This window comes from Natator depressus, chromosome 23, assembly GCF_965152275.1.
Source record: "Natator depressus isolate rNatDep1 chromosome 23, rNatDep2.hap1, whole genome shotgun sequence".
Classification (NCBI taxonomy): Eukaryota; Metazoa; Chordata; order Testudines; family Cheloniidae; genus Natator; species Natator depressus.
This window is the reverse complement of record NC_134256.1, coordinates 4,479,120-4,581,620: the sequence shown is the minus strand read 5'-3', so window position 1 is coordinate 4,581,620 and position 102,501 is coordinate 4,479,120. Positions and strand designations below refer to the sequence as shown.

General features: G+C 51.7%; 6 protein-coding genes across 12 annotated transcripts; 1 reads left to right on the top strand and 5 right to left on the bottom strand.

Moving 5' to 3' along the window:
* Nucleotides 1-13,430: 13,430 nt before the first annotated feature.
* LOC141976298 (NTPase KAP family P-loop domain-containing protein 1-like) lies at nt 13,431-26,386 on the bottom strand. 2 transcript variants are annotated; one of them, XM_074937219.1, is made up of 5 exons: nt 26,362-26,386; nt 24,428-24,504; nt 18,050-18,181; nt 16,080-17,869; nt 13,431-14,840 (listed from the first exon to the last, which is right to left on the bottom strand). In XM_074937219.1, the coding sequence occupies exons 2-5, from the start codon at nt 24,468-24,470 to the stop codon at nt 14,511-14,513; spliced, it is 2,295 nt and encodes a 764-aa protein (XP_074793320.1). In that variant the 5' UTR covers nt 24,471-24,504; nt 26,362-26,386; the 3' UTR covers nt 13,431-14,510. The 2 variants fall into 2 exon arrangements, with proteins under 2 accessions (XP_074793320.1, XP_074793321.1); XM_074937220.1 differs by lacking the exons at nt 24,428-24,504; nt 26,362-26,386 and adding an exon at nt 18,283-18,408.
* A 4,749-nt stretch (nt 26,387-31,135) lies between these two features.
* On the bottom strand, nt 31,136-35,657 carry SDHAF1 (succinate dehydrogenase complex assembly factor 1). Of its 3 annotated transcripts, none has more exons than XM_074937081.1 (3): nt 35,530-35,657; nt 33,024-33,143; nt 31,136-32,097 (listed from the first exon to the last, which is right to left on the bottom strand). In XM_074937081.1, exons 2-3 carry the CDS (start codon nt 33,086-33,088, stop codon nt 31,788-31,790), a joined length of 375 nt encoding a protein of 124 aa, XP_074793182.1. In that variant the 5' UTR covers nt 33,089-33,143; nt 35,530-35,657; the 3' UTR covers nt 31,136-31,787. The 3 variants fall into 3 exon arrangements, with proteins under 3 accessions (XP_074793182.1, XP_074793180.1, XP_074793181.1); XM_074937079.1 differs by lacking the exon at nt 35,530-35,657 and adding an exon at nt 34,595-34,716; XM_074937080.1 differs by lacking the exon at nt 35,530-35,657 and adding an exon at nt 34,367-34,499.
* Nucleotides 35,658-40,021: 4,364 nt separating this feature from the next.
* On the bottom strand, nt 40,022-83,353 carry TBCB (tubulin folding cofactor B). 2 transcript variants are annotated; one of them, XM_074937584.1, is made up of 6 exons: nt 83,070-83,353; nt 46,203-46,346; nt 45,242-45,338; nt 43,664-43,855; nt 43,462-43,534; nt 40,022-43,013 (listed from the first exon to the last, which is right to left on the bottom strand). In XM_074937584.1, exons 1-6 carry the CDS (start codon nt 83,202-83,204, stop codon nt 42,896-42,898), a joined length of 759 nt encoding a protein of 252 aa, XP_074793685.1. In that variant the 5' UTR covers nt 83,205-83,353; the 3' UTR covers nt 40,022-42,895. The 2 variants fall into 2 exon arrangements, with proteins under 2 accessions (XP_074793685.1, XP_074793686.1); XM_074937585.1 differs by lacking the exon at nt 83,070-83,353 and adding an exon at nt 51,960-52,136.
* On the bottom strand, nt 59,970-83,211 carry LOC141976561 (sphingolipid delta(4)-desaturase/C4-monooxygenase DES2-like). 2 transcript variants are annotated; one of them, XM_074937583.1, is made up of 3 exons: nt 70,730-70,936; nt 61,268-62,010; nt 59,970-60,994 (listed from the first exon to the last, which is right to left on the bottom strand). In XM_074937583.1, the coding sequence occupies exons 1-3, from the start codon at nt 70,809-70,811 to the stop codon at nt 60,851-60,853; spliced, it is 969 nt and encodes a 322-aa protein (XP_074793684.1). In that variant the 5' UTR covers nt 70,812-70,936; the 3' UTR covers nt 59,970-60,850. The 2 variants fall into 2 exon arrangements, with proteins under 2 accessions (XP_074793684.1, XP_074793683.1); XM_074937582.1 differs by lacking the exon at nt 70,730-70,936 and adding an exon at nt 83,070-83,211 and having other exon boundaries at nt 59,971-60,994.
* Nucleotides 83,354-83,650: 297 nt separating the features above from the next.
* Nucleotides 83,651-90,925, top strand: POLR2I (RNA polymerase II subunit I). Of its 2 annotated transcripts, none has more exons than XM_074937033.1 (6): nt 83,651-83,938; nt 84,506-84,560; nt 86,285-86,394; nt 87,444-87,518; nt 88,339-88,390; nt 90,702-90,925. In XM_074937033.1, the coding sequence occupies exons 1-6, from the start codon at nt 83,880-83,882 to the stop codon at nt 90,762-90,764; spliced, it is 414 nt and encodes a 137-aa protein (XP_074793134.1). In that variant the 5' UTR covers nt 83,651-83,879; the 3' UTR covers nt 90,765-90,925. The 2 variants fall into 2 exon arrangements, with proteins under 2 accessions (XP_074793134.1, XP_074793135.1); XM_074937034.1 differs by having other exon boundaries at nt 83,690-83,938; nt 86,321-86,394.
* A 1,039-nt stretch (nt 90,926-91,964) lies between these two features.
* Nucleotides 91,965-95,365, bottom strand: OVOL3 (ovo like zinc finger 3). Its single transcript, XM_074937657.1, has 4 exons — nt 95,263-95,365; nt 94,454-94,602; nt 93,150-93,333; nt 91,965-92,565 (listed from the first exon to the last, which is right to left on the bottom strand). Exons 1-4 carry the CDS (start codon nt 95,363-95,365, stop codon nt 92,228-92,230), a joined length of 774 nt encoding a protein of 257 aa, XP_074793758.1. The 3' UTR covers nt 91,965-92,227.
* Nucleotides 95,366-102,501: the final 7,136 nt, after the last annotated feature.

The following is a 102,501-nucleotide window of genomic DNA, read 5'->3' as shown; positions in this document are numbered from 1 at the left end:
CTTTTTCACTGACATTCACCACAGAGTTCATGGGGAATTGTTTGGTTGAGTTTATCTGATATTATGCCATTCATGTTCTGTATTAGTTCCAGATGCCTTTTCAGGGAACTATCCAAGTTGATAGTGAGATTGGAAAACTGTTTAACATTTTTAACTGTGAATTTCTCTGTCTTCATGATCTTTTTCAGAAATTTCCTGATCACCATCAAGTTCTAGGAGCTTTTCAATCTTTGTTTTAATCGTATTCAGCTCAAAAGAGTTCTCATCATAAATGTCCAATAAGAGATTAGCATCTTTTTGGCTTCCAACATTGGTTTCACTAAGCAGATTCCTTTGCCGATTATCTTCCACACATTGCAAAATCCAACTCAGATGGCAAGGCCAGTTGTTAGCAAGAATGACCCAATTAACCAACAACACCTCAAAATTTTTCTACCTCCACCTCAGTCTGGAGTCCCATTTTGATCATTAGCATAACGTTTATCACAGTATTGACTATCCTTTTCATCTGGATATTATCTCCTGGCATGTATTCATTGCCTATTTCTTTCAGATACTGAAAAGCTTTGAGGGGATTTCTTGTTCATTGCAAGTGCCAGATCTTTCAGAGTCTTCTGCTGGGTTCTTTTCCTGGTGATTCACACTGTTATTATGCTCAAATAAATGTGTTAGTCTCTAAGGTGCCACAAGTACTCCTTTTCTTTTTACTGTTATTATGCTCTCTGATTCCCCTTTGCTCCTTGTAATTTTTTGGAGCAAATGTCACATGTTTTGTGACTTTTCTATACATTCTGTGATGATGCTTGGATCAACGGCCAAGATGGAGATGAATGGGGCATCCTTGTCTGAGAGGAGGACATTCATTGCATCCAGAACACCAACCACTTTGTCTGGGGTGCATATGTCCAAGTTAGTGACCTTTAGCACCACACAGATCTCTTTTGGCTTATAGACGGCCATAAACTGAAGGAACTTGGTAATGACCTCCACCACCATTTTAACTTTGTGCATGAAGCCCAGCTGAGAACTGAAATCTTCCCTGCTCATTTCTTTCTCCAGCTTGCCTTTTAGGGTGAAGATTAAATTTTTCAGAATAGGGAAGGCAAATCCTGTGACATATATGGTAGTAATTGTACTCCCAGTAGGTATTAAGATATTAACTATTGTGTCCCTGCTGGAGATCTCAAGACATTAGAAGGAGAATAAAATGTGCACTTCATATAGGTTTTCATAACCCATTTACGTGATCCTTTGGTCTCAACTTTGACTTCACTCCCAAACACCCTAAACGCACTCATGAGTATCCTCTCTCTCTTTTCAATTACATCACACAGTGCGGTGACCAGTCCTGCCCAAGTATGGTCACTACCAACATACTCCCAGGCACTGAAGTTTATAAAGATGTAGCCAGTATCGTCGGTGTGTGGCGTTTTTCGAACTGGTATAAAGAAAACCATGCAGAAGAGGATACAAAATAGATGAATTAATAACCTGAGGCAGCACAAGAAATGCTTAAACAGAAACAGTTGAAGGAGTCGCTAGTGCGTTGGGATCAGGATAATTGGGAAGAGATCTGCACAACCCCAATGCAGCTGCAAAGGGGCCCAGAAAAACAGTAGATCACCTCCAGTTCCCCTGTGGGACGCAAGGTAGGGGGACCGATTTTGCAAATGCTTTGAGGGGGTATCCATTCTCTGAACTAGGGAGCCTAGCTGCATTAGGATTTTGTGCACAGTAGGAGAGAAAGGATGACCCAAGGGTTAGGGGACTAGTCTAGGACTTGGGAGACCTGGCTTCAGGTCCCTGCTCTTCCACAGGCTACCTGTGTGATGAGGCAAGTCACTGCCTTAGTTTACCATCTATAAACTGGGGTAAATAGCACATCCCTACCTCACAGGAGTGTTGTGAGGTGCTCAGATATGACAATAAGGGGCATCATTTAAATACCTATAATATCGAGACAGATGGAGACTTAAAGGGTCAAGGTAAGTAGAAGCCACTGAATCCACCCTACTTGGATTGAAGTGTGAATCATTGTTCCATCACCCTTCCTGATACTTACCTTGGATTCTGTCCAAGAGCATTTTTTTGCAATATCCCCAGGGAGTATACAACCCAATTGTCACTGGAGGGGTAACGTAACACAGAGCCATAGCAGCAAATATCTTCATTTGTCTTTTTTGCCTCATTTGTCACTAAGAGGAAAGAAAAAGCAAAGTCAGACTATAGGAAAATATCTTTTATACAGTAAAATACAAAGTTTAATTCAGAGGTGTTTGGACAATAGATGCAAATACTAGTTGTCAGTCATTTAGCTCCCTAATTTGTTAATGCCCAGAGGAAGTTGGAGGCTGTAACATATAGAGTGACTGTCTCTTGTGGCCCTTCTGGGCCCAACTCACCCAGCTGCTAGTCTCCACGGGTATGTCTCTGTCCTAACTGAGGTCCAGTAAAGTGGTATTTTGGCCCAACAGCCAAAGCACCCTCCAGTCCTACTTCTTTTCTTGCATCTGAGGTTCAGAGGTAATCTGGAACAAAACCAAACCCAACTCAAAATCTGCATCAGCCTACAAACCTTCAGTAGGGCCCCAGCCTTGTATTCAGGGCTAGCCTCCCAGTCTGTGCTTCTGGTGGTTGCCTTCTCAGGAGGGCTGATCTAGCAGGCAAACTAGCTGGCTCAGGGCTGCAATCAGGCTACTTTCCCAGCAAGAGAAACAGAGCTCTGTCCTGGTTAGCCCTAAGCTGATCTAGGTCCACCATCCTCTCCTTTTATCTCCTCTCTCCATGCCTGAAATTGGCTGCAGATGTAGTGGGGCGGAGCCAACAGGATCCACCAGCTTTCTCTAATGGTTCATTGCCAGTGTGGAGCCTGTCAATCTTGTTAACTCCTTCACTCCCAATGTAACAGATGTCTAAATAATAGAGCTGGATGAAATGTTTTACTGACATTTTCCAGCTTTTGGTTCCTCCAGACACACACACACTTTTCCCTCTGCTCTTTTGCCATGCTGTCGTTTTAGCCATGGATTCTGCAATTTTTGCAATTAAAAAAATGTCCTGGGTGATCACTAGTCCTCTACTCAGCTCCTGCTTTCATATTTTAAAAAATTACATTTCTAGCCCTATTCATTGCAGAGATAATTTTCCCAATGAGACTAATGCAGCCCTCTCTTCCTAAAGGCCCCAAAGTAGAGCTTCTGTGGACCATTCCAGTCCTCTATATAAAGATTACATATAAAAAGCTGCATTAAAATAAGGTTGTGAAGTCAAGCACTCAAAAGTTAGCAAACATCAGACTGAAAGTTGTCTAGACTTAAACTTTCATTCAGGCTTCTTTTGCATATGGGTTACGATAGTGTTGCTCTCAACACCACTCATGGAAGTCACCACACAGGAATAGGAAACATAGGTCAGGTGGGCCAGATTCCATCCACTGGCTGTGTGGATAACACTCCTCAATTAGTAACATAATTAGGTGGTTTGCCTCTGTAGACCATCAACTACAGGGGCACATAGCATACACTTCAGCAGTGGCTTACATGACTATTTCCTGGAGTGAAGAGACAGGTTAGGAATCAGGAATCCTGGGCTTACAATGTGATCTAGTGGTTACAGCCTGCAGAGCCAAGCGCATAGATTTGGCGCACTCATTCAGATCAGAATTCCCTTCCTGGAAGAGGAGCAGCCTATGTGGGCTGGAGCCAAGTAGCCACAAGAGGGGAGGGGGCCTCGGGCGGAGTGTGGGCAGGGCCACATGGGGCTGTTTGGGCACGCTTAGTCTTCCCCTGCCTATTAGACGTGCTGCCGCCCATGCAAAAGCTACTCAGAATGGACGTAAGCAAACACTCAAATAACAGTGTGTTGTCTGAAGTGTAGAGGGAACATGGGCTGGTGCACTGTCCTCTCCACATTGAGGGAGGGGCAGACTGGGTAATAAACATACAGTGGTCAGGCTTCTGACCAGGGCAAGATGGTACAGTTCTGGGATCCTAGGCTGGCGAGCTCTCTGTTGTTGGTTCATGAGTGACTAGTGAAAGCATTGATGTATCTGCAGCTGGGTGTGTCCCTGTCTGTGAACGTTTGTGTGAGTGCAGGATATGGAGGGGTCTACAGCTTATCACAGCATCACAGCGTGAGAAGGAGCCCAGGTTGTTGAGCCAGAGGGCCCAGCATTACCCCAGTTCCAAACTGCACCCTGGGTAGGGGCATCCTTAGGATTTATGGGGCCCTATGCAGTATTATTAAACTGGTGTCCCTATGCCCGACGGCAGCCTGGGCTCGCAGCCCAGGGAGGAGGGGGAGGAGGGACGAGGCAGCAAAGGATAGTGAGACGCCTGGCCTGTTTCACGGTGCCGGAGAGTTACAGTTCCCCACAGAGGCCCCTGTGCCCTCTCCCTCACACGGAATTGACATGCAGAAGGTACCTAATTAAAAGCACTAAACTTGGGAATAAAAATGTCAGGTTTTTTGATATGCCCTGAAGTTTGTCAGACATTTATTTGCAAAAACTTTGTAGTAAGGGCGAGTCAGCTGTCTTGCTGAAAACAACATTAAATATTATGGACTACATGATGCAGCTCTTCTCTGTTTTACATTTTCTTAATCAGTATTTCTAAGCTGATTTTATATTTTAAATGTACTCTTAAGCCTTCATAAAGTAATCATTCCAGATTACTACATATTTAACTCACTGAAACAAAGACATTATTTTAAATTAATCAGTCACAGAGGTTTAGCGTGTTCATAACAATGTTCATTGTTTTTAGAAAAAGGGAACACTAATTTACTTTGTGTGATCTCCATAACAATAGACATGTTTATGAAATTTCACCAACTTTAATAAATATGTTTCCAAAAAATTTAGGCATAAAAAAGGATTTTATATCTTTCTAACATACTGATTTTTCTTAAAAATAGTTCATCAGATAGTCAGAAGTAAAAGGATCCCACGCACTGCTACAGGCTGGGGACCGACTGTCTAAGCAGCAGTTCTGCAGAAAAGGACCTGGGGATTACAGTGGATGAGAAGCTGGATATAGGTCAGCAGTGTGCCCTTGTTGCCAAGAAAGCCAACGGCATATTGGGCTATATTAGTAGGAGCATTGCCAGCAGCTCGAGGGAAGTGATTATTCCCCTCTATTCGGCACTGGTGAGGCCACACCTGGAGTATTGCGTCCAGTTTTGGGCCCCCCACTACAGAAGGGATGTGGACAAATTGGAGAGAGTCCAGCGGAGGGCAATGAAAATTATTAGGGGGCTGGGGCATATGACTTATGAGGAGAGGCTGAGGGAACTGGGGTTATTTAGTCTGCAGAAGAGAAGAGTGCAAGGGGATTTGATAGCAGCCTTCAACTACCTGAAGGGGGGCTCCAAAGGGGATGGAGCTCAGCCGTGGCAGATGGCAGAGCAAGGAGCAATGGTCTCAAGTTGCAGTGGGGGAGGTCTAGCTTGGCTACTAGGAAACACTGTTTCACTAGGAGGGTGGTGAAGCACTGGAATGGGTTACCTAGGGAGATGGGGGAATCTCCATCCTTAGAGGTTTTTAAGGCCCAGCTTGACAAAGCCCTGGCTGGGATGATTTAGTTGGGGATTGGTCCTGCTTTGATCAGGGGATTGGACTAGATGACCTCCTGAGGTCTCTTCCAATCCTAATAGTCTATGATTCTAAAGAAAGGGGAAACTCTTTGTCCAGCTATCTGGAAGGAAAGGGGCGTTGTCCCTTTAAGGGCTCTCTTCAACTGGGGGTGTGGGTGTGTGAAGGGAGAAAGGGATGGACAGAAAGGACAGGAAGACTTTGGAAGCAAGTTTTTTTTACTATAGTAATTAAAATTAAAATGTGTATTTTAGATAAAGGTGGTCTTTTGAAGGATTTATTTAAAAAACTATGTGTCTGAAGATCCAAGCATTTAAGGCTAAAGATGATTGTGCATCTAAAAATCTATGCAAGGATTTTTTAGCGATGTGATTTTATAATCTTCATCAACTCACTAATGAAATATTTTTAAAGCATATTTTAAACTAAGGTCCTGTAGACTAACATGTTCTGAGTAAATATTACAATCATGCACAACTGTTTTTGTCAGTAAATTCAGAAACTGACAGTAGATACCTGGGGGTTGGCAAATGCCTGTTAAATGGCTTCATTACCCCTTGAAAGGCTCTTTAACAGTTTCAGTGTTGTGCGAATAGGTCTGGCAGGCTGGAGGCCTTTTCACTTTTAACTTACTAGGTGGAGTAACAGTCACCAGGCTCCAGCAGGCAGCTGTGGGAGCCTGCAGGAAGGGTCTGAACAGGGATAGGAAAGCCGGAAGGGTAGACACTAAGACCCAGTGGTGCCCCAAATTTTCAGGTGCCCTAAGCAGCTGTGTATTCTGCATATGCCTAAGGACGGCCCTGACCCCAGGGAAGTATGTCACAGGGGTTACTTGGCAACCTACTTAAGCTTGTAGGAGGGGAGGAGCGAGGAAGGTCTACTGCATGTCAGCCAGCCTCACCATCATAGCTGCCACCCCCTCCACCAACTGCTGGGACCCCAGGATTTCCATCTTAGCATTCCCCTGATCCTAACAGATGTCCTGACCAGACCAGGCAAGGAGAAGGGACCAGTGACATCACCGCCGCCCACCCTCGGGTCAGCTGAACCCTGGACAACAATGTGACCTGTAATGTGAACATGAGGCTCTTGCTAACACCTTTCTATATTGTTTTCTGTTCTTGCCTTTCTCTTTTTTCCTTCTAACTAATCAGCGTCTGACTTAGCCAGCCAGGACAAATCTATCCTTGCACCACAGCTGTAGTTAGAAAAAGTCTCTAAATAATGCTTTCATCTGATTGCTTCTGATGGAGTTTAGGGTGCAAGCCAGACTAATGAGGGGCCATGTCACCACTTGCCCTGCAATCTGGGGTGCCTCACAATGCTCTGCTGCTGTAGCTCCCAGCCTGGGGTTCTCACAACCATCCTGCCTGCATGCAGGTCACCCCCTGAGTGTGTGTGTGTGCGCTAGACATCCGTGGGTCAGCAGCTCTGACCCAGCAGCCTGTTTACAGCCCCATTCTGGCTTCTACTAGCCATGGCTACAACCAGCAAGGTGACCCCACACACACCCCTGTCCTGAATTTTCCCCAAACCACAGGCTTTGCAGCGTCCAGCCCTCTCCTGGACTGTTCAAAGCAAATCCTCAGGTTCATTTGTCCCCCTAAAGACACAAACCCACCAGCTTCCCACACTAAGTGGAGTTTACATTCACTTTAATTCAAACACAGCACTGGTAGGTTAGATTAACAGTAAAACAAATAGCTTAACCAAAGAAGCTAGGATTTTAAGTCAATTCACATATGAGAGACAAAGTTAGAAATGGTTAAGAAATAAGAACGGCCATACTGGGTCAGACCAATGGTCCAGCTAAACCAGTATCCTGTCGTCCTACAGTGGCAATGCCAGGTGCTTCAGAGGGAACGGGTCTGCACATACATATTTTATGTGTATAAAACAAAACATAAAATATGTGTGTACTTGCAAAACCTTGGTTTGCAGGACTCCCCCGGGTGAGACCTACTGGTCAGCACCAAAGTTTAGCTGATGAAAGTCTAATCCCAGAAGTTTTTAACTCTAATTGGGAATATTGCTGGGGATTGTCTACTCCAGGGAGCTTAGTCCAGCACAACTGACTGCAGGGGTCTTAAATATATAGTCAATGTCTAGCCCTTTTCCTAGCAGAATGAGAGCTCCAGGTGTAACCTGGTCACTGGGGCTACTTGTCAATTGGGAAAGGGCCATTTCCGCCTCAGAAGGCTTGTTATGGGAGGAGGGCAATAAGCATGCTAAGGCGTGATGGGAGTTTTCCCCTCCTACGTATCTCAGGAGACCCAAAGATAGGAGGGGAATGCCCCCCATCAATCTCCCTGTGCACCCTGTTCTCATTCAGTCTGCCCTTCTTGTGTCAGTGCTGTAGGAAGGTATCTCTGCTCCTGCAGATTGTAGGAGGCCGTGAGGCTGGGGAGTGCAGGGGTGTGGGGTTGGGGAGAAAATGTTAGTTGCTGTGTGTATGTAATGCATGACTTAATACATAACGGGAAGGTGCTCGGGTATGATGGTGATGAGAGCGGGAGAAGAACCGATATGGAATAAAATAGAATAGAAGTCTCCCTGAAAGTCAAGGGGACTTAGGTTCCTAAGTGGTTAACTCACTTCTGAAAATGGGTCTTGGAGTATGTCTACACTATGGGGGCTAAAGAAGCATAGTTATGGGGCTGCAGCTATGCTGGCATAGCCCCATTGTTTAGACACAGACGACACTGATGGAAAGGTGTAGGAGCTCCACCTTCCCAAGCAACAGTAGTTAGGTTGACAGAAGCATTCCTCTGTCTACCCAGGTCTGTGTACACTGGGGGTCAGGTCAGCAAGACTGTGGTGCTCAGGGGTGTGGATTGATCATGCCCCGGACTGATGTAGCTCTGTCAACCTAAATTTTAACTGTAGATGGGCTTTAGGCTCCTCAGACTGTTAGGCCCTTTTGAAGGTTCTCCCTACTCTTTCTCTGCACTTGCAGACCCTTGCATGGCACAGAGCAATAACAGAGTCACAGGTCGATGCCCTTGGAAGGCATGAAAGTTGATATGGCTTTCTGGCTTCCCATAATGTACTTGCCCTGGGTTTACACAGACGGGGCATCGAGCCTGACCCTGAACAAGGGGCAAGTTCTGAGGAACTGAACTTTGGTTCCATGGTAGAGGTAGCTAAAATGCAGATGAAAGAGTGCTATTTACAGAGAGATTTAATGAGGCTGGCAGGGCCTATTCATTCACCTCCGAATTATGAGTTTTCCCTGGAACTCACTGTCCATGTTAATAATTCCCTATACTTGCCCCGAGCATCTCTAATCTCGGGCCCGATGCCAGAAATTACTGAATTCTCCCAGAAAAAAGGAGAAGGGATGCCTTCTGTTGGGGATCCCTAGATACAAGATTGGAGTTCCCTGAAGGCAGTGGGCCTTGGGGCCATGTGCATGCCCCCTTATTACACTGAATGTTTGGACTCTGCACTGTACAGGGAGCCCCAGCCCCTCTCCCAGTCCAGCTTCATTTGGCCATACTGGCAAGAAGACTCAGAACGAGGGAGCTGTTCCTCCTCTTCCTTCCCTGGTGGCCATTTCTCCATTACTAGTTGACTCTGGGGTGGATAGAGTTACTGCTATTCAGTGTTAGGATCCCCACAAGCCCAGTGGGTGTGACGGTCACATGCTCTGAGCTGTCGCACAGTCTGATCAATGCTCCATTCCAATGGCTGGTTTTGCAGTTAACCGTGGTATTTACCCAGCGCCCATCACTGCAGTATCGGAATGCTTCACAATCTTTAATGCATTTCACCTCGCAGCCCCCTGGCAGGCAGGACAGTGCTAATATCCCCATTGTACAGGGGGGAACGGTTGCAACAAAAGACTCAGTAAAGTGACTTGTTCATGGTCATGCAGGCTGCCTTTTCCAGTACTTAACTATTCTTAGAGTTCAAAAACATTTCCAAATATCCAGCCAAAACTCACCTTCCTGCAAACTAAGCAGATGTCCCAACAGTCCTTGTTTGACTCAAGTCAATGTCTCGCTCCAATCTGGAGTATGGGGTGTATTTCCAGGAAGTGGCCAGACATAGTAACTCTGCATGTTTCAAAGGTTAACAGGACATCTTACTGTGAGTGTGTTCCTGTTGTGGACTATGTATGGGACCACGGGTGCATAAACGTGTCTATAGAGAAGGGCCCGGATCGTGACAGTTGATCCAATAACCTTGAATTTTGATGGTGAAATATTGAAATCTATATCCACTTTGGCAGCTCAGGCCCAGCTCTCTCCTGTTACCTTGGAGCACTTACCTGCGTTAGAGGAAAATCCTGCCCTCTCTGCATGGCTATAAAGGGCCCAGATGCAGAGCAGTTGGTTTGGTTCCTCTATGCAAGGGATACTCAAAGATTTCTGGAGCCTCTGCTGGGGAAAAAATCCACACCCCTAAGTGACTCAGTTAAACTGATCTAACCCCCAGAAGTTAGTGTTTGTCAACAGGAGAATTCTCCCGTCGACCTAGCTACCGCCTCTCAGGGAGGTGAGTTACTTATGCCAATGAGAGAACCTTGCAATAGGCTTGATGGGTTTGCTCTCCATTGCAAACCCAGGAGGCTCTCTGATAGTGTGCATGCAGATCGGTGCTCAGAAGAGAATGGGTTACCGCTGACCTGAGCTGCTGATGTTCTCAAAGAATAGGTGGCTTCTGTTTTCTGTAGAATGGGTTACAGATTTTTGGGATAGAGAGGATTAAGGAAGTTGTCCCATGGAATTGTGGGGTAATTCCAGCTGACTCCCAGGACCTGAGTCAAGTGGGGTACATCTACACTGCAAAGTAATTGGGCTTGGACCCTGGATCCAGGCTTAATTAGAGCTTGGAGCCTTCAGCCCTGCAGGGTCCTGGGACCCTGGGTCCGAGCCCTGGGTTAGCGCAATTGCAGGTTAGATGCAAGGGGGGTTAGGTTTTAGCCCAGGCTCAAACATAGGCTTACATTGCTGTGTAGACATATTCTTAGGAGCCTAAATCACATTGACTGTCAACTGAAAATGAGACTCAAGGAAGATCTACACTTAAAATGCAGCAGCAATGAAGATGCTTCACTGAAGAAGCTACCTACGCCGATGGGAGGGCTTCTCCTGTCATCGTAGTTAACCCACCTCCCTGAGAGGCAGTAGTTATTTCAAAGGGAGAAGCCCTCCCATTGACGTAGTGCTGTCTACAGTGGGGGTTAGGTCAGATTTTTCACACCCATAGTTACAAGCGACATAGTTACACAGACTTAATTTCTTCGTGCAGACCTGGTCTCAGGCTTCTAAATTATTTAGGTGTTGCAAAGCTGAGTGCAGTAATGCTTAGCTACTTTTACAAATCTGAGCCATAGATACTTTTGAAAGTTCCACCCTACACTCAGACTGCACCTGCTGGCCCCTTCACATCACTCAGTCATGAGTCTACGCTCTTTGCGAGACTGAAAATGAATACAACTCTCTGGCTCCCTCCAGAATGAATTCAAGCCAACCTTGGTTTTCACTCAGAAAGGGACATTGAGTTCAACCACCAACAGTGGGCTAGTTCTGAGGAAGTGAACTTCAGTTCCAGCGAAGAGAAAAATATAATGGCATCAGAACCGTGCTATCTACAGAGATCTAAATGGGGCTGCAGGTGGGGCCTGTCACCTTATTCTGAGATTTTACCTCCGAGCTGTGAGCCTTCCATGGAATTGTCAGTGCGTGTTAATGATTCACCCATCCACACCCCGAGCATCTTTCACCCCAGGGCCCTGGTGCCAAATGTTAACTCAACAGCAGAGACACTGCAGCTGGAAGCTTCTGAGATGCAAGGCTGGAGCTCCCTGAAAGCAGTGGCCACTGGGGTTCCCTTCGTGGCACGGAACCATCAGACTCCACACTGCATAGGGAGCCACAGCCCCACTCCCGCTGCAGCTCCTCTTGGACCAACTGGCCAGAAGACTCAGAATCAGGCAACTCCTTCTCCTACTGCCCTGGCAGCCCTGTCTCCTCCAGCTAGTTGGCTCTGAGCTGGGTGGAGTTACTATTCAGTGTTGGAATCCCCACAAACTCTGTGGGTTTGACAGTCGTCTACATGGCAAAGTTCCAAGTGCTGCTCTGGGATGTGACCATGTGGTCACGCGTGAGTGCTGGGAGAGAGCGCTCCTGGTAATCCACCCAGCGCTCACAGCTGTCCACACTAGTACTTTAAAGTGCTCAAACTTGCTGCACTCGTGGGGGTGTTTTTTCAGCAAGTTAGAGTGCATTAACTTGCCTGTGTAGACAAGGCCAAAAGTTCCGCTGGGCTATTGCACAGTCTGATCAATGCCTCATATTAACGCCTGGGTCTGCAGAGCTCTCTATGGGACTTACCTGGCACCCATCACCCTAGCATCTGAGCCCCTTGCAATACTTCATGTCTTTTTCCTTACAACTCCTCTGGAAGGCAGCACAGGCTAACATCCCTATTGTACTGAGGCATAGAGAGGTTAAGGGACTTGACCAAGGACATACAGGAGTCTGTGGCAGAGTTGGGAATTGAACCCAGGTTCCTGGCTAATGCCCTAATTGCTGGCCCACCCTTGCTGTCCAGGGATCTATGATGTCACATGCCCCGCTGGGCTCCAGGCTCTCTGCCCCTGGAATGGTGACATTTCAGAGCAGGAGAGGGGAGGTGTTTGCTCCATGTGGATTAAGGGTGATTGAAGGGGGAAGCCAACAAGTCTCAAGTCTTCAGTTCCTCAGTGGAATGAGCAGCCAAGAGCACATCCCTCCTGCACTCTGTACTGGCTCCAAGTTCTGATCTGATCCCTGTGCAAAGCCTTGGTCCTGAATTCCAGGGCCATTAACAATTCAGGACCCAGCTTTACTAGGGACTGGCTCTCCAGCCACAACTCAGAGACAACAGCACTCCTTGGGGACAGTGCCCAGGACAAAGCCTGCGAGACTCATATTCACCGGGAGATGTCTGGGGAATAGGCTCGTGGAGGAGAACCTACAGAGCCAAAAACACAGTACAAGGCCTATCTCCTTAGCAAAGCTTTTCTGCCAGATCTGAAGTCATGCCTAGGTGGTGGGAATAAGGATAAGAATTGAGATCCTCAGGGATAAGTGAGGCTCCTCCAGCTGTCTGCATGTAGGCAATGGCCAATCCCCTTCGTAACCTGAGAACCAGGAGGGAGATGCAACCAAGTGACACTTTGTCCAGGAAGCAAGACAAAGAACTGAGATGGGGCAACAAGCGAGGCAGCTGGAAGCAGGGCAGTCTTCCGTTTTGGGCTCAAGGGAGAGGTTCAGGACCTCAAGGCTCTGGGGTTCCCTCCCCGCAAGATGGACTTTACTGAACGGTCCTGCTTTCTGTGTTAACAAGCTCTATTCTACTCTTTGTTCCTGTTGACTAATACACCTTCTGTTTTATATGCTGGCTGAGAGTCATGGCTGACTGTGGAGTTGGGGTGCAGGGTCCCTCTGGCTTCCCCCAGGGTACCAAACAAGTGGACCCCACTACGGGAAGTGCATGGGGGTGCTGAATGCCCTGAGGCCAAACCCAGGATGGCCTTAGCCTAAAAGACTTCATGGCACACTACACCAGAGTCCTGTCTGGTTTCATACAGAGCAATTCCAGAGCACCGGGCCTGTGACTCCGTGACAATATTATCCATCAACATTGTAAAACAAAAAAACCTGAATTCTGCCAAGCCTGGTGCTCAGATGCTTTTGGGGTGGGTGCCCTAAATTCCTAAAGCCTCTACAGGAAAGAGATCGGGAAAGGACCATTTGTTAACATAATTTTATTAAACACAAAAATATTCACTGGTTACCTTCCTGCACAGACAGCCAGGCCCACCATGGAACCAATTTCTGGGGGCGTGGGGGGGCGGGGGGAATGTCACAGGTAATGTGGATGATTCTGCTACAGGACCAGCCCAACCATGGTTCGAAGGCTTCTTAGCAAGAATTCTTCTCCCCACCAGTCAGCCCAAGAGGAGTTCTCCAGGACAGGTTTAGCTGCTTGTGCTATGCATTGGGAGCGGGATTGGGGCCTGGAAGTGCTCTTATAGGCAGAAAAGGGACGCTATAAAAGCTTCTCCTGGCCAGAGTCATGAGTCCAAAATACAGGGCCAGGACTCGTGGGTTCTATTCCCAGATCCAGCACTGGCTTGCTATGTAACCCTAGACCCGTCCTTGCTCCATGCCCCTCTTAAGTAAAGAAAGGATTAAAAACAGTGACCCATCTCCGATGTTATGCATGAGGATTAACTGGTTAATATTGGCCTAGTGCTTTGTAGACAGAAGGGTGGATGACCCTCTTCTGTCACTTCTGACTTACAATAGTGTGAGATTGGAATCCTGCCCAGTTGATCTGTGGAAACATGAATCCACAGGCCTCTACCCCCAGCCTCTGCCCATGCCTCACTCCCCATGCCCTGCTGCAAGGGATAGCACATGAGAGAGCTCCCTGGACTGTGCTACCTTCACGGGGCCATCATCCTGGTTCCACTGTGGCTGGGGACACAGCAGATGGGGCAAGTTTTGCTCTTAATGCTCCAGTACAGGTAGGAAGGTCACAGAGCATGTGCTCCATGCACTAACACGTGCCCTAAACCCATTTTGCAGATGAGGCAATGGAGACCCAGAAAGAAGGAGCAAGTTGCTCAAAACCACAACAAGCCAGGGACAGCGCTAGGAATAGATCCCAGACATTCTGATTCCCGGTCTCCTGCTGTACTAACCAGACAAAACTACTGTGACATCCAGTGTCTAAAGATCCACTGTGTTGACATGAATGTGCCCCAAATCCCTGAGACACACCATAGTGCCCCATTCTCATTGCTAATTGTTCCATAGCCAGCATATTGCTTTGTCCGTGACATGTCATTGACAGTGCAGAGAGGTACGAAGATGGGGAAAGTTCAGATCTTGCTTCCAGTCTTGTACAGGACTCAGATTTACCTCTTCTCCCGAAGCTCTTCCCTGGAGATGTTCAAAGACAGCCTGCTCCCTCTAGCCACGTTCTCTCTTAAGCCAGACACGTTCTTCTGAGCCTCCTGACTGACATATAACGGGACCGAGGATGCAACAGAAGGGGATGAACTTGGCTGGGGAAGAACTCCAAGGAAATATATGCTAAAGAGCGTCCATTCGCCAAGGCTCATGCTGAGGGCTTCTTTGATTTCATTGTTGTCACTGTAAACCAGGGCACGGCCATTTAGATTATGGTCCCTCAGCCTCCGTTGGTACTGCGGGACGTTTTCTTCCTTAAAGCCAACTGTTTCCATCTGGAAGAGAAGAGAAAGCTTCCATTAGCGCCATACATATATTTGAAATGTTCACAACACATTCTTAGGAAGATTCCGTGATGACTCCAGAGAGGAACCTGTGTCAGCTCGTTCAGATTCTAGCAAACAAGATGTGCCAGCCAGCAGGCTGCGGGACTATCAATAGTATCTGGAAAATCCCTCTTGTGTATGCTGGAATACTACTGGAGGTATCATCGATCAAGTCGGTGTGACAAGTACAGTCGATCAGGCAACTAAGGGGGAAGGGGTAGTGTGGTGTACTGAGGAGTGTCTTGGAATTGCAAGCTATCACTTTAAGAGTGAGGGGGTTTCCTGGTCCTGCTTGCAGACTAGAGGGCTCTGTAGGGAAGCATGCAGAATCAACCTGCAGTGGGGTGAGTTGGGCCTTGCTACCTTAGGGAGCAGCCTGCTTTGTCTCCTCTGTTTATTGGTTCTTGTGTGTTATTCTGGATTCTAAGAAATAAAGTGGTGTTACGTTACAACCTTCCAGCAAGAGTATTTATGTTTTTATCTCATATCTCTGTGTGCATGCTGTGAACATAAGAGATAGCTAAGAATCTTCCACAGTCCTAAAACAGACAGAAGTCATTTCAGAGAGTAAAGGAGGAACCCCTTGGAGATCGAGCCAAGGGCTTTAGGGTCACAGGAAAGAGCTCCAAGGATCAGAGTAGTTGTTCCAACAAGAAATTTCCTGGCCCATTTCAAGCATGTACCAAGTCAGAAGCGGCTAGAGTTCCCTAAAAGTAGGGGGGGGCCCCTCACCACTCCTTCCCCCGAGGCCCTGCCTCCGTGCCACCCCTTCTCCCCTTGCCCTCGCACCACCCATTCCCCTGAGGCCCCATCCCCACACCACCTCTTCCCGTTGATACCCTGTCCTCCACTCGCTCCTCCCTGCCCCCTCCTCCTGCTGCTCACCCCTTAAAAGTGATGGGGCTCTGGCATCTTGCCCCCCCCAGAGGATAACAGTCAATCCTAAACCTTGAGTCCAGCCCTGCGTCAACAAAAGCCTAGACAAAAATGTTCTGTAGCACACATATGGTTTGCTTTTGCAAATGCACCGGTTAGATGGGATAGTTTTCTCCCAGCTCCGGTGCCCATTGCCCTCATCTCCCTCTCAGCGTGAGGAGCAGCTGTCACGCGGCTTGTTATTAAGTAGCATGGGGACAGTCTACCTCCTGCTGACTCTGCGGGGTGGCAGGAAGCATGAGAGTCACCTACCTCTCTGCAGACATCATCCACCGTCATACCCAACAGGGTGCATGTCGTGAGCCTGTTGAACTTCTTTGTCCGCTTCAGGCTGTGACTGCCACGTTGCAGCTCCATCTGCCTTTTCAAGGACAGGTCTAAGTTGACCGTGTAGGGCAAGTAGAAGATGGCCTCCTCCACCCGAAACCTGCTGCTCAAGAAGTTGTGGAAGAGCTCAGGATCCTGGTCCAGTTCCAGAAGCTTTTCCATCTGGCCTTTAAGCATGTCCAGCTCCTCCATGTACTTCTCGTAGACCTCCCACAGGAACATGTCAGGGGGCAGTGGGCTTCCTTGGCAGCAGGCCAGGCTGCTTCTCTGCTCCTCATCCTCGATGCACTGCAAGACCCAGCTCAGACGGCATGGCCACTGGTTGGCAAGGAGCACCCAGTCCACCACCTTCTTTGGACACACCTTGTCCTTGGGGACGTTATTTGCCATGATCCTGATGGTGATGGTGATGGTGTTCACGATCCGCCGCATTTGCACCACGTTGTCTGTCATGTATTCCTTCAAGGAGTCATCCAGGAGGTAGTCAAATGCTTCTTGAATGAGGTCTTTGGCTCTGATGCCCTTCCCATAGCCGCCGGTTCCTGGTTCCTGGGTTCTGAGGTCTCTGACAATGAGAGGTATCTGTCTGTCATCTGCACCTGGATTCTCTGCTTCATGGTTGGCAGAATCGTAGCAAGGGACTGAGAGAAATTTGGAGTTAGCTTCCATCTTGGGATCCTGCTGGAAGCCTACCTCCTCCTCTAGGTCTCTCTCTTGCCACTTCCGGCGCTCGGTGATGTCCCTGATCAGCCTCATCTTGGTGTCACAGTCCATCCGAGGGACAGAGAAGGGCAGGGTGACAATGCGGTTTAAGAACTCGTAGCCATTGTTGGCCATGCCCTTCATGTACAAGGAGCTTTCCACGCAGTCGACAATGATGCTCGGGTCGACAGCCAGGATGGAGATGAATGGGGCATTGTAATCCGAGAGGAGGATGTTCATGGCATCCAGGACGCCGACCACCTTGTCAGGGCTGCACCTGTCCAAGTGGGTGATCTCTAGCACCACCTGCAGCTTCCGCCGCTGGAAAATTTCCATGAAGTGAAGGAACCTGGTGACTGTCCTCACTTCTCTTTTCACACCGCTCATGAAGCCCAGCTGAGCGCTGAGATCCGTCCGATTCATCTGTCTCTCCAGCTGGGTCTTCTGGGTGATGATGACGTTTCGTACCACCATGATGGCGACCCGAATGGCAGCGGCCGCAGAGACGCCAACGGCCGTCACCCCGATGCCCTCCACGACAGCTATTGCGTCTCCCGAGGCATCCCCAATGGGGATCCCAACCATTAGGAGGAGAACGCCCACCCCAATAGCTACCACGGTCACAAGGATCACAGCAGCCCACAGGGGGAGGCAGAGATACTTCTTGCTAACCCATTCCTGATCCCCTGGTCTCTCGATGATGCCACATTTCCTGCCTACGGCCCTGTAAATGCTCACAGGTAGGAGACCAAAGTGGCTTTCAATGCCATCACACAGTGTGGTGATGAGGCCTGCCCACAGATGGTCGCTGCCCGCATACTCCCAGGCACTGAAATGGATGAAGACATGCTGGACGTTCTTTCTCTGCTTCTGCTGCTCTGTCAGGACCGGCCGGTAGAAGATCATGAGAAACAGGAGCTTGAGCAGATCCCAGCCAGAGCTTCCACGCTGCTTTTTCCCATTCCGCCGAAATTCCTGCTGGTCTTTTTTTGTTGATTCGCTAACCATGTACTCTGCCGTAAGAGAGGAAGGCATACATTAGACACCGGGCAGCACCTTAAATCTTTCCTCCTCGAGGATCTTCCAGATTGACAATCCATCCCTCCCGGGGAGTGTTCAAGAATGGGATAAGGTTGTAATCCCCATCCTCTCCCATCCCTTCCCCTCCTTATGTTCCCCAGGGCAGCACTCACGCTGAATTTTCTGTAAGAGCAGGTTTTTGCAGTGTCCCCATGGTGCATAAAACCCGACAGTCACTGGTGTGGGCACACTGTAAAGGGCCTTTGTTAAGGCGAAGCAGTAGACGTCCTCTTTGGTCTGGAACTCTGCAACAGAGACAAGGGAAAACACGAAGATCAGCCTCACCGAGAGCATCAGTGGTGGATGCTGGATTACTCCCGTTATTTTCCTTGTGAATTTTTAATACCTGGCCAAGATCCAAGACCCACCATATTCCTGGCCTCTGCACTGAGATTCCCATTAATTGGGCCACTTAGGGTATGTCTATGCTGGAACTGGAGGTGGGATTTCCAACTCTGGTAGACATACTCACGCTAGTTCTGAGCGAGCCAGCATGCTAAAAAGAGCAGTGTCTAGCTGCCACACGTGTGATCCCATCTGAAACCCTCTTAGATAGGTTTCAGAGTAGCAGCCGTGTTAGTCTGTATCTGCAAAAAGAAAAGGAGTACTTGTGGCACCTTAGAGACTAACAAATTTATTGTTAGTAAATGCATCCGATGAAGTGAGCTGTAGCTCACGAAAGCTTATGCTCAAATAAATTGGTTAGTCTCTAAGGTGCCACTAGTACTCCTTTCCTCTTAGATATGTTCTCGGGGCAGCTAGCCCTCCTCCCTCCCACACTAATGTAGCTGCAGTGGAGGAAACCACAGAAAACCCTGGAAATGAGGAGTAAATTTTTAACTGGGAGAATAATTAGCCACTGGAACAATTGACTAAGGGTTGTGGTTGATTTTCCATCCCAGACAATTTTTTAAACCAAGACTGGATGTTTGTCTAAAAGATCTGCTCTGGGAATTATGTTGGAGAAGTTTCTCCAGCCTGTTCTATGCAGGAGGTCAGACTAGGTGATCACAACGGTCCCTTCTGGCCTGGGAATCTATGAAATCCCTGGTGTGGGGGGGAAATGGGGGACAATGGTATGGGGGTGGGGGACATGGGAAACGCACAGAGCCCCTGGCATTGGGGGATTGATAGGAGGAGTTTCAGGAAGTCCCAAAATAGTGAGGGATGGGAGGATGGCACGGTGGGGGGAAGGGGGAAATGGAGGGATACGCAAAGAGACCCCGGCGTGGCCAATAGAAGCAACAAAGTGTTATTTAAGTTGTTATTTTATTAATAAACTTGCACCTTGCTATGTCAGGAAGAAAGACAACTTTACTCCAAAGGGATTTATGCAAATAGTGGAAAGAGATCTGATGAGAAAACAACACTCATCGAAGCATCTGTTGCAGAACACTTGGCATCCTGAAGGCACCATTTTCCTATTAAAGTTTTAGGAGGAGATTAGCGCCCATCTCTGCCTTGGAAAATTTCCCCTGCAGCAGTCCTTGGATGCAATTTGGATGTTGCATGCTGTCTTCTTGTGGGACAGCAGGTGGTGCTGTTGCCGGTGCATGCTGCACGGCCACTAGATCTGGCGGCCAGTGCTTTCAGATTGAGTGTAGCTGCTGAGTTGTAGCTGCTAAGGACGCAGCTGGTTAAAAGACGAATCGACCGAACATAGAATCATAGAATATCAGGGATGGAAGGGACCTCAGGAGGTATCTAGTCCAACCCCCTGCTCAAAGCAGGACCCATCCCCAATTTCCCCCCCCAGATCCCTAAATGGCTCCCTCAAGGATTGAACTAACAACCTTGGGTTTAGCAGGCCAGTGCTCAAACCACTGAGCTATCCCTCCCCGTCCCCCCACTGTCACAATCAGGTCCGGCCGGTCTCGTCCAGCTGAAGCTCCAGCAAGGGACTCATCCGAAACGGGTGGTTTCCAGTCAAGGACAAGGTGGCACTGCTGTCCTGGGAGCGAAGGCCGGGGCTGTCACGCCCTAAATCCCACATCCCGGCCATCGCCGCCCTGTGTCCCTCGGTGGCATCCGTGGAGCAGAGGGACTCCTGGGCATGAGGACAGATACGGCCCGCCAGCCCTTGGCATCTCTGAGATGCAGTCACCATGGCCTGCTGGTGTAGTATTGGGCCTGGTACAAGGTTTGAGGCCTGAACCAGAGGCTGTGAACCAAAGTCAGGCCATGTAGTACAGTAGATGCTTACGAGTTCTCTGTCCACGACATGAACTTGGCAAAGTTGTTGCTAGAGCACTAGGCTCTAGATATTTATGGAAATATATGCCAGCAAATACAAATACATCCCAATCGAGTACAAGATAAGATGGTTTGACAAAATAATGAATAGAAATTACGGTGGGTCATCAGCTGAACGTGAGCTTCCAGTGCAGCACCGAGGCTAAAAAAACTAATGTGATCCTAGGACGTATCAGGAGGATCTTGAGCAGGAGTAAAGGCAGAGGTGGAAGTGGGCCAGTGCGGGCTGGTACAGCGTACCGGTAAGAACCAGCCGCCAGTACTGGCCCACACATGGCCAACGCTAAAGCACTGCTTCACGTCGTTGCCCCTTTTGCTCCCCCGGGTCCAGCAGCGCTACTGGACCCGACCATTGGGGCCGCCAGTGGGGGGTGGGGAGCAAAATGGGCAGCTGCCCTGGGCAGGCCTGGCAAGTTAAAAGGGCCCCGGAGCTCCTGGTTGCTGCCACAGCAGCCAGGAGCCCTGGGCCCTTCAAATCCCCACCAGAGCCCTGGGGCTCCCGGCTGCCACTGCCACAAATGGGGGCCCTGAATGGCCGGCTGAGGGAGTCTGGTCCCCAGCCCTGCCCCTTCCGCCCAAGGTCTCAACCCTTCCGGGGGCCAGAGCCGCCCCCACACCTTGCCCAGGGGGGACCCAGCATACCAGTAAGTCCCTCTACTTACTTTCAGCCCTGAGTAAAGAGGTCGTTTTACCTCTATATTTGGCACTATTCCACCGCTGGTGGAAACCTGTGTCCAGGTCTGGTGCCCACAATTCAAGAAGGATGCTGATAAATTGGAGAGGGGTCAGAGAAGCACCATGAGAATGTAGTGTGACAAAGTTCCTTCTCTGCTTTGGTGGGTCCTGCGCTTTCTGGCGGATTTGCTCACCTCAGAGGTCCATGGCAGCCCTCAATTTGGCCACTTTTGCTAGTGGGCTCAAACCTGCCATTCACTCAGCTAACCTCATCACTGGCCAGCATGGGGGAAAGGGAGAACAATCTCTGCTGTCCCACCTAGTGGGTCGGGGACAGGCCAGATCCCTTTCCAAATTAGACCTTCCCTTCTGGTGTTGCTCACAGACCAGGTCAACGCCTTCTGTGTCAGATAGGGAGTTGGGAGGATGGGGCGGGGGGGGGGGGGAACCTGAGCCCGCCCTCTACTCCGGGTTCCAGCCCAGGGCCCTGTGGAATGCAGCTGTCTACACCGTCTCCTGTAACAGCTGTGTGACAGCTACAACTCCCTGGGCCACTTCCCCATGGCCTCCTCCTAGCACCTTCTTTATCCTCACCGCAGGACCTTCCTCCTGAAGCCTGATCACACTTGTACTCCTCAGTCCTCTAGCAGCACGCCTTCTCACTCCCAGCTCCTTGCGCACCCCCTCACTAACTGAAGTGAGGTCCTTTTTAAACCAGGTGCCCTGATTAGCCTGCCTGCCTTAATTGGTTCTAGTAGCTTCCTAATTGACTCCAGGTGTCCTAATTAGCCTGCCTGCCTTAATTGGATCTAGTAAGTTCCTGATTGTTCTGGAACAGCTCCTGTTATCTTACCCAGGGAAAAGGGATCTGCTTATTCTGGGGCTAATGTATCTACCATCTATCACTCTCCTGTAGCCATCTGGCCTGACTCTGTCATAGTAGGGTTAGAAAACCTGCCCGATAGATCGAGCTCCTTGAGTCGCTCACTATTACCTTAACAAAGAGAAGGTGAAGGGGTGACATGATCCCAGTCTATCATTACCTCCCTGGGCAAGAAATATTTAATAATGGGCTCTTCAATCTTACAAAGAAAGGTCTAACATGATCCAAGGGCTGGAAGTTGAGGCTAGACAAATTCAGACTGAAAATAAGGCATACATTTTTAACGGTGAGAGTAATTAACCATTAGCACAATTTACTAAGGGTCATGGTGGATTCTCCGACAACCACTGACCATTTTAAAATCAAGATGGGATGTTTTTCTGGAGAAATCTGCTCTAGGAACGGTTTTGAGGCAGGTTTCTGGCCTGTGCTGCACAGGTGGTCAGACTAGATGATCAGAGTGGTCCCTTCTGGCCTTGGGATCTATGAATCTATGCTGTGGCTTCACTTCGATAGTTACACTAGCTTTGATATAGGGCAGCTACATCTACCTGGGCTGCAATCACACCTCCCGACTGCAGTGTAGACAGATGCTGAGAGGCAGCTGAGCTTCATGAGACGTCTCGGAAGCCCATAGTTTTCAGAATATCTTAAAACGCAATCATCTACCCAGTGAAAACTGGCATAAGGAGGTTTAAAACAAACATAAGGAAGCACATATTCACTCAACCCACCATGAACCTGTGGAACTCATTGCCAGGGGATGTTGTGAAGGCCAAAAATGTAACTGGGTTCAAAAAGAATGAGGTAAATCCATGGAGGATAGGTCCATCAATGGCTCTTAGTCAAGATGGTCAGGAACATAACCCCATGTTCCGGGTGTCCCTAAGCCTCCAACTGCCAGAGGGATCACTCAATAATTGCCCTGGTCTGTCATTCCCTCTGAAGCATCTGGCACCAGTTGCTGTTGGAAGACAGGATACGGGGCTAGATGGATCATCGATCTGACCCAGTATGGCCGTTTTTATGTTCTTAATCTGCCCCTGCCCCCCCACAGGTCTCATGCTGGTCTCTAACAAACACTGAGCTTGGTCTCAGGAGAGCTGGGTTCTATTCCTGCCTCTCCCACAGGGTGACCTTTGATGAGTCTCTTTATCTCAGTTTCCCCATCTGTAAAATGGGAACAGTGATACTGATTCTCCTTTTTAAAGTGCTTTGAGATCTACAAATAATAGCAAGGGATTATTATTAACTATTCAAACACTGGCTAGCCAGATAAACCAGCCCGTTCCTCTTTGAATCGTATACAATTCTTGATCTCAGCGACAAAAGTCAGACACCTGGGGAAGTGACATGGGGAATAAAGGCCACTATTTGTGGTCATCTTCCTGGCAGAAATCCCACTGAATGGGAGCCATCTACCCACATTACCAGGAATAACAAGGCTCCAAAACTCCAGCTGCCAAGCTGTTTAGCCATCTCGTTCAGGCCAGCCGCCCAGTGATTCTCCCAGATTTTCAGGGCATCTTTGGGCATGTATTTAAATAGAGGGAGGCCCACGCTCAGCCCTTCTTTATCCATCCCCTTTCCCTCCATTTGCATGCAACCTTCAAATAGCCAAAGGTTCCCCTTTTCCCTCCCTCCTTGGTTAAACAAGCTGATTAAACAGCAAGAGGCGAGGGAGTGATAAGCGCCAGCAGGCGGAGTCACTCGGCTTTCAGGATTACAGGGCCGCTTTTGAAACTGTGCCAGCCACAATCGCACCTAAGGGAGGGTCTGGAACAAGAAACCGGGCCCCATTCCTGCAGGATATTGGGGCTCCCCCCCAGGCAGATGGTCTCTCCCAGCTGCTGCTCTCCCAGGATAGAATCCTGTCTCTCCCCTCCCCAAGGCAGGCACACAGCCTTCACCCGCATGCTGCCCCGTAGCCTGCTGTCTGATGGCAAAGCAAGGCCCATAATAACCCAACAATGCAGTCCCTGGCATCTGACCCTTTGAAGGCAGATCAGTAGCCCTCTATGGAGGGCTATCTCCAGGCCTTGCCTCCTTGCTGGAAACACCCATTTCTACAGATGCTAAACTTTGCTTTAAATATATAGATACATATTTATCCATATTAAAGCGTCCAGATCTCATGACTAGAAAGGAGACTTCCCAATGGGGCCCTATGCAGTGCTGTCTGCCTGTGACACGTAGCTCCAAGAGGAGCGAGCAGCCCTCGTTCGGGGTAGCAATATTAGCTCTGGAGCCTAATGATGATGTTATTGTTAACAGCATTGCCAGTGATTACTTGTATTATTTGTAGCATCTTAAGGCACCCAATGAAGGATCGGGGGGGGTGGGGGAGGGGTGCCACTGTGCTGGGTGCTTACATACATGAAGAGCTTAACGTCTAGGTAAATACCTATCCCACCACCAACCGTATCAGGAGAAATAGCCAGCTATTCTGGGATCAAGGGCAGGACTGGAAATGTCGCAGGTCTCAAGTCCTTTCACTTCTCCACCCCAGATCACAATGAGTCATGGTGGCTTCCAGCCATTCTCAGATCAATACAGCTGCCTCCCTGATAACCAGGGCTGGTTATCAGGTCACATGGACCTGGCTTCGGCAGACCAACCCTCCATGCCTGATGTGGAGCTGAGACCCAAGGACTCTGTCCATAACTAGCCAGCTGATTACCTTGGGCATGGGAGACCATCGCACTGGTAATTCCTGGGGGCATTCAAGGGCTGAAGATGCTTGACTAGATCAGCCAGCTAGGGAGGAAAAAAAAATACACAGAATGCAGAGGAATTACCAAGAGATCCGAAGATCAGCAAGATGCCTTCATAGGCCGTTCTGCTGTGAAGCTTCTCCAAGACAGAGCAGGTGAAGCTAACCTGAGCTATTCCAGCAGCAGCAGCTAGGATGGGCTGTGAGAGGAGAGACAGCCAGTGTATCTGCAGCCTAGCAGGTATCAGATCTTAAGGAGGACACAGAGGTTTCAAAACCTGGCTCCACCAGCTCATAGAATCATAGCAAAGTAGGACTGGAAGGGACCTCAAGAGGTCATCTAGTCCATGCCCTGCACCGAGGCAGGACTAAGTATTATCTGGACCATCCCTGAGAGGTGTTTGTCAAACCTGCTCTTAAAAACGTCCAGTGATGGGGATTCCGCAACCTCCCTAGGCAATTTATTCCAGTGCTTAACCACCCTGAGAGTTAGGAAGTTTTTCCTAATGTCCAACCTAACTCAGAACAACTCTGCCTCCACAATCTCAGGGCTGTCCTCAAAGCTGAGCTATTCCTGGCCTTTGTCACCCTTCTCTGCTGCCCACCTCGGTCACAGCTGCATCTGCCCTAGAGCTGGTCATACCTCGGAATTTCCACCCCATTTCCTTTCATCCCAAATCGGAAGAAAAAAGATGAAATTGTGAAGATTTCCTGCAGAATGAAATTTGCGAAGAATGGTTTTGGAACCACTTGATCAAAGCGATTCACTTTGAATATCACATTTCATAACGCTCCATATATATATGGTGAAATGCAATGCTTCAACTTCTTATCATGTGTGAGCCCAAAGGGCTTTGATTATTTTTCATTTCAAATAGAATATATTCTGTAATGTTTAATAATGTTTCGTTTAGAGTATACGCTGAGATGAAGCCCTTCGGCTTATAATACATATGCCCAAAGTGCTTCATCCCAATGTGTTATAATAAAGTCAAAATGATCAAAGCGCTTTCATAACTTTGCATCAAAATTGGATGAAACTAACATGAGCCCCCCAAACACCTTGACAGGTGGAATCTGCATCCAGCTGACTGGCCACTGCTAACATCACCTGCATTTTCAGCTCGTCTTGCACGTCCCTCCTCAGTGGCTATCCTGAGTCCCCGCTGCCACTCTCTGACCACATCAGCCCCAATCCAGACACACCTCCCCGGCTCCCGATTGCCTTCAGGATCCAGTCGGCAAACTTGGCCTCGGCTCCAGCATCTCCTACTGTCTGGAACAGCTTCCTTGGGTCATCAACTCTCCATTTCATTTCTTTCAGCCCTCAGATGCAGACACCACAAAATCTCCTTTGCGTCTTAATTTCTCTGTCGCTTGGCTATTCGCTGCCTCACGCCGGCTATGAATCAATATTTATTGAGCACTAGCAGGGTGTTCACGCTTTTACACAGCCCATGTCCCTACACACTTGTGACCTAAACAAACGCTGCAGCACTTTCCAGCTGCAGATCTCAAAGCACTTGCCCCAGATGGTTAAATCTCGCTTGCCTGCCTTTTACAGACAGGGAAAGGGAGACCCAAAAAGACCTCCCCAAGGTCACACGGTGAGCGAATGCAGGACTGGGAAGACTTGACATGCAACCCTGTGCCTTATTCACCAGGTCATAGGAGACCTTATACCCAACCCCATACCTGATCCACTAGACCATACTGCTGGCCTCTAAGTTAGCCACAGAGCTTGGAAACAGATGATTTAGAGGTTGGGGCTAGCTACAGAGAAGAGGATATAAAGCTTATGGCACATTAATCCCCTCCCACCCACCCACACAATCCCTCTCAAATCAGGACACAAAACCCATGAGAAATACTCCCAGAGCAGAGATGAAAACACCACTCACCTGTAGCACAGCCTTCAAGGAAGGGCAAAGCAAAATCTGAGCTCAAAGACTCCAGCCCAGCTTGGCACCCTCTCTGAACTTTGTCCCTTCCTTCCGAGATAACAGAACAAACGCTGCTCGGGGCCTTTTATGCTCCTGATCAGTGTAGTGATCTCAGATCTCCAAAGCTGTCTGTGCTTAGAGCCTGGTAGAGCCCTGGCAGGTTGTGGCAGGCAGGAGTATAGGTCATCCCTCCCACCCAGAATCACACCCCCCCAAAACACTTGGATTTTCTTCCTACACCATCCCCATCTCTCTGTTAGAGCCTTGTTTCTCAGCCAGCAATTCCAAGCCATTGCCAGGACAGGCTGATCCAGACCACGGGGACAAACCTGCCACCGTTACCATGGGCTTAGTCTACATGGCAAAGTTTTACCGACATAGCTTTGTTGGCTAGGGAGTGTGAAAAACCCCACACACCCAGCCGACATAGCGATGCCGGCAAGATCTCCAGGGTAGCCACGACTCTGCAGACAGAGGAAAGCGTCTGTTGGCTTAGCTAGCTCAGGTCGTCCATTAACGCTGGCAGAGCACCTTCCGGCAGCAGTCTCCAGTAGGGGGCGCTGCCGGTAGAATTATATCGGCCAAGACTCTGTAGTGTAGACGAGCCCATAGCTAGGCCCCAGGTCTCAACACAGAATGATTCTGCTCTCTTCTATTCCTCAGGGCTTTGTCCAGCCTAGTGTAAACATCCCAAGCAACCGCATTCCCTCCCCTTTCCCTTGGGAAGACCATTCCTCAGCTACAGCTATGCTATAAACCCTCTATGGCAGGGCATTAACTGGCCCCCAGCTATGGGGGTTGGGAAGATCCTTTCCCTAGAGGCAGGTTATTCCTTAGTAGAGGCTCCTTGCACCTTCTTCTGAAGCTCTGCCAGAGAGAGGCTGCTAGACTGGCCATAGGAATTGCGCTCGCACACTGGACCAATGGTTCCCGTGGGTCTGTTTGCAGAAGTACATTTAAATAACGTCCCTCACGTGTTGTGAGTTAATGCCCAAGGCTCACAACTCCCTAGTAGGAGAAGGAGGTGGTTTCCCTTGTTTTACAGATCGGGAAACTGAGGCAGGGAGCGCTGTGTCTTCCCCAGAGTCAGGCAGCGAGCCTGTGGCAGAGCCAGAAATGGAAACCCAGAGTGGTAGGGTTACCCCACACCACCCCAACCAAACCCCAGCCCTGCTTGAGCTGGATAAATGCAGGCACCTGATCTAAACTGGCCATTGGGTTTATTTACCTGTTCCGTGCACTCAGCTAGCCCACAGGCAGCTAAACCTGCCAAGCAATCAGTTTCAAGCCAGGGAAGCATGGCTGCTCAGCTGCAGTTGAGGAGCCTGGAAAACCAGATGAATGAACCCTCCCTGCCTGTAGCCCCAAGCTCAGAAATTTCCCCCACCTTTATAAGCAGAAGCTGCACATACCGGTCCCCCTCCCCCCCAACCACCACACACACACTTTGGCACTGGTGAAGGGCGTGAGAGCTGTCTGTGATACTTATTAATCTGACCCATCTGTCTGTCTGATTCTTCCTGGGTTGCTTGCCATAGGATTGCAAAGGGTTCATTCAAACAGGGGCCGGATTGCACATCAGCGAGAAAGGGGAGCGTCGTTTCAGCTACCCCCATTTTCCAGTATTTAAAGGACAGTGCAGAAAAGCAACTGCTTTGAAATCTATCTCCGACCCCCCTGGAGAGCCGGACAAACCCGGCTCCAGGGGACAACAAAGGACTTGGCAGGTTTTATAAAAAGAGGCAAAGTTGGTGCAACAGTGGTCCCAGACCCCAGAGATGGGAAGGCTCTGGGATGAGACTGACCCATGTGAAGACCTTTGATGGGGTGAAAAACCCTTTTCTCTGGCTACACCTTATTCCCACTGATAAGCACAAAGGAAACTTTGTTTTGAAAAGGCCATTGGGTGGATGCAGTGCCCCAAAGGGAAGTCTTGGAGGGAGGGCCTGCTGAGCAAACAGAGGTGGGCAAGACACTGTAGCCCTGACCCCCATCTGAGAGTGGCGGAGATTCTACCCAGGGGAGGTGAAAGCAGGAGGCCTGACACCTGGGGGGTTGCGCTCGGAAATCAGGCCAGGGTCCAACGTGCAGGCAGGGCAGTGAACTGTGACATGCACATTCAAGTCGTAAGAAGATCGGCGAGACGGTTCGGGTGGAGAAACACAATCGCAGCACCTTAGAGAGACGCTGCTTCAGACACAAACCCCTTCAATAAGGTGACATCGTCCTGGGGTGTATTAAGAGAAGTGGCAGATGTCAGACATGGGAGGTAATTGTCCTGCTCAGCTGGAGCACAGTGTCCAGTTCTGGGTGTCACACTTTAGGAAAGACGTGGACAAATTGGAGAGAGCCCAGAGGAGAGCAACAAAAAGGATCCAAGTTTCAAAGACCTGACCTAAGAGAGTCGTCAAATATGCTCATGGCTGTTATAAAGAGGCTGGTGACCAACCGTTCTCCATGTCCACCGAAGGCAGGACAAGACGTAATGGGCTTTATCTGCAGCAAGGGAGACTTACGTGAGATGTTAGGGAAAACTTTCTAACTCTCAGAGGAGTGAAGCTCTGGACCAGGCTCCCAAGGAGCTTGTGGGATCCCCGTTACTGGAGGTTTTTAAGACCAGGCTGGACAAACACCTGTCAGGGCTGGCCTGGGTTTACTTGGCCTTGCCTCAGCGCAGGGGGCTTGACGTGATGATTTCTCCAGGTCCCTTCCAGCCTATGATTTTTAGGGGCTGCAGCGGAGTCTAGCCATAGCGTGGACTGTAAATGCCAAAGGACTCAAGAGGATTGGCACATTTGAGAACCAAAGCGATTTGCTCTTTCAGAGAATCAAGCCACCAGCGGCAGCAAAATCATCTTCAAGGCACCAGGCATTCACGGCACCTGCCAAGCTGAGGATACTCACATCACATCACCAGCTCCATGACACCGGGGCCTGGGTTCAGCTCCCTTGGACGTTTCCACACTGTGGGATGGGGCGTCCTTTGGATAAGGAGCAGATCTATAAATGAGGCCAGCCCTATGCTACTAACTGTTGCCACTCTCAGCATGGCAATTGAGGAGTGGGGTTTTTGGTTTTTTGCAAGAAACCCAGTGTAGACGCAGTTATACCGGCAGAAAAGTGACACTGCAAAATTGGAGTGGGTGCAGCGAAGAGCCATCAAAGTAATTCAAGGGCCGGAGAAAACTCCTGATGATGAGAGAGTGGATCGCAGTGTCGCAGTACCTCCGTGAGGAGAAAAGAGCACGTCCTAGAGGAGGGGTGGGCAAACGTTTTGGCCCGAGGGCCACATCAGGGTTGCAAAACTGTATGGAAGGCCGGGTAGGGAAGGCTGTGCCTCCCCAAACAGCCTGGCCCCTGCTCCCTATCCGCCCCCTCCCACTTCCCGCCCCCCTTAGAACTCCCGACCCATCCAACCCCCCCTGCTCCTTGTTCCCTGACTGCCCCCTCGCAGGACCCCCTGCCCCTAACCATGCCTCCCAGGACCCCACTCCCTATCCAACCTCCCCTGCTCCCTATCCCCTGACTGCCCCAACCCCTATCCACACCCCCACCCCCTGACAGGCCCCCCGGGACTCCCATTCCTATCCAACCCCCGTTTCCCATCCCCTGTCTGCCCCCCCCAGAACCTCCACCCCATCCAACCACCCTGCTCCCTGTCCCCTGACTGTCCCCCGGAACCCCCTGCCCCTTATCTACCCCCCCCACCATACCGCTCAAAGCACCAGGACTGGCAGCCGCGCCGTGCCACAGTCTAGAGCACCAGGGCAGGCCGGCGGCTCTCGCAGACGCATTGCCCGGCAGGAGCTCGCAGCCCCACTGCCCAGAGTGCTGGCGGCCTGAGGCTGTGGGGGACGGGGGACAGCAGGGGAGCAGCCGGGGGCTCAAGGGCCAGGCAGGACGGTCCCGTGGGCCGTAGTTTGCCCACCTTTGTCCTAAAGGGTTCTTTCAGCTAGAGAAAGACAGAACAAGACCCTATGGCTGGACACTGAAACCGGACAAATCCAAGTTAGGAATAAGGTGCAATTTCTTAACACTGGAACCATCCTCCAAGGGAAATGCTGGATTCTCCATCCAAGGACCAGGGGCCCTTTTGGAAGATGGTTTAGTCCAACACAAGTTATTGGGCTCAGCACAGGGGTAATTAGGTGACATCTTATGGCTTGTGATCTAGAGGTCAGACAAAGGGATAGAAACTGGCCAGGAATAAGTTCAGGCTGGAAACCAGAAGGTTTATAACCATCAGAGGAGAGAGAACAGCCTCCCAGTAGGAGCTGAGGGCAAACAATTGAACTGATCTGAAGATGGAGCTCAATACATTTTTGACCTGGGTTATATGACGGGGTTCGGGACTATACTTGCTGTCCCAGAAAGTCCCTTCCAGTTCTATGATCCACTGGTTCCTTCCAGCCTTAAACTCTGTGACTCTAGAGCTTGCTTCACTCGCTGCATTGGAATAAGCTCTCACCGACAAAGGCACTTTGGTGGGATAAGCTGCGTCTACGCTAGGAAGATTCGGCCAGGGTAGCTACAGCCGTAAAACTATTAAGTTTAAACCAGGGCTAAGCAAGCCAGCCACCACGCGCTAATAGCCTCTCAGGCCTAGACATAGTCTCTCCATGGCAGAGCCAAGGTACACTGAGGGAGGGGGACACATGGGGGAAACTCTCCTGGCAACACACACACACACACACGCTGGTACACCCTGAAGAACGCCTTGGCCCAAAGCCTTTATTTTCAGAAGTGGGTTGGGGGGAGGGAGCCGCCCATCTTGAGACACCTAAAGGGAACCCCATTTTCAGAAGGCAGGCGCTCAGCTCTTTCTGGTCCTTCTAAGGCACTTTGGTGGGGCCCTCAAAAATTGTAGCACCCAAATCCACTGTTTGTACAGCACTTAGCGCAGTGGGGGCCTGGCCCATGACTGGGGCTTTTAGGTGCTACGGATAATTAAAAAAATGACAGAAATAGGATTTCAACCCACCACTGTCCCTTTCTTTTATTTTTCTGGGTAATCTGCCTGTTTGACTTTAGCTACAGGATGGAAAAGAGGAGACAACAGGGGTAGGAACGGATTATGTCCCAAGAATGCCACCTCCAGATCACCCATCCACCCCTGAATGATTAAAACGCTTGGAATGATAGAGATTGGCTTCTCAAATTCATCTTCTAGTGGCTCCCTCGTGTAAAGACACCTAAACCAGGCTTTATTTATCCCACTGAATTCCAATCCAGGCAGGACAACTGCACTGACTGGACAGTTTTCCTTCGCTGTGATCATACCCATGTGCAAACAGAAAGGGGTGTGAGAATCTGGCAGGCACGTCTCTGAATTCACACGCTAACTCTCCCAGTACAAGAAAGCCGCCTGCGCCAGCCAGCAGGGGTCACTGCTCTTCCGGCTTGGTTTTGACAAAGGTGCCCATTTGTTTGGTGTTAATGTCTCTGAGCTGCTCCAGCTGCCTCTGGCCACGGCGGAGGAGATATTCAATGTGCATAACATCCATCCGGGGGATGCTGGCGTTCTTCCGGAACTCGGCCTGTATGCAAGGTAAGAATCCCGGCTTCTCTTTGCCGGCTCGTAGGAACTGTCTGTACAAGCTCAAGACTTGCTTCTGGAGCTTGCTATGCCGTGCCATGGTGTACCGGGAAGATCCGCTCAGACCATGTGGGAGAGCCGCTACAGCAAAACAGGGGCTGGAAGTGAACAGGTGGGGGTATTAGATCAGCTGTGACGGCTTTGTAGTCTGCTGAGTTTCATCTCACCCTTGTGAGATCATTTCAATGCACTCTTCAGCCCAGCATGCAAGTATTTACCTCAGTTTCACTAATGGCCTGGCAGCGCTGCAGAGAGACGTGCTCTAGCCAGGGCTGGATTAATCTTTGGCAGGCCCCAGGGCCTGGACCATGACACTGCCATCAACTCGGCCCCTTCCCCTGAGGCCTTGGGCCCAGGGCCCCCGCCCCTTCTTGGCCCCGCTCCCGCTCAGGCCCTTCCCCTGAGGCCCCGCCCCTTCTTGGCCCCGCTCCCGCTCAGGCCCTTCCCCTGAGGCCCCGCCCCCACTTCGCTTCTTCCCCTGAGGCCTTGGCACTGAGGCTCTGCCCCCACTCGGTCTCTTCCCCTGAAGCCTTGGCCACAAGGCCCCACCCCTTCTTGGCCTCTTCTCCCTCCCCTTGAGGCTCTGCCCGCACTCGGTCCAGGCACCAGGGACCCTTCTGAGTGTGGGCCCAGAACCACCGCGCCATTGTAAACCGGTACTGGCTCTAGCCACAAAACAATAACCTGAAGAAGCTCCAAGCACTTTAAAAAAAGTACATGTCCTCACTTCTACACATCACTGAAATGCAGCCAGCTCTAGGGTGGAGCACAGAGACTATCTGCACAGCAAGAGTGCCCCAGAGATTAGAACAGAAAGTGAAAAATAAATAATAATGCTATGGTCAACTGAAACTGGAGGATAAAGGGTCAGGGGATATTTAAGGAATTTGGCTAGGACATCAAGGCAAATAAACTTTTCTCTTTAACAACTACGAAAGGATGGGATTTGCCTTGTGCCCCATCCAAGAACTATGAGTTACCAAACCACATGACACTCCTCACTAAAAACCCCACCAGGACTTACCCGACTTCTATATGCAAAGGTCCCACTCCAGCAGTGGTCTGCAATAGGCAGGAAACCATCCGCATAGCATGTGCTGGAAATCACATGAAACCAGACTGGGATGGTCTGAGGCCACCAGCCCTGACAGGAGAAAATGAATGTGCATTTGAAATGGATAGCCCCTTAGGTTCACTGATGTCCGGTGGATAATCATTCCTCGGTCTTCTAGCACTTTTCATCAGCAACTCTCAAAGGGGGTCAATATGATCCTCATGGGAACAGGAAAATGTAAAATAGGGAATGGTTCAGGGCAGGTCAGTAAGGAGCTTTTGTTTACCCTCTCCTAATATTAGCCGTGGGGGCATCAGGTAGTTAAAAGTAGGACTGGATTTTCCACTTAGGCTGGAAATTCAAGGATTTTGATTTTTTTTCTGGTTGCACACAGTTCTGCAAATAAATTCACTGCGGGTTGATCTAAATGTTTCATTTAGATTTTGACTTTTTAAATGCATTACACTGGATTACAAAATATAAAATTTAAAGATACCAAAGAGTCATTTCATGAATGGAAAACAGAAATTTTATGTGGATTTTCCCTCCATTTTTTCCCCTCCAAACAACATTTAATCAAAATCGACTTGTTTCCACAAGTGGTCGATGAATCGGCATTTTCCAACGGAAAAACATTCCCTTGGAAAACTTCCTTCCAGCTCTAATTAAAAAAAACAACATGTTTAAAGTGTATAATCAACCTGTGGAACTCAGTGCCAAAGGATATTACTGATGGCAAAGGAAGGGAAAGGGGATGGTGGACAGGAGACACCCTCTTGCGTTCAGCCTGTCTGATCCCTTCTGGGGAAGCATCGGAGGGAAAAAGAATTAGACAAGGTTAGACAAACACCTAGGTCTAGGTGGACTTCTTGAGCCAGCCTGACATTTCATAGAATATCAGGGTTGGAAGGGACCTCAGGAGGTCATCTAGTCCAACCCCCTGCTCAAAGCACAACCAATCCCCAATTTTTGGCCCAGATCCCTAAATGGCCCCCTCAAGGATTGAACTCACAACCCTGGGTTTAGCAGGCCAATGCTCAAACCACTGAGCTATCCCTCCCCCCAATGAATCTGGTCACTAAACAGAAAAAAACAGGGTGGTGGCGGGGGGGGGGGAACATCCTCTGGTTGGTAAATATAGACACAGAGAACAGATCCTGCGTTGGCAGAGAGGGAAGATAAAGAAAAGAATTTCCCTCCCCCCAGCCCCTTTCCTATTTGGTCCCTTCAGGGATTCAAGATTCTCAGGCTGGGGGGGAGGGAAGGGAGAGACACTCAGGGCATTGGGGAGAAGGGGATCACCGCATGCTTACAATCCAGGAGCAACCCCGGGCCTCAGGGCTAGTGCAGGAAAAAGAGTGATTTCTGGGGGGGAGACAAGCAGCGACTCAGTCTCCTGGGGTTTGTTATTGTAGGGTCGCACTGAAGCAGCCGCTAGAATCAGCACCACCTCCAAGAGCAGGGCAAACACGGGGGCTGATAACCCTGTGCGTGGCCGGCCCCCCGCCACGCCGCTGGGCCAGCACCCCCGTCCCCGCTACCTGCTCGGAGCCCCCCAGGCCCGCAGCGGCGGCCACCCCAGCATCTGCTCCCCAGCCGGCTCCGAACGCTGAGACACCGGCAACCTTAGCCCTCGCTTCCCATTGGCTGCAGGGCGCTGGGGGGCGGGCACAGAGAGGAGGAAGGGAGGAGCTAAGGACCATGTGCTTCCCACCACGTGGTGCCGGGGGGGGGGGGAAGGGAGAGATTGCAAGTTGCTCATCAGCGGGGAGGGGAGGGAAGTAAGTAAGTGTCAATCCATGTCCGTCAAAGCAAGGTCGTGGGAGATAGCGCAGGCATGCATCGATGTACATACTGTTAACACACAGCTTATTAACTAACCACCGCATGACACCCCCTTCATTACCTTTCCTCTCTTTGTTGCGTGGTTCTGTCCTCCCATCTCCCACGACTAAATCCAATATCGAGCCAGGAATCCGTGCCCTTCATTTTTCCCCTGATTTTCAACCCCCCCCCCTTTTTTTTTTGTAATAAATCCGGATAAATTCCTGGGGAATGTTAAACAAAAACTGAAAGAGCAGGGCCCTGCATTTGCTATACAGGTCAGACTAGATGATCCCAGTGGTCCCATCTGGCCTTAAAATCTATGGATAGTTGCATCTGTTCAAACTGTGTTGGTTGACACTTGCATTAGCTCAACGCATTATTTGCATCTGGTGTATTTAGTCGATGTGCGTATAAGCTTTTGCCACAGCAGGCATGCTGGAGGAGCAGGGGAAAGTCTGTTGCCTGTGTTTTAAGCACTGTAGTTCGGCCAAGATTCATAAAGCAGCTTGCAGGTGGGTTTTACGTGGACTGAGCTGTCCCACAATTGCCAAAGGTACAAAGTTAGGTGCCTAATTCCCATGGAACGTCAATGGGAGTTAGGTAGGTAGCCACCACCGTGCCTCTGACAATCTCCCATAACCGTTCTCACCCTGAGCAGGCCCTCCGGTTGATGCAATGAGTCGAGTCTCCACAGTGTCCTCAGATCAGGGCTAACGATGAAGCCGGCAGTTGCGCAGAACTGCATCAGTCCTTTGATGTTTTAGCCTCGAGGCACCTGTACATAGGAGACCACGGTTTGTCCATTACACCTCGGTATTGCCGTTGGCAGCAGGGGAGGTGGAGGGAGCATGCTCTGCTGTTAGCCTATGTTGGGTAGCATCTAGGAACTCCAGTCATGGAACAGGCATGTCAGGCGCTGTACATTTTTATTGCTATTAGGTATATTACAGTAGCACCTAGGCACCCCAGGCATGGAACAAGACCCCATTGTGACAGAAATAAAAAATGTATGGTGCCTATTAGGTATATTACAGTGGCACCTGGGAAACTGAGTCAACCAGGACCCATGTGCCAGGCCCTGTACAGACAAAGAACAAACCTAGCAATCTGGCAGAGCTCTGGAATGCCTGGGGCTGGAGGGCACTCTAGAAATGTACCCATTTACAACAGGCTGGGTAAAGCAGAAGGATGGCCCACGGGTTAGAGCATCAGCCTGGGATGCGTGAGAGCTGGGTTTAAGTCCCTGCTTTACCCTGGGCTCCCTGTGTGGTGCCAGGGAAGTCACTTAGCTGCTGTGTGCCTCAGTTTCCCCATCTGTACAAGGAAGATAGCCCCTCCCTACCTCCATGAAAGATTTTGAGATGCTCAAATACTAGGTGAAAGGGGCCAGATAAGTACCTTAAGGGAGAACCTGCCCCCTTCTTCATTTGCAACATAAAGGCCCTATAAGACAAACCTAATAGACTTGTCCGGGAGCATCGCTTTGGCCTGGTGTTTTGCTGCTCCCTGTTCCACAGGACAAGTCCTGGCCTGGGTTGTGCACCTGCAATACTCAAGGGGCAGAGGAGAGGCTGCAAGCCCAGGCAACCACTCCAGAAACCACCCACTGGATTTTTATCCGTGTCAGAGACCCACTGCCCCACCTCTCGCTACAGAGCCTCCGCAGAAAGACACAGGCTGGTTCCAAGGCTCAGAGTTACAGCCAATGGAAGGTTGGGGACAGCTGGGGGAGGGCAATAGAAAAATACAGTAGAGCTCGTGAGCTGCTAAGGAAACAGAGAGTTGCCTGGGCAGGATTGGTGGGTGAGGCTAAGCAGCGTTTACATGCAGCATTATCACTGGTTAACAACGTCTGGAAGGGATTTTAAACTTCCTGCTTCAGGGCTTAGACACATCTCTATGAGCAACCAGGATGAAACCCGAGGTGGGGCAGATGATGGCACAGCTGCGGGGTTCTTCCACCGTCCTCTGCAGTATCTAACGCCGGGGGCGGTCAGGCAGCCGCATGGGCTAGACAAGGTCCAATGTGATAATTCCTATGATTAACAGGATGGTTGATGGCTTAACATGATGGCCGAGGATGGACCAGAACAAGTTTTTTTTGCTCTCCCCAGCTCTGGACACTGTGGTTGAGACCGAGTCTGGGACAGATATGGCGAGTCCCGCTAATATCCTTGAAAACCTGAGGCCAGATCTATGCTAGAGACCTATGTTGATATAACTACATTGCTCAGGGGTGTGAAAATCCACACCCGAGTGGTATAGCTATGCCCACCTTAACCCGCCACATAGAGAGCGCTAGATCAGCGGGAGAGCCTCTCACGGAGATGGAGTAACTACGCCAACCGGAAAGCTCTCTCCCAGCAGCGTGGGAGCATCTTAAGTGCTACCACTGCATCGAGGCGGCGTTTTAAGTGTAGACCGGCCACATTGTACTAAATGCAACATTTATGCATTATTGTGGGCCGGACTGCAGGGACAGTGGGGCGATGTGAGGCCAGGGGGCAGTGGCAGAGGGCTATATTAAAATTGCCCCAGGCAGGAGTGGAGTTATGAAAGAATAAGCATGAAGTGGATTTCCTGGGGAAGCTGGAGGGGAGAGTGAATGAAAATTCCCCACTTCCAGTTACGCAAAAACCCAGCCTTTTGTAGCTGCGCCCTGAGAAGGGGGCCATTGTCTGCTGAGGAGAAGAGATCAAAGGGCCCAGCTGTATAAACCAACAGTTCAACTGCCCAGCTTGGGTTCTACTTCTGAATCTGAGTTATGAATTTGTAATCATGGGAAAAGCCAGTTGCGGGTTTTTGAGGACTGACACCTACCAGAGGCTGAGGCTTATCTCTGGTAAGCTTTTAAGCATGGATTTAGGTTCTTGTATTGTTTTTTATGTGTTTTCTCTGTAATGCTTTCACCTTAAGAATAAACATGCTTGCTTAGAAAGAGCTGTGTGATAACTTGGAACTGCTGGTAATTACACTGTTCATAATGTCTGGAGAGAAAGCTGCCCTGCCTAGGCAGTCTGGCTTGCTGGGGATATCACAGCATAGGCAGGGAACTGTGCAGCCTGGAAAAAAGCCTGTCAGAAGGGAGAGACCCAAGGAAGGTGAAAGGTGGGAGCCTGGAAGCTGTAAGTGGGTGCCCTTGGTGGGTCACAGAGAGGGAATGCAGGTGCTGTTGCCCTGAAACTGTAAGAGTCCACCAGCTTGTGGGGCAGTTGGCAGCAGAATCATGGACTGAGTTGAACCAAGTGCCGCCCTGTAGATCCCATGGTCAGACACTGGACCTCTCTCCTTACCTGTAGCTCCTTCTAAGCAAGCACAAAAGCTGGGCCACTCTTGGTTTGGATTTTTTTATTCTAGTCATTATGATCGCATAGCATCAGCTACCACTACATAATTCTTCACACAGAGGAAACAGGCAGGGCCCAGACAAAAAGAATCTGTGGAAGTTTTGTTTGCTAAACAAAAAGGAGCTAGGTCAGCAAATCCAGTTACCACATTTTAAAAGGAAATGTACGCATTAGGAAGATCCTAACTAATGTTAACAATACGTCATTGGTACAAAGAGACATTTCCCCCGCCACACACACACACTTATAGTCCTAGAAGTCCTAACCAGCAGTCAAACAAACATTAACATGGGACAGGTTGTAATTGCCCTGGGACACTTTTAAGGGACTGATTAATCCAGGTTTCAATGTCCTAGTGAAATAAAAGCCACTGGCCGAGCTGGATTTAAAGCCATGAAGCTGTGACAGACGGCAGGAATGGCCTAGCATTAGCTGAGAGAAAAAGGGAATTGCTAGACTTGAGTAGTAGAGTAAAGAAGTTATTTACCAAGGACCAACCCAGCCTCCTCCCTCCTGCACCAATGCGAGTTCCAACCCTGATTTTGATGGGAGAAGGGGGGTGTTAGTGAACAGATTTACTCCCACTTCCTGCCCAGTTGTAGGTCGGCATCACAGACAGTGTTGTGCATTTAGTACCGCCGGATCATTTTACAACCTCCCACGGAAAGTTAACGCACAAGTTTAACCAAGCGGTTAGTCTGGTTTCAGGCGATTGTCTGTGTAAGCTCAGATAATCCTCACACTGATCCAGTTGGAGAAAGCATTTTACTCTGTTCAATATCCATACAAGCGTACCAAATTACTACATCAGATCAGATACGATTTTTCTCCACCAGGATCCAAAGTCACATGGGGAAACCCACGAAGAGCTGACCAGAATTACTCACATACCTTTCTTAGTGCAGCAATAGCCCAGATCCACAATAGCTGTGATGTAGCGGCTTGTGACTCCTGTGTCAATCACACAAGACCCGTGGGGAGTTTGTTTACAAGAGATGCAGAAGGAGTCATCAGCACAGCGGCTGGAGACATCAGTTCAGCCAGGCCCCGAGGCTGAACTGGCTGCCGGGGTCTGTTTCAGTGGCAGAAGCAGTATTAGCAAGAGCATAGCAAGGTTACAGCTATGCCCTTCCGGGAGCAATTGGGCGGGGGGGATGTAGAGCAGAGGTCATGTCCGTCCTGCAGCCCCCATCCTGTTCTGGAAATAGCAGGAGTGTGGTTTGCAAAGGACACAAACAATGCGCTGGTTTTGACTGGCTGAACAGCTGTGAACTGGATGCCCACAAGAGTTCCTTCGTTCCCCATTGTTGCTACTGACAGTAGCACATCATTGGCTCCATTTACTGTTTTTCAGGAGTGACAAGCGATTGGGGGCACCTGAACTGAGACCCCTTAAAAGAGGGTGATTTTTCAGGCAGTTGATGCTCGGCACTTCCCGAAGATCAGACCCCTTTAACAGGCTCAGCTTGTGCATCTGAAAAATTGAAGCATCCAGTAAAAAAATCCCAGTCTTCTGGAAGTCTTGCTGCGTGTACGGTTTAACGCTGCTCAGAGGGTGGTTAAAATACACTAGCAATCCCTCCGGTGGGAAGGTCTTGGAAGAAGCTGCTAGCGTGGAGAAGAAATATGATGAACCCACTTGGGTTCGAAGAGCAAGACCATGACTTTACATCGCAGTTTTTACAAATTTACATCTCAGCCAGAGTTCGGCAACAGGGGATTTTAAAAAAAATCAAGACAGAATGATCCTAATCCTGTGAAACACACACATTTGAAGACACCGATTCTGACCAGGCGACCTGCCATCAAATCAAAGTTCTCACCACCACTTGCTTTCCACACACACCCCCCATGCTGCCCGACTGTGAAACTGACCAAAGGCAGTGCAAGCACCATTTGTAGGGCATCCTGAGACCACCTACAACCCAGGAAGTCCTGTTCCCTTCGTACCCTAAAGGTAGATGTGGTGGAGCAGAAGCTTTTTGTAAAGTAGCCTCAGAACTACACATCCCAAGGGACTTCACACAAGACCTCAGAGCGCCAGGATGGCACAATCATGTCCTCAAAAGAGAACAAACAAACAAAATCTAGTGATCACACCATAAGCAGAGTGAATGTTTGCTTGTTATCATGTCGCACAAGCCAGAGGCAGTGAGGCCAAGTGACTCGCCCACGGATCACACCACAAGTCAGCGTCAGACCCACTGTTAGAACAATGGAAGGTGCAAGATTCTTGGGCTTGGCTCGCTAGAAGCATTCACGTAGCCCATACCAACTCAGCGTGGAGCTCTGTTTAAAACAAACAAAAGGAAGTACATCTCCACAACATCCCCTGGAAAGGAGTTCCACAAGTGAAGGACAACACTATAACTGGGTTCAAAAACGAATTAGCTAAGTTCATAGAGGATAGGTCCCTCGATGGCTATTAGCCAAGATAGTTAGGGATGCAACCCCCTGCTCTGGGTGTCCCAAGCCTCTGACTGCCAGAAGCTGGGAGTGGATGACAGGGGATGGATCGCTTGATAACTGCCCTGTTCAGTTCACTTTGCAATATCTGGCACTGGCCACTGTCAGAAGACAGGATACTGAACCAGGACCACTGGTCTGACCCGATATGGCTGTTCATATGTCCCCCTCTAGTGGTGCCTGGGCAATATAGCAGTCGATGAGCCTGCAGCAGTTGACACAGTGGAGGCTCCTGGATTTAGAAACCACCATCCCAGGTTCGAGCCCCCTTGCCCCAAGCTGAGTGCAGTAACTGAGACTGGGGGGAAGATCTCTTCAGGTGTTCGAGGAGCTTGCACAGGAAGTGACCTACAGCCATTTCTAACAACACAGTGGGGTTCTCCATTAGTGAAAAGCATTGTGGGAAACTCTAATATGGTTATCTGGGGACTTGCCTTTCAAATCTGCTAGAGAGGAGAGCACTCACTGGAACCCAAACCCATCAAGCTTGCACCGTTAATTGTCACAAGATCAACCAGCATGTCACTGCATGTTACTTGGGAAGTCTTGATGCTATTCGCGCTTATGCCCCTCACGACGCGACTGGTGTGTTTCTGAAAGCAGCCTGCCAGCTGAGCGCTCAGGATCTTCTCTTCCTCGGGAAGCAGTGCCTCTGCCAGAACAGACCCGGCACAATGGGCATCGGACAGCCCAACGGCAGCGACTGGAGGCTAAGCTACAGGAGAGTCTTGAAACAGCCTCATTGTGGGAAGAGAAATACAAGCTGTAGGCGGTCAGAAAAGGGAGGATTCCCTCATGGTGCTGTGAGAGCTCTGCAGAGAGGGGGTTAGAGAATGTTCCCTGCTGGACGTTATAGTCACCCACACAAGAGGCAGGGAAGGGTTAAGCTGCACATCCACACACAGACGGCCAGCTGCAAAGGATCTCCATGCTATCAACCACAACAGTTAGAGAGAGGGGGCTGTACCGTCACCTGCCACTGGACTAATATTTTGGGGAACACATCTGTTTCCTTAATTACCGCTGTCTAAAATTAAACTCAAGGCACCAGGAAATTGAGAGCTACGCACAGACTAACACTTAACACTTCAGGGGCACAAACGAGGAGGTGCTAAAGATTTAACAATGCACCTTATGCCTTCTCTAGTCACTGCAGCAGCTAGGCAGCATGGGGGAAAGGTAATAGACAAGAATTCAGGGTTGTCTCATCTGTCCAAGACACACCCTTGAAGAGGAATACTGCAGCTTTCAACTGAGTCAATCAGTAGCTAACCGTAAACTGCACTGCAGCAGGTATTTATACTTTTGTCATTCTAAGAATTAAGACCTATGCATGCTTATTCTGCTGCCCATCACCTTAGCATCTGGGCACCTTCCATGTAAAATCAACAGCAAAGGATTTCAGGGGGTCTCTGGCACGTCTCCCTTTACAGGGCCAGAATTCTGCTTGGGGTAGGGGTTTTTGAGGGAGAGGGGGGGATTTGAGAATAAAGGGGAGTTCAAATTGAGTGTCTCACAGCGGACGTGTTAGTGGGGTAACCTCCTTCAATTAAGCAAAGTTTAAGGACAAAGGGATGTGAACTAAGCCAAACCCTGGCTCCAGACATCTCAGGATGTTGGAGGGGTTTGCAATCTTGATACCGATTTTGTGGTTTAGGATCCTAATCCTTGGTTCGAGCGTGAGGACGTTCTAATCCATGCGCAGTCGATCACGATAGTCACACGGACAATGCTCTATTTCTCAATGCATTGCGTTTTTAAACCCTTTGCCCAACCCAAATCTTCCCATGGGTTTAAATCTGAGCTTTGTGGGTTCCTTGTGCCCTCAATCCAACCACTGATCAATGGCTTCTGGAGCCACCGGGCCGGATCTCGGCACACAAGGCACACTCCAGATACAAGGATCACTGCTAAGCTGCACAGCCAGTTCCTCCCAGGCAGCTTTATTAGTGTCACTGCATTAAGCTGGTGCGTATGGAGGGGAGGGAGAAAAAACAAAGGGATATGGCATCTTTCACTGAACAAACAGATACAATCAGAAGAAATAAAAAAACCAAAACAGCTGCTTGTCACATCTTCTCCCTCACCTAGGTACCCTCTAGCAGGATCCGAATGCAGCAGCCCACTGAGACGCCGCAGCGTGTCGACAGCCATGTGAAGAGGGCGGCGGGTCCATGTGGACTCCTTTCTCCTGTCTCCCGGTCACATTTCATCATCCAGTCCGTAATCCTCTTCTGGGAAGTCCCCCACGGTGACGTACTGAGGCTTCACGAACGCGCCGTACTTGGGCTGGCATTCAAAGTACTGCTTTCCATTGACGCTGGGAAGAGGAAGAGTCGGGGATGAGCTCGGCAGCGGCTTGACACAGCCCTCCCTTCCCCCGCACAGCTGTCTCGGCAACGCACCACCAGACGCTGAGCTGTGACTGCAGCCTTCCTCATAGGCCAGGGGAACAGACCTAACGGAAGGGTAGAGCCATCCCTGTGTGACTCCATACAAGCCAGAGCAGTTAACACCTCGGCGTGCGTTTGGCCCACAATAAACCAGATTACTGCTCAGCACTGTTGTTAGGGTGACATTCAATACAAGCTGCAGGCACAGACATGGAGCGAGGTCCCAGGGCAAGTCCAGGGACGAGGTGTTCGGTGCTCAAACCACACCCCTCGCTTCCTTTGAGAGAACCTGGCTTGGCATGGGCCCCTATTGGGAACAGAGCAGGACTACCCGTTTGCACCAAGACAGAACTTGGACAGAGGAAGGGTTTTTACCTGCCATCGTTTTTCCCTAAGGGTTCGTCATATTTGACGCCAATCCAGTAGCCCGGTTTGAACTCTGCTAGCCCTACGGAGAGAAGGAGAGTCAAAACTGAGTCACAGCCACTCTTTGTATGCTTGATCTTCACTAAGAGAATTGTCCTTTCAGACAGACAGAGTGGAAAGGAACTGAGAGCCGGGGGCCAGTGGCACTTACCCACGAACATGACTGTCCCCCGTTTGTTGGGCTGGCCTGAGACCTGTACCTCACACCGAGCACCCACTGAAATGGTCTCCGCCAGAGCCTTCTCTTCTGCTAGTTTCTGCTCCTGCTCAGCCTCTTTCTTCAACATCTCCTCCTCGTTAAACTTCCCCACCTTACTGCGCTTCAGGAAGGAGCGCACAGAGTCTGGAAGCCAGAGGGGGAAAAGGGTTGGTCTTCAAAGGACACCGTCAGGTTTGGACATTTTAACATCTACTCCCACCTATCATGGGACAAGATTAGAACTGAGATTTTTTTTTTTTTAAATCTATTTTTCCCCCTTTTCCATTGGTTTTTTTGCACTCAAGGCAGACAATATCAACAGCCCTGGTTGGTTTCACGTTTCCTTAGTCAATTTTCTCCACTTCAAACACCTACGTTTGGGGCCCAGATCAACCTAGCAGCAGGAAAACATCTCATTGCCGCCATCCGTCTTTCGTTAGCGATATGCAACACAGGAGGCAGAGGCTGTGCCGGAAAGATCTTTACCGGGCATGCAGAGAGAGAGGCCAAGGTTACGTGCTGAGAGGCCTGTATCTGGCAGCAGCATGGCCCATTATACAATGAACCCCCTCGGTGTCACACGCAATCAGGTCCCTCTTGAAACCAGACCCTCTTTTTTCAGTTCCCACTCATCATACTACATCTGTAATCATACAAGCCTCCCAAACCTAAAATAAGATCACTGGGGCGTTCATGGTTGTCTTCACCTGTGTAAGAGTAAACTGATTGTGAAATAATCCCAGTCGGTATTTTGGCCCTAGAGGAAGGAAAGCATTTCTTCCTGCGAAAGGGAGAAGAAGATTTCCCTTTTATTATCGGAGATTTACAGTAAGTCGGATTGTAACAATCTCTCGCCTCGGAGGAACTCCTTGCCCAAGCACGCGTAAGAGGGTAGGTACCAACACCAAGGAGGGTGAAGTGTCCTTCGGGCGACACAGGGGAGGAGAGCTGTGAGGGGAACGAGGAGTGGGCGGAAATTATGCAAGGCAAGGTTGCTGCCAGTGAGATCTGTTTAACCTTCCATTGATTCCACAGTTTGAGTTAAACTGGACAGCACTGAGGGAAACAGAAAGCAACAATGCACAAACCCTCACCTCATGGTGGAGGATGCTGGTGGGTCGCTGCCCGCATGGTGCATTTCTAGTACAGATGAGCTGGGCACCCTGAGAAGCTGAGCCACCGCACCCAGGACACATGCTGCGGTTCTCACTATGCACCCACCTGGCATTGGTGTATGGGGCGTTATCCCCACGGCCCTCTTCTCTCATGGGGAGGGATCTGAGTTCAGCCATTTGGGGACAGCAGCACCAGAACACCCCACCACCCTCCTGCCCCCCAGCCAAAGCCAGCTGAGGGGGTATTTTCAGGTGCTTTGCTGTTTACATGTGTGCCAGTCTGGAACACGTATGTGACCAAGACAAACGGGTGAGCTCCATTTGATATCAAACCCACCAGGCTTTGAATGTCAATCCTGGAATGGAAGTTTTAACCCTGCAAAAATGGGTCTTTTGGCAACGCTGTCATCCTTACCTGGCCTCTTCTCGTAATCAGTGGCAGACATTTCATATTTCTCTACCCGCGACACATCCTCGTACTCGCCGACCCTGGCTCCGCTCCTGTCAATAACCTAGAGAACAGAATGGAAATTACCAGAGTCCGCTCTTGTTCACACCAGTTTCTTTAGCCCTAGTCTTGGTTAACTGAGCCCCGGTACCTGACGTTTAAAGCTGCGTAATTCAGGGTAGTGGCATTCCAAGGGGTCCCTGGAACGCGTGCCATACGTTACATCTATGCAGCACAGAAACCCACAGCAGTGAGTCTCAGAGCCTGGGTTTACAGACTCATGCTATGGTGCTAAAACATTCACACTGGGACTCTGAAACCGCCCACCCCAGCTTCAAACCCCAAGTGGGAACGTCACCATGGTTAGTTTTAGACCCGGGCTCTGAAACTCGCTGCCAAGTGGGGGGAAGGTCTGCTGGGTGTACACACCCTCAGGCTGTACTGAAGACAAGGCTGCTCAATAGAGGGGTCATTTGGATGACGCCTGACGGCCTGTGTCACACCAAAGGTCTGACTAGATGATCTAATGGTTCTGTCTGGCGTTATAATTTATAAACCCAAGTGCTGCTAATTTAGTCAGTTCTGACAGAAAAAAGTCTCCAAAGAAACAAGCCAAAGCAGAACTTTACACACAAACATCAAGTTTGTGGGGTGGGGGTTTAGATCATGGGCGTGGGTTTTTCAAAGCACCTCCATGATTCAATAACCCACAGCCCGCTGCCTTTCAGCAAGACTCGAGTTGCTAAGTCATTGGGTGACTGAAAACCCCTTCACAGACCTAAAATCTCTGCTCTTTTAAGAGGAAACGAACGTTATTTCTCGACTTGAGGAAAAGTCGAGTCCTGCGGGCTCTTTAGTGCTACAGGGATAAAATACACTGCAGTTCACATCACTGTCTACGCTGGGGATCTGCAACCCCGATACCTACGTGTATCCTACAGCCGTCATCGATGGGGTAGGATCCCAATAAGGCCTCATCGCTGTCCAGTTTCATTACAAATTTGTCATCGGACGTGTAGAGCTCCAAGTCCATACATGATGCTGGGCTTCCCACCACCAGCTCTAGTTTGCACTGGGAAAGGAGAGACACAACAGAGATCAGCACTTCCACATCCTCAACTCCATTGCCACATACAAGCCAGAGTCCGCAAAGCCACCCACAGAGGACAACTGGACCAAGCAGGCATCATGGAGCTTACAGAAGAAAATAAGACCCAGGAACATTACAAAATGCAAGAGATAGAAGCAATCTGGGCTAGACGGTCTCGTAGATTCTCAGACTGAGCTTTGGTTGCAATGGTGACGCATTCAGCAGCGATGCCCGTAGCTAAGTAGCTCCTGGTCCAATGCTTTGCCAGGAGCTGCTCTGGCATTAATTCAGCAGTGATCACAACTGCAGAAGAGAACAGAGGGGAAGCAACAACCCACCCAGGAAGGCAGATTCAGACATGGAGAGATCAGAGCACAGGGGATTGATAAGAGACATGGTCCTACAAAGCGCAGAAGGTAGCAAACCAATCAGCGCTCAGCACAACCCTAGCAGCATGGGGAGCTGGACACAGCTCCTGCAGGGTCAGATTTTGCTTTATAGATCAGTTTTCCCTTCCGAGAGGATAAATACATGATGATGGAAAGCAACAAACAGCAGCCAGCAGCTGGCAAAGAGCCAACTGCTGCAGGGTAGGAAGTGGTGGCTCATCAGTTAGACAGCTGGGCACAAGCCCCCAGCTGCTGAGCTGCAGTTAATCCACTTTTTGGCTGCCTGGCATGGCTGGATTTTCTGCTGATGGAGCCCTTCTCAGGGACCCACAATGCACCCCAGAGCTGCTGTGGGGAGAGTTATTCAGACAGGATCTGGGTCACTGCAAATACCAGAGAGGCCAGAGAAATAAGCAAAAGTGCTGGAGGGGCAGGTGCTTCAGGATGGAGAATTGCAGCTCACCTGTCTGGTAGGGGAGAAGAGGGGGTGAGGGGGAAAAAAGCAGTCAAGTTAAGTGAGGGAAAGAAGCATGGGAAATGGTGGGGGAACAGACAGGAAGACAGGCCAATAGGACTGTAGGCTGCAGATGTATTTTTGTCTCCCTGCTCTGGGATACAGCTAGAAAGCAATCAAACCCAAAACACAACAATCAGTACTGGGCACCTCAGTGCCAGGTAACTACCATGCGCTCCACAGGGAGGCAGTGTTACCTAGTGGACAGAGCACTAGACTTGGATTCAGAGGTTCTGTTCCTGGCTTGGCCACTAGCCCGCTGGGCAACCCTGGTCCAAATATTCCCCCGTGCCTCAGTTTCCCCATCTGTCAAATGGGGTAACAATATTGCCCTCCTTTGTGAAGCACTTTCAGCATGACTGATCAAAAGCCCTCCACACAGGCAAGGTATTATTACTAAGAAGCTGCCATCTTGCCACAGGTATATTACACCTGCACTCTGGAATCTCAGTGCCTGCCAGTGGGCCCCAAGGGGGAGTTGAAGATGCTGGTTTTGATCCCATTACACACTTCCCAGTAGGTCCACCCTCCCATCCCTGCCGTCCTGATCTCCGGGGAGATCAGGAGATCTCCGGATTTGCTTGCCTTCAGAGTAAACTGCACGGATGGGTCTCTCTATGGGAGCTTAGGGGGAGGAGAGGGTGTAATCTGAGGGGTGATTTTGGGGGAGTATATTTCCCCCGTTACTATAGGGTCTCATTGGTCACTGGCAAAAGCTGACAAATAAGGATGCAAGCACCAGGAACAGAGACTCCTTAGGCCAGGACAAGGAGCCATTTAGGATGGGGTCTGCCTACTGCAGGGTTCTCCCATCTTTTTCTGGCCCACTGGCAACTGCCGGAGACAGGACGCCGCTCCAGGCTGACAGGAATCCCTCGTTCCTTGAATAGGAGAGGTAAGGTACAGCTTACTCCCAGCTCTCCGAATAGCACGGGAGGGACACACCAACATTTTGTTCGGATAATCGAGGGGGCAGGAGCCACTCAGCAGCAGGGTGGCCTCCCCCACAGCTGGGGGCTCTTCCTCACAGTCCTGGTTGGGTCTCTGCTCTCCCCACACTCACTCATCCCACCGCTGAACGGCTCCTGCTGTCACAGAGTGAGTGGGGCATGGCAGCAGAGCTACCGATTCCTGCAGATGCAAGGAGCCTGTGGTCCTGAACGGGCAGAGCACAGACCCCAGCCAGGACTCTCGGCTGAGCAGAGGCAGGAAATTCAGTCAGGCAGGGACTCATTACTGTTGCTTACTAGCACCTGAACTGGGTTCTGGCTCGACTGCACTGTTTTAAGCTTCTTCTTCTTAACGTTTATCTATTTAAATGTTCACAATTGCAGGAACTCATGGAGAGAACAGACTAATTGTTTAATGACAGCAGACCCTGAGGTTCAAAAAGTTAGAGCTCGATAACCATTAGAACAGAACTGGCCACCACCACCTGTCAAAACAGCCCTAAATCAAAGTAAGAAAAACGCTGCTTGAGAAATGTACTTTGCTTCTCTGTAAATTTCAATTATTATTGAGGGAAGTCTTTTTGGAGGGGGCTATCTGGTGAAATTGATGTTTACTGACTTTTACTGATAAACGTCTAATCCTTCCCAGTCTAGCTGTAGGGAATAACCCATGTTGCCTCGAGGACCTGGGCTTGACGGGATCTACTAAATCTATTAAGCTTCCCTGAGTTTGTATTAAAATCTCACCCCAGGTTCCTTAAAACCAATCAAAACACAAAAGAAAGGAGCACTCCAAGCTGGGGCAGGTCATATAAAGAACAGGACCACATGGATCAAGCGTGTTTTAAGGAGAAAATGGGGGTGGCATCTGAGGGATCCAAGCAAAGAGCTCAGTGCAAAGACCCGAGGAAAAGGCAACAAAGGAAGCATGGAAGGAGGATGCTGTTCATAGGCAAATGTTGGGGGAGCAAGAAGGGGTCACTGATGGGGCTCTATTGTTCCCCTTCTTCCAGGACCCATCAGCTGGACAATTTCAGAATCAGCAGAGCAGGGGCCGGCTCTGGATTAGGGTGGAGAATCAAGTAAGTAGCAACAGGAGTCGTGGAGGGCCTAGCAGGGAGAGGAAGAGTTCAGATGAGAGGCTAGCTCCTCCTGCCACCTCGCCAAGGCCCCTGGGGAGGGCAGCAGATGGGAGCTCAGCCCCAGTGCTTGCCCTCACCAATGGGGACACGTGGGAAGATCCCATAGAGATTTGGGGAAGGTCTAGTACTAGGTAGATTAGTCCCAGAGAGAAGTCCCCAGCTCAGGAAGAGCCAGGGAGGATCAGGTCCTAGAAAGGAGTCAGTTTGGTCCCTGCAGGAGCCATGGGGGTCAGGTGTCGGTGGTGTCAGCATCCATCCCAAGCAGTAGGGTGGGGTGGGGTGTTGGTCCGGGAACGGGTCAGGCCCTGGTAGGTTCTCGGGGGAAGGGGGGGGGATCCCAGTCCAGGGTCCAAGGGAGGGTCAAGCCCTAGCAGGTGTCAGAGGGCTCCCAAGAGTGGGGTTAGTCCCAAGGAGATCAGGCTGTGAAGGCCCTGGCAGATATTAGTGGGGTCAGCGTTGATCCATCTGGTCCAGCGTCGGGAGTGTGGGGATCAGGCCAGTGTCGAGGGCATGGGGGGGTCCCGTAGGGCTTGGAGAGTGGGGGAGCAAAAGTCCCAGTGGGCTGGTCCTGGCGGGGTGTCAGTCAGCCCCGGTTTGGTCCCCGGGGGAGGGGCCGGTCCGGTGCCCGGAGGGTGTGGGTCAGGCCAGGGCAGGGGCAGGGGCTGATCCCGGTCTGGGGGCCGGTCCCCGGGGGAGGGGCCGGTCCCCGGTCCGGTCCTGTGTTCGGTCCAGTGTCCGGTCGAGGGGCTGGTCCCGGTCCGGTGGGTGTGGGTCAGGCCGGTGGAGGGGCCGGTCCCGGTCCGGTGTCCGGTCCGGGGAAGGGGCCGGTCCCCGGTTCGGTCCTGTGTCCGGTCCGGTGCCCAGGGGAGGGGCCGGTCCCCGGTTCGGTCCTGTGTCCGGGGGAGGGGCCGGTCCCGGACCGGTGTCCGGTCCGGTGCCCGGTCCGGTGCCTAGGGGAGGGGCCGGTCCCGGTCCAGTGGGTGTGGGTCAGGCCAGGGGAGGGGCCGGTCCCGGTCCGGTTCCCGGTCCGGGGGAGGGGCCGGTCCCAGTTCGGTGGGTGTGGGTCAGGCTGGGGGAGGGGCCAGGGCCGGTGCCCGGGGGAGGGGCCCGCTTCGGTCCGGTGCCCAGGGGAGGGGCCGGTCCCCGGTCCGGTGGGTGTGGGTCAGGCTGGGGGAGGGGCCAGTCCCGGTCCGGTGCCCGGGGGAGGAGCCGGTCCCGGTTCGGTCCGGTGTCCGGTCCCCGGGGGAGGGGCCGGTGTCCGGTCCGGTGTCCGGTTCGGTTCGGTGCCCGGGGGAGGGGCCGGTGTCCGGTTCGGTGCCCGGGGGAGGGGCCGGTGTCCGGTTCGGTCCGGTGTCCGGTTCGGTCCGGTCCGGTGCCCGGGAGAGGGGCCGGTGTCCGGGAGAGGGGCCGGTGTCCGGGAGAGGGGCCGGTGTCCGGTCCGGTTCGGTGCCCGGGGGAGGGGCCCGGTTCGGTCCGGTCCGGTGCCCGGGGGAGGGGCCCGGTCCGGTGCCCGGGGGAGGGGCCCGGTTCGGTCTGGTGCCCGGGGGAGGGGCCGGTCCCGGTCCGGTGCCCGGGGGAGGGGCCGGTCCCGGTCCGGTGCCCAGGGGAGGGGCCGGTCCCGGTCCGGTGCCCGGGGGAGGGGCCGGTCCCGGTCCGGTCCGGTGTCCGGTCCGGTGCCCGGGGGAGGGGCCGGTGTCCAGTCCGGTGTCCGGTTCGGTCCGGTGCCCGGGGGAGGGGCCGGTGTCCGGTTCGGTGCCCGGGGGAGGGGCCGGTGTCCGGTCCGGTTCAGTGCCCGGGGGAGGGGCCCGGTGGAGGGGCCGGTGCCCGGGGGAGGGGCCGGTCCGGGGAAGGGGCCGGTCCCCGGTTCGGTCCTGTGTCCGGTCCGGTGCCCAGGGGAGGGGCCGGTCCCCGGTTCGGTCCTGTGTCCGGGGGAGGGGCCGGTCCCGGACCGGTGGGTGTGGGTCAGGCCAGGGGAGGGGCCGGTCCCGGTCCGGTGTCCGGGGGAGGGGCCGGTCCCAGTTCGGTGGGTGTGGGTCAGGCTGGGGGAGGGGCCGGGGCCGGTCCGGTTCGGTGCCCGGTCCGGTGCCCGGGGGAGGGGCCGGTCCCCGGTCCGGTGGGTGTGGGTCAGGCTGGGGGAGGGGCCAGTCCCGGTCCGGTGCCCGGGGGAGGAGCCGGTCCCGGTTCGGTCCGGTGCCCGGTCCGGTGCCCGGGGGAGGGGCCGGTGTCCGGTCCGGTTCGGTGCCCGGGGGAGGGGCCCGGTTCGGTCCGGTCCGGTGCCCGGGGGAGGGGCCCGGTTCGGTCCGGGGGAGGGGCCCGGTTCGGTCCGGTGCCCGGGGGAGGGGCCGGTCCCCGGTCCGGTGCCCGGGGGAGGGGCCGGTCCCCGGTCCGGTGCCCGGGGGAGGAGCCGGTCCCGGTTCGGTCCGGTGCCCGGTCCGGTGCCCGGGGGAGGGGCCGGTGCCCGGGGGAGGGGCCGGTCCCGGTCCGGTGTCCGGTTCGGTCCGGTGTCCGGGGGAGGGGCCGGTGCCCGGGGGAGGGGCCCGGTTCGGTCCGGTGCCCGGGGGAGGGGCCGGTGCCCGGGGGAGGGGCCGGTGCCCGGGTACCTTGAACTCGGCGATGGTGAGGCCCCGCCCGTAGCGTTTCTGCGCGCGGAAGGAGTTGAGGCTGCTGCTGATGGAGACGGACACGGTGGCCGGGGAGGCCGCGCCCAGCGCCCCCGACAGGATCATGGTGCCGCCGCCGCACCCGCCGAGCGACCGCCCGCCGTCGGGAGCCCGCTCGCTTCTGGAAGATTCGGCCCGCCCCCCGGGCGCGCCCGGCCAATCGCCGCCCGCCCCGCCCAGGCCGGCCAATCGCACCGCGGTCGGCCCCGGGCGCGGCCCGCCCCCGCCGCCCGGACCAACCAATCCAAGCGCCTTGTGAGCCCCCTTCTCCCCGCCTCCAGATGGAACTCACAAGCGGCCTGGCTTTGACCTCAGCCAATAGAAGGCGGCGTTACGTGCGGCGGAGGCCCCTTCAGCCAATGGCAGTGCGGAATATAGAGGCAGGTTGAAGGCTGAGGCCGCAGAACGGTGAGGGCAGCTGGGTGGAGAGGGCAGGGCAGGGCGGGTTACGTTATGTCGGCGCGTGCCCAGGTAGCTGCATGCGAGGGCGGAGGGTGCGTGTGGATGCATGAGCAGACAGGTGCATGGATACATGGCTCCATGTGCGGGTGCCTCCATCCATGTGGAAGTAGGTGCTTCCCTACCATGCACCCGTCTCAGCCATGCACCCACCCGTTCTTGCATGCATCTGCTTGTGCACCCAGTCATGGCTGCAGGCATCAGTGCCTGGCAGGGCGACCAGATGTCCCGATTTTATAGGGACAGTCCCGATATTTGAGGCTTTTTCTTATATAGAAGCCTATTACCCTCCACCCCCTGTCCCGATTTTTCACAGATGCTGTCTGGTCACCCTGGTGCCCGGGTGGGTGTGTGGGTCTATGCATCAGGGAGGTTTCAGAGTAACAGCCGTGTTAGTCTGTATTCGCAAAAAGAACAGGACGACTTGTGGCACCTTAGAGACTAACCAATTTATCTGAGCATAAGCTTTCGTGAGCTACAGCCCACTTCATCGGATGCATACTGTGAAGTGAGCTGTAGCTCACGAAAGCTCATGCTCAAATAAATGGGTTAGTCTCTAAGGTGCCACAAGTCCTCCTTTTCTTTTTGCATTGGGGAGGGTGGCTGTGAGGCAGAGTGCATGGATATGGGGAGATGCACAGCATCTGTGTTATAGCTGCACATTACTTCCAGCACCTTTTGAAGTATCCTATGCTAGTGACAATTTTATATTTCTGTAGGGCCTCCCTTTGGGCATCCGCTCATCCTGAAGGCCCCGTGGTTAGACAGCTGGCCTAAGACTCTGGGTTTTGTTCCCAGCTCTTCCACAGACCTCTTGGGTGAGTTATTTAGGTCCAGAGCCTCAAAGGTATTTAGGCGCCCAATGGATGGGAGGGTGTAAAGCTGGGTGAATGGGTGGCTGTCTGTGTTGGGGTGAAACCAGTGGGAGTTAGGTGCCTAAATACCTCTGGGGCTCTGAGCTTCCCGTCAGCTAACGCGTGCTATAACATATGGGCCATTAGTCTGATGCAGGGCACAAGAGATCACACGCTACTGTTTACCCAGCAGGACAGAAGACTACACAACTCTGTGTGTGATCTGTTATGGCAGGGTAGTGAGGGCTAGTGATGGTAATATAGTATTTAGGCCTATTTATTTGCCTGAGATAGAATTCTGGGTTTTGTTTGCCAGGTGAAGTTTGGGGGTTTTAAAATATAATTGTTTGTGTCTTATTGACATATGTGAACAAGGAACAAAGACATTGAATGTTGCTTCTGCCACAGCCAGATGGGGGGTTTAGTGCCATGAGAAAAGATAAGAAATACAGTTAAAGTGTTGCTGGATATGATGGGAGTTTAATATACAAATGTACAATTGAAGGACAGTTCTGCCCCGACTCCTCTCCCAAGACAAAGTCAAGCAACCAGCTGAGAGGGCCAAAGGGGATCGGGGTGGGGGGGAAGGTATAAGAAATACTAAAAGCCAAAGAAACGTTGACCCTGGCTGGAACACCACCTCACTCCTTCCCCTTCCTGTGGGGTACAAAAGAGGTGATACTGAACTCCCCAGACTCAAGACCCTCCAAAATGGAGTAGGACCATACATGGTAAGGGGTGGTACCAGGAGCGAGGGGGGAAAGGAAGCTCTGCTGGTGTAAAGAGCTGTGGTTATGCTTGTTAACCCCAATACACATCGCATCTCCTGCACTTTGGACTCTGACCTTCTGCTTTCTGTCTGCGTGACAAGAACCAAGGGAGCCCTAACTGTGAACTAGGCGGACCAGTACTCTGGTCCAGCAGAGAAGGGGGATAAGGGGCCAGAAAAGCCCACTAATCTCATCCACTGTAGCAGGGAGAGATAGAGCTATCCCTTGGACTGCTCTGGTGCAGCAGGGATGTCAGGGGGGTGGGGGGAGGTGTAACCCAGGGATCTTTTGATGCCAGCTGGGCTGGCAGAGGGCATAAAGGTTACTGGAATCCCCTGGTTCTGGTATTTACATCCTAGTTCCCCCAAAGGGTGACAGGTAAGATCTCTAATGAAAGTCATTACCATTGTGAAACGTATGTACGGGAGTTCTGGATCTGTACTGAAAATTATGTTCTGAAGGTACAGCTTGGGAGTGGGTCACCAGGAAAGGAGAAAAGAAGATTTTCCTCCAGGCAAGATCCATGTATCCATCTCTCTCTTTACGGGTAAATTGAGCATTGTCTGGTTCACACTGGGCACCCATTAGAAATGCTAATGAAACCTGGTGGGGACTTCAGAAGGAAGCTAACAGGAAGAGGTATAGCGGCGTGGGGGGACGACGACGTTGTGTTGGGGTGAACATCAAAGGTTTGTTCTGGTACGTTTGGGGGGGCAAAGGGGACGCCCTGGCATCCTTGCCCTTGGCAGCGAACGGCCAGCGAGTTTGCTTCATGAAAAAGGGACCTCAACCAGGCTTGGCTGAACACGACTTTGGGCGAGACAAGCGTCTTCAGCTGGGAAGAGAACTTGTCTGGTGCTTTGTCTCCAGGAAGCGTGTTCTGATTTTGTTCGATATGTAACCGTTTGGTCCCAATATTCTTACCCCCCCAGCACTGGAATGTCTATTCTTTGATAATCAACTTATTCTCGGTTTCCTGATCACTATAGCTCAGGGCTGTGTGTTGAGCAGAACGGTGCTGTACAGTTCCTGGGAATTCTGAGCGCGTTCAGGGGAACAGGGCCTGGGCCGAGGACTTTGGCGTGAGCTTATCGCTCACCTGCGCAGCCCGAGCGGGGCCTGTGGAGGCCTGGAGGGCAGGGCTCGTGCTGCCAGAGGCTGGTGGTTTTAGAGAGCTGAGCCACAGCACAGATAAGACTGCTTCACGCTAGTGGCACTGGACCCCTGGGGAGCGGCACGGGGGGGGTGGAGAGGGGGAAGCAGGCTGGGCCCTGTGGGGCTCAGAATCAGGCGCTGAGTTCAGACGGCACTCACAGGAGGGACAGTGGCTAGGGAGGGGAGCTGGCAGGTGCCCAGCGTGAGTTATTTTCCATTGATGCTTCCCCTTAATCAAAGGCTCTGCTAATGGTCACCCGACAGCAGGGTCACGGGAGAACGACATTGTCTTCCTAGCCAGCCGCCCCGTGCGCTGAATTCTAATGAGCGAAGAGCCAGGCGCATGGTTAGCCTCTGTTAGGACTTCATCTGATGTGTCTAGGGGCCCACACCAATCGCCTCCCGGGGGCCCTTCTACATGCAACTGGCAGATCTGCCTGATGGCTGTGGATCCAGCACCAGAAGTGTCTCCACTTTCAGGCCTGAATGGTGACAACTCCTCTAAATAGCACACACAGGTGTGTAGGTGGGAAATGGGACATGACTGCCTCGGAAGGAGTACTGCAGAAAGGGATCTGGGGGTCATAGTGGACCACAAGCTAAATATGAGTCAACAGTGTAACGTTGTTGCACAAAAAGGGAACATCATTCTGGGATGTATTAGCAGGAGTGTTGTAATTCTTCCACCCTACTCTGCACTGATTAGGCCTCAACTGGAGGATTGTGTCCAGTTCTGGGCACCACATTTCAGGAAGGATGTGGACAAACTGGAGAAAGTCCAGAGGAGAGCAACAAAAATGATTAAAGGTCTAGAAAACATGAGCTATGAGGGAAGACTGAAAAAAATGGATTTGATTAGGCTGGAGAAGAGAAGACTGAGAGGGGACATGATAACAGTTTTCAATAAAAGGTTGTTAAAAGGAGGAGGGAAAATTTGTTCTTCTTAATCTCTGAGGCTAAGACAAGAAGCAATGGGCTTAAATTGCAGCAAGGGAGATTTAGGTTGGACATTAGCAGAAACTTCCTGTCAGGGTGGTTAAGCACTGGAATAAATTGCCTAGGGAGGTTGTGGAATCTCCATTATTGGGGATTTTTAAGAGCAGGTTGGACAAACACCTGTCAGGGATGGTCTAGAAGATAATACTTAGTCCAGCCATAAGTGTAGGGGACTGGTCTAGATAACCTCTTGAAGTCCCTTCCAGTCCTATGATTCTATGTGGTTTGTCCTGCTTCTCCTTGGCCTACCTTAGTGAGACACCTTCTCCATAGGCACAGGAGCCAGGCCCCAGGGGCTGCCACTCCAGCCTGGGCACTGAAATTCACTCATAAAAGTTATCCCCTCCCCTGATTCTTTGCAGCAGCATTTTGGAGGAAGGGGTAGCAGGGGCAGGGGATGGAGATTTGAACTGATCAGTAACGAGGGAATGAGGAAGCTCTGCCGACATCCAAATTAGGTTCTGCGGCTGGCTTCAGGGCATGAGATTTCAGCTCTGTCCAAACCAGATGGTGAAATCGGTGGCTGGTGGGTTTGGTCCAACAGAAAGGTTCAGAGGCAGGGGTTCTTCCCCGCGCTATAGCCCCCGGGCTTCTGATTCGGAGCTGGAGAAGAACCCATGGAACGTCACAGTTGGCTCTGTGCTGCAGGTACAGAGTGGCTCAGACCTTCACAGGAGCAGCAAGGACAGAACTTAACATCTCCCTGTGGCAGAACCCTAGTCCCCTGCCACATGAGATGATGATGGGGAACCTCCCTTGTGATTAGCAATACAGCAGGTGAGTCAGCTCCCAGCTGAGCGCCCCCTCTCAGCCACTCACTAGATGGCCGTGACCGTCTTTTAAGTCTCTGGAACCAGCCACTGCCCCAGTCTTGGGGTCCCCAGGCACATTCTCAGGGTGCAAACCCTCTGGCTAGCACCCCCTTCTTGAGAGCTGGAACCTGCTGTCCAGTTGCCCAACCCCTCGGGGTGCAGCACTGATCCTTCAGCCTCCCCCCTGGCCTGACCACAACCTCTTCCAGGACTCCTCCGAACGGCATGGGACTGCTGCTAGCACCGACAATGAGGCTGAGCGGCTCGAGTTCTCCAAAAACCCTCTGCTCGCTGGGCAGCAGCCATCAGAAAAAAGCAACAAGAAGGTTAGGAACCCTTAGGAAAGGGGAAGATCGTAAGACAGTAAATATCATAATGCCACTGTATCAATCCATGGTACACCCCCAGCTTGACTACAGCATGCTGTTGGGGGTCGCCCCGTTTCACAAAAGATATCTTAGAAGTGGGAAAAGTGCAGAGAAGGACAACAAAAGTGATGAGGGGCACAAAACAGCCTCCAGGTGAGGAGAGATTATAAAGCCTGGGACTGTCCAACTTGGAAAAGAGATGCCCGAGGCGGGATCGGAGCGAGGTCTATAAAATCGGGGCTGGTGCGGAGAAAGTGACTAGGGACGTGTCATTTACCCCTTCTCATAACACAAGAAACATAGGTGCCGACTTTGTGAGTGCTTTGGGGCTGGAGCACCCACGGGGGGAAAATGGTAGGGGTGGAACACCCACCAGCAGCCCCCACCAGTTCTCCCCCGCCGGTGCCTCCTGCCCACTGGCGGCCCCGCGGATCAGCGCCTTCCGCCTCCCACCCTCCGCAAACAGCTGTTTCGCAGCGTGCAGGGAGGCTGGCAGAGAGGGGGAGGAGCGGGGACCCGGTGCTCTGGGGAGGGGGTGGAAGTGGGCGGGAAGAGGGAGGGTGGCGCCTTGGATGAAGGGATGGAGTGGGGGCAGGACGTGGGGTTGAGCACCCCCCGGCAGTTTGAAAGGTCGGCGCCTGTGACAAGAACCAGGGGTCACCCCATGAAATTAACAGGCAGCGGGATGAAAACAAACATAAGGAAGCATTTCTTCACCCAACACACAGTCAACCCGGGGGACTCATTGCCAAGGGATGCTGTGAAGGCCAGTAATATAACTGGGTCCAAAAAAGAATGAGAGAAGTTCCTGGAGCATAGGTCCATCAATGGCTATTAGCCTAGATGGTCAGGGACACAACCCCATGCTCTGGGTGTCCCTTAGCCTCTGACTGCCAGAAGCTGGGACTGGACAATAGGGGATGGATCACTCGATAATTGCCTTGTTCTGGTCATTCCCTCTAAAGCATCTGGCACCAGCTGTCGGAAGACAATAGGAGGATAGATGGGTCTTTGCTCTGACCCAGTTAGGCCGGTCTTACGTTCAGTTCAGCAGAGGGCGCGCACACAGACGCACACCAACCAGCTCATTCCACGGCTCTGTAAAGTCAAACGAACCAGTATCCCAAAGCCAGCCTTTTAGCCCAGGTTGTATTATTTCGTGCATTCAGGTAGCACCTAAAGACCTTGTCCGATGCCCCCCCCATGATTGGCACCACACACACACACACATAGTCACACAGTCTAAAACACCACTCAGCCTGCCCCTGCTGTAATTCCAGTGCAGTGAATAGTGTTCAACACACCGGTCAATGGCCCTCTTGTTCCTAGGGAGAAATAATATGAGAGATCAACACAAACTAGGGGAGGAAAGGCAGATAGTTGGGGGGCGGAGACGGGGCTCGTGGATCGGTCTGGAGGGGGCGTTTGCTGTCGCGTGCTGACAACCGTGGATGTATCTGCAGAACTCCTCCTGTGCCACTGAGGGGAGGACCAGCGCTGGGCGTTCCAGACCTGAAATGGGCCGGGGGCGCGACAGATGGTCGAAGGGGCCTGTTGGACACATCCACTCAGGCTGCTATGGCTGCGTTGAGATCTCACAAGCTCGGCAGGGCGGCTGATAGGTCAGGACTTGGAGGGGTTTGCGTGGAAAATAAATACACAACCGGGGATGGTGCTGCAGGGAGATGGACAGCAGTGTGGCGCTAGGGGGCGCTGTGCTGCAGGGAGCAGGGTGGGTGACTCCCAGGGTGGCGCTCCCCTCACCAGTGCTGACCTCAATACTCCAGCATGGCACAAGGGGGTGCTGTGTTGCCATGTCAACCCAATGTCTTGACTAATTTGTGATCATTAAAAATGCCAGGGTGCTTCCCCTCCCCCAAGAGGCTCAGGCTTCTGGCAAAATTCCCACTCCTGTAATTCTGTTCAGCTCTCTAAACTTGCCCAGCAATCTCAATCAGAGATGGGACTTCTTTACGACCCGCTCTGAAGCCTGGGGCTTTGTGCTATAAAACAGCCACTACGCCTCAGCCCCAAGAGACACGATTTCTCCAGATTACGTAAAGTCCTTGGGATCCTTAAGAATGAAAGACCCTATAAAATAAGACATTATTATTTTTAACAAAACCCAGCTCCCACGTCAAATCTTTACCCCCGCCCTTTCACAGTAAGAGCTGACAACTCCAACTTAATTTACACTTCCAAAACCCCACCTGTCACTTGTAAGCAAATGATCCCACCACCGCAAACACGCAGAGATAATGCAAGACAGGTATGGACCAAAGGTTTGCAGATATCCAGGGACAGATCCCCAGTGACACCAACAAACTCAAGCACCCCACAAACAGGTGGGAGGTGAGCTCTCTTTGTTAAACTGCCAGCCTCTCCCTTTCCTTTCCAGGAGTGGTTTCAAGCGACACCTTGGAGACCTCCAAGCAGCTCTCCACCAGAAACCAAGCCAGAGTTGACATTCTGATGGTTTAAAAAAATATATGTATATTTTCAGTCTCTTTTTTCCATCAAAGGAGCTAAAAAAGGCACTGATCCAACTGAAGCGTCTCCTCAAGTTACTTTTAATATAAGAAACATGACTAATTAAGTAGGGCTGTCTCTTTGCATTATGTATGCCTGGTCCTTTCTTGCAGATCTGGGTATTCACTTATTACAGTTCAAATTTTATAAGGGGCCCGATTCTCGTTTCATTTACATCCGTACTAGGGCAGTTGCTCCTGGTCTAGAGCAGGGTGAGGGAGGCATGAATCAGCCCCACTGACTCCCATGGATTTATGCCTGTTCAATGCCACTGATTTCAATGGGGTCACTCCAGATTCACACCACTTTGAGGGAGCGGGGAATCAGGCCTGTAAAGCTGCAGCCTAGACTCAAGGTATCTTTAGTGGCCCTTAGTAATACCTAATGTACACGTACCAGCCGATGCTCCAGATTGGCTGGGGACCATTTGATAAGAAGTCTGGGGTGTGGGGGGAATGAAGGTGGCAGGAAAGCCATCGGGATGCCAAGCTAGTCCCTGGCACAGAATAGCCTGAAGGCTGCTCTAATCTACACTGTCTGTTAGCAGCAGCTGGTGATCCCAGGAGATGCCCTAGCTACACCCCCTTCTCAGCCATGTCCCAGTACCATTGGCCGCACCCCCTGTGTTTGTTGCTGGGAGGGGCGTGGGTGGTCTGGGGTAGTTGTACACCAGCCGAGCAGTCAGGAGGAGTGCTCCCATGGCCCAATCAGGCTGCCTAATGACTCATGTCTCGGTCAGTGGAGTCTTTGACAATATTTGACCCTTAAATGAAGCGTGTACACGTCTGGTATTAGGCAACAGGTATAAATAACTCCCCTGATGTCAAACCTCCCCCCGTCCCCTGAGAGGCTGGAGAGCGGGGAGCTCTGCTGGGTAACCCTCTTGTTTCACTCCGCCTTGGCCACTTTGTACTTCCTCTTCACGCGGGCAAAGGGCCCCAGCGACTCGCAGAAGACAAAGTCCCAGAGGACGCAGACCCAGGAGGTGTGGTAGGGCAGATGGTCGTAGTACTCAGCAGCGATCTTCTTCACCTGGAAGCAGAGACACACTGGGGTCTGACCGTGAACACAGATCTCTGCCCTGGGATGTTTCGATGGAGATGCACAACTGCCCAGCGTTCTGTGGTGTCACGTTCATGGTATACTAGGGCTGTTTTTAACCCCTTTCAACCCGGAGCGGGGGGACCGCCCCGCTACAGGTCCCCTGCCCATTTTAAGGTCTTTTGGTTCCCCGCTGGGCTCCACCCACTTTCCCAGGGATTCTACCCCTTCCAGCCAGATGCTTGCAAGCAGAGAAGTTCTTACCAGTGGCAGCTTGCTGCCCGGGATGCTGGGGAAATCGTGATGCTCCATGTGATAACCCACGTTGAAGGTCAGCCAGTTCAAGGGGCCGTAGTAGGAGAAGGTGTCGTAGCCCTTGAGATACATGTAGTGCTCGGCAATGAAGTGTCCGGAGATGGGATGGATCCCCATGGCCAGTGTGGAGCCGGCGATCATGTAGAAGACGGGCTTGGGCCCCCACAAGGAGTAGATCAAGAGGTCATAAGCCAGCTGCACGGCGACGTTGATCACCTCCAGGCCGGTGACGGGCTTGGGGTTGACGTAGAGGGGCCGCAGGATGTAGAAGACGGGCTGCAGGAAGAGCCAGAGGATCTTGCGGGGCGGCGAGTGGAAGAAGCGTCCCTCGAAGGCCGTGGGGATGTCCACGTCGAGCCCGTCCCCGGCCAGGTAGCGGTGGTGGTCGACATGGTACTTCTTGAAGGAGGTGGCGTAGGGGACCCCGATGGGCAGGTTGGCGAACATGCCGAAGAGGCGGTTCCACTTGGCCTCCTTGTTGCCGAAGGCCACGTTGTGGGAGATGTCGTGGATGGCCAGTGTCATGGAGTGGTTGAGGCAGCCCCCGAAGGCGTAAGCCCAGAAGAAGACCCACTTCCAAGGCAGGTCCTTCACCAGGTAGCAGGCCACCAGCTGGGTCAGCACCATCAGGGTCACTACCCACTTCAGCTGGGGATCTGGACCCATCAGCTTCTTGATCTCAGGGTACTTGGCTGTGGAGGGGATGCAGAAATGTTAGCTCAGGAAGGGCAGGGCTGGGATCCAGCCTGCCGGTGGCGGTATGGCACGTCAGTACCGCCTTACACAAACCACTGCGCTCAATGCATTCGTAGCCGGTGGGCAATCTTGGGAGAGAAGCTGGGCAAGAATCTGCAAGACGGAGGTTCAAGTCTCTCCTCTGCTACAGACTCCCTAGGCCCAGATCCTCAAGAATTTTTAGGCACTGAAATCACTGGGCATGGGGAGTCTTAATGCCTTTGTGGATCCATGCCTCAGTTTCCCCCTTTGTATCATGGCGGGGCTGTAAGGCGCTCTGATACCATGGTACCTTACTGAGACAGAGGTGTGTTATACAGGAGGTCAAACTTGATGACCTAATTTAGGTGGCCAGGTGGCCCTAAAAATCTATGAATCTTTTCTGGTTTCCAGCATCTAAGATTTATCTTGGGCCTGGCTCCTTCTTGGTTATGGCTTTAGAGGCCGCGCCCTTGAGCACTGAGCTCCCCAGACACAGAGGACACCGTGAGGCTCTGGTTATGCACAGCCAGTCGGAAGCAGACAGGTGCTTTAGTCAAAGCACCTAAAACCCTGGGTCCTCATGGAATACCCCCGGGGCGGGGATGTGGTGATAAACCCACCCTCTGGTGGTGCCAGAATGAGCTGCTGCTCACAGCTTCTAACCTGATCCTCTCTCACCTGCTTTAACGGGCAAATGAGCTTGTTCTTCCCACTGCCATTGCTGGGCCTCTGAGTGAGCTCCTGTGGAGCCGGGGCAGATCCCACCCTGCAGAGCAATTGTCCCAGGCTCTCTGCAAACTCAAGCAGCTGTTCCTGCAGCAGGTTACGCTCACGTCCCGTTTTCCAGGCCATCTGTCTACAGGCACGTTCTGTACCCGTATAAACTCGTGGGCTGGGAGTCTGTGGTTTGAGTCTGTGAACTGATATTGTTACACCAGTAGCAAGGCCGGCTGGAAAGCACAAGCCCCTTTTCACAAACCATTGAGAGGCTTGGAAATTTGTTTGGATTCCACATCGGAAAACCAAACCAAACCAAGACCTTTCAAAATTTGTTATGAAACTACACAAGGGAGACACCCCACAGAGCCACTGGGCTAGCCCTGTGGTTCGAATATTCACTTGGGATGTGGAGAAACCCAGGTTCAAGGTCCTCCTCTAACAGTTTTTGCTGGCCTTAAAAAAATAAAAATAAAAAAGTCTATGAATCGTCCCTCTTTTACAGAATCTAAAGTCTCTCTTGAGCTTGGCCACTGGAACAAGGGACTTGACCCTGCATCACCTAGATCCCCAAATAAGTGGCCTAACAATCAAGATGGTGACAACTCTACAGTGGATATTGTCTCACCTAGGGAATTCCTGACTCAAGTTTTACCAGAACCGACGTTGCCCCAGAGAGTTTTGGTTTTGATGAATCAGCAAAAAAGTTCCACCAAAAAATTCCCCAACCAGCTCTAACCAATACTCCTCCCCCATGCTAGCTGATCTCCAAGAAGTGCAGCTGGAAATATGCCAAAGTTGGACCTGAGCTGAACTCAGGGCTGCTCTGCGCTGTGTGGTCTCGCACCGGACAGAAGAGACGGGATTTGGCTGTAATTGTGTTCTCGGCAGATCCCTTCTCCTGGCTGCTTTACATAACCCCACCAACACCCCCAGAAAATCCCCTTTATTCGCACCCTAGCCCAATCTTGGCTCTCCTCTACCACAAGGGGGCGACAGAGGATGCAGGTTTGGAGTCAGCCCGTTATAGGGTTGGGAAGTTTGGGTTTGGATCAGAACTTTGAAAGGGATTTGAATCCCAAGGGAGGGGATGGTTTAGACCTGTCTGGGGATCTGGCCTGCTGATTCCAATGGAACAACACCTGATTGACACCAGCTGGGGAGTGACGCCAGCCTGGTGTTGAACCAGCTCCATCCATTTGCATGAATAAGGCATCAAAATACCAGAAACAGGTGTTTTTAAATCACTGCCACAGACTAGAACCCACCCTCTGGGACTAGACCGCCAATCCCCAGTGCTACGCAGCAGAGAAGGGGTGGAGGAGGAGACAGCAGGCTACAAATATTATCCGTTGGGTTGGGTTAGATCTCATCTAAACTGTGGTCACCCCACGCCTTATTTACATTAGCTGTGAGAGACAGCTAAGCAGCTGCACCGAAGGCAAAGCCGGGGTAGAGAGCTCACATGGGGGAGCTGCAGCCCAAGCTGGAGGACCAGAGAGAGACGAGGAAAGCCAGACATCTGCAGCCTGAACCAGCGACCTGAGCTTGGTGCTATAAGGAAGTTGCCTCCTGTTTGGGGTTTTTTTTGTTTTTGTTCCTCCTGTGTTCAGGGAAACTGGGATTTTAAATGTTCCTTGCGGGGTACCAGACTCCCTTGTCAATTTCCCTCTCACCTGGAGCAACCCTCAGGGCCCCAACCTTTGATCACGTCAAAAAGTGTGTGTGGGGGGAACGTAAACAGGTTTTCCTCCAGAGCGCCTCTTCATGGCCTGCGGTGCCTCTGCAGCGCCCTGCCTCAGTTTCCCTCTCTTAAAGGGCTCCTCAAAAACTCCATCCAGTCCCTAGCATTTTAAAACATGTCCCTGCTGGAGGTGGGGAGGGAATCCAATTTGCGGGCCTAGCTCCCTTCTGAGGATCGGGGCCTTCATCCTTAAACATGCTGGCTATGCTGCCTTCACCCAGCTGGGCCTTTCAATCGCCCAAACAGCTCGTTCTCCTTGAGCCAGGAGTCCTCGGCCCTCCTTCCCGGACAATCCCTTTGCTCTCTGCACCTCTCAGGCCAGTCGCTGTCCCGCCTGGTGCTCCTGGCCCTACCTCGCTAAAATATTAGCAGCTCCTACGGTGCTCTCCCTTAGACCCCTCTATCTGGCCCGAGTTTGTCACATGACCTCTCTGTCACATGACTATACTCATTTCCCCCACCTGGGAAGGTGTCACAGGTGGGGCCGAGGGACATCTCCCCGTAAAGGGCCAGCCACCCTGTGACACAGTGCAACCAGCAGCAGCCTCGGCCCAGCTGAGGGGTGATACCAAGTTAGAGCCAACGGTCAGCGTGGCCTCCACCCTGTTTTTCTGGTTCCAGACCCATCAGTGTTCCTTGTCGAGCCGATCAGTGGCAGGAACGCGAGCCTGATCAGGCATGATCTGGGGCAGGAATGCAGCTGCCGCACTGGGCAAGGGGATTAGCAAGTCGGGCCTGACGTAGCAAAACCAAAGCCAAAGGAAGAAACCGGGGAATTTGCAGAATGTGGGCCCGCCGCTGCCCTGGGGGCAGGTGAACGTGGCCCAACCTCGGTGGAATGCGCTGAGCTGGGTGCGTGTTGGAGCGGTGACCGCGTCTCCGGGCTGGGGAGCCCCACTGCTGCCTGCCAACCAGTAGGGGGTGCTCTTTCCCCTGCACGAGCCCCGCTTACTAGTCGTGGAATTGCTCTGACGCTGCCAGAAAGCGGAGGAGTTCCAACCCAGATCTCGGGGCTAACTGTCGGCATCCTCCATTAAAAATCCCCCGGGGTGTCAACGTAATTCGTCGTCTTCTTCCCCTCCAGTCCTAACCTGCTGGGCAGGAAGTGTCGTGTTCCACCCCAGGACCAGGTGCATGTCGGTGGTATTGCTGGGGACAGCTGCTAGATCTACAAGGTGGCGTTTGACGGAGACTCGGCGGGGCACAAATACACCTGGAACCCATCGTTACACACACACACACACACAGACACACCACACACACCCCTATTTTAAAAGGCCTCACACTAGGGTGCCCATATTTACTAAAGTACAATCAGGATACACATGGGGCTGCACCAAGCTGCCTGCTGCTCACCCACGCCCCATGCCACTCGGGACTGGGGCTGACTGCCCGAGCCCCACCCCGCCCAGCGCCTCATGTTGCCACTGGCCTCCCCAAATGTTCCTCCGCGCCCCCCTATCGGGGTGCAAACCACTTTTGTTTGGCAAGCCTGGGCATTTATTCTATTTGCTCTTGCCAACAGATCAGAGCAACTTGCAACTGGCAAAAGCAAATGGGACAAATGCCCAGTTTCGCCAAAAAAGGACGTCCGGGACAGGGCTTAAAAAGGGGGGCTGTCCAGGCCAAAACGGGACGTGTGGTCACCCTACCTCAGACCCCCAACAGCCTCTATTGCACTCAACAGGGTGAGGGATGGGGATTTCAATGGAGAAGCTTCCCTGTTGTTCTCCGTGGAAGGAAGGGGGGAATTTTCCATTTTTCTCAATGTGGGCGGGGGGGAGGGGGAGAGTTTCCATCCATATCAGTGGGGTAGGGAGGGGGAAGTCTCCACTGGTCTCCAAGGGGTTGGAGGAGCAGGGAATTCTCCCTTGCTCTCCATGCTGAGCTCTTTGGAAAAGCGCCACCAACCCAACGGGACTGCTCCCGGGAGGGATCTGGCCCAGGCCTGCCTGGTGTCTGTTGTGCATCACGTCCAGAGCCTCCAGGGCAACCAGCAGAGCCTGTCCGTGCATGTGCAGAGCCCCGTTGCCAGGAGCCAGCCGCCGCCTAGCCCTGGGGAGACAAAGCGCCAAGAGGCAGCCACCTTTGTGTGAGCAGCACCCACCCCACCTGCATGTTACATAAGGCACAAAGGCACCTGGTGAATGCAAACATCATGCCCTGTGAAGAGAGCCAGAAAAGCCACAATGGGTCCTGCTTCAACACCCAGTGCCATCAGTAGACAACCTTGCCCTGACCCCACTGAGCTTTGCCTCAGGCCCTCAGTCCAACTGGTGATGGGGGCTCAGGCAGGAGGCTGAGTCCGGGCTGGGTTTCGGGGTTAGCGCACAAAGGTCAGCCCAGCCACCCAAGCCACAAAAGCGATCCGAGGGCTGGACAAAATGCCTGGCAGTGAGCGAGTTCAAGGAGGGTAGCATCTCAGGGAGGCAGTGTGGCCTAGTGGATAGTGCACGGAAGTGGGACTCAAGGGAGCTGGAGTCTGCTTCGGCCTCTGCTGCTGGGTGAGCTTGGTCAAGTCACTTGGTCCCCGTGCCTCAGTTTCCCCATCTATAAAATAAGGCTCATGATACTGGCCTCCCCTTCTAAAGCAATCTGAGATTGACTGATAATAATAATAATAATTAATCCCTGGATCTTGTTATTAAAAAGACGATTGAGGGCCTCCTGTTTCAGTTTCCCCAGCTGCCTCAGTTTCCCCAGCGATTGTGCGTACACACACACACAAAAAGAACACTCCCCACCCAGATGAGCCAGGAGAGGGCTTTTCTCAGTGCATCACCCGGGCACGCCTCAAAGTGGCAGCTGCCAGCAGCACTGTGCTAAGTGTCTTTTACAGCTGACAGCAGTCGGTTGTTTAACGCCATGTCTGATTCTCAGACCAGGGCCCCGATCCCCCTTCGCCGCGTGAGGTCACACTGCAAAGTGAGTTGTAAGACAGCACCAGAGTATTTTGCCCCCTCTCTGCACTGGAGTAAAGGCTGGTCATGTCCGTGGAAAACGCCAGAATCCGCCCCCCCCCCCGGCGTGAAGCTTTTTACCCCCCCACTTTGCACCGGAGTGAAATGGTGACACAAGCTAGGGCACGATGCCTCTGCAAAGTTTCACACCTGACGTCTGCAGAGCTGCAGAACTCAACCTGACCTCTCTGTGCGTCATCTAATGGTCCCTTCCACACGACTCCAAATGGAGCCAAAGGCCACGGCACAAACCAACAACCCTCCCACGGTAAAAAGGGAAGGAATTTACATTTCAAATTCCTTCCGTCTGACTGGCCTCAGCAAACGAGGCTGTGCTGTTTGTAAGCCTCAGTGTCAAACCGGACAACTATTGATCTGCGTCAAATCTTCGGTCCTGGGGGGACGAACATCAAGAGGGAGAAACGCGGGGTTGTTTCTCGAGTGCTCAGGTTTCCTTGATCAGCTGGGCCCAGGATAGACTCTACAGCTGATGGTTTTCTAGCAACAGACACGCAATCCCTTTAAATCTGCCAGCTGCTTTTGCTGCCCTCGACCCCCTTAAGACGTCCCTAACACTTTATAGGAAAACTGGCTGTGAATTGTCGCCCCACAATTCGCCTTTGGGAACATCTTTGATTTAGCTGGGGATTAGGTCCTGCTTTGAGCAGGGGGTTGGACTAGATGACTTCCTGACGTCCCTTTCAACCCTGATATTCTGTGATTCTATGATCTGGCCCTGAGCCATTTGGAAAGTTTGACCCAACCGATGTGACTGATGACTGAGCACGTTAACTTGTGAAGCCCCCCCAAAAACAATCAAGCCCCATCAGTAGGGCCCTACCGAATTCAAGGTCCATTTTGGTAAATTGCACAGTCATAGGGTTTTAAAAAATCTGAAATGTCACGGGGTTGTAAACGTGGGGATCCCGACGCAAAAGGAAGTTGGGGGGGGGGGAAGCAGGGGGTTTCAAGGCCAGCAGCAGCCACTCTCCGGCTGCCCAGCTCAGAAGGCAATGCCATCACCAGCAGCAGTGCAGAAGTGAGGGTGGCAATACCATGACACCCCCTCCCCCCCCCCCACAAAAGCCAGATTTCATGGGGGACTCCAGTTTTCACGCGTTTTTCACGGCCATGAATGTGGCCAGGGCCCTCCCCATCAGGTCTTTTGATCTTGTCTCCTACATCCACCTAGCCCCTGAACATTGGTGCTGTTCTACCCTGACCTCGTGTGGGATATTGCCCCTGGATTTGCAAACAGGTATATCTGTGGCGGAGCTCTGTCTCCTCGGCGCAGGGCTTTGTATCACTGTGGTCTCTAAGGCGCTGATTGTCACCCTGGAGCTGCGTTTTGTGCTGGGGTAGAGGCGTGGGGGTTGAGCCGGCTTTGCGACCCCTTAAGCATTCCCTCCATGCAGGGGGCCGCCCCAGCCAGTATGGAGCTGGCCTAAGGACACGGCTCATTGCATTGGTGTGGATTGAGGGTGTGTGGTGTGGCTGGCATGCATTGTGCTGCAGCTATTCTCTGCCCCCCAGGGCCCATAGGGGGTGGATCCAGGGTGAGGCCAGAGTATACTATGTGCTGGTTATTCTCTGCCTACACCGGGACCACAGGGTGTGGAGCTTGGATTCCAGCAGCAGCCCTGAGGTTGCACTAAATGACGCTAGGGGAGAGGCAAGGCCCAGAATATGGGGAGCACAAAGAGGGTTTAAAGTCACCTGAATCTTTTCCATTCCTCTCCATTGCTGCCCCAAGGGCAGGAGCGGAGTTGACTGACAATGAGGCTCAGGCTAGTGTATGTGGCTGTTGCCCTCTGCTGGATGGGATGAGAACTGCTACTGTGTGTCATGGGGCCTATACTGCTAAGTGCTGGTGGGGATTCTCCAGAAGCTCAATTAGTGGGGATCTGGGGTTTGGAGCAGGAGAAGTTCCACAACAGTCCCAGTGGATTTAGGCAGCCGTGTGTTGTGAGAACCGCCAGGAGAGGGGAGCAGAGAAACATTTCCTTTAGCAACCTCCATGCTTCTTAGAGTCTCTGAACACCCCCCTTCCCTGCCCAAAAGCATGCTGAAGCAAAAACTAATCCCTCTATAATTAGGGTGCCCACACATCCCATTTTGGCTGGGACAGTCCCTTTTTTAAGCCCTGCCATCCTGACTTTTTTGACAAAAGTGGGCATTTGTCCCATTTGCTCTTGCCAACTGATGAAGCTTGGGATGGGACAAATGCCCACCTTTGTCAAAAAAGCAGGGTGCAGAGAAACATGGGGGGGCGAGCGGTGATGCCAGCACCACACCGGGGGGGAGAGAGGGCTCGGACAGGGGGGCAGGCAGGGCTCGGCTGAGCAGCAACGCCAGTCACAGGGGGGCAGGCAGGTCTCAGGCAACCGGCTCAGGCCAGACCTGCGGGGACGGGAGGGAGCAGGGCTCAGGTGAGCTGAGCACCTTGGGTCAGACCCATGTGGCGCGGGGAGGACCTCGGGCTAGCCCTACATGGTGTCTCCTTTTCCCTTTGGGAAATTAGGTCACCCTATGCATAATCGATTTGCCCCACAGATAAAGACACAGTGATGAGTTAATTACATAACAATTACCAATCTACAAATATCTACTAACCCCAGTAGAAGGGCTTGACTACACTGGAAAGGCTACCGCGGAAGTGCTTCAATGCAGACACTAGCTACACCGACAGAAGGGGTTCTCCCATCACTGTAGTTAATCCACCTCCCCGAGACACGGTAGCTAGATGGAAGAAGTCTTCCGTCAAGCAAACGCTGGCTTCACTATGCCACAGAGGGGTGTGGATTTTTCACAACTCCGGACAACGTAGCTGGATCGACAATTTTTTAGTGTGGACCTGGCCTAATATTGAGAGAGCTGCTTACAACTCTCTACATTCAACACCAGCTGGTTCTGACTCACCTCCTCTCTTTCTGGTGGCTCCGGTTCCCACCCAGTTCTGACCCATCTTCCCCCGACCCTGGTTCTGACCTCTCTCTTCCCTCCCTGGTACCCCCTTATCCCTGCAGCTTCTGACTCACCTCTCTCTGGTTCTCCCTGTTCCCACCTGGTTCTGACCCATCTCTCCTCCTGTCCCTGTCACCTCTGGTCCTGACCTCCCTGCCTCTGGTTCTGGCTCCCACCTCCTCACTGTCCCTAGTTCTGGTTCTGACCCTCTTCCCCTTCCTGCTCGCCTCTGATTCTGATCTGCCTCCCTCAGTGCCATCCCCCTTCCAGACAGGAGCCATGGTGGTACCAACCCAACCCCAGACTCACCCAAGATCTCCTTCCTTCTCTCTGTATGAGGCTGATCTGTATAGACCCACTCAAAGTCATCCCTGGTGACCCGGTTCCCCATGCTGCGTCCTCTCCACCGGAGCCGGCCCAGTACCCACTGTGCCGAAAGAACCAGAACTCCCAGCCGGGGCAGCGTCACCTGCGCAGGTGTGCTGTATCCTCTCACTGACTTTCCCAGAAGCACTGCAACGCAGACACCTGGCTCAGCTGAAATGTCTTCCTGCCTGCCCTTCCCCAAAGCACCTGCCAGACCTGTTTGGCTGGGCATCAGAACTCCCTGAGGTGGAGTTGGTCTGTAAGTTCCTGGTATTGGGCCCGGGGCCAGATTAATGGCTCTGGCCACAAAGGGGGCATGTACGCACAGCTCTTTTGAGCGGGAGCCCAAGTCTGCAAACCTGGGCCCCGAGACGCGCTGCGGCGGGCTGTGCAGATGTTCCCTTGCGTGGTCACCGACAGCCTGATGCGACCGGCCTGGACGTCCTTTCTAGAGCCTTTGGGCCCATCAAAGTCAGGCTCTTGGAGGTTTCGTCTTGGGAAACAGGCTGGTGGAGCCCCCGCTAAGGTGCAGCTTCCAGTGACCCTGCACCGAAGTACCTCCAGGTGCCGCACCGATGCCCTGGAGGACAAGGGCACAGACCACCGCGGCTCGGCCACACAGGAAACTTGACTGGAACAGCTCCTGGGAAACAGGCTTTTGCTGGGGCAAGGACAGCCGGTCGGGAGGTATTGGACGGAACAGGGTTTCCTGCAGAAAACGCCAAGCTGTCAAACCCGAAGCTTTTCCCACAAGAGGGGCAGCCTGGGCTGAACTTTCTCAGCTCCACCATGGAATTCCTTCTCCAAACCAGCCAGCCGCCATCGCCTGATGCTCATGGCGCTCACCTCGCCCGCTGGAGACGGGGGGGAGGGGGGGGTTCAAATCCCCGCTTGGCTTGATTCAGAGCAGCAGCTTGTACCTAGATCGCTCCCTTCCCAAGTAGGTGCCCTAACCATTGAGCTATACAGTGGGTGTCTCCTTCTGGCCCAATGTGTATTTCACTGAATTCACACTCTACCCCAAGCCAGAATAACTTCCCTCTGTAGACAAGCCCAGGAGAAGTGACGCAACTTTCCTGTATCTTTGGCTCTGTGTCACTTATTTTAAAAAGTGCTCTGCTAGATGAGGTCACAGGCCAGCAATACCTGTATCCTGTCTCTGACAGCTGCTAGTCTCACTTGCTGGAGAGCAAAATTCCAGGAACAACCTCCTCCCCTGCCCTCTCCACCCACCCACCCACACACCCACCGTGGGCAATGGTGCAATAATCTGTTTGGCGGGGAAAGAAGAAGAGCTCTGTGTAAACTCAAAAGCTGGTCCTCTCTCACCAACAGAAGTTGGTCCAATAAAAGCTATGACTTCTCCCACCTTGTCTCAGCAGGGGAAAGAGGTTGGTTTTCACCCTGATGCAAGAGGGCTGAGGTTGGAGGCAAACAGGTCTCCTCTCTGTGTTTTATTAGCCACATATTCCGAAACTTTTTGCCTCAAGAACATCATGTGGCATTGAGTTCCACAGGCTAACAGTGTGTTAATGGGGGAAAGGGAGCATTGCTTTCACTCTCACTGAGAGTCTCCCGGGTCTGGTATTATAAGCATGTGAGAAGGCAGCCACACTTGGAGCAGAATTTATTCCTGGACATGTACAATAGTCCACAGAAACCTTATGGTAAAACCATTCTCCCCAAAATCCCGAAGTACAAGGGGCTCACAGCAATTTTCCACTCAGGAAATCCGTTCCAGCTCACCTTCCTGAGAGTCCATTTCTGTCGTATATTGTGGTCCTGCCTCTTTAAAATGAATCATGCATAATTACCAGAGGACATCCCATGATGCAGACACCACTCCAAGCCTGCCTGCTCATTGTTCCCAGTCTGTAGGAGCCATCATGGCCCTAAAAGAGAGTCCTGGTTTAAACTAGTCTCACTCTGGTTCTTGAAGCGAAGAGATTGCAGCATACTCACAAGGAAGACACTCTCGGCTTTCTAGCCATCCAGCCATCTAATTATCTATCTATCCCCATAGCCACTCACCCATCATCCATCCATCTAACCTCATGGTGGAAAGCACGCTCTGCATGAAGCAAGGAGTGGCTGTTTTTGTCAGGGGCCCAGCAGATTAGTAAACGGTGCAAACTGCTAAACCCAGACAAGAAACTGTAATCCACCGGTCAACTGGAACCTGAGTACTGAACCTCAGCGAGTGTAAACAAGTTAAAAGCACTAAAAACCCAGGACATGGAGGGTTGCAAGCCACCCCCGCCTTTAGCCTTCCCAGATAATCTTGCTGAGGATCGGAGAAGATGAGGACAAGGTTTCCATGTCTATATGAAAACCGCAGGAGCAGATTAAAAAAAAAAGAGAAGAGGACATAAAAGTAGCCATTTTAGTGCTCATAGGGGGAGGAGGCGGTTCTGGAGGTGTATGTAACATGGTCTGACAGGTGCCATCTGAAAATGCTCCCACTTTGGCTGCAGTGTTACTGCTTAGGGAGGACTGTAACCCCGAGAAAACCGCTGTGTTTGAACGATACCAGTTCTGATCTCACGCAGAGAAGCGTCCCCGAGCTGAGGCAAAGAGCAAGAAATGGAGAGTCTGGAAATACTGAGAAATGGCATCATCATAGGTTTTGCTACTCACAGCTAGGGGCGCTTCCTGCTGGCCGCTCTGGGGATTAGCTCTTTCAGCCCCACGCCCTCTTCTTGCCGTTTCTCGGCTCGTCGTCTCGCTCTGTGGCCCCCTCTCTTGCTCCTGCCGCACCCCATCTTGGTGGCTTAGCTCGCCGACCAAGTCACAAGAGTCCTCCCCATCCGGGGAGCTATCAAAGTCCTCCACAGTGTCCCCGGCCATCCTTACGCCCACTTCCCTGGTTGAGTCACCCACTCAGTAACTTGAGACCAATGGTCCTCGCCAGTCTTCGAGATCACTGCCCATCTGTGCCACTCATTCAGGAATAGGGGAATCCAGGCCCACCCTCTACTCTGGGTTCCAGTCCAGGGCCCCAAGCTCCTGCACCAAGGTCTGTGCTACCCTAAACCTTCCTGTCTCTCCCCAGGACAACTTCCCAGGCTTGCCTTTTCCATCCTTCCTCTTCAGTCCAAAACCCCTTATGCCAGGGGAGCAGCAGTAGCTCTTTTCCTGCTACGAGCTCCCTGGTTTCACGGAAACCCCTCCTGTCCCTACACAGGTGAGCTTCCCCCATTAAGGTTCTCCTCTCAGTGTAAACTAGGTGAACCCCTTCAGTGCGAGCGTGGGGAACACGGCCTGTCCCAGGCACGCTCGGAGACAAAACTGCGGTCAGTGTCCTCGATAAAGGACAGTCGGAAAGGTTGGCGAGGGAGCCCTGTTTGCTGAACCTCACAAGCCATAAAGCCACAAATCATCTCTCGGCCAGCAACTGCCCAGTGCGAAGGGGCTCTTGCCCAAAAGAGGACTCAGGGCAGCGTGGGCCTGGGCCCAGCCACCCAAACTTGGCAGCCAAACAGAATCAACACCAGCTTCTTCTCAGGTGCTGGGTTGTGTCACAGAAAGTAAACTGACAATGGAAGTCAGGGGCACGTGCCAGAACGATACCGAGACTTGGAGGGCAATTTTGTGCGAGAGATGACAGGCAGAAACAGACTGAGCCAATGATAAGGAATGAGCTCTAACTGGTAAGCATTAACAACCTCTGACTCACCCAAGGGAAGATTTAACACTGAGCCATCAGCAATGCTCTGATACACTACTCAGCCCTGGGTGGGGGACCTTGTTTGTTTGACATGGGATTTACTGGGCGTGATTTTGAGAAAGAAGAAAGGGAGGTGTCGCCTATGGTGCCACTGTATCTTTGAAATTAGGTTGGTCTACAACTGGGACACCTAGGAAAGCTAATCCAGATCAACAAAAGGGGTGAACTGGAAGTGGATTACTTAAACCCCATTCAATCCCAGTGTGGAGATTGTTGTGCAGAATTAAAGTGGCCTTAATTCCGTTTAGCTGAATGGTGATTTAAACTAAACCAAATTCAGGCCATTTGAACAACGAACAACAGCATACATTGGTAAATTATGGCTCCTTCTCACTCTCAGGTTGGCCACCCCTGTACTAAAGGCTCTTTAAGCTACTGGAGGAAGGCCAAACAGAACTGATGACAGAGATCCCCTTGGGACTGTCCCCTGATGTGCTGAAATTACCTCTGAGCTCGTTATTCCTGCCAGCTTGGGACTCCAGAACCCTGCCTTGTTGAGCCAGACACGCTAGCCTGCTGCAACACAGACCCAGGTTCTGGTCCACGTCCCCAAAGCTGCAGATTTAACTGAAAACAGCTCAGCAAGTTACTTATCTCCAGGACCCAGACACCCAGCTCCCAATGGGATCCAAACTCTAAATAAATCCCTTTTACTCTACATAAAGCTTATACAGGGTTAATTCATAAATTGTTCGCCCTCTATATCACTGATAGAGAAAGATACACGACTGTTTGCTCCCCCAGGTATTAATCACTTACTCTGGGTTTATTAATAAACTAAAGTGATTTTATTAAGTATAAAAAGTAGGATTTAAGTGGTTTCAAATAATAACAGACCGAACAAAGTAAGTCACCAAGCAAAATAAAGCAAAAACACGTAAGTCTAAGCCTCGTACATTAAGAAACTGATTACAGGTAATATCTGACCCTCAAAGATGTTCCAATAAGCTTCTTTCACAGACTAGATTCCTTCCTTGTCTGGGCCCAATCTTCTCCCCGGTACAGTCTTTGTTGGATCCAGCAGACATCTCAGATGGTAAGCCAGGGTCTTCTCATGACTGGTTTCAGAGTAACAGCCGTGGTAGTCTCTATTCGCAAAAAGAAAAGGAGTACATGTGGCACCTTAGAGACTAACCAATTTATTTGAGCATAAGCTTTCATGAGCTACAGCTCACTTCATCGGATGCATACTGTGGAAAGTGTAGAAGATCTTTTTATACACACAAAGCATGAAATAATGGGTGTTTACCACTACAAAAGGTTTTCTCTCCCCCCACCCCACTCTCCTGCTGGTAATAGCTTATCTAAAGTGATCACTCTCCTTACAATGTGTATGATAATCAAGGTGGGCCATTTCCAGCACAAATCCAGGGTTTAACAAGAATGTCTTGGGGGAGGAGGGGGTAGGAAAAAACAAGGGGAAATAGGTTACCTTGCATAATGACTTAGCCACTCCCAGTCTCTATTCAAGCCTAAGTTAATTGTATCCAATTTGCAAATGAATTCCAATTCAACAGTCTCTCGCTGGTTCACCTGCACATCCACCAATGTGATATATGCCATCATGTGCCAGCAATGCCCCTCTGCCATGTACATTGGTCAAACTGGACAGTCTCTACGTAAAAGAATAAATGGACACAAATCAGATGTCAAGAATTATAACATTCATAAACCAGTCGGAGAACACTTCAATCTCTCTGGTCACGCGATTACAGACATGAAAGTTGCGATATTACAACAAAAAAACTTCAAAACCAGACTCCAGCGAGAGACTGTTGAATTGGAATTCATTTGCAAATTGGATACAATTAACTTAGGCTTGAATAGAGACTGGGAGTGGCTAAGTCATTATGCAAGGTAACCTATTTCCCCTTGTTTTTTCCTACCCCCTCCCGCCCCCAGACGTTCTTGTTAAACCCTGGATTTGTGCTGGAAATGGCCCACCTTGATTATCATACACATTGTAAGGAGAGTGATCACTTTAGATAAGCTATTACCAGCAGGAGAGTGGGGTGGGGGGAGAGAAAACCTTTTGTAGTGGTAAATACCCATTTTTTCATGCTTTGTGTGTATAAAAAGATCTTCTATACTTTCCACAGAAAGCTTATGCTCAAATAAATTGGTTAGTCTCTACGGTGCCACAAGTCCTCCTTTTCTTTTTGCGAATACAGACTAACACGGCTGTCACTCTGAAACCTGTCATTATGCAAGGCACTGCATTTAGCCGTATGGAGTGGAAATCTATCAACTGCATGAAAAAACTTGTACAGATACAGACAGATATCATCTTCCTTTCCAAATGCAAACAGATGGACATCGTACCAAAAGGACTGAAGGTAAAAAATCCATTACAATCTCCATACCACACAGACTATGCTGACAGCTTGTGCCACACGCTCTCAAAGAAACTGCGGAACCACCTGATCAACATCCTCTACAGCAAACAGGGAAAGATAAAGAATGAGCTTTCAAAAATGGATACGCTCATAAAAAAACAACCTTCCACACAAACTTCCTCGTGGCTGGACTTTACTAAAACTAGACAAGCCATTTACAACGCACACTTTGCTTCTCTACAAAAGAAAAAGGACACTAAACTTTCTAAACTACTACATGCCGCAAGGGGCCACAGCAATGGTTCCCTCAACCCACCCAGCAATATTGTCAATCTATCCAACTATACTCTTAGCCCAGCAGAAGCAGCTGTCCTGTCTCGGGGCCTCTCCTTCTGCCCCTCCACCCCCATGAACATGATACAGTCCTGTGGTGACCCAGAATCCTATTTTCGACGTCTCCGACTCAAGGAATATTTCCAACACACCTCTGAACAACATACTAACCCACAGAGACCTTCCTACCAACACTACAAAAAGAAGGATTCTAGGTGGACTCCTCCTGAAGGTCGAGACAGCAGACTGGACTTCTACATGGAGTTCTTCCGCCGACGTGCATGGGCTGAAATTGTGGAAAAGCAGCATCACTTGCCCCACAACCTCAGCCGTGCAGAACACAATGCCATCCACACCAACATTCCACTCAAAGATGGACTACAAGCCGTCAAGAACACTATCCCCAATAATGTCACGGCAAACCTGGTGGCTGAACTTTGTGATTTTGTCCTTACCCATAACTATTTTACATTTGGGGACAATGTATACCTTCAAATCAGCGGCACTGCTATAGGTACCCGCATGGCCCCACACTATGCCAACATTTTTATGGCTGACTTAGAACAACGCTTCCTCAGCTCTCGTCCCCTAACGCCCCTACTCTACTTGCGCTATATTGATGACATCTTCATCATCTGGACCCATGGAAAAGAAGCCCTTGAGCAATTCCACCATGATTTCAACAATTTCCATCCCACCATCAACCTCAGCCTGGTCCAGTCCACACAAGAGATCCACTTCCTGGACACTACAGTGCTAATAAACGATGGTCACATAAACACCACCCTATACCGGAAACCTACTGACCGCTATTCCTACCTACATGCCTCCAGCTTTCACCCTGACCACACCACACGATCCATCGTCTACAGCCAAGCTCTGCGATACAACCGCATTTGCTCCAACCCCTCAGACAGAGACAAACACCTACAAGATCTCTATCAAGCATTCTTACAACTACAATACCCACCTGTGGAAGTGAAGAAACAGATTGATAGAGCCAGAAGAGTTCCCAGAAGTCACCTACTACAGGACAGGCCTAACAAAGAAAATAACAGAACGCCACTAGCCGTCACCTTCAGCCCCCAACTAAAACCCCTCCAACGCATTATTAAGGATCTACAACCTATCCTGAAGGATGACCCGACACTCTCACAAATCTTGGGAGACAGGCCAGTCCTTGCCTTCAGACAGCCCCCCAACCTGAAGCAAATACTCACCAGCAACCACATACCACACAACAGAACCACTAACCCAGGAACCTATCCTTGCAACAAAGCCCGTTGCCAACTGTGCCCACATATCTATTCAGGGGACACCATCACAGGGCCTAATAACATCAGCCACACTATCAGAGGCTCGTTCACCTGCACATCCACCAATGTGATATATGCCATCATGTGCCAGCAATGCCCCTCTGCCATGTACATTGGTCAAACTGGACAGTCTCTACGTAAAAGAATAAATGGACACAAATCAGATGTCAAGAATTATAACATTCATAAACCAGTCGGAGAACACTTCAATCTCTCTGGTCACGCGATTACAGACATGAAAGTTGCGATATTACAACAAAAAAACTTCAAAACCAGACTCCAGCGAGAGACTGTTGAATTGGAATTCATTTGCAAATTGGATACAATTAACTTAGGCTTGAATAGAGACTGGGAGTGGCTAAGTCATTATGCAAGGTAACCTATTTCCCCTTGTTTTTTCCTACCCCCTCCCGCCCCCAGACGTTCTTGTTAAACCCTGGATTTGTGCTGGAAATGGCCCACCTTGATTATCATACACATTGTAAGGAGAGTGATCACTTTAGATAAGCTATTACCAGCAGGAGAGTGGGGTGGGGGGAGAGAAAACCTTTTGTAGTGTAAACACCCATTTTTTCATGCTTTGTGTGTATAAAAAGATCTTCTATACTTTCCACAGTGTGCAGCCGATGAAGTGAGCTGTAGCTCATGAAAGCTCATGCTCAAATAAATTGGTTAGTCTCTAAGGTGCCACAAGTACTCCTTTTCTTTTCTCATTAGTGGCCACCCCTTTTGTCCTGCTCCACCTGCTTTTATAGCTTTGGCACAAGGCGGGACTCTTTTGTCTGTGCTTGTTCCGGTCCCCACCCCCACCTCATCAATGGAAAAGTACAAGGATTAAGATGGATTCCACTGTCATGTGACATGGTCACATGTCACTGTAAGACCCCCTAGTCTCCCTTCTTCCTGGGTTGGCCCCCACCTACACAGGAAGGCGTGCAGATAAATAAATCATTTACAACCAGTTGTCCTAGTCAATGGGAGCCATCAAGATTCTAAACCACCATTAATGGCCCACACTTTGCATAATAACAATAGGACCTCAGAGTTATACTTCATATTTCTAGCTTCAGATACAAGAATGATACATGCATACAAATAGGAGGAATATATTCAATAGGTTATAACCTTTGTTATGATACCTTACAAGAGACCTTTGCATAAAGCATATTCCAGTTACATCATATTCACACTCATAAGCATATTTCCATAAAACATATGGAGTGCAACATCACACCGGGAACAATTGTAGCTGAGGCCTGGCCTGACGTGAGTAATTAACACATGGCGGGAGGCTTCATTTTTTGGAAGATAGAATTAGGGATATAAACGAATCATCCAGTTGAAAACAGACTATTTGTGCTAAATAAGGTAAGTAACTAGGTCAGTAAGCTAAGACAGAATAACTGAGCCAACTAAGATAAAAAGGAGAACATGCAGGGAACTATTTCCGATAAACTAGATAGCCAGGGATGTTAGGAATGTAGAGATGAGGTAAAGAGGAAGTCAAAGCCTGGTCAGTGCGTGGTCAGCGCATGCTGCACGGGGATTGGTTCCTGCAAAGTAACCCAGCCTGTCCAAAAATGTGTGATGCAATGTATAGTAAATGCAATGAGATGTGTGATGTATACAAAGCGAGAAGGTTTCTGCGGCCATCCCCCCGCTGCGTTTGAATCTGATCAACTCAGCGTAGCGCTGCGGTATGCCAAACAAAGACACCAGAGGGACGGAGGCTGGAGTCGAACTGAGTTCTTGGGAAGCCAAATGGAAAGGGGTCTCGGAGGGAATCCCAACAAGGAGGGCCTAGTCCATGACTGGGGTGCCTACAGTTAGGCGAGAAAAACTAAATATGAAGCAGTTATGCCAACCAAACCAAAGTCAGGCCAATAAAGGTTGCTGGGAAAGTCCCTGAACGAGATAAGTAGAATGAAAGAATACTTAGGTTGCAGGGAGTAAGAAAAAAGGGGAGGCCTGCATTCCTGCATTTTTTGTACCAAATGTTCCGGGAACAGTTTGTTGAGCTATGGAGGCACTGTTTTCCACTCCCTGCTCTTGTGTTATGTCTGTTTTTAACTCCTTGTCTCCTGGTTGACACCCATACCGATAAGAAAGTTAGTGAAGCATTACGATTTGCTAAAAGTTAGCTACAATAAGGGGGTAGAGTGCATGCATAATAGAGAAAGAGGATTTTAAGTAACACGGGGGGGTGGGCTGCTTTATTAATAAATCTGTGACGCGACAGGACTGTCTATAAAAACCTATTAGTTTTACTTAGAGGCTGGCTGGTTCTCTTTGGAGACGGGCTGCTCTCTATTGTTGTGTGCACTCTTCAATAAAGAGCTTTGTGTTCGGACCTTGCTGGTGTTGCCTGTCTCTCTCTGGCCAGACAACGAACCGTGCCATCTGGGGTTCGAGTCCTCGACACTAGCTACTACTGTAATGCACCGAATAGCAATAAAAATGCCCAGCTTCTCACCTCTATCTGCCTCTTCCCAGGCAGGTGCTCCACTGAGGCGGGTGATAAGGGCAGAATCACCATGTTACCCCTGTTGCTCACAGGAAAGAAGGGAGGAGAAGGGGGCAGAGCCACCCTGAGCTGCTAGGTTCTTTAGTTCCCTCCTCCATCCCGGTGAGAATGGGTTTGGGTAGGTGGCTGAAGAGAAGGGGAGAGAGCTCAGCCAGCCACAGCGCTATGGGTTCTCCTGCGCCAGGAAACGGGCCAGGGGGGTGGGCAGCCAATCAGAGGGCTCAGATGTGCTAGAGGCCGGTGGCTCCAGCCCCAGCCCCAAATCCCACCACTGCGGAGGAAAACGTGGCACCGATGATGTCACAATGCGGTTTGGTATCGCATCACCAAGTGATGACGTCGCAATGTGGCGGTGTTGTGTCACTGGGCGATGACATCATAGTGGTGTCTCATCCCACCTCCACAAGGAGACATCATGGCAACACAGACATCGTTGCATCATCACCCGGGCGATGACATCACAAGGCAGCCTGACCAGGGGATGATCATAGAATCAATCATAGAACTGGAAGGGACCTCGAGAGGTCATCTAGTCCAGTCCCCTGAACTCAAGGCAGGACTAAGTCTTATCTAGGCCAGAGGTTCTCAAACTGTGGTCCGTGGACCACCCGTAGTCCACGAACCCTATTCAGGTGGTCCGCGGATAGTTCCCTCTAAGGCAGGGGTGGGCCAACTTTTTGGCCCCAGGGCCACATTGGGGTGCGAAACTGTATGGAGCCGGGTAGAGAAGGCTGTGCCTCCCCAAACAGCCTGTCCCCTATCTGCCCTCTCCCACTTCCTGCCCCCCTCAGAACTTCCGACCTATCCAACCCCCCCCGCTCCTTGTCCCCTGACCGCCCCCTCCCAGGACCCCCCACCCGGGACCCCAGCCCCTATCCAACCCCCCTTGTTCCCTATCCCCTGACTGCCTCCCCACCCCCTATCCACACCCATGCTGCTCAGAGCAGCAGGAGCTTGCAGCCCCGCCGCCCAGACGGAGCCAGCCACGCTGCTCACACGGCAGCATGGCTGCAGGGAAGTGGGGATAGCAGGGAAAGGGCCAGCGGCAAGCCTCTCTGGCCAGGAGCTCCAGGGCTGGGAGGACGGTCCAGCGGGCCGGATGTGGCCTGCGGGCCGTAGTTTGCCCATCTCTGCTCTAGGGTGTGCATCTGGGCGGCCACTCACAAGAGAATGAAGGGCCACCCATCTAATAAGTGGAGCCGTGCAACCCCTGAGAAGATACACATGTAAGATGAGGTGGTGGCCTTGGGGGGAATAGGAGGTAGGTGGGAGGGGGTTGTGGGGTGGGAAGAGGGGGTGGAGGGAATTTTGGACATGCAGGGCTGCGGCAGCCAGAGAAAGAAGTGACTTCCCCCAGCTCCAGGGCTGCGGCTGCCAGGGAGAGACCCCCGACCCCGTCCTTCCCAGACCCAGCTCGGGGGCTGCCGTGGCAGGGAGAGAGGACACATTTATAGCATTAGAAAGGTAAGACTACTGCTATTAAAATATGAGTGGTGTGCTTTTATTTGTAGAACAAAAAAAAGTTAATTATTATTAAGGGTTTTTTTATACAGCGCTTTTATCCAAAGCGCTTTACAATAGTTAGCTAATGGTACAAACAACATTTGGAAAGATCATTAAGTGGTCCGCTGAGTCCCTCAGCACTTTTCAAGTGGTCCGCAAACAAAAAAGTTTGAGAACCACTGCTCTAGACCATCCCTGACAGGTGCTTGTCCAACCTGCTCTTAAAAATCCCCAATGACGGAGATTCCACAACCTCCCTAGGCAATTTATTCCAGAGCTTAACCACCCTGACGGTTCGGAAGTTTTTCCTAATGTCCAACCTAAACCTCCCTGGCTGCAATTTAAGCCCATTGCTTCTTGTCCGATCCTCAGAGGTTAAGAAGAACAATTTTTCTCCCTCCTCCTTGTAACAACCTTTTATGTACTTGCAAAAACAACGAGGACTCCTTGTGGCACCTGAGGCTGGGTCTACCCTGCGGGGAGGAGGGATCGATCCAAGTTACGCAACTTCAGCTACGAAGTTGACGTACTTAGATCTACTTACCGCGGCGTCTTCACGGCAGTAGGTCAACTGCTGATGCTCCCCTTTCGACTCTGCCCGCGCTTCTCGCTTGACGGGAGAGTGCTTGGCGGTCGAGTTGTCAGCTGGATCGATCGCGCCGGAGGCAAGCGTAGACATGCCCCTCGAGACGAACAAGGCATAAGCCGTCGTGGGCTAAAACCCACTTCATCAGATGCACGGTGCGGAAAATGCAGTCGGGAGGTATAAATAACACCGCACGTGAAAAGACGGGCGCCGCCCGGCCGAGACCTGCCCTCCTGGACAACCGCGATCGTGTCCCCGCTCAGGGGCCTCCTCTCCGGCCTACACGAAGCCGGTGGCTTCGCTCCTCCCGCCCAGGTCACGCCGTCCAGACCGTCGGCCGTCCTCGCTGCTCTTCCCTGGACTTTGCCCGGCGGGCCCGCACCCTTCCCGAGCCCCGGCGCCCAGCCCGGGCCGCCACCCTCCCGCCCAGGCCCCGCCCGCGGGGAGCAGAGCGGGAGGCCTCGCGTCGCGGTGGCTGGGCTGCGGCTACGGCCCGGAAGGCGGCCCCCTTCCTGCCGGGCCCCGGCCCGGTCTCCTGTGACGTCACGGCCCGGCACGCGCACGGCGTGACGCCAAGGTGGCCGGAGGGGGAAGTCACACCTTCCCCTCCCGCTCCCGCGCGGGGCACGTGGAGGGAGGAGCCCTGGGGCTCGCGCCGCCGCCTTCGAGCCTCTTTTGCCCCCGCTGGCGGCCCGTAGCGCGCGCGCGCAAAGGCGGCCCGGCCGCGGCGGAAACGGATTCTGGGCCTGCGCAGGTGGCGCGGTTGCTATGGAGGCGGACGGGACGTACGAGCCGGGCTTCGTGGGGATCCGCTTCTGCCAGGAGTGGTGAGCGCTGGCGGGGGGGGCCTGCACCTCCCCCCCCCCTCCGGTCCCGCCCCCGATTCCTCCCACCGCCCCCCTCCCCCAGCGCCCCCCCCCCTTCGGGCTCCCCTGGGGCCCAGCCCCCCTCCCCCAACCTTCCCCTGGGTCTCGCTCCCTCCGGTCTCCTTTGAACCCCTGCGTCCCCCAGGGCCCCCCCCGCTGCTCGGGTCCCCCTTTGCCCTGTGGGTCCCGCCCCTCCCCAGGATATCCCCCCCGCCACCCCAGCGCATGAGCCCCCCCCGGCCTCCCCCTCAGGCCCCGGCCCCCCCCCTTGCCCCAGCCCCCCCCCTTCTCCTGATCTCGCCCCACCCCTCTCCCCAGAGGCTGGGGAGCTGCAGGAGGCTCTTGGCCTTGCGGTCCGGCCAGGCACGTGGCTTGGAAGGGGAGCCCCTGGCATGGCACCAAGGGCCCCGACGCCGCGAGAGATCCGGCCCCGGAGTCTGATATAAAAAGCTAGGGAAGGGTGTCCCCTGCCCACGGACACGTGCCAGGGACCTTGCTCCTCATTGTTGTCCTTTGTGTCTGTAATAGCAACAACATGCTGTACCCCAAGGAAGACAAGGAAAACAGAATCCTGCTCTATGCGGTGAGTTTCAAACGGCCAAGGCCAAATTCAGCCCTGCTCTGAGCCCAGTGACTGTAGCAGAGTTGGTCCAGTTTCATACTGACTCAGCTTTTAGCTGCCTCTCCCTCACAGTAAACTGAGGCGAGGGCTGATCTTGGCTTCCCGAGGGGAAGAAACCGCTTTAAAAGATCCTAGTGTTTAACCTCATATGCACTTGGGCTGCTTTCTGCAATTCTGCTTTCTGTTGAGGATTTTGTTGTCAGCTGGAGCTTGCTATGAGTATGCTTGTCCTTATCCTGCCCCCGCCCCGCCCCTTCCAGGGCTGAGCTCACTGTCCCAGTCCTTTCCTTCTGAGAAAGCAGGATGGGATTTGCTAACGTGCCTAAAGCAATGATCCTCCAAGGTGTTTCAGAGCGGTAGCCGTGTTAGTCTGTATCAGCAAAAACAATGAGTCCTTGTGGCACCTTAGAGACTAACAAATTTATTTGGGCATAAACTTTCGTGGGCCAAAACCCATCAGTAACTCCCATTGATTAAGTGCCTACATACCTTTGAGGTCTGAGCTTGAAGTGATTTAGGAGTGCAAATCCCATTGAATTTCAGTAGGATGTATGCTCCTAAATCACTTAAGCTCTTTTGACACTCCCTCCAACCCCAACAGAGGGAAGAGGTGATTCTTGTACTTGGCGTGCCTGTTGCATTGATTTTTATAAGGGTTAACTGGGGCTCATTAAACGACTAGTCTCTGCTGTGTGTTAGGAAATGGTATGTATTTGGGGAGATGTTTTTTCTGATTCCTACTGGCTTTTCCTCTTCATTTTACTTCCCCTCCCTTCAGCCTTTTTCCTCCTGGCTATGGAGGGCTGAAGATCGCTTCCCCCTCTGATATGGGTATTCAGATCCCATAGCAATGGATGTGTTAGGAATAGCTAGATAGGTGGTGAACCTCATGCTGTCAACAGTGAATCGCTAGGTTGAGGTGTTGTGCTCTTTCTTCTTCGCTCCCCGTTTCTGTCTGTGCAGGAATACGGAGTCAAGCTCTAATATTCCCTTCTCCACACATACGTGTGCTATACCTCTGTGCTTCCTGTTTTGCCACAATTTCAGAGTTATATTCAAAACGGTTTAAGTAGCGATTTCCTGCCAGGAAAAGCAGTGAGAAATAAAGACACCAAGGATATATCTTTACTGTTACCCTGGGCTCTTCCACAGGTTTTTAGCCCCAACCTGCCCTTACCATCTACACAGAAAAACCTCTGACCCAGGTCTGGAAATGCGTTAAGTCCGGGGTAGCTGGAATGGCTGGAGAGGGGATGTTAGAGCCGGGCTCTTCACTTGGGTTGGAACCTGTCTACTTCGCAAAATCACTGTCCTGCTGATAGTCCTCCAATGCCCTTCCCACAATTCCCCTGCAAAGGACAGACTGGTTCTCCTGCAATTAACATAAATGACTGGGAAAGAATCAGAGAGCGTCTCAGCATGAAGACCCATGGGACCTGCCCCAGACACACACAGGCGAGTGCAGAAACAGCAAGGACACACTAACGTGGGTAGGGCGTAGGGTTGCTTGCACCTGGTCTAGGTCAAGTTTGGTGCTCAGATCTGGGAACCAATCACCTAGGCTAACTGTGCTGTGAAGACCTACCCCTAGATTTGTCATGCAAGATGCATCTGATTGGTTATATTAGCGAGACTGAACAGAGCTTACTAAGGTAGCAACTTCTGATTGGATATCCCCATTCTAGGGTACATTTTATGTCTCTCTCCGTTTCCTTCCCAAGTGTCGAAACTGCGATTACCAACAGGAAGCCGACAACAGCTGCATCTACGTCAATAAGATCACCCATGAAGTGGAGTGAGTATGAGGGCTCAGACCTGGTGCTGAACAAAGTCTGTGGCGATTCCGAGCTGTTGATTATCCCCTCCCCCCATTTACCGAGCTGTTGATTAAACACACCTCTCATGGAGAGAGTGTGGTGTAGGGGTCAGAGCCAACAGCTGGAGTAGTAACTGGAGCTACTAGGCCTATCCCAGTTGTAAGCGTAACTGTGGCACCGTGAATAAAAGTTTATCAAACGTTATAATAGTTTATAACAAATGTTAATGAGAAGATGTAAAAGGAAGACAGACTGAATTGGTTTAAACACCTTATTAATACAGTGTAAGAATTGTGTTTATGCCTGGTAAAGAAAAGAAGCATAGGAGTGAAAATTAATGGACTAAAATTGGTGTAGGGTTGGGAGTCAGGAATTCCCAGCTTTAGGCTTGGCTTTGGGAGTGAGTGTGGTCTAGTTGTCAGAAACAGGGGACTGGGAGTCGGGACTCCTGGGTTCTCTTTGTGGTTCTGGGTATGAGTGTGCTCTAGTGGTTAGCGCAGGGGGAGGTGTGTCAGGACTCCTAAATTCTGTCTCTAGCTCTGCCACGCCGTGTGATGTTAGGCTAGTCACTTCACCTCTTAATGCCTGGTTTTCTCCCCCTGTTGAATGGGGCAGCCCCATCGATTGGAGGGCGTCATCATGAAGCATTTGGAATTGGTGCTGGACTGTAGAGGGGGAATATGGGTCCAGTTGCCTTGAAGGGAACAGGCAGCTCTTTCACCTAGTAGAAAAAGTCATACTAGAACCCAGTGTCTGGAAGCTTAAGCTAGACAAATTCCAACTAGAAATAAGATGCATATTTTTAAGGGAGGGTAATTAACCATTGGAACAACTGGCCTAAGGACAGGATGGATTTTCCATCACTTGAAATATTTAAGTCAAGACTGGATGTCTTTCCCACACATCTGTCAGTCTTAACACAGGAACTGTTGGGTGGAGTCGTATGATTATCACGGTCCCTGTCTGCCCTGAAGGCAGCTCATTACTTATAGATTCTTAGCTCCTTACAGGTCTGTTTTCATTGCAGTGAATTGACACAAATCATTGCGGACGTTTCCCAGGACCCAACTTTGCCCCGGACAGAGGATCACCCGTGTCAGAAGTGAGTGTTAACCCTTTGGAGCCTGCTGCCAGCCATTCTTTTAGGTCTGGAAATTGCAGTGGCCTGAGGGTTACATTAACTGGTTAGCTCTGACATGCAAGATTTCCAAGAGTCGGAAGATAAACCAACAGAGTCACTTATCTGGAAAGCTCTAGCTACAGTCCTGCCGGTTCTCACAAGCTAAGCAGGATTTCCTGGTGGGGAGACCTTCAAGGAAAACCCTGGTGGCAGCAGGCTCTAGTGTTCAGTATGGAGGGCTGGCCCCTCCAAGGCAGCTCCATATATCTAGAGGTGCCGTTTCTCAGATGAAATGTTAAACAGAGCGCCTCCCTACCTATGATCATTAAAGATCCCAGGGAATCAGGCTGTTGTGTGTGTCCAGGCTTGAGTATTTGCATTCTGCCTGCTTAAATTCCCTGCACCCTTTTAATAGCAGGGGGATTGTGTCCATTTCCTGGACTCCCCCTCCACCCATTCTCCTCTGGCTCCTGCCCCCTCCAGTTTCCCTAAAACCCCTACCCGCCCCATCACTTCTGCACTGCAATTCATAGCCCTGCAGCCTGAGCCCTCTTGGGTCTTTTACTGCAGTGTTGACATACCCTGGGACAAGAACTGCACCTAGCACAATGGGGCCTGATCTTGACTGGGCTTTCAGCACAATTGTAATAAACGGTTAACAATAACATCATGTGTTTAACCAAAAGACTCCCAGTGATCCTGCTGGTTCTTTCCCAGCAAAACACTGATGCCAACCCAAATCCGTTCTCTCTGAGCTTACATCTCTACTCTGATTTCATGCTGACCTGTCCCTTCATTCCAGGTGCGGGCACAAAGAAGCAGTATTCTTCCAGTCTCACAGCGCAAGGGCTGAGGTGAGGGGATCTGCTCCTAGGTTTGGAATAACAGAGTTAGTAGTTAAGGTCTTGTTTTCATGTTCCTGCCTGTCTTGGGCCCATGTGGAGCGGTTTCAATGTTGTAACAGGATCCACTGCCTGGAAGTTGAAGCTAGATGGACTAGGCTGCATCCCATCAAGGAATGGATTAGTCCCAGTGTGATGCACCTCACTACAAGCTGCCCTTAACATTAGGCAGCTGGGTCTGTGCCTGCCAGGGCTTATCTGTCCACCACCACCAGCCTCAGGCAACACCGGCTTCCCCTCTAGGCCTACGCAGGTCCCACTGTCTCTTTGCAGGTTAACAATCAGACACTGCAATCCTCAAGCATCCTGCTGTGGTGTCCAATCCCTGATCCACTGGACACTCACAGAACTCCCAGCTCCTCCTCCCACTATATCACAGCATATCAGTTACACCACCGAACACAGCTTCGTTCAACCCACAGCGCTTAATTTGTTTGTAGAGAAAGCAAGAATAAGTTTATTTAACAAAGAACAGCATCAAAGGATAGAAATCAGAATTACTGGAAATGAAGGGTTACATAGAAAATAAAACCATAACACGCATCCTAGAGCCTCAACTTAACTAAGACGACGACGTCATGCCATAAGAGCAAAAGCTCCCTCAAAATCCTTCCAGCGTACTACAGCCAGGCTTTGCTGGGATCTTCTGTTCATGAAACAAGCACACTTTCCTCCTCGGTGGAGTTTGTCGTTACAGTTATAGTCCAAAACTCCATTGTCCGCACTTGCAAACAGGACAACCCTGTTGCATGGGTTTTCCTGCCCAGGGTCTCCCCTGGAGACTCTGCGATCACTTGATTAGCATTTTGCTTAGACTGTAAATGGATGCCGTTGTGACCCATACAGTACTCACTTTACATGTAGACAGACAGCTAGATAAACATCTCTTGCCTGAAAAACCCATTTCTCACCTTTGCTGGTGACAAGCGACAGACCGTAAGAACAGAATGTTCAGTATAGATACTCAGCTCCTTACATGTTATTGGTATGAACATTTTGCAATGATTATGGACACCAGTGAGACACAGGCTTTTAGTAGAGACTTTGTGACACTCTTTGGTGAACTACTAAGATACCAGACCCAGGGGATCCCTGTAAACCTCATGCATTTTAATACAACTAAATGTATCCATCTGCGAACAAAGAATGCAGGTCATCCTTAGAGGATGGGGGACTCTATCCTGGGAAGCAGTGATGCTGAAATAAATTTTGGGAGTGGGGGTGGATAATCAGCTGAACATTAACTCCCAGAGTGATGCTGGGATCTATGTGATCCTGGGATGCATAAACAGGAATCTCAAGTAGATGCCGAGAGGTTATTTTCCCTCTGTGTTTGGCACTGGTGCGACCGCTGCTGGGACCCTGGGTCCAGTTCTGGCATCCACCATTCAAGAAGGATGTTGATGATAAATTGGAGAGGGGTCAGAGAAAAGCCACAAGAATGATCAAAGGCTTAGAAAACCTGGCTTATAGTGATAGACTGAAGGAGCTCAATCTATTTAGCATAACAAAGAGAAGGTGAAGAAGTGACTCGAGGGGTCTCTCAGTACCAACATGGTGAACAAATATTGAACAACGGGCTCTTCAGTCTAGCAGAGAAAGGTCTAACAGAGTCATACTCAGACAGACGCTGGAGAGCCGTAAGTGGCTCTTTAATGTGTCTCTTGTGGCTCTTTGCAGCATGTGATATTAAAACACTGATTTAATTAACAACCAAGCAGGATGCTTTTACTATGTTATTAGCCAATTGTAGTTGATCAAATAATATTTGGTGTCATTTTGCTGTGAGAATTATATAGAACTAAATATTTCCCATCCTACTGTTTCAATATGAATCTATAGTACTATAGTAAATGAAACAATGAGTTCCCACGACTGTGGCTCTTTTGCGTAATGTTGCTTGATAATTTGGCTCCTGAACCACTGAGGTCTGACTACCCCTGGGCTAACATGCTCTAAGGGCTGGAGGTTGAAGCTAGAGAAATTCAGACCGGGAATAAGGTGTACATTGAATAGCCCGAGTAATTAATCGTTGGAACACGGGTCCTGGTGGATTCTCCATCACGGACAATGTTTAAATCAAGATGGGGATGTGTTTCTAAGAGACCTGGGGCTGTTCTCTTGCTCGGGCTAGGATAGAGGTCAGACTAGGTGGTCACAACTGGCTGTCCTAGCCTTGGAATCCGAGTCCCTGCACCCTTCACTAGTTAGCATCAAGATGTCACTGGGTCACACTCAGTTGTTGCATTCTCCTGTTATCTAGGATGCCATGAGGCTGTATTACGTGTGCACCGCTCCGCACTGCGGCCACCGCTGGACTGAATAAAGGGGCAGCTGTTTGAGACCTGACATCACCTCTGGCCCCCAGTTGTCAGAAACATTTGGGCTCAGTTCCCTTTTTGGAATAACTTCTGCTCCTAGTTCTGCCTTGGCATCATCTAACCGCTGTATTTTTGTTAATAAAAAGGTTTTATTTTTCAAGTCACACAAGCACGTACGTCTGTGAAATCGGGTCTGTTGTAGCCTAAGAGTGTGTCTTCATTACTGTATTATCTAGAGGGACCTGCCTCTCGGGAGAGAGGGCACAACCTCTTGGGCAGGATCAGTCACCGTGCTCTACATTATCATTAGAGCTTCCATGGAATTAGCGTGGTAAGTTTGTCCTGGCTTGATCCAAACCAGGATAATTACATTCCACCTCTGTGAATTCTCTGCATTTCCTGTTGCATATGGGAATGTCCAACCCCAGCTCCACCCAGCCACCCTGAGGTCCTGCCCCCTACCAGCAGATCCTGTGGTAGGTAGAACTGCAGGGAGCTGCTCAAGGGCAGCCAGGCTGGAAGTGGGATGAATCCAGCAATTAAAGGAAACCAGTTCTTGGGGTGGCCTGCTCCAGATTTGTGTCTGTGGCATTTATTCCAAGCAGTGGCAAGGCCTGGCTCTAACTTAGACCTGAGAATTATACCAAACATGTTTCAAAGTAGCAGCCGTGTTAGTCTGTATTCGCAAAAAGAAAAGGGGTACTTGTGGCACCTTAGAGACTAACCAATTTATTTGAGCATAAGCTTTCGTGAGCTACAGCTCACTTCATCGGATGCATCCAATGAAGTGAGCTGTAGCTCACGAAAGCTTATGCTCAAATAAATTGGTTAGTCTCTAAGGTGCCCCAAGTACTCCTTTTCTTTATACCAAAAATGAGCACTAATGCAATTCAGGCTGGGAAGAGGAGGCAGATACAGGGCACAAGACAAGTTTGGTGGGCATTTTGGCAGTGGCACTCCGCATCGCAAAGCTACAAACCTCCCTCCCTCCTGTTCTCTGCCTGTGGCACACAACAGGGTAGGCTCCCATTAGCCTAATCCGGGTCCCTGGGGGGCTGTGATATGCAGAGGTTGGCTGAGCTGATCGGGGCAGTCCCTTCTGACCTTAAATTTGAGGCTAACCCTCTAAGGGCACAACCAGGGACAGAAGCTGAAGACTCAGCTGATTAAATGGTATAAAACAGTAGCACTTAAATGCTCTGGGAAGTGTCTCTTCACTACTGTATTATCTACAGGGAGGCAAATCAGCCATGTATGTGATGGAGAGCTGTGACAGCCTCCCACACGGGCTGTTTTTCTAAGAGGTCTGCTCTCCGTCAAGCAGGAACCAATTCCAGGCAGCCCTAGTGCCTGTGTTATACAGAGGCCTGGGTCAATGATTACAGGGATCCCATCAGCCCAGTGGATTCTTGTCCCCGAGGAAGGGCTTGGCTGGTAGGGAACAATGCTTACTAGCCCTGTCGGGTGGCTAGCTATCCCCTTGACCGGATTGCTGGGGGTCCCACTGCACGAGAGGCTCTGGGCCCAGCCTCAGGCGTAATGGCCGCTGGGGTAGAGGAGGCAGTGGAGGGAGGCGGCGGTACTTGCGCAGCAGGGAGGTGCCGGGGTGGAGCCGCCGCACGTGGCCGTGGTACGCGTCGCCCGCAGCGCAGGTGAAGCCGCACTCCTCGCAGACGAAGAGCTTGGCACGCCGCTCGCGGTAGGCATAGTTCTGCTGCACCCCGTGGATCTTGCGGAGGTGGGACTCCAGGGAGCAGCGCTGGGTGAAGGCCTTAGCACAGACGTGGCAGCGGTACGGGCGGATGCCTGCAGCGAGTGGGGCAGGGTTAGGGGACAGAGAGAACCCAAGACCTAACCTCTCTGCCGTCCACACAAACCTTCTCCCCCAAATCGGGCGGGGGAGGAGAGTCAACGCAGGTTAGCGGGCAGGGAGGCAGGATGACCCGGGGCAGGGCACCAACCGAGCACTTGGGAGACCTGGATTCAAGTCCCTGATTTGCCTGTGGGACCGTGGCCAAATCCCATCCACACACAAAGAACTCTCAGATCTGGCTTTGCCGGTACTTTAAACCCAGGCTAGCTGGGGGGTTGGATTGGGGCCCAGGTTCTGCTCTAACCTGCCCACTTTGTGCAGTGTGGATGCAGGCTACTTACCTGGGGTGCTGATGGTCCTCCAATGCTTTCCCACGATTGCCCTGGGGCTGCCTTTTCCTGCCATTCCACCTAGCTCCCCTCTCCTGCCCCGGAGTGTCCACAAGGGAGAGGGAGAAGGAGCCCAATTATAAGGGACCTGGCCTCTGTGGGGGGAGGCCTCAGGGCAGAAGGGAGGGACTGAGCAGAAGAGCCTCCCACTTAAACTACCTGCTTCCCACGTGCAGCCCCAGCCTCACCGGTGTGGGTCCGCGTGTGTCTCTTCAGATCGAAAGTGTCGTTGAAGCCCTTGCCGCAGTATCGGCAGACGTGCTTCTTGACTAAGCTGTGGCACTTCAGGTGGCGGGTCAGCATGCGCTGCAGTGGGAAGGCCTTGCTGCACCCAGGGCAGGGGAAGTCGCCCGGCCCCTGGGACCCTTTCCCCTGCAAAAGGGAGTGCGGGAGGGAGGTGGGAAATGGAGCAGGTGGGGAGCACTGCCCCTGCGCCAGCCCCTGACAGCAGGGCTGAGCGGTGTCGCTTGCTGGCTTGAAAATCTGGGAGCCCCTGCTTTCCCTTCCCCACCCTGCCGGGGGCTCTGGGTGCCCCCACATTCCTCCTCCCATGCCAGGGGCTCGGTGTGCCCAATCCCTTTTTTCCACCTGGTCTCAGGGGGAAGAAAATACCCCATGTTTCCACAAGCAGGGTCCTGGCAGCCGTTGGGATCTTCCCCTCACGGCTGATTACGATCTAGCCCTGGTCACTCCCAAGGGGGAGTGTGATCACAACCCTGCAGGAAGGGGTGAGGGGTGTTGCCTACCCTATGCAGGCACATAGCCACGCTGGGTCCTGTTCTACTCCCAGACAGCCCCAGGGGCTTCAAAGGAGCTGTATGGGCTGGAGCAAAACCTCCTCCCTCCAGCACGGGAGAAAGATTTTCTATCCTGGGTACTCACTAGGTTTCCCCTCTGGGCAAGGTGCAGCGGTTAGAGCAAGCAACAGGGAATTGGGGGCGGGGGAGGGGTCTATTGTTGGCTCCTCCAGTGACTCACTCTGGAGCTTGGTCCTCAGCCATGACCATACAGCCCAGGAGCCCGATTCTCAGTCACCTGCCCGAACTGCTAAACCCACTCCCCAGAGCTGAGAACAGAACCCAGGCATCCTGACTCCCAGCCCTGCCCCAACCCCAACCACTAGTCTCCCCTCCCCTCTCAGAGCTAGGAATAGAACCCAGGATCCTCGCTCCCTGCCCTCCCCCAATCCCTTACACTCCACAGTTGGAGACAGAACCCAGGAGTCCTGACTCCCAGCCCGCCCCACTCTAACCCACTAGACCCACTACGAGAGCCAGGAATAGAGCCCAGGAGTCCAGATTCCTATTCATCTGCTCAAACTGCTAAACCCATTCCCCAGAGCTAAGCATGGGCCCCAGGAATCCAGACTCTTTGTCCCCCACACCCACTCTAGTCACTGGATGGCGCACTTCACACCCAGCCAGGAATAGAACCCAGGAGTCCTGGCTTCCAGTCCCCCTCCCTGCTCTTATCAAATAGACACACACTTTACCTTTGCTCTAGGGTATTTCACTGCAGTATCAGGGGGCAGCAGGTTTGGATGGGGCCTAGGGGAGCTTCTCTGACTTGGTCCGTCCCAGCCGCTCTTCCTGTCCTCTGGGAACGCCCCTGAGGCTGCGGGGCCGATGCTCATGCTGCTCCCTGGAAGGTCAAAACACACATGACCTTAGACTTGCCCTTGCTTCCTGCCATGAGCGCTGAGTGGAAATCAGGCACAGCCTCACAGAGAGAGAGGCAGTGTGCATGTGGGGAAATCACCCAGCAGGAATCGCTTCCTGCTGGGTACCATCCTTGGTTCACAGCCCTCAGCAGCCCCATGAAAAGCACCCGGCAAAAGGGGCAGGTTAGACTGCCCTGCGCCCATACATCAAGCCAGTCAGGCTACCGCGGTACCACAGTCGGGACACCATGGCCATTACGTGGGAGGGAGTTGGACAGCCCAGGCTAGAACGCATCTTCCCTCTTGGTCACTGGTTCCAGTCCCACTCAGGGCTCTCTATTCCCTGTGCGGGCTGGGTGGGGGGCCTTATGGGCGGCATGGCCAGGTCACAAAATCCACCATCGTTGTCCCTGCCTCATTCACAGCCTGATCACAGAGGCTGTGGATCTACCAGGCCATGGAGACGGAGCGCCCTTCTGCCCCAGAGCGGGTGCAGCTCCCTGGGCTGGGCACTCAGTGGGTAAGCAGAGAACGTCAGGGCGGTGAATCTGGTCGCTTTCACCAGCATTAAGAGTGGCCCATGCCCTAAAGTAAGTGGAATCCCCCATCCCCCCACCAAGGGTAATGAACTAGGCACCTACCTGGGACGTAGGCGTCGCCCCGCAGCTGGTCCGAGAGCTCTCCCCAGTCCTGGGACCCCAGCGTGGTTGCCCGGTGCCTTCTCACCAGGAAAGCCTTCGGCATGGCAGATGCAATTCCAGGCTCAGCCAGGAAAGGTCTCAGAAGTCCCGGTGGACCGTTCCAGTGCTTCCCCACCTCAACGTTCCTTGTTCGACAGCCCGTTGCCAGGAGTAATAGGGGCACCGGGGAGCAAGTAGAAATGGGAATGCCTTTGGTACAGGCAGGCGGCAACACGGGGTCTTGTGATCAAGAAGCAGCCAATCCCAAAGAGCACCAAGCATCTTCAAACAACCCTGGATGCTTCATGCTCCCCCCAAGGAGGACCTGTCTCCATTTTACAGATAGAAAAAGTGAGGCACGGAGAGGGGAACTGACCCAGTTGAGCTCACAGGACCCAAGAGTCCAGGCTCCCAGTCACCCGCTAACCACTAGACCCCACTCCCCTCCCAGAGCTGGCAATAGAACCCAGACGTCCTGGCTCCCAACCCCCCACTCTAACCACTAGAGCAGTCTGAGCTTCTAAGCCATTGCTCTAACATCCAGACATGCTGCTTCCCCGCTGCGAGGTGAGTCACTATTTCTTACCCTCCTTTGACACATGGGGAAACTGAGGCACACCCAGTCAGTGCGGCTAGTCTCAGGTCACATCACAGGAGGATTAGAAGTCCAAGTTCCCAGAACTATGCTCAGTGCACCAGCCTACACTGCCTGTCAAGCAAATATATATGGATAGCAGCACCCTCCCAGATCAATCTCCTCTTGCAAAGCCACCACTTACGCTCCAGATCAGCAGGACAGGGAAAGCGTGTGTGTGTGTGTGTGTGTGTGTGTTTATATAGACACTGATCGCAATGAGGATTTGAATGGCCCGAGCGGGCCAGGAATACGAAGCCTCGTTCTTTGCATGCACTGTGCTCTGAGTTGTCAACAAAATAAAGCCCTCCATCCTCTTCATGCAAATCTACAGCTCTGGCCCCAGGCAGAATCGCTGACGGTTACCTGCCCTTTGTCAGCAGGCTTGGATGGAAAGCGGGCTCACGCCGCATGGGTGATCAGGATCCGGCCTTGTTAACTGCACATCTAAGGGACCCACCTGGCTCCCGTTCCTGTAGCATTTGAGCGCCTCGCCATATTCAATGAAGTCACCCTCACAGCCCACTTGTGAGGCTGGTGCAGAACTGAGGCGAGGCCCAGCTTCTCTGAGGTTCTTGAAATCAGTGGGAGTTAGGCACCCAAATACCTGAGGATCTGGGCCCAGGTCACACAGGGAACCTGTGGCAGCGCAGGGGCTTGGACCCAGGTCTTTCACAGCCTCAGCTAGTGCCCTGAAGCACTAGGCCACCATTCCTCGAAGGAACACCCCTTGTCTGGTTTGTTTCCTTCCAACCCAAATCAAGTCGGTGGCAGGCGCCAGACATACTTGGAGAAAACCGATTCCTGCTCAGATCATTCTGGACGACCCTGGGGACTGGGAATGGGAGACCGAGCCTTCTGAACGCCCTGCCAGACACATACATCACCCACTCCAACCCAGACCGGGCGCCCTTGGAACCGAGACGGGGGTTCCCAGCCACGCCCTCGGACCTTCACTGCGCTGGAGCAGCAGGCACTTAGCGAGTTACTGCAGGGCAAGCTGGCGTGCGATAGCTCCACACCCTGGCTTGCCACACACTAAGGCTACATCTACACTGGCAGAGTTACAGCACCAGCTCCGAGAGCGCTGAAGGGAAACGGCTGTCGAGCGTTCACACTGTCAGCTGCCTGCGCGATAGCGTGGTCACACGTGCAGCGGTTTTCGGAGTGGTGCACTCTGGGCAGCTGTCCCCCACAGCCCCTCTTCCTTTTCTGCCGCTAAGAGTTGTGGGAAGGCAGAAGGGGTCGTGGGGCATTCTAGGTCCTGTCCCAATGCCCCATGATGCATTGCTTCGCATCCCAGCAATCCCTGTGCTTCCGTCCGCATTTGGCACCATCTTTCAACAGTTTCTGTACTGCACGCTCCGCCTCTTCGGTCTGCAGGAATGGATCCCGCACTGTTGACAAAATATGCTAGTCGCTCTGACTAACACGTCACGAGTGGCAGTGGAGTTATTCCTTAAACTACAAAGGCAAGGAGTGCGACACTCATCTCGCCACGCGTAGTAGCTACGACCCGAGATTGCTTGTGGCATTCACAGAGGTGCTGACCACAGTGGAATGCCGCTTTTGGGCTTGGGAAACAAGCACTGAGTGGTGGGATCACATCATCATGCACGTCTGGGAGGATGAACAGTGGCTGCGGAAAGCCATATTCATGGGTCTGTGTGATGAGCTCGCCCCAGCCCTGTGGCACAAGGACATGAGAATGAGAGCTGCCCTGCCATTGGAGAAGCGTGTGGTGATTGCACTGTGGAAGCTGGCTACTCCAGACAGCTACTGATCAGTCGCTAACCAGTTCAGAGTGGGAAAGTCGACTGTTGGACTTGTGTTGACGGAAGTGTGCAGGGCCATTCATCGCATCCTGCTCAGAAAGACCTTGACTCTGGGCAACATGCGTGACGTTGTGGATGGCTTTGCACAAATGGGCTTCCCTAACTACGGAGCGGAGGTAGATGGCACGCATATTCCAATTCTGGCACCAGACCACCTACCCCCAGAGTACATTAATCGCAAGGGGTATTTCTCGATGGTTCTCCAGGTGCTTGTGGATCACTGTGGGCATTTCACAGACATTAACATAGACTGGTCTGGAAAGGTGCATGACGCACACATCTTTCGGAACACTGGCCTGTTCAGGAAGCTGCAAGCAGAGACTTTCTTCCCGGACCAGAAGATCACTGTAGGGGAAGTTGAAATTCCCATTGTGATCCTGGGAGACCCTGCCTACCCCCTAATGCTGTGGCTTATGAAGCCATACAGGGGGCAACTTGACAGCAGCAAGGAGTGGTTCAAGAACAGGCTGAGCAAGAGCAGAATAACTGTTGAGTGTGCTTTTGGCCGTTGAAAGGCTCGCTGGCGCTGTCTATATGGGAAGCTGGACCTGGACGATGACAATATTCCTATGGTTATAGCCACGTGCTGTATGCTCCATAATATTTGTGAAGGGAAGGGTGAAAGCTTCACACAGTGCCTGGAGGCTGAACTTGAACAGCCAGAGACCAGGGCTATTAGAGGGGCGCAGCGCAGGGCCATAAGGATCAGGGATGCCTTGAGGCAGCAATTTGAAGCTGAAAGCCACTAATGTTTGTTGCTATGCTCGGGAGTGCAGTGCTTGTAATGCTAGGAAGTGATTGTGATTGGTGCAGATGATGCACTATGAAGGTGTAAGAAAGTTGCCAGTGGCTTTGCAGGGCTCGGTTTGCTTTCAATTAATGGAATAAAGATTGCTTTCAAACCAAAACAATTCTTTATTAAAAAACAACCACCAGAGGAGAGAGACAAACAAAAAAAAAATACATCAGCACTGAGGGGGATAGGGGAAGGGAGAGTCCCAGGAGGAGGTGGGGTCCTGGGACGGTTAAAGATTTGTGTATGTCCAGGTATCATACCCAACCTTCTCCTTTGGAGTACAGTGCAGCCAGTACTGTACTTCAGTAGGGCTAAACTGCCGAGGGATGGGCGTTGAGTGCAGTGGGTACTGCAGGAGCCCACAGGGATGGACTGTGACGGGGCAGGAGTGGAATGCAGTGGGTACAGACTGGAGCCAGGAGGTTGATAAGCGTGTGTTGGTGGTGTCTGAGGGGTGCATGGGAAAGAGAGTTTTGCGACAGCGGCTGCAGGGGAGGGTGGGCACGGAGCTGCTCGGTTTGCAGTGCTAGCAGCACCTGGAGCGTGTCCGCTTGGCGCTCCGTAACGTTTAAGAGCCGCTCCGTGGCTTCGTTCTGGCACACCGCCTTCTCCTTTCGGTCCCTCTTCTCACTGTCCCACCCTCCTTCAATTCTTGTTTTTCGGCTGTGAAGCGCATCATGACCTCATGCAGAAAGTCCTCTTTAGTTCTTCGTGGCCACTTTCTAATTCTGTGCAGCCATTCAGCCGGTGAGAACAAAGAGGGAGGCTGGGCTCCCAAGGTGATGATATCTGTGAAGCCAAAATGCAACATTTTACAGAAGCAGTATTGTTTGCAACCACTGATTTAAAACACAGCCACTGTTCACATACCTGTCACTAACTGGCTGACCCTGGGCAAGCACACACAAGCCACGAAAGACCCCCAAAATGGTGAGTAACCACAGGGGCAGGGGACATCAATCAGTGTTCCAGGACCATACTGTACACGGGGCACGGGGCTCTTGGGGAGAGCCAGCACTATAGTGGGGGCCTTATAATCATTCCTGTCCCCAAATTTTCCACAGGCTGTGATCATTATGGACAATATCTCGCTGCTGAGGATGAGCAGGGAATCAAGGGATGGTCTTCTCCAAGACCCTGGCTTCCGCCCTGACCCTTATGCGGTGAAGTGAGGGAGTCAATCAACACCCTGTTCCGCTGCTCAGACAAAGCAAGTAGTGGTGCACGCATCATACAGACACAAGACTGCTTTCTGCAACCCTCCTGCCCCCAACAACTCGCTTCAGTGATTCCCAAAATCAAAGCCACTTACCGGGGCCTCCTCTCCTGTTTGCACTTCACCAAGATCCAACAGCTGTGACTGGCTAGCCTCCTCAGGGGTAGAGGAGAGCTCCAGGTTGCATGCATCTCTGAGTCATCCTCTGCCTCTGGGTCCCCCTCCACATCCTCATCCAAAGATTTCCTCCTCCTGGCTCGGCCCACTCTCGACTGACACACGAGCCACCAAAGTATCCACAGTGGCCTTCGCAGTGGAGGTGGGGTCGCTGCCAAGTATCACATCCAACTCTTTGTAAAACCGGCAGCTCGTGGGCGCAGCACCATAGCAGTGGTTTGCCTCCTGCACCTTGTGGTAGGCGTTCTGCAGCTCCTTCACTTTGACCGTGCACCGCAATGTGTCCCGGTCATGGCCCCTTTCTGTCATGCATCGTGAAATCTGTCCGAAGGTATCATAATTCCTACGGCTGGAGCACAGCTGGGACTGGACAGCCTCCTCTCCCCAAATGCTGATGAGGTCCAGCAGCTCGGTATTGCTCCAAGCGGGGGATTGCCTGGTGCATGGAGCAGGCATGGTCACATGGAAAGATGCACTGAGACCACTGCACACATCAGAGCAAACAGGAAGGGGACTTTCAAAATTCCCAAGGAATTTAAGGGGTGGGGATGACAGCTGGTCACCTGAGGGCAGGGCAGTAGAGTTCAAACCGATGACCAGAGAGGCGAGAGCAGGCATTGTGGGACACCTCCCGGAGGCCAATCACAGCGCTGTAATCGACCAGAGTGTCTACACTGGCACCGCGGTGCTGTGCCCCCGGCGCAGAAAGCTTGACGCCTCTCGTTGGGGTGGTTTTTTTTACAGCCCTGCAACTGCGCAGTTTCTGCGCACTAAGTGGCATGGCCGTGTGTGCACCTCCGGAGTTACTACGCAGAAACTTGCCAGTGTAGACAAGCCCTTTGTTTACAGCGCAAGCTCTCTGAGGCAGGGTCTGCCTCTTTTCAGAAAGAACAGTCAGATCAGAACTGGGTCCAAACCCAAGCGGCTCAGACTAGGTGATCATGGTCCCTTCTGGCTTGGAAATCTACAAATCCAAGGCACTTCCAACACAATTCTGGTGAGAATCATTAGATTTGCAGGAGTGAAACAAAGAAAAAAGGTCACCCTATGTAGCCGTTCAGACACAGCCAGGAGAACACCAGCTGATCTCCTCTCTTGGGATGTTTGTTAGTCAAATAAAGGGCAAATGCATAAAATCAAACTGCTCGCAAAGCTGTCCATGGAAACAGATTTATTCAAATCAAAGCACCAAGCAAAACTGTGGCAGAGGGATATGAAAATGTGGGTCTGTTTAAAAGAGATTTATTTACTTTGGTATCAATTAAGTGTCAGAGGAGCAGAAAACGAGCATTGGCTAGTGAACCCAAGAAGCTAATAGATCCCATCCAGTCTACACTTTGGCTAATGTAATAAGAACTTGGCTTAGCTCTAATAGCCATTTCATCTGTAGGCCTCAAAAGCACTTCATAAAAGTCAGCACTTATTCTGCAGAGAAGAAAACGGACGCAGAAGGCGGAAGGGAAAGAGGACTTTCCAAAGATCATGTGGCAGAGCCAGGAATATAACTCAAGTCTCCTGGTTCCCAATCCAGTGCATCATCCACTGGACCATACTGCCTCCCAGGAAAGGCGTTGTTCCATACAGCGTATCATCCAGTCTAGGTTTTAACTGAGCCAAGTTCTGGGCTTTCTACGTCATTCCCTTAGGAACGTTCCACCGGCCAATAGCTCTCATGCTGCAGACTTGATTCCGTAGCCACTCCGGTGCTCAAAGGTTGTGTGTTTGGTTCAGCTTAGAGCAAGACTTTGTCTACATAGCCATTATATACCACTATAGTTATACAGGTCTAGTTACACCAGTTTAGTGCCCCATATACACACTTTTATTCGGGAATAGTGGTGGCTTTTTTCAATCTAGTTTAACCCCCTTCACAAGCAACATAACAAGCACGAATTCTGGAATAGCAACGACCACACGGGCAGTTATACCAGTACAATAGCCGTATAATTACACCAGTAAATTTCTCCAGGCATTGCACAGAGCCCAGGGCATTCCCCTGCAACTGACAAAGGGCAGGCTGGAAGGAAGTAGGGGTTATTTATAGCTCCTCTTGGTTTGGAGACTAGAGCTAGGCTGTGCTAGCATGCTGCACACATTTCTCATTTCGTAATTAAAAGCCTCCACACCCACTTCTCTTCGTGCCTCCTTTGTGGCTCTGTGCTGCTCAGAACCCTCCGTGGTCTTGCTAGTCTTGTCTTTCGTTCTTTTCTCCCTGCTAATCTAACACTGGCCTCCTCTCTGGCCCATTGGGGAACAAGAGCCTTCTCCTCTGTAGCTCCTGCCATCTGGAAGAGCTTCCCTGTGCCTCTACCCCCCGGTTTTCCATCTCATTTCAAATCCCAGTTTTTGTGCAAGAGCTAATTCCTTTGTCTCCTGTTTTCCCTGCTAGACCTCATCTGGTCAACAGAACCCCCATTTTCCCATCTTCTGATGGCTATTGCCCTGGCCAAAAGCTCTCTGCCATCCTCTGGCCTCTCCCTCAGAACCTTTACCCCATTATCTTCCTGGAACCGGACATTCCGATCTCTGCCAGCCTTTGTAG

Excerpts from the sequence above, each read along its gene's own strand:
- LOC141976298 (XM_074937219.1), bottom strand. The coding sequence starts at position 24,470 with ATGCCCCCAGGAATTACCAGTGCGATGGTCTCCCATGCCCAAG. Across the intron at positions 18,182-24,427 it reads GATGGTCTCCCATGCCCAAG|AGTTCCAGACCAAAGAGGAC; the intron begins GTAATCAGCTGG and ends TCTCTGTTGCAG. Across the intron at positions 17,870-18,049 it reads GCTCTTACAGAAAATTCAGC|AGTACATGGTTAGCGAATCA; the intron begins GTGAGTGCTGCC and ends CTCTTACGGCAG.
- SDHAF1 (XM_074937081.1), bottom strand. The coding sequence starts at position 33,088 with ATGCGGATGGTTTCCTGCCTATTGCAGACCACTGCTGGAGTGGGACCT. Across the intron at positions 32,098-33,023 it reads CCTTTGCATATAGAAGTCGG|CCCCTGTTTTGCTGTAGCGG; the intron begins GTAAGTCCTGGT and ends GTTCACTTCCAG.
- LOC141976561 (XM_074937583.1), bottom strand. The coding sequence starts at position 70,811 with ATGGGGAACCGGGTCACCAGGGATGACTTTGAGTGGGTCTATACAGAT. Across the intron at positions 62,011-70,729 it reads GAGAAGGAAGGAGATCTTGG|CCAAGTACCCTGAGATCAAG; the intron begins GTGAGTCTGGGG and ends TCCCCTCCACAG. Across the intron at positions 60,995-61,267 it reads CGGGCAGCAAGCTGCCACTG|GTGAAGAAGATCGCTGCTGA; the intron begins GTAAGAACTTCT and ends CTCTGCTTCCAG.
- TBCB (XM_074937584.1), bottom strand. The coding sequence starts at position 83,204 with ATGTCTACGCTTGCCTCCGGCGCGATCGATCCAGCTGACAACTCGACC. Across the intron at positions 45,339-46,202 it reads ATGACGGCTGTAGGATACAC|GTTATTGACAGGAGCGGAGC; the intron begins GTAGGTATCGGG and ends TCTGTTCTCTAG. Across the intron at positions 43,535-43,663 it reads GGGGACAGTCATGTTCGTGG|GGCTAGCAGAGTTCAAACCG; the intron begins GTAAGTGCCACT and ends TTCTCTCCGTAG.
- POLR2I (XM_074937033.1), top strand. The coding sequence starts at position 83,880 with ATGGAGGCGGACGGGACGTACGAGCCGGGCTTCGTGGGGATCCGCTTC. Across the intron at positions 87,519-88,338 it reads GAGGATCACCCGTGTCAGAA|GTGCGGGCACAAAGAAGCAG; the intron begins GTGAGTGTTAAC and ends CCTTCATTCCAG. Across the intron at positions 88,391-90,701 it reads CTCACAGCGCAAGGGCTGAG|GATGCCATGAGGCTGTATTA; the intron begins GTGAGGGGATCT and ends CCTGTTATCTAG.
- OVOL3 (XM_074937657.1), bottom strand. The coding sequence starts at position 95,365 with ATGCCGAAGGCTTTCCTGGTGAGAAGGCACCGGGCAACCACGCTGGGG. Across the intron at positions 94,603-95,262 it reads GGGCGACGCCTACGTCCCAG|GGAGCAGCATGAGCATCGGC; the intron begins GTAGGTGCCTAG and ends TTGACCTTCCAG. Across the intron at positions 93,334-94,453 it reads TGAAATACCCTAGAGCAAAG|GGGAAAGGGTCCCAGGGGCC; the intron begins GTAAAGTGTGTG and ends TCCCTTTTGCAG.